The 120,407-nt window shown below is 43.4% G+C and overlaps 2 protein-coding genes and 1 pseudogene across 10 annotated transcripts; 1 reads left to right on the plus strand and 2 right to left on the minus strand.

The window, feature by feature from the left end:
- Nucleotides 1–3,500: 3,500 nt before the first annotated feature.
- CDK7 (cyclin dependent kinase 7) lies at nt 3,501–45,350 on the plus strand. Of its 3 annotated transcripts, none has more exons than XM_030927740.1 (12): nt 3,501–3,608; nt 4,095–4,154; nt 21,434–21,467; nt 23,596–23,663; nt 24,448–24,516; nt 27,683–27,793; nt 30,145–30,263; nt 32,786–32,885; nt 36,776–36,862; nt 40,449–40,598; nt 44,469–44,616; nt 45,033–45,350. In XM_030927740.1, the coding sequence occupies exons 5-12, from the start codon at nt 24,499–24,501 to the stop codon at nt 45,059–45,061; spliced, it is 762 nt and encodes a 253-aa protein (XP_030783600.1). In that variant the 5' UTR covers nt 3,501–3,608; nt 4,095–4,154; nt 21,434–21,467; nt 23,596–23,663; nt 24,448–24,498; the 3' UTR covers nt 45,062–45,350. The 3 variants fall into 3 exon arrangements, with proteins under 3 accessions (XP_030783600.1, XP_010378521.1, XP_010378522.1); XM_010380219.2 differs by having other exon boundaries at nt 3,559–3,742; nt 45,033–45,340; XM_010380220.2 differs by lacking the exons at nt 3,501–3,608; nt 23,596–23,663; nt 24,448–24,516 and adding an exon at nt 3,711–3,742 and having other exon boundaries at nt 45,033–45,340.
- A 2,657-nt stretch (nt 45,351–48,007) lies between these two features.
- CCDC125 (coiled-coil domain containing 125) lies at nt 48,008–101,111 on the minus strand. 7 transcript variants are annotated; one of them, XM_010380223.2, is made up of 13 exons: nt 101,038–101,064; nt 88,114–88,230; nt 87,886–87,994; nt 80,630–80,688; nt 77,434–77,520; nt 76,180–76,257; nt 75,042–75,127; nt 71,790–71,872; nt 67,368–67,483; nt 63,142–63,249; nt 60,498–60,672; nt 52,382–52,512; nt 48,008–50,345 (listed from the first exon to the last, which is right to left on the minus strand). In XM_010380223.2, the coding sequence occupies exons 3-13, from the start codon at nt 87,914–87,916 to the stop codon at nt 50,040–50,042; spliced, it is 1,260 nt and encodes a 419-aa protein (XP_010378525.1). In that variant the 5' UTR covers nt 87,917–87,994; nt 88,114–88,230; nt 101,038–101,064; the 3' UTR covers nt 48,008–50,039. The 7 variants fall into 7 exon arrangements, with proteins under 7 accessions (XP_010378525.1, XP_010378523.1, XP_030783429.1 ...); XM_010380221.2 differs by having other exon boundaries at nt 80,630–80,691; nt 87,886–88,230; nt 100,922–101,074; XM_030927569.1 differs by having other exon boundaries at nt 49,721–50,345; nt 87,886–88,230; nt 101,038–101,111.
- Nucleotides 79,888–80,620, minus strand: LOC104675652 (annotated as a pseudogene).
- Nucleotides 101,112–120,407: the final 19,296 nt, after the last annotated feature.

Raw genomic sequence — 120,407 nt, forward strand, 5'->3', positions numbered from 1 at the left:
GTTGCAGTGAGCCTAGATCACGCCATTGCACACCAGCCTCTCCAGCCTGGGCAACAAGAGAAAAACTCCATCTCAAAAAAAAAAAAAAACCCAGGGCCATTATTTTGCTTTCAGAAATAAATTCGGATTCAGGTAGTGAAGAGTGGTATGAGTAATACTGTGAGCCAACAGTTAGAAATCCTAATGTCGAACTGTGGATGTATATCTGAGGGCAATGTTTACTATAGCTGCTGCCATGAAAGAATGAAAAACATCTGTCACTGTTACAGAATTTGTAAGTATAGGTATGGCAAAAGGTATGCCAGTGGGAATTGCTGTCACAGGATGAGCTCCCAAAGAGAGTATTACAGACTTCTGGTGAGGCTTACAGTCAAATAGCCTGTATTTTCATTTAGAGGTTAGGCACTTAAATATATGTAATCAGCAAATTGCTTAATTTGTCCGAGTTTCCGTTTTTCTTTCCAGTACTACACAGTGTGATAGGCAGGATCAAATTAGTGTATTATCTATTACTTTGTAACGAATGACTCCAAAATTAAGTGGCTAAACTCTTAATTTCTCTGGTTTCTCTGGGTCAGGAATTCAGAAGCAGCTTCACTGGGCAGTTTTGACTTAGTGCCTAATGCGGTTGCAATTAGAAATCACTTGAGGCTACAGTCATCTGAAGGCTTGGCTGAGGCTGGCTGATCCACCTCCAAGATGGCTCACTCACATAGCTGACAAGCCGATGCTGGCTGTTGGCAGGAGGCCTTAGTTTCTCTCCACATGGTTGCCTGAGTGAATTCATGACATGGCTGGCTTTCACCAGAGCAAATAATCCAAGCATGCAAGTCAATAGCATCCTTTTATGTTCCAGCCTCATAAATCACACTTCAGCCATATTCTATTGGTCACACAGAACAGCCTGTTTCATTGTGGGAGAAGACTACACAACAGGATTAATACCAGAAGGGAAGGATCATCATGGCCATCTTACAAGCTGGCTAGTACAGACGTGTGGACGTGCTTTTAAACTGAAAAATGCTTTGCAAATGTGTAATGCTATTTTCTTTTTTTTTTCTTTTGGTTCAAAGTGCTCAAATGATATTTTATATATACAGTATCTCACTGTCCCAGAATATCATCTAAACGCTGTCTTCATTATCCTAAATGTCCCAAAATGGGAATTTACTTGTCAGCAGCATGATGTAATATACTGATTACCAACTCATACGCCATGGCACACTTAGGGACCTCAAGTCTCACAAGAGTTTCATCAAATTTAGCTCACTACTTTTTTTTTTTTTTTTTTTTTTGAGACTGAGTTTTCACTTTTAGCGCACAGGCTGGAGTCCAATGGTGCGATCTTGGCTCATTGCAACCTCCGCCTCGTGGGTTCAGGCAGTTCTCCTGCCTCAGCCTCCCTAGTAGCTGTGATTACAGGTGCCCACCACCACACCCAGCTAATTTTTGTATTTTTAGTAGAGACGGGCTTTCACCATGTTGGCCAGGCTGGTTTCGAACTCCTGACTTCAGGTGATCCACCTGCCTTGGCCTCCCAAAGTGCTGGATTACAGGCATGAGCCACTGCACCCAGCTGCTCACTAGCTTATTTCTACAAGTGAGGTTAAATTACTATTTCAGTGATACCTATCAGAAGAAACTGACAACAGCACCACTAGGCATGACTTGCCTCAAGAGAGATGGTGTGTTTTCTGCAACATGTGAGTTTTTCCTAGACCCAAGTAATGACAAGGAACTGAAAGATAATGGCTAACATATAGTAAATACTTAGTTGTCAAACACTATTCTAAGGGCTTTGCAGGTGTGAGGTTATTTAAGCCTTGGAGCAATCCTCTGAGTAGATCCTATGACAGAAGAAGAAACTGGAAACTAAGTAATTTACTCTAGTTGTATCTAGTGGCTGAATACTGATAGGGCCACTATCAAATGCAGGCAGTCTGATTCCAGAGCTTAAAAAAAAATGACTAAATTATTGGCCTTGGTATTTTGCTACTTTCTTAAACATATCTCTGAAACTTAGGATTTTCAACTCTTAGAAATATCAAATGTAGGCTGGGCGCAGGGCTTACGCTTGTAATACCAGCACTTTGGGAGGACGAGGAAGGAGGATCACCTGAGATCAGGAGTTTGAGACCAGCCTTGCCAACATGGCGAAACCCCGTCTCTACTAAAAAATACAAAAATTAGCTGGGTGTGGGGGAGTGGGCCAGTAATCCCAGCTAATCGGGAAGCTGAGGCAGGAGAATTGCTTGAACCCGGGAGGCAGAGGTTGCAGTGAGCTCAGATTGCGCCAGTGTACTCCAGCCTGAGCAACAGAGCGAGACTCTGTCTCAAAAAAAAAAAAAAAAAAAAAAAGGAAGAAAGAAAAAGAAAAAGGCGGGGGGGGGGGGGGGGGGGCTGGTGGTGCGGGGGAACATTTCCATGTTGACAGCTGCTCTGGCTCAGAACCTTGTAATTATCCATTAGTAGAGCCATCTGGATTACTGCAATAGTTCTCTAATAGGCCTTTCTTTTCCTTGTCCCTCAAAATCTATAATATAGTCTCCCATCAGAGTGTACCTTTTAAAAGTGAGTCAGGTCATATCACTTGTCTGCTCCAATCCCTCCAGTGGGTTTTTAGTGATGCCTTTCTTATACCACCCTATTAAAAACCTCCATCCCTGCCCCTACCCTGATTTGTTATCCTTTATCTGCTTTATTATCTCTATAGCACTTACCACCTACGTATCATAACACATATTTCACTTGTTTTTTATCTGCTCCCATTGGAAGGCAGGGATCTTTGTTCCCTGCTGTTATCTCAGATTCTACAATGGTGCTTGGCACATAGAAAACACTCAATATCAGCAGCGTAAGAGAGGGAAAAATGAAAAAGGAAAAGCACTCAATATATATTTTTGAATAAATGAATTAGTGTGCTTGTTATGACAATTTATGATAATCAAGGGGTTGGGTACTCATCACTGCTAACAGTTAATTGAGCATTGTCTCAGTTAATTGAGTTAATGTCTAAGCTTTCTGCATGTTTCATTTAATACCCACAACCACCTGTGATGTAGTTCATTATTTTTTCCATTTTACCGAGTAGAAAACTGAGGACTAGAAGCCGATTCCCACAGCACGTTTCAGTAGAGTTGGATTTTGTTTCCCTGGGCCTGCCTCTTCATAAAGGGACTGGACTAAGAATACTCTTGACCAGCCCTTAAGAACTTGGCACTCGTCTCAGTAATCTGAGATAGCAGGGTTTGGCGTCCATAGCAACCGTGGCGACAGGACGCGCTCGAGCGAGAAGCAAAAAACGAGAACAGGTACAAGGCCAAACCTTCTACATTCACAGACACCTACCAAACCCCGAACACGGAACACCAAATTAGAACGCTGACTAGTGCCTGGTAATGTAGAAAATACCCAAGTTAAAACGGTAACAGAGTGACACAGCAACCATTGAAGATGCTCCACTTCAGGCACCCACAGGTGTCACGTGACGGGTGGGGAACGCCCACCGCCCGGGCCTAGCGCAGCTTCCTCCGCCCACCACGGAAGTGGGGCGGGGATACTAACGCGGCGGACCCGGGTGGACGGAAGTGGCTGTTGGAGGCTTTAAGGTAGCTTTAAATTCGTGCTGTCCTGGGAGTTCGCCCCTTTCGGCTGGAGTCGGGCTTTGCGGCGCCGAATGGCTCTGGACGTGAAGTCTCGGGCAAAGCGTTATGAGAAGCTGGACTTCCTTGGGGAGGGACAGGTGAGACTCTCTGGAGGGACGGGGAAGGCCCCGAGCGGACAGCCTCGCGCCGCCTCCACCTTTGCCGGTTTTCCCGTGGAGGCCAGAGGTCTGGCTTGGCTGCTTATTCTTTTTGGGGGAAACCTCCCAGACGCACTTGCTGCCCCTTCTTTACATCCTGGGGGTGAATCCCTGAGCGGCCTCTCCTTGCTGCAGAGTAGCCTAGAGCTGGACGGAGACTGACCCGCCACGTTTCCAGCCGCCGCGAGTCCGCTCAGGAACTCTGGGCTCTCTGCTTCGCGAAATGTAAAAATGCAAAAAGGCAAACACAAAAACTCCCATAAACTTACGTTATTCCTATTTTTCTTTCTAGTTTGCCACGGTTTACAAGGCCAGAGATAAGAATACCAACCAAATTGTCGCCATTAAGAAAGTGAGTTACCTCTTTATGTCGTGATTCTTCAAGTCTCCTTGAAGAAGTCTGTATTATGAATCGACTGATAGCCATTTTATTAGTCTTGACCATACTCTGATGATGAGTTACTCATGTCATGTTCAGAGACAAAATAATTAGTGCTTTGTGTTCCCAAACGGAACTCAAGGGTTGAACCCGTTTTAATTTCTATTGAAATGAAGAAGCTGTATGTTATTTTCACTGCGTAAACTCATATGTTGGGGGCAAGTGTGCCCATCTTTTCGGTCTTCAGAACTATTTGATACCGTGATCTTTCCAGGTCACTGTTTCTGCCTCACCTGCATCCACTCAGTGTGTCGTATCTGTATTTTCTGTGTACAGATTTACCATGAAAGACTTTCGCTAGCATTAACAACATTGATGTTAAGTTTAAAATGAATTCAGTAGCTTCTTATATTCATTCAAAAGACTTGGGTCGGCTGGCCACGGTGGCTTACGCCTGAAATCCCAGCACTTTGGAAGGCCGAGGTGGGCGGATCACTTGAAGTCAAGAGATGGAGACCATCCTGGCCAACATGGTGAAACCCTGTCTCTACTAAAAATACCAAAATTAGCTGGGCGTGGTGGCGCGCGCCTGTAGTCCCAGCTACTCCGGAGGCTGAAGCAGGAGAATCGCTTGAAGCTGGGAGGTGGAGGTTGCATTGTGCCGAGATGGCGCCACTGTGCTCCAGCCTCGTGAGGGAGCGAGACTCCATCTTTTTTTTTTTTTTTTTTTTTTTTTGAGACGGAGTCTCGCTCTGTCGCCCAGGCTGGAGTGCAGTGGCCGGATCTCAGCTCACTGCAAGCTCCGCCTCCCGGGTTTACGCCATTCTCCTGCCTCAGCCTCCCGAGTAGCTGGGACTACAGGCGCCTGCCACCACGCCCGGCTAGTTTTTTGTATTTTTTAGTAGAGACTGGGTTTCACTGTGTGTTAGCCAGGATGGTCTCGATCTCCTGACCTCGTGATCCGCCCGTCTTGGCCTCCCAAAGTGCTGGGATTACAGGCTTGAGCCACCGCGCCCGGCCGAGACTCCATCTTAAAAAATAAAAAATAAATAAAAAGACTTGGGTCATAATTACATAACTCATGTTCACCTACATTGTTTCATTTAGCCTTCAAAACAATCTGTAAAGTGGTTAAAAGTAATCCTATTTTATACTTGAGGTACCTGAGGCTGAGAGATTAGGTGATTTGTCAAGATCACACAGCTAGTAATTGCTGAAGATAGGATTTAAATCCAGGTGTCCTGATGTTGCTTTTGTTACGGTTGCTACTTTGAATTTGCTTCTCCTCCTTCAAAAACCCTAACTCCTTGGAAGTCATTCATATTTAACATTAATTCCCCCCTTTTTTGGTCATCTTCCAGCTTCCAGGCACTCTCTTGCATTCATTTAAAACCTGACTGACTCTTCTTCTCAGTTATTCTTGCCATTATTATTATTATTAAGACGGAGTTTCGCTCTTGTCGCCCAGGCTGGAGTGCAACGGTGCGATCTCGGCTCACTGCAACCTCTGCCTCCCAGGTTCAAGCGCTTCTCCTGTCTCAGCCTCTCGAGTAGCAGGGACTACAGGCACTGGCCACCATGCCCGGCTAATTTTTATATTTTTAGTAGAGACAGGGTTTCGCCATTTGGGCCAGGCTGGTCTCTAACTCCTGACCTCAGTTGATCCACCCACCTCGGCCTTCCAAAGTGCTGGGATTACAGGTGTGAGCCACCGTGCCTGGCCGTTTTTTTTTTTTTTTTTTTCACTTTTTTACTTTTGTCATGGCCTAGTTTATGTTTTATGATTCACCACTACAGCCTCTCCCTTGTGAAACCCTTAATTCAGAAGAATCTTTCGTCCTCTTTCTTTTGTGGGGGGGGGCCTCTCTCTGTCTCCCAGGTGGAAGTGTTGGAGTTCAGTGGCACAGCCATAGCTCACTGCAGCCACGAACTCCTAGACTAAAGTAACCCTCCCACCCCAGCCTTCAAGGTAGCTGGAACTAAGGACACATGTCACCAAGCCTGGCTTAGTCATCTTTTTAATTCTGTCTCTGGTTCACTATATCATAGCCACACTGACTTTTCTGTCCCTGTACAAATTAAATTCATTCCAGTCCCAGAATCACAGGGTCATTGCATTTGGTCTGGCTTCTTGGTTGGTATATTTTCCCTCTAGAACATGGCATGGCTGATTCCTTATCCAGGTTTCACTCAAATGTCTCCTCCATAGAGGCCTTCTTTGTTCATTCCAGCTAAGACAGATATGCCTCCCTCCTTCCCTGTGCTTTGCTATATTTCTGTCATCGATGTGGCATTTGTCGAAATTTGAAATCCTCCTATCTATGAGTTTATTGTCTAATTCCATTCACACTGTACCTAGGGCTATGGCTAGTGCATTTGTAGACACTATTAAAAATGTATTAGCTTGGCCGGGCGCGGTGGCTCAAGCCTGTAATCCTGGCACTTTGGGAGGCCGAGACGGGCGGATCACGAGGTCGGGAGATCGAGACCATCCTGGCTAACATGGTGAAACCCCTTCTCTACTAAAAAATACAAAAAACTAGCCGGGCGCGGTGGCAGGCGCCTGTAGTCCCAGCTACTCAGGAGGCTGAGGCAGGAGAATGGCATAAACCTGGGAGGCGGAGCTTGCAGTGAGCTGAGATCCGGCCACTGCGCTCCAGCCTGGGCGACAGAGCGAGACTCCATCTCAAAAAAAAAAAAAAAAAAAAGTATTAGCCTTTCGGCTGGGCGCGGTGGCTCATGTTTGTAATACCAGCACTTTGGGAACTCAAGGCAGGCAGACCACCTGAGGTCAGGAGTTCGAGACCAGCCTGGTCAACATGGTGAAACCCCTGTCTACCAAAATACAAAAATTAGCCAGGCATGGTACCCCTGCTAGTCTCCTGGCCTCAAGTGATTGTCCTGCCTAGGCCTCCCTAATTGCTGAGATTACACCTGTGAGTCACTATACCTGGCCTATTTCTTGAGGTGTTTTTTTCCCCCAGTTTTAGACGTTGTATATACTTTCTACTATGAACATTGAGGATTTGGTGTTGTAGACCTTATTCCAACACTCATAATTTCTACTCCCATTCATTTGCTAGCATGTGTTTAATTTTATAAAAAGGGAAGGAATCATTAAATAAGCTACTCTGTACTCATTCACCTGTTGTGTCTTGGACTTTAGAAATACTGATTATCTCACCCTTTTAAAAAGATTATGTGGAATTTGTTTCCCAATTTATTTAACCAATCCCCTATTGATGGCCTTTTGGGTTATATCTTATTTTTCAGTGTGTGTCTCAAATCTATGTATCTCAAAACAATATGTAGTATTGCATACTTTTTTTTTCCTTTTTCTTTTTTATTTTTGAGACGGCAACTTGCTGTGTGTTTCCCTGGCTGGAATGTAGTGGCACAATCATAACTCACTGAAGCCTTGACCTCTTTGTCTCAAGCATTCTGTCTGCCTCAGCCTCCCAACCAGCTAGGAGTACAGGTGCATGCCACCATGCCCCACTAAATTTTTCCTTTTTTTGTAAAGACAAGGTCTCACTATATTGACTAGGCTGGTCTTCAACTCCTGGGCTCAAGTGATCCTTCTACTTTAGTCTCCCAGTGTGCTGAGATTACAGGTTTGAGCCACTGTACTCAGCCAGTATTGCATACTTGAAGCTATATATGTATATTTGGTATATTCTTCTGCACCTTGTTTATTTTTATTTTTATTTATTTATTTTTTGAGATGAGGTCCTGCTCTGTCACACAGGCTGGAATGCAGTAGCGTGATCTTGGCTCACTGCAACCTCCACCTCCCAGGCTCAAGCAGATCTCCTGCCACAGCCTCTCAACTGCTGGCCTCAGGTGATCCGCCCACCTTGGCCTCCCAAAGTTCTGGGATTACAGGTGTGAGCCACTACACCCAGCCTGCAACTTGTTATTCTGAGTCAACATTATTTCCGAAATCCTCTGTATCGTATGATACATGTAGATCCAATTGATTCATGCTCATTTATTGTTTCCATCCATTGTTTCCATTATGTATCTACACTGAAATTTTCTATCCAAACTCTCCTTGATAAACATTTAGGCTGCTTTTTAATGTTTTGCTCTAATACATTACTTCTCTGGGTAGTCACCTGTGGGTCATCTTGTATGCTGGTTTGAGTTTCTCTAGAGAATGTATCTGTAATTGAAACAAATTATGAATTGTTGCTTCAGAGTATCACAACCATCAGCTTCACCAAATTGTTCTCCAGAATGATTGGACCAGTTCACTGTCCCACCACATTCTCAACATCATTTGCATTGTCAGACTTTAAAACATTTGTCAATTACATAGATTGAAAATGATATGTACTTATTGTTTCAATTAACATTTCTCTGATTACTGGTAAAGTTCATCATCTTTTCTTACACTTACTGGCTTCTTAGATTTTCTCCTGTTTTTCTGTTGGATTACTTACTTTTTTTTGTCCTATTGATTTATTGGACTTATTCATACTTTTTGTTTTTTTAATAGAGACAAGGTTTCACTTTGTTGTCCACGCTTGTGTCAAACTCCTGGCCTTAACCAATCCTCCAGCATCAGCCTCCCAAAGAACTGGAATTACAGGTGTGAGCCACAGCAACCAGCCAGAATTCTTTTATGTTCTGGATATTGATCCTTTGTCAGAAATATACATTGCATATATCATCTCCCAGTCTTTGGCAAGACTTTTAGTTTATTTATGGTATCTTTGAGGTACTGAAAGTTAAAATTTTAATATGATTGAATTTGTTAATTTTTTTCAAACCTTCAAAGGCTTCCTTTTTTTGTGCTTTCCTGTTTCTGGATTACAAAGAATTTTCCTGTATTTTCTTCTAAAATTTTTTAAATGTTGATTTTAATACTTAGATCTTTATTTCGTCAACAAGTTTTTTCTTTGTTGTATGATATGAGGATCCAGTATTTTTTCTTTTTTTTCTTTTTCAAGAGAGATAGGGTCTTTCTGTGTTGGCCAGGCTGGTCTTGAATTCCTGGCCTCAAGCCATCCTCCTGCCTCAGCCTCCCAAAGTGCTTGGATTACAGGCATGAGCCACTGTGCCTGGCTAAGATTGAGTATTTTTTCTCCAGCTGTCCCAGTGCCATTAATAGTCTGTCATTTTCCCAGTAAGTTGTAATGCCAAATTCCCCATACCCTTGCCATACCAAGTTCCAGTGTTGGAACTTAGGTCCAATTTCTGGGCACACTATTCTTTTCCAGTGGTAGGTTTATTTTTTGTTTTGTTTTGTTTTTCCCATTGCTGCTGAAATACGACAGTGTCTTTAATAAGTCTTAAAATCTGTTAACTCCCATATACCTCGTTTTTCTTCTTCAGAATCGTTTTGGCTACTCTATGAGACAATTGGGAAATCTGAATCAGGAAAATTTGAATAGGAACTAGACATTAGATGTTACTGTAGCATTATTGTTAATTTTGTTAGGTGTCAAAATGGCATAGTTATGTAAGAATGTCCGTATTTTAGAGATGCTTACGTAAGTATATTGGAGTGAAATGGCATGAAGTCTGGGGTTTTAAAATATTTTAGCCAACAAAAAGAGGAGGTTGGATGAATGAAGTAAGTGTGGCAAAATATTGGTCACTGTTGAATCTGAGTGATGGAGTAGAGGGCTTTATGAAATTACTCTATTTTTTATTATGTGTGGAAAATGTAAGAATTTTAAAATCCACTGTTCTTAGCTCCTTCCTTTTCTTTCTTTTTTTTTTTTTTTGTTTGAGACAAGAGTCGCCCTCTGTTGCCAGGCTGGAGTGCGATGGTGCAATCTTGGTACTCTGCAACCTCTGCCTCCCAGGTTCAAGCAATTCTCCTGCCTTAGCCTTCCGAATAGCTGGGATTACAGACACGTGCCACCATGCCCAGCTAATTTTTTTGTATTTTTAGTAGAGACAGGGTTTCACCATGTTGGCCAGGATGGTCTGTATCTCCTGACCTCAAGTGATCTGCCTGCCTCGGCCTCCCAGAGTGCTTGGATTACAAGTGTGAGCCACTGTGCCTGGCCTCTTTTTTATTTTTGAGTAGTACTCCTTGTGTGCATGTACCACATTTTCTTTATTCATTCATTTGTTTGACGGACGCATAGATTGCCTCTAAATCTTGGCTATTGTGAATAGTGCTGCAATAAACATGGGAGTTAAGATATCTGTTGGACATACTGAATCCGTTGGCATATATACATAGCAATGGAATTGCTGGATCATATGATAGCTCTATTTTTAGTTTTTTGAGGAACCTCTAAACTGTCCTCCGTAGCAGTTACACTAATTTACATTCCCACCAACAGTGTACCTAGGGTTCCCTTTTCGCCACATCCTCACCAGGATTCATCCTTATCTTTTGGATAAAAGCCATTTAAACTTAGGTGAGATGATCTCTCATTGCAGGTTTTGTTGTTTTTGTTTTTGTTTTTGAGACAGTCTCACTCTGTCTCCCAGGCTGGAGTTCAGTGGCACGATCTCGGCTTACTGCAACCTCCGCCTCCCGGGTTCAAGCAATTCTCCTGCCTCAGCCTCCTGAGTAGCTGGGGTTACAGGTGCGCACCACACCACCGCACTGGCTAATTTTTGTGTTTTTAGTGGAGACGTGGTTTCACCATGTTGGCCAGGCTGGTCTCAAACTCCTGACCACGTGATCCGCCTGCCTCAGCCTCCCAAAGTGCTGGGATTACAGACATGAGCCAGCGGCCCCAGCCCTCATTGTAGTTTTCATTTGCATTTTTCTGATGCTCAGTGATGTTGAACACCTTTTCATATGCTGTTTGCCATCTGTGTGTCTTCTTTTGAGAAATTATCTATTCAGATCTTTTGCCCATTTTTAAATTGGATTATTAGATTTTTTTCATATAGAGTTGTTTGAGCTCCTTATATATTCTGGATATTAATCCCTTATCAGATGGATAGTTTGCAAATATTTTCTGCCATTCCGTGGGTTTTCTCTTCACTGTGTTGTTTCCTTTTTTCTGCAGAAGCATCTTAACTTGATGTGATCCCATTTGTCCACTTTTGCATTGGTTGCCTGTGCTTGTGGGGTATTACTCAAGACCTCTGCCCAGTTCAATGTCCTGGAGAGGTTTTCCAGTGTTTTCTTTTAGTAATTTCATAGTTTGAAGTCTTCAATTTAAGTCTTTAATCCATTTTGATTTGATTTTTGTATATGATGAGAGATATGGGTCTAGTTTCATTCTTCTGCCTATGGATATCCACTTTTCCCAGCACCACTTATTTATTTTGTTTGCAGCAAAGAAAGAGTTTAATTGTCAGAGGGCCAACCAAGTGAGGAAGACAGTAGATAATTCTCAAATCTGCCTCCCTGAGAATTCGGAGGTGAGGTTTTTTTCAAGGGTAGTTTGGTAGGCAGTGGGCTAGGGAATGGGGAATGCTGATTGGTTGGGTCTTGGATAAAATCGTAGGGAGTTGAAACTGTCTTCTTGCCCTGACTCAGTGCCTGAGTAGGGGTCACAGAACCGGTTCAGTCAGTTTCTTCATATGGGCTCCTGGTCCAACTATCAAAATGCAAGATCTGAAAGATACCCCAACTACCAGTTTTATGTTTTACGATAGTGATGTTATCTATAGGAGCAATTGTGGAGGTTACAAAATTCTTGTTATCTTTGGCTACATAACTCCTAAACAATAATTTTAACCTCGTGTAATTTTACAAAGATGCTTTTAGTCTCTGAGCAAGGAGTGGGTTAATTTTGGGAAAGGACTGTTATCATCTTTGTTTTACAGTTAAACTCTACACTGAATTTCTCCCATAGTTAGCATTGCCAACACTCAGGAGTGAGCAAAAAGCTTGTGAGGTTAAAAGCAAAGATAGGGCCAGGCGCAGTGGCTCACGTCTGTAATCCCAGCACTTTGGGAGGCTGAGGTAGGTGGATCACCTGAGGTCGGGAGTTCCAGACCAGCCTGACCAACATGGAGAAACCCGGTCTCTACTAAAAATACAAAATTAGCCTGGTGTGGTGGTGCATGCCTGTAATTCCAGCTACTCGGGAGGCTGAGGCAGGAGAATTGCTTGAACCCAGGAGGCGGAGGTTGCAGTAAGCTGAGCTTGTACCTTTGCACTCCAGCTTGGGCAACAAGAGCAAAAACTCTGTCTCAAAAAAAAAAAAAAAAAAAGCAAAGATGGAGTCAGCTATGTCAGGTTTTACTCACTGTTGTAATTTTTGCAAAGGTAGTTTCAAAAATATGCCTCTTTGGCATGTTGATTATTGTGAGCTGGTTATCCTGAGAAACTGCAGATACAGGAGTAGGTCTGTAAAGCTACCCTTTTTTAAGGGAAGTGTACGTTTGTAAAGGAGTATCTCTTTGACAGGGTGTCTCCTTCTCTGCACCAGGAAGAGAAGAAAGACTAAATCTCTAGAGACTATTAATGCAGAAGGCATCAACTTAAATCTGTACAGCAAACCTAACCTCTGCTTAAGGCATAGCACCATTTATTGAAGAAACTATCTTTGCCTCATTGTATGTTGTTGGCACCACTGTTGAAAATGAGTTTGCTGTAGATGTATGGATTTTTTTCTGGGTTCCCTATTCTGTTCCACTGGTCTGTGTGTGTGTTTTAAGGCCAATACCATGCTGTTTTTGTTATTATAGCTTTGTTGTATGAAGTCGGGTAATGCGAGTCCTCCCTTTTGTTCTGTTTTCTTAGGATAACTTTGGCTATTCTGGGTCTTTGTGGTTCTACACAAATTTTAGGATTGTTTTTCCTGTTTCCATGAGGAGTGTCATTGGTATATTGATAGAGATTACATTGAATCTGTAGATTGCTTTAGGTTGTATGGGCATTTTAGCAATATTGATTCTTCCAATCCATGAATATGAATTATCTTTCCATTTTTATGGTGTGTTGTCTTTAGTGTCTTTCACCAATGATGGTTTTTTGTTTTGTTTTGTTTTCCCGCGACAGAGTCTCGCACTGTTGCCTAGGCTGTAGTGCAATGGTGCGATCTCAGCTCACTGCAACCTCCGCCTCCCAGGTTCACGCCATTCTCCTGCCTCAGCCTCCTGAGTAGATGGGATTACAGGCGCCCTCTACCACACCCTGCTAATTTTTTGTATTTTTAGTAGAGACGGGGTTTCGCTATGTTAGCCAGACTAGTCTCGAACTCCTGACCTCATGATCCACCCGCCTTGGCCTCCCAAAGTGCTGGGATTACAGGTGAGAGCCACCGCACCTGGCCAATAGTTTTTATTTTAGAGAACTTTCACTTAATTTGGTTAATTCCTAGATATTTAATTTTATTTGTAGCTGTTGTGAAGGGGATTACTTTCTTGATTTCTTTTTCAGATTGTTCTATATGCCCACAGTGAACACAAAAATCAGGGTTACTGATTTTTTTTTTTTGAGACGGAGTCTCGCTCTGTCACCCAGGCTGGAGTGCTGTGGCCGGATCTCAGCTCCCTGCAAGCTCCACCTCCCCGGTTCATGCCATTCTCCTGCCTCAGCCTCCCGAGTAGCTGGGACTACAGGCGCCGCCACCTCGCCCTGCTAGTTTTTGTGTAGTTTTTAGTAGAGACAGGGTTTCACCGTGTTAGCCAGGAATGTCTCGATCTCCTGACCTCGTGATCCGCCCGTCTCGGCCTCCTAAAGTGCTGGGATTACAGGCTTGAGCCACCGCGCCTGGCTGGGGTTACTGATTTTTGTATGTTGATTTTTGTATGCTGCAACTTTTGTGAATTATCAGTTCTAGTCGTTTTTTGGTGGAGTCTTTAGGTTTTCCCAAATACAAGATCATATTGTCTGCAAATAAGAAGAATTTGACTTCTTCCTTTCCGATTTGAATGCCCGTTATTTCTTTCTCTTGTCTGCTTGCTCTAGCTAGGACTTCCAGTACTATATTGAATAACAGTGGTGAAAGTGGGCATCCTTGGTGTGCTCCAGCTCTTAAAGGAAATCACTTTTTCCCCATTCAGTATACTGGCTGTGGGTCTGTAGTATACGGCTTTTATTATGTTGAGGTATGTTCTTTACCCAGTTTTTTTTTAAGAGTTTTTATCATGAAGTGATGTTGGATTTTATCAAATGCTTTTTCAGCATCAATTGAAATGATTATATAGTTTCTGTCTTTCATTTGTTGATATATCACGTCGATTGATTAGCATATGTTGAACCATCCTTGCATCCCCAGGATAAATCCCACTTGGTCATGATGAATGATCTTTTTATGTGTTGTTGAATTCAGTTTGCTAGTATTTCTTTGAGGATTTTTACATCAATGTACATCAGGGATATTGGCCTGTAGTTTTCTTATTTTGATGTGTCTTTGTCTGATTTTGGTATCACGGTAATACTGGCCCCATAGATTGAGTTTGGAAGTATTTACTTCTTCTCTGTTTTTTGGAATAGTTTGAGTAGTATTGGTATTAGCCCCCTCCCCTCCTCCCCCTCCCTTTCCCCTCTCTTCCCTTTTCCTTTCCCCTCTCCTTCCCCTCCCCTCCCCTACCCTCTTCTCTTTTTTTTTTGTCTAGCTCTGTTTCCCACCCAGGCCTGGAGTGCAGTGGCGTGATCTCAGCTTATTGCAACCTCCACCTCCTGGGTTCAAGTGATTCTCCTGCCTCAGCCTCCCAAGTTGCTGGGATTACAGACATGCACCACCACACCTGGATACTTTTTATATTTTTAGTAGAGATGGGGTTTCACCATGTTGCCCAGGCTGGTCTCAAACTCCTGACCTCAAGTGATCTGCCTGCCTCGGCCTCCCAAAGTGCTGGGATAACCACTGTGCCCAGCCTAGCCCTTCTTCAAATGTTTGGTAAAATTTAGCATTGAAGCCTTCAGGTCTTGGGCTTTTTGCTGGGAGATTTTTTTATTATAGCGTCAATCTCATTACGTGTTAATGGCTTGTTTAGGTTTTCAGTTTCTTCATGGTTCAATCTTGGTAGGTTGTATGTGTCTAGGAATGTATCTATATTTCTTCTAGGTTTTCCAGTTTCTTGGCGTATAGTTACTCATAGTAGCCACTAATGATCCTTCGGATTTCTGCGGTATTGGTTGTAATGTCCCCTTTTCTCACATCTGATTTTATTTATTTGCATCTTCTCTCCTTTTCTTTTAGTCTAAAGGTTGGGTAAGTTTTTTAGTGGTCAGGGTTTTTATTGGGACTGGTCATGCAGGCATTTTCTGCCTAGCATGTATCAAAAATCCATACTCAAATCATGGCGGAAGGTGAAAGGGAAGCAAGGCACTTCTTCTTATGGTGGCAGGAGAAATTTTTTTTTTGTCTAGAGCAGGAGTGGAAGTTTGTTTGTTTATTTATTTTTTGAGATGGAGTCTCACTCTGTCACCAGGCTATAGTGCAGTGGCGTGATCTCGGCTCACTGCAAACTCCACCTCCCAGGTTCAAGTGATTCTCCTGCCTCAGCCTCCTGAGTAGCTGGGATTACAGGTGCGCACCACCACGCCCGGCTAGCTTTTGTATTTTTAGTAGAGATGGGGTGTCACCATGTTGGCCAGGATGGTCTCGAACTCCTGACCTCGTTATCTCCCTGCCGCGGCCTCCCAAAGTGCTGGGGTTACAGGTGTGAGCCACTGTGCCCGGCCGGAAGTTTATTAAAAAACTTTAGAGTAGGAAAGAAATGAAAGTGCACTTGGGAGAGATCCAGGTGGGCAACTTGAAGAACATGTGTCCAATTTTGATGGTCTTTTCAAAACACCAACTTGTTATTTTGTTGATCTTTTGTATATTTTTTTGTTTCAATTTCATTTATTTCTGCTCTGATTTTTATTATTGTCTTCTAACTTTGGGATTGATTTGCTTTTGCTTAAGTTCTTTAAGATGCATCATTGTTTATTTGAAGGTTTTTTTTTTTTTTTCGTGTAGGCAGTTATAACTATAAACTTTCCTCTGAGTACTGCTTTCTCTGTATCCCAAGGTTTTGGTATGTTGTGTTTCCATTATCATTTCTTTGAAGAAATTTTTCAATTTTCTTCTTCATCTATTCATTGACCCACTGGTCATTCAGGAGTGTATTGCTTAATTTTCATGTGTTACATAGTTTCTAAAATTCCTCTTGTTATCGATTCTGGTTTTATCCCATTGTGGTCAGAAAAGATACTTGATATGATTTCAGTTTTTTGCAATGTTTTAAGACTTGTTTTGTGGCCTAACATATGGTCTGTCCTTGAGAATCATTCATTTGCTGAGGAGAAGAATGTTTAATCTGCAACTATTGGATGACATTCTCTATAAATATCTATTAGGACCATGTGGTCTGTGGTGTGGATTAAGTCCGGTGTGTCTTTGTTGTTTTTCTGCATTGATCTGTCCAGTAGTGAAAGTGGGCTGTTGAAGCCTCCAGCTATTATTATATGGGGTTTGCCTCTCTCTTTAATGTTAAAAATATTTTATATATCTGAGTGCCGCATTGTTGGGTGCATATATTCAATTTTTATATCCTCTTACTGAATTGACACCTTTATCATTATATAGTGACTTTGTCTCATTTTATAGTTTTTGCTTGAAATCTGTTTTATTTAATATAACTACTCCTGTTCTTTTTTGGTTTCCATTGGCAGTGAATATCTTTTTCCATCTCTTTATTTTCAGTCTGTGTGTGTCTTTATAGTTAAAGTGTTTCTTGTAGGCAACAGATCATTGGGGCTTCCTTTTTTTTTTTTTTTTTTTTTCTTTTCTTCTTTAATCCATTCAGTCACTCTGTGCCTTTTGATTGAAGAGTTTAGCCCATTTATATTCAGTAATATTATTGATAAGTAAGAACTTTTATTCCTACCATTTTGTTATTTGTTTTCTGGTTGTTTTGTGGTCTTTTCTTCCTTCTTTCCTTCCTTCCTGTCTTCCTAGTAGTAAAGGTGATTTTCTCTGGTGGCATGTTTTAATTTCTTAATTTTTATTTTTTGTGTATCTATTGTATGTTTTTAGATTCGAGGTTACATCAGGCTTGCAAATAATATGACCCATTACTTTAAACTGATGACAACACTGATTACATAAACAAACCAACAAGCAAAAAGAAAACTAATAAAAACTCTACGTTTTAACTTTGTCTCCCTACTTTATTGTACTATGTCTTGAACAATTGTTATTGTTTTTGATTGTTTCATGTTTTTATCTTTCTGCTGGATATGAGTAGTTTACATACTGCAATTACAGTGTTATCATATTATGTGTTTTTCTGTGTACTTACTATTACCAGTGAGTTTCGTACCTTCAGATGATTTCATATTGCTTATTAACGTCTTTTCTTTCTGATTGAAGAACTCCCTTTAGCATTTCTTGTAGGACAGGCCTGGTATTTATGAAATCCCTCAGCTTTTGTTTGTCTGGGAAAGTCTTTATTTCTCCTTCCTGTTTGAAGGATATTTTTGCTGAATATGCTATTCTAGATTAAAAGTTATTTTCTTTCAGCACTTTAAATATATTCTGACACTCTCTCCTATCCTGTAAAGTTTCTACTGAAAAGTCTGCGGCCAGACATATTGGGGTCTCCATTATATGTTGTTTCTTTTCTCTTCTTGCTGCTTTTAGGATTCTTTTTCTTCTTTTCTTTTTCCTTTTTTTTTTTTTGAGACAGAGTTTCGCTCTTGTTGCCCAGGCTGGAGTGCAATGGTGCAATCTCGCCACAACCTCTTCCTACTCCGGGTTCAAGCAATTCTCCTGCCTCAGCCTTCCCGAGCAGCTGGGATTACAGGCATGTGCCACCACGCCCGGCTAATTTTGTACTTTTAGTAGAGACGGGGTTTCTCCATGTTGGTCAGGCTGGTCTCGAGTTCTTGACCTCAGGTGACCCACCCTCCTCAGCCTCCCAAAGTGCTGAATTACAGGCATGAGCCACCGTGCCTGGCCTAGGATCCTTTCTTATTCCTTGACTTTGAGAGTTTATTAAATGTGTTGAGGTAGTCTTCTTTGGGTTAAACCTGCTTGGTATTCTGCAACCTTTTTTTTTTTTTTTTTTTTTTTTTTTTTTTTTTTTTTTTTTTGCAGATGAAGTCTCATTTTTCTTGCCCAGGCTGGAATGCAGTGGCACAGTCTTGGCTCACTGCAACCTCTGCCTCCCGGGTTCAAGCAATTCTCCTGCCTTAGCCTCCTGAGTAGCTGGGATTACCGGCGTGAGCCACCATCCCCGGCCCCATGTTCCATAACTTTCTTGTACTTGAATATTGGTACCTATTTCTGCGTTTGGGAAGTTTCCTGTTATCCCTTTGAATTAACTTTCTACCTTGCCTCTCCCTCTCTACCTCCTTTTTAAGGCCAAAAACACTTAGATTTGCCCTTTTGAGCCTGTTTCCTAGATCTTGTAGGCATGCCTCATTTCTTTTTTATTTTTTTTCTTTTGTCGCCTCTGTTTTCAAATATCCTGTTCTTAAGCTTGTTCATTCTGCCTTCTGCTTTATCAGTTCTGCTATTAAAAGGCTGATGCATTTGGACACAGTAGCTCATGCATGTAATCCCAGCACTTTGGGAGGCCGAGGTGGGTGGATCACTTGAGCTCAGGAGTTTGAGACCAGCCTGGGCGACATGGTGAAACCCCATCTCTACAGAATATAGAAAAATTAGCTTGACATGGTGGTTTGTGCCTGTGGTCCCAGCTTCTTGGGGGGTCTGAGGGGAGAGGATGGCTTTAGCCTGGGAGATGGAGGTTGTAGTGAGCCGAGATTGCACCACTGCACTCCAGCTTGGGTAACAGAGTGACAGAGCAAGACTGTTTCAAAAAAGGGGAAAAAAAAGGGTTGGGCATGGTGGCTGACACCAGTAATCCCAGCACTTTGGGAGGCTGAGGCGGGTGGATCACTTTAGGCCAGGAGTTCGAGACTAGCCTGAACATGGTGAAGCTTCGTCTCTACTAAAAATACACAACTAGCTGGGTGTGGTGGTGCATGCCTGTAATTCCAGCTACTTGGGAGGCTTAGGCAGGAGAATTTCTTGAACCCAGGAGGCAGAGGTTGCAGTGAGCTGAGATTGTGCCATTGCACTCTAGCCTGGGCAACAAGAGCGAAACTCCATCTCCAAAAAACAAAGACTGATGCATTCTTGAGTATGTCAGTTGCATCTTTCCACTCCAGAATTTCCGCTTAATTCTTTTTAATTATTTCAAGTGTTTGTTGAACTTACCTGATAGGATTCTGAATTCCTTCTCTGTGTTATCTTGAATTTCTTTCACTTTTCTGAAAACAGCTATTTTGAATTCTTTAACTGAAAGGTCACATATCTTTTTCTCTGCAGGATTGACCCCTAGTGCCTAATTTAGTTCATTTGGTGAGGGTATGTATTCCGGGATGGCCTTAATGCTCGTGAGTGTTCATTGCCATCTGTACATTGAAGAGTCAGGTATTTACTATAGTCTTCACAGTCTGGACTTGTTTGTACCATTCTTATTGGAAGGTATTCCAAGTATTCAAAGGGAATAGAGTGTTGCGATATATGTCTTTGGTCACTGTAACCGTATCTGCATTAGGGGGTACCCCAAACCCAGTAATGCTGTAGTTTTTCTAGACTCATAGAGGTACCATCTTGGTGGTCTTGGATAAGGTCCAGAATTCTCTGTATTACCAGACTCTGTATTACCATTCTTTCTTCCCCTTTCCTCAGGTGGAGGAGTTGCTCCTATGTCCACCAGCACCACAGGCCCATGGGGGAGGGAGTATTGCCATGGTACCACCAATGTTCACTTAAGGCCCAGGACTCCTCAGTCAGCTTATGCTGCATGCTGCCAGGCCTGGGACTCACCTTCAGGGTAGTGGGTTCCCCTCTGTTCCAGGGGTAGTCCAGAAATGCCATCCAAGAGCCAAGGCCTGGATTCATGGACCCCAATAGCCCACCTGGTACTCTTCCCCAGTGCAGCTGAGCCAGTCCCTAAGCTGCAAGACAGAATCCCCTTTACTCTTCCCTCTCCTTTTCTCAAACAGAAGTCTCTCCTGATAGCCACTACAGCTGTGAATATGCTGTGTCATACCTGAAGCCAATATGTCTCTGAGTTTCACCTGAGGCCCATGGTGAGGCCCTGGTTACCACTGCTGATTATTCAGGGCTCAGGGGCGCTATAGTGAGCAAGTCATGAATCCTAAATGGACTACTTTAAATAAAAAATTCTGTGTTGTTTTTTTGTTTGTTAGAAGTAGGATCTCCTGTTCTGTTGCCCAGACTGGAGTGCAGTGATGCAAATATAGCTCACTGCAGCCTTGAACTCCTGGGCTCAAGCAATCCTCCTACTTCAGCCTCCCAAGTAGATGGGACTACAGGCACATGTCACTGTGCCCCAATAAGTTTTTAAATTTTTCTGTAGTGACGGAGTCTTGCTTTGTTGCCCAGACTGATCTTTAACTCCTATACTCAAGCGATCCTCCTACCCAGGCCTCCCAAAATACTGAGATTACAAGCATGAGCCACCTGTATGTTTGTTTGTTTGTTTGTTTGAGACAGTCTGTCTCTGTTGCCTAGGCTGGAGTACAGCAGTGTGATCATGGCTCACTGTAGCCTGGGCTCAAGCAATCCTCCTGCCTCAGTCTTCTTAGTACTTGGGATTATAGGTGTGTGCCACCACTCCTGGCTAATTTTTTAAAATGTTTATTAGTCACAAGGTCTTGCTATGTTGCCCAGGCTGGTCTTAAACTCCTGGGATCAAGTGATCCTTCCACCTTGGCCCATCAAAGTGTTGGAATTTACAAGTGTGAGCCACCATGCCCTGCCAGTCTTTCATTGATTGCTGACATTTTTTTTTAAAAAACAGAGAATGTTCTTTACCCAGGTAATTTATTTTGTGTAAGACTAAACCTGTTAATGTAATTTGTTATGTTTATTCAGAGTAACAACATTTTAACCATCACAGTTTGTAATTTTGGTTTTTGAAAATGTGGTGTCTAAGAGCATATTATTGGGCTTATTACCAACTATACAGCATGTTATTTTCTGTATCTTTCCCTCCAAGTAGACTAACTTGAAGTTACATATTTATTTTTAATCAGGGTACCCTTAGTTATTTAGTTCACATTGAACCTTGAAAAGGTAAAATAGATTTTTCTTAATTTTATTATTTGAATATGTAGTTCAGAAACTTAAGGGACAAGGGTAGGTGTTTGATTCTCTCTTATATTGTTAATTTTGTCTTTCCGATCATGATTCCTACTCTCTTTTTGCCTGCTAGGTACATATAGGTTGCTAATTGTGTTTTTGCTGTGGTGAAGTATTTGAAATGTTTACGTATTATTCGTTGATTCTAAATAATGTAACACGTTTTTAATATATTTGGTTTTTTTTTTCCCTCTCTACCAGATCAAACTTGGACATAGATCAGAAGCTAAAGATGGTAAGTATTTCATGTAATCTGATAGATAAGAAAAGTTTTATCCTTTTTTTTTTTTTTTTTAAAAAAAAGACAAGGTCTTGCTCCGTCACCCAGGCTGGAGTACAGAGACACAATCATAGCAGCCTCAAACTTCTGTACTCAAGCAATTCTACCACCTCAGCCTCCTGAGTAGCTAGGGCTATAAACATATGCCACCACTTGTGGTTAATGTTTTATTTTTTGTAGAGATGGGATCTGGCTGTGTTACTCAGGCTTCTCTCAAACTCCTGGCCTCAAAGCTATCCTCCCACCTCGGCCTCCCAAAGTGCTGGAATTACAGGCTTGAGCCACCATGCCAAGCATAAAGTTTTCATTCTCACTGAAGAAACTAGCAAAGTATTAATTAAAAGAGTTAGCAGTGGTTCTGGATAGAGTTACTGCAGGGTCCCTGAAGAGTAAAGATAGACTCAGGATAGAAAAGGAGTATGTGGTGATTTTTACCAATTGGATGTTCAGAAAAACATTCCAAATCACCCACATAAATGGAAGGCAGCAAGCTTAATTAGTTTGTCTTTCTGTCTTCATTATGGTTTTACGTGTTACAAGCCATTGTTTTTTCTGTTTCTGAGTTTCTAATTACTTTGAAAATTCAGGATACATTTTCATGAAAGTACATAAAGCTAACTATGGAATAGATATATTGGGAAAAGATTTCATTAAACTTTCTTCCAAAGTCTTATTTATTAGGAGTCATCATAAAATAGCTCTTATAAAAGAGACCCATTGTCTAAGTGTCAATACTATATCTTATTTTTATTTTATTTATTTATTTTTGAGATAGTGCTATGCTGTGTTGCCCAGGCTGGAGTGCAGTGGTGCGATCTCAGCTCACTGCAACCTCCGCCTCCCGGGTTCAAGCCATTCTCTGCCTCAGCTTCCTGAGTAGCTAGGATTACAGGTGCGTGCCACCACGCCCAGCCAATTTTTTGTATTTTTAGTAGAGATGGGGTTTCACCATGTTGGCCAGGCTTGTCTCGATCTACTGGCCTCAAGTGATCTGCCCACCTAGGCCTCCCAAAGTGCTGGAATTATGAGCCACCACACCTGGCCTATATCTTATTTTTAATTTTGAAATCTGTCATTTGTATTGGAAAATATACTATCTTATTACTAGTTTGCTTTTAGCACAAACAATATGCCACTAACATTTGTAGGGCAAGAGTAGGGAAGCTTATCACCTATATGCTGCACACTTATATATGTTCTTAGTCTAGTGGTCTTCAGATCCTGATATCCTATAGATAAAGTGAAATTTTTTTCACCATTTGTCATAGTCTTTGTTAAGCTATTTTTTTAAAAAAAGCAGTATAGGCCTGGTGCGGTGGCTCACGCCTGTAATCCCAGCACTTTGGGAGGGTGAGGCGGGTGGATCACCTGAGCTCAGGAGTTCGAGACCAGACTGGCCAACATGGCAAAACCCTGTCTCTAACAAAAGTACAAAAATTAGCCAGGCGTGGAGGCACGCACCTGTGGTCCCAGCTACTCGGGAGGCTGAGGTGGGAGAATCACTTGAATCTGGGAGGTGGAGGCTGCAGTGAGCCAAGATCATGCCACTGCACTGTAACCTGGCTGACAGAGTGAAACCCCATCTCAAAAAAAATTAATAATAAAAATAAAGCAATGTAAAAGAACAACAGATCTCACATAAAAATTGTCCAAGTAGCCCTTGTTTTTGTGTGGAATGTTCACTATTTTCTGAGGTGACTAACCCTTCTTTAAAAATATGTGTTTGTGGCCGGGTGCAGTGGCTCACACCTGTATTCCCAGCACTTTGGGAGGCCGAGGCGGGTGGATCACGAGGTCAGAAGTTCGAGACCAGCCTGACCAACATGGTGAAACCCTGTCTCTACTAAAAATACAAAAATTAGCTGGGCATGGTGGTGCATGCCTGTAATCCCAGCTACTCAGGAGGCTGAGGCAGGAGAATTGCTTGAACCCGGGAAGTGGAGGTTGCAGTAAGCTGAGATCACGTCACTGCACTCCAGCCTGGACAACAAAGTGAGACTCCATCTCAAAAAAAAAAAAAAAAAGTGTTTTTAAGGTTTGAGATTTCAGAATTACTAACATTTTGCTTTGCCTTTTTATATAGGTATAAATAGAACAGCCTTAAGAGAGATAAAATTATTACAGGAGCTAAGTCATCCAAATATAATTGGTGTGAGTATGATCAAAACTGTTACTGGGATTTGGGACTCTGCCTTTTCTTAATATAATGGATGTTGATTAAAGGCTCAGCAAGATGACTTGTTCTAGATGAGCCTTACAGAAGCTTAAAGGAAATACATTTCCTATCCCAGTTGTTTTGGTAGGCATTGTCTTTAAAACTATACCACTGATTCAATAAATGAAATATTGACATGTAGGCTAATTTTGTCAGAAATAATTTTGAAGTCTAGGGAGCTCTAGCATATAGTGGCTGAGAGTGTGAACCTGAATTCAAAACCTTTCTTTGTGCCTGTGTGAGACCTTGAGTGTGTTTACTCACAACTCCCCGGAGTCCCTGCCTCATAGGGTAGTTGTGAGACTAGCCAATTGAACAGATGTATCTGGAATAGTGCCTGCCATAGAAAATGTATTCATTCATTCAATGATAGCCGGTGTTACTTAGAGGATTTCTTAAGAATCACGTTTGGGACTTTTCTTTTAAATTGGAGACTGGAATGAGGTTTTCACTGGTTAATTTCTTAATTATATCTCCAAATATTTGGGGAAAGAGGTTGGGTATTTTTTTAAGTAAAATTTAATATTTTTGTGCTTCAAAATACTAATTCCTTTAGTACTCTCCAAAAAAGGAAAATGTCAAATTTAATCAAATGATTTAAGCTTTATAGGGAATTACCAACAGTTTAAATGCTTTTCAAATTTTAAAAAATTGCCTCAGTTGCTATCATACTGTCAGGTATTAAATAGTGAATCACATTTTAGTTTTTTTACTTTGCAGCTCCTTGATGCTTTTGGACATAAATCTAATATTAGCCTTGTCTTTGATTTTATGGAAACTGATCTAGAGGTAAGATTAAGAATCCTGGAGAAATTCCTTTGTCCCACTTTATCAAACAAGAACCTAAATACTTGTTTTCTACGTAAGAAGATACTGCTAGTAAAAGGAAAAAAAAAGCTCAATTTTGTTGAAGTTTGGATATACTCTGAGTCAAAAGGATCTCTTGAGTTATTTTCTTCTAATCATTTAGTGATATTCCCAGTGTTACATACAAAGATTTGGATTTCATTGGCCTTTCTGCCTTCCAAGTTCCCATAGCTAGTTGACGTCGTTTTTGGAGAAATGAGCATTAGACCTATAAGATTTTTTTTTTTTTTTTTTTTTTTTTTGAGATGGAGTCTCACTCCATCCTGGAGTGCAATGGCATGATCTCAGCTCGCTGCAGCCTTCCCCTCCTGGGTTCAAGTGATTCTCTCACTTCAGCCTCCCAAGTAGCTGGGATTACAGGTGCCAGCATGCCTGGCTAATTTTTATATTTTAAGTAGAGATGGGGTTTCACCATGTTGGCCAGGCTAGTCTTGAACTCCTGACCTTGAGTCACCATGCCCAGCCAACGTATAAGAATTTCAAGTTTATTTCTGGACAGGTGCAGTGACTCACACCTGTACTCTGAGCACTTTGAGAGGCCAAGGCAAGAGGATTGCTTAAGCCCAGGAGTTCAAGACCAGCCTGGACCACATAGTGAGATCCTGTCTCTATTTTAAAAATTATATTAAAAAATAAAGAAGCTTATTTCCATGTAACCAGAGTAATGTCATTCATTTGAAAGCCAAGTTTGTTTTGTTTTTTGTTTTTTGTTTTTGAGACAGAGTTTCGCTCTGTTACCCAGGCTGGAGTGCAGTGGCGTGATCTCAACTCACTGCAGCCTCTGCCTCCCAGGTTCAAGCAATTCAGCTGCCTCAGCCTCTTGAGTAGCTGGGGTTACAGGTGCCTGCCACCATGCCTGGATAATTTTTGTATTTTTAATAGAGACAGGGTTTCGCCATGTTGACCAGGCTGGTCTTGAACTCCTGACCTCAGGTGATCTGCCTGCCTCAGCCTCCCAAAGTGCTGGGATTACAGGCGTGAGCCACCTTGCATGACTGGAACAGCTGGAATTCCTTTTTTTTTTCTTTCTTTCTTTTTTGGGGGACGGAGTCTCGCTCTGTTGCTGTGGCACCATCTTGGCTCACTGCCATCTCCACCTCCCAGGTTCAAGCGATTCTTCTGCCTCAGCCTCCCAAGTAGATGGGATTATAGGTGCCTGCCACCATGCCTGGATAATTTTTGTGTTTTTAGTAGATAGGGAGTTTCACCATATTGGCCAGGCTGATCTTGAACTCCTGACCTCATGATCCACCTGCCTCAGCCTCCCAAAGTGCTGGGATTACAGGCGTGAGCCACCATGCCCAGCCCCAACAGCTGGAATTCTTATACACTGCTGGTGAGAAAGCAGTGAAATGATAAAGCCACTTTGGAAACAGCTTGGCAATTTCTTATACAATTAAATACACACCAGCCAAATTAAAGCAAAAAAAAGATTTCACACAACACATTATCAGAAAGTAATAGGAACACGCTAAATGCTCAGACTGGTGGTGATTGAGTCCATAGCCTATTGTGATAGATCCTTCCAGCATCAATACCACTAGAATCGTGATCTATAATAGCATCACTAATATTGTGATTGATAATACTAATCAATAATCTTGTGATCTAGCAATACCTCTGCTAGGTATTTATCTAAAAGAAAGGCCGGGCACTGGCTCACACCTATAATCCCAGCACTTTGGGAGGCTGAGGCAGGCAGATCGCCAGAGGTCAAGAGTTTGAGACCAACCCATCCAGCATAGCAAAACCCCATCTCTACTAAAAATACAAAAAAAAAAATTAGCTGGGCATGGTGGTGGGTGCCTGTAATCCCAGCTACTTGGGAGGCTGAGGCAGGAGAATCAATTGAACCTGCGAGGTGGAGGTTGCAGTGAGCCGAGATTGTGCCACTGCACTCCATCCTGGGTGACAGAGTGAGACTCCCATCTCAAAAAAAAAAAAAGCCAGAATTCAGTTGGTACACAGATGTTGGGCTTTATTAATAATTGTCAAAACTGGAACAATCCAGACATCCCTCATTCTGACTGTATAAACAAACTGAAATACTACTCAGGTATAGAAACAAACTATTGATAACTGCAACAACATAGATGAATCTGAAATGCATTATGCTAAGTGAAAGAAGCCAGGCTAAAAAGACTATGTATTGAATCATTTCATTTATATGATATTCTGGAAAAGGCAAAACAAAAGGAACCAGAAACCAGATCAGCGGTTATGGGAACTTTGGGGTAAAGGAAAGGAGTAAGTACAGAGGGGCCTCGGAATTTTGGGAGGTTATGGAACTATGCTTTGATTATAGTGGTGGTTACATGACTAGATGCATTTGTCAAAACTCATGCAACTATACACTAAAAGGGGTATGCTTTACCTTAAATCTGATTTTAAAAAAAGAAAAGGGGAACTTTTAGTTCCTAACTGATAAATCTAGAAATAAACTGACATTAGGCACAGCTCACAAATAATGCCATCAAAACTCAGTCTTACACTTTAACTCAGCTCTGTTTTCTTCTCTGTTGCCTTCTTCATGTGTACAGTTCTCAATATGGTGTTCCAGATACTTCTAGGTATATGTTTGTAGAGTTTAATAATACCAGAGGAATGAAAGTGCTTTCTTTTCTTTGATTCTAGCACACTTGTCTTGTATCCTTGAACCAGTCACTTGGCCAGGAGACTGCAGTGTAATAATGGGGATGCCTGGGTCATATGCCTACTTCTGGAGGCCTTAGGTTGGCTCAGTCCTACCTTAATCATGTGGACTAAGCTGAGAAGAGATGGCTTCCCAAAGGAACACTAAATGCTATTGTTAGAAGCATTTAGAAGACGCAAGCAAAAACAACAGGTGTTTGCTACTTTCATGCGAAAGCAGTAGAGGACAAAGTACTACTTTCTTTCCAAAACAGAAATGCTCTCCCTACCCATGTAACTCTGGAGATTCTGACAGTGCTTCCTGAGGAAACTTGGATAACCTCTCTTGAGAGTCTCCTGTATTGATACTTACATTTTAAGTCTATAAATTGTTTTATGTGGTAGAGTTTATGTGAAATAATAAAGGGTACCTGTATATTGTATACTTGCTTTACAGGTTATAATAAAGGATAATAGTCTTGTGCTGACACCATCACACATCAAAGCCTACATGTTGATGACTCTTCAAGGATTAGAATATTTACATCAACATTGGATCCTACATAGGGTAAGGTTTTTAATATTGCTTCTTTATAGCAGTCAAGTTTTATAGAGCCAATTTAGTACATAATGGTCTGAACATGTAAATTGTTTAACAATATGAATTTATAGCTGACCGTTTTATCCCATCTTTTTCTGATATATTGTTCCCTTTAGTTGTTCCAGCAATTGGTGCTGTGAGGACTCCATATTACTTTGTGAAATTTAGAACTGGAAGAGATCCAGTCCCTCTTTTTTTTTTTTTTTTTTTTTTTTTGAGATGGAATCTTGTTCTGTCACCCAGGCTGGAGTGTAGTGGTACCATCTTGGCTCACTGCAAGCTCCGTCTCCTGGATTCACGCCATTCTCCTGCCTCAGCCTCCCGAGTAGCTGGGACCACAGGCGCCTACCACCATGCCTCGGCCTCCTAAAGTGCTGGGATTACAGGCGTGAGCCACCGCGCCCAGCCCCCTCATTTTTTTTTTCTTTTTTTTTTTTTTGAGACAGAGTCTTGCTCTGTTGCCCAGGCTGAAGTGCAGTGGTGTGATCTTGGCTCACTGCAAGCTCCACTTCCTGGGGTTCACGCCATTCTCCTGCCTCAGCCTCCCGAGTAGCTGGGACTACAGGCACTCGCTACCAAGCCTGGCTATTTTTTTTTTTTTTTTTTGTATTTTTAGTAGAGACGGGGTTTCACCGTGTTAGCCAGGATGGTCTTGATCTCGTGACCTCGTGATCTGCCTGCCTCGGCCTCCCAAAGTGCTGGATTACAGGCGTGAGCCACCGCGCCCGGCCCCGGCCCCAGTCCCCTCATTTTATAATAGATGAAGAGCTAAGTTGCTAAGTGACCTGGCCATGGTTATATTTTTTTTCAAGGTTGGCTGCTGATAACGGACAGAGTATTAAAACATGGGTTTTGGCCCAGGCGCAGTGACTCAATTCTGTGTTCCCAGCACTTTGGGAGGCCGAGGCAAGCAGATATCTCAAGCCCGGGAGTTCTAGACCAGCCTGGGCAATATAGTGAAAACTTATACAGAAATTAGCTGGGTGTGGTGGTGCGCACCTGTAGTCCCAGCTGCTCAGGAGGCTGAGGTCAGGGAATCACCTCAGCCCAGGAGGCAGGGGTTGCAGTGAGCTGAGACCTCACCGCTGCACTCTAGCCTGGGTGACAGAGTGAAACCCTGTCTCAAAAAAAAAAGAAGAAAATAGGTCTTTTGGCTTTAAGTTCAGTATTCTTTGCCCTACAGTGTTGTTGTGGGGAAAAAATATAGTTATAGTGATTGTCATGGATTAACTCATACAATGCCAAAATACAACTAGAAAAGTAATGTTTCTTGTAGCTCTGAAATTCAAGGTACAAAATACAGTTTATGAAATAGTGGGAACATTCAGCTTTTAGAACAAAGCTGGTAATTTAGCTAGGTAGATACTAGCTACTTACCTAAATATCTAGGTAGCTACTTACCTAAATATCTAGGTAGCTACTTACCTAAATAGCTAGGTAGCTACTTACCTAAATAGCTAGGTAGCTACTTACCTAAATAGCTAGGTAGCTATTTAGATAGTTAAAAATATATAATTTATGGCTGGGCGCGGTGGCTCAAGCCTGTAATCCCAGCACTTTGGAAGGCCAAGACAGGCGGATCACAAGGTCAGGAGAACGAGACCATCCTGGCTAACATGGTGAAACCCCGTCTCTACTAAAAAATACAAAAAAACTAGCCGGGCGAGGTGGCGGGCGCCTGTAGTCCCAGCTACTCGGGAGGCTGAGGCAGGAGAGTGGCGTGAACCCGGGAGGCGGAGCTTGCAGTGAGCTGAGATTGTGCCACTGCACTCCAGCCTGGGTGACAGAGCGAGACTCCACCTCAAAAAAAAAATATATATATATATATAGATATATAGATATATAATTTATAACTAGTAATTCTCATATCGTAAGTTTGGAATCCTTTTTAGGTTATTGCTGATGTCTTTTTAGCATAGATTTTGAAGAATGTCATCCTCATTCTTATACATTAACAAATGTATATTATGAAAGTTCATATTTATTATTAAATTAGTAGTAGGAACCATTTATGGAGTGCCTACTATGAGCCAGTTATTACACTAGACTACAGAAAATATCAGATTTAATCCTCACAGAAACTCTACAAAGTATGTAAATTGAGGCTTGGTGAAATGAAGTGCCTTACCAAGGTTATATATTATAACCAATCCAGTTTTGCTTTGATGGGATTTTATATCAGTGGAAAAAATATTGATTGTTTAGATTTCAGGTGTTACCCTGTTTTTGCTAAGTTTAAAGTTATGCCAACTAAATGTAGCACTACAGTGTTCTCCCCTACCCTGCTTATTTGTTTGTTTAAAACTTCTGTCATATAGGATCTGAAACCAAACAACTTGTTGCTAGATGAAAATGGAGTTCTAAAACTGGCAGATTTTGGCCTAGCCAAATCTTTTGGGAGCCCCAATAGAGCTTATACACATCAGGTTGTAACCAGGTAAGATTCCCTTAAAAGCTACATGTGTAGGAGAGCCAATCAACTGGCTTCTCTGAAATATCTTGGCAGAGTTAAGGAATCACTGTTGATAGATATCCTCTTAAAAAATACTGCCATTTGGCCAGGCACAGTGGCTCACGCCTGTAATCCCAGCACTTGTGGAGGCCGAGGCAGGCAGATCATGAGGTCAGGAGTTCGAGACCAGCCTGGCCAATATGGTAAAATCCCGTCTCTACTAAAAATACAAAAAAATTAGCCGGACGTGGTGTGGTGGTGCACGCCTGTAATCCTAGCTACTCAGGAGACTAAGGCAGGGGAATTGCTTGAACTCGAGAGGCAGAAGTTGCAATGAGCTGAGATCGCGCCACTGCACTCCAGCTTGGGCGACAGAGAAAGACTCCCTCTCAGAAAAAAAAGAAAAACTGCCATTTTAATGTTAGGTATACTTTACCACGATGAAAAAATACACAGCCCTTTTTCAGACAGAGTTTAGCTCAATCCTAAGACATTTACCTTGTAAATGGGAACAATTTATACTTTTACATTTTAGTTAGATAATCTAGAATTTCAGTGGCTGTTCTTCTACCTAATCATCTGATTTATTGGACCCATGTTTATTATTATGTTGGTCAGTCCTGATTCTGTATCCTTCTATGTAAAGGAAAATTCTCTCAACAGAGCAATGTCTTGATATTTGAATTTTTCATATTGATAATTATATTTCCATTTGTATTTTTGATGTGTAAAAACAGAAAATCACATTAAATAGGAATGATAGATTTTATAATTTTTGTCCCAATGGCATTTTGTTAATTTCCAAGACCCTTTTAAGGATCTGCAAAGATTTTCAAATTCTCTATTTTTTCTTTCTGTCTTTTGAGACAGGATCTCACTCTGTTGCCCGGGTTGGAGTGTGGTTGTGCAAACAATACTCACTGCTGCCTTGACCTCCTGGGTTCAAGCGATCATCCTATCTCAGCCTCCCGAGTATCTGGGGCCACAGGCATACCCCACTATGGCTGGCTAATTTTTTAAAGTTTTTATAGAGATGGGTTTCACCATGTTGCCCAGGCTGGTCTCAAAGTCCTGTACTCAAGCGATCCTCCCACCTCAGCCTCCAGTAGTTCTAGGATTACAGGTGTGAGCCATTGTGCCTGGCCCCACATTCTCTATTTTAAATTATTTTGCCACCTTCTTCCAAACAGATGTCACTGAGTATAAATCACCTAAGCCCTGAGGAGGAAGTAGGGGATGTGAGTAATTGTTTATGTAATTGCTAGAAGAGTTAAGCTCATCATTCAGGAACTCATAGAAACAGGGACGTGTACAAGATCATTGTTAACTGGTGCTTTCTCATCTACCAGTTTCTCATATTTTCTCTATCTATAAATCAAATACTGCTGGTAAATCAAATTAAGATGAAGACTCTGAGAATTGATAATGGGATTTAGCAGTGTGGACATGACTGATAAGCTTGATAAGAGCAGTTTTGGTGGAATGGTAAGGATGAAAGCCTGATTGAAAAGGTTCTTGTGTATGTGTGTTTTGTTTGAGACAGAGTCTCGCACTGTCACCCAGGCTGGCGTGCAATCTCTGCTCACTTCAACCTCCGCCTCCCGGGATCAAGCAGTTCTCCTGCCTCAGCTTCCCAAGTAGCTGGGACTACATAGCTGAGACTACAGGCACCTGCTACCACACCCAGCTAATTTTTTGTATTTTTAGTAGAGATGGGGTTTCACTATGTTGGCCAGGCTGGTCTCAAACTCCTGACCTCATGATCCACCCACCTCAGCCTCCCAAAATGCTGGGATTACAGGCGTGAGCCACCATGTCTAGCCTGAAAAGTTTTTGTTGTTGTTGTTGTTTTGTTTGTTTGTTTGTTTAAGACGAAGTCTTGCTCTGTTGCCCAGGCTGGAGTGCAGTAGCGTGATCTCGGCCCACTGCAATCTCTGCCTCCAGGGTTCAAGTGATTTTTCTGCCTCAGCCTCCCAAGTAGCTGGGACTACAGGCATGCACCACCACACCCGGCCAATTTTTGTACTTTTAGTAGAGATGAAGTTTCACCATATTGGCCAGGCTGGTCTCAAACTCCTGACCTTGTGATCTGCCCGCCTCTGCCTCCCAAAGTGCTGGGATTACAGACTTGAGCCACCGCGCCCGGCCTGAAAAGGTTTTAAGAGAGGATGGAAGAAAAGAAATTGGAGATAGTAAGAATAGACAATTCTTTGAACTAACCAGAGAATGAGGAGGCACTTGTTAGGGGAGGTAGGGTCCAGATAAGGTTAAGGCTGGAAAAATACTAGTATGTTTGTACATTGCTGGGAAAGGTCTAGTAGAAAACAAGACTGATGATGTAGGAGAAAAAAGAGAGAACTGCAAGAGTATTAAAACTTCATGAAAGAGTATGGTATGTAGTCCTTAAAGTAAGGGATTGACTTTAAAAACAGACAAGGATCATTCATCTCTAAGAAGTGCTTTGATAATTTCATGCTAAAATGATACTAATTCTTTTTGTTCTTTAGGTGGTATCGGGCCCCTGAGTTACTATTTGGAGCTAGGATGTATGGTGTGGGTGTGGACATGTGGGCTGTTGGCTGTATATTAGCAGAGTTACTTCTAAGGGTAAGTCTAAATTAATGTACACACTTTAATATTGTTGCAGTTATTTGTTCTTACAGTTTGTATAAGAATTCTTGTCCTAGCCCAGGTGCAGTGGCTCACTCCTGTAATCCCAGCACTTTGGGAGGCCAAGGCAGGAGGATCACTTGAGGTCACGAGTTCGAGGCCAGCCTGGCCAACATGGTGAAACCCCATCTCTACTAAAAATAAAAAAATTAGGTCAGTGTGGTGGCGGGTGCCTGTAGTCCCAGCCACTCGGGAGGCTGAGACGAGAATCGCTTGAACCTGGGAGGCAGAGGTTGCAATGAGCCAAGGTCGTGCCACTGCACTCCAGCCTGGGCGAAAGAGCAGGGCTGCATCTCAAAAAAAAAAAAAAGAAGAATTCTTGTCCTACCAATGTCCTTACAACAAAAAGCCTACAAATAGTCCAATTTTTAAAAAGCCAAATGCAGCTTTTTTTTTTTTTTTTTTTTTTTTTGAGATGGAGTCTGGCTCTGTGACCCAGGCTGGAGTGCAGTGGCCCGATCTCAGCTCACTGCAAGCTCCGCCTCCTGGGTTCACGCCATTCTCCTGCCTCAGCCTCCCAAGTAGCTGGGACTACAGGTGCCCGCCACCGTGCCCGGCTAATTTTTTGTATTTTTTAGTAGAGATGGGGTTTCACCGTGTTAGCCAGGATGGTCTTGATCTCCTGACCTCGTGATCCGCCCGTCTCGGCCTCCCCAAGTGCTGGGATTACAGGCGTGAGCCACCGCACCCAGCCCAAATGCAGCATTTTTAAATGTTAATATGAAATGAGAATATCTTCCGTTTAGGACAATAAGAACTTGGTTGTAGATAGTTTCATACCTCAGAACATAGAAATTCACTTGTAATATGGCAGTAGCTCTATAATAATTAAATATGTTCAGATAAACTTTTGTACTCCTGAGGGGTATTTTGTTTGGGGGTGTTTTAAGTATGCTTTAGGAGATAAGTAATACCAACCACTGCAGCTACCACTCTGTAAACTTAAACCTTGTGTGAGACCATTATTTTAGTTCTGTTGAAACAGAACGGATACAATGTTACTACAGCATTTCTGTGACTGAGACCATCATCTTACAGTAAAAAAAATCCCCTACTTACCCTCACCAGAGAGAAAGATGCTGTCTTGGAACCTTTCTTTTTTTTTTTTTTTTTGAGACGGAGTCTCGCTGTGTTGCCCAGGCTGGAGTGCAGTGGCCAGATCTCAGCTCACTGCAAGCTCCGCCTCCCGGGTTTACGCCATTCTCCTGCCTCAGCCTCCCGAGTAGCTGGGACTAAAGGCGCCCGCCACCTCGCCTGGGTAGTTTTTTGTATTTTTTAGTAGAGACGGGGTTTCACCGTGTTAGCCAGGATGGTCTCGATCTCCTGACCTTGTGATCCGCCCGTCTCGGCCTCCCAAAGTGCTGGGATTGTAGGCTTGAGCCGCCGCGCCCGGCGTTGGAACCTTTCTTTAGCTATAATGTTCAGATCTCTAGAAAGACTAGCGCTTATGAATGATGAAGGTAAAGGGATATTGGGGAATCCTTCTGAGGCTGGGAGTTTTTTTCTCTCCATATTCCAATCCCTGCTCTCCCTCTCCTCAAGCCATATGTATTTAAAGAAATTCAAACCAAGATTGAATAGCTTTTTTTATCTCCTTGAACACAGGGAACAACTTCTATACACCGAAGAGAAAAGCACTAAACTAAAAACGTTTAGTTTAAGCATAGTGGTGGCTCTTGCCTATAGTCCCAGCTACTTGGGAAGCTGAGGTGGGAGGATCACTTGAACTCAGGAGTTTGAGGCCAGCCTGGACAATATAGCAAGACCCCAATCTCTTAAAATTAAAAAAAAGCAGCAAATTCTGTGTATCATTTTGAGAAACGTACCCAGTGGGCATTTGTAGAAGAAACCCCCACGTTCAAACTTGGAAGGCAATATGGGAATCACAGTGCTAACAGGGGGTCCTATGAATCAGCTGGCATGATAGCTCTGCTACTTACATGAACAAGAGTATACCAGAAATCACATTGAGAATGTATCAGCCACCAGAATCCATTCATGACCAAGAAGAAAACAGAATTCCATAGGCCCTAATATTATGACTGATCACTCCATTGAAAAAGCAAGTGAAGAGAGAGAGCAGTTGAGAGTCGACAGGTTAGAGATTGTGAACCTGTTAACATACTTGGAAATTTGTTAGCCATTGGCATTGTTGCTGGAATCATGTTTAAAGTTATAAGGAAAATGACATGCAGACTAAAGAATAGTACTCTTCTGCCATACTCTTTGTCCCATTTTAAGCTGTCCCTGCGCTCATTTGAAAAGGTAGAGTGCTGTGGCTGGATCTCAGCTCACTGGAAGATCCGCCTTCCGGGTTCACGCCATTCTCCTGCCTCAGCCTCCCGGGTAGCTGGGACTACAGGCGCCACCACCTCGCCCGGCTAGTTTTTTGTAGTTTTTAGTAGAGACGGGGTTTCACCGTGTTAGCCAGGATGGTCTCGATCTCCTGACCTCGTAATCCACCCGTCTCGGCCTCCCAAAGTGCTGGGATTACAGGCTTGAGCCACCGCGCCCGGCCGAACTCCTGACCTTGTGATCCGCCTGCCTTGGCCTCCCAAAGTGCTGGGATTACAGGCGTGAGCCACTGTGCCCGGCCCACACCATACTTTTTTAAAAGGGAAACAAATAAGAGATACTTGAAATATTAAAAATAGAGGATAAGCCAAAGGCAAATGAAAACAGCGAAAGGAATGGGAAAGTAAGCTGCAAAACTCTTTCATAAGTAAAATCAAAAGATAAAGAGATGGCCAGGCACAGTGGTACACACCTGTGGTCCCAGCTACGTGGGAGGCTGAGGCAGGAGAATCTCTTGAGCCCAGGAGTTCAAGACCAGCCTGGATAACATTATGAAACCCTGTCTCAGTAAAAAGATGGATGGACTATAGTAGAGAAAAGATAAAATTAACAGATTGATCCAGGATTGATTCTAAAATGTACCAAGAGAAGACAAAGAAAATGGAGGGTAGGAAATCTCAAAATAGTGAAGCATTGCTAGATGTGAATCGTCAGACTAAAAGTGCCATGCAGAGTACCATTAGGAAGCCAGGTGCCGTAGCTCACGCCTGTAATCCCAGCACTTTGGGAGGCCGAGGTGGGCAGATCACCTGAGGCTGGGAATTTGAGACCAGCCTGGCCAACATGGAGAAACCCCGTCTCTACTACAAATACAAAATTAGCCAGGTTTAAGCCGGGTGCGGTGGCTCACGCCTGTAATCCCAGCACTTTGGGAGGCCAAGATGGGCAGATCATGAGGTCAGGAGATTGAGACCATCCTGGCTAACAGGGTGAAACCCCATCTCTACTAAAAATACAAAAAAAAAAAAATTTAGCCAGGTGTGGTGGCGGGCGCCTGTAGTCCCAGCTACTCGGGAGGCTGAGGTAGGAGAATGGCGTGAACCCAGGAGGTGGAGCTTGCAGTGAGCTGAGATCACGCCACTGCACTCCAGCCTGGGTGACAGAGTGAGACTCTGTCTCAAAAAAAAAAAAACAAAAAAAAAAACCCCCACCTCGAATTCCGGTGTGTTGGCTCATGCCCATAATCCCAGCACTTCGGGAGGCCAAAGTGGGCAGATAGACTGGCCTGGCCAACATGACAAAACCCCATCTCTACTAAAAACACAAAAATTAGCCAGGCGTGGTGGTGTGCCCCTGCAGTCCCAGCTACTCGGGAGGCTGAGGCAGGAGAATCGCTTGTAACGAGGAGGTTGCAGTGAGCCAGGATCGTATCACTCACTGCAGCCTGGGTGACAGAGCGAGACTGTCTCTCTAAAAAAAAGAAGAAAAAAAAAAACCCCACTTTGAAAAGTCTCCCTCTTACTTTCTTTCAGGTTCCTTTTTTGCCAGGAGATTCAGACCTCGATCAGCTAACAAGAATATTTGAAACTTTGGGTACACCAACTGAGGAACAGTGGCCGGTAAGCCTTTATGCATTTTCTTTGAAATGTAATTAGGACTCTATAAAGTTCTTAAATTGTCATATGCTTTATATAATGCTGTCACGTGAATATTAAAAACATTAATTATAATTTACTTATGTACTCAGAACATTTTAAATGATAAAGTATATAAAGTAAAAAGTTACAGTTGTGATATACCATCCACCCTCTTGTATACATGTAGTCCTTTCCCCCGACGCCAGTAATCCCGACCTCGGGGTAATCACTGTTAACATTTCAGTGTAAAGCTGTGTTAGGAGTGTATACGCACACTACAAACATAAAAGAGTTGCATGTTCTTTCACTCCTTAACAAAAGTGGGTTCACGTCCTATATATACACGATGTGAACCCACGATATATATAACCCATCACACACACGCACACATGTAGGTGTACATATATGTATATATGATGTTTCTCTTAGATTTTTTTAAAATTAATTTTTGTACATGTATATTTTTTATATTGATGGGGTTTCACCATGTTGCCCAGGCTGGTCTCAAACTCCTAGTCTCAAGCAGTTCTGCCTCGGCCTCCCAAAGTGCTGGAATTATAGGCATGAGCCATCATACCTGGCTAACATGATTTTCTAAATAGCAATTGCTTACTGATGTTTCTCTTCTATTTTTTAAAAATTAAACTTCTTGGCAGGGTGCGGTGGCTCACGCCTGTAATCCCAGCACTTTGGGAGGCCGAGGCAGGCAGATCATTTCAGGCCAGGAGTTTGAGACCAGCCTGGGCTACGGAGTGAGACTCTGTCTCCAAAAATACAAAATAAAATAAAAAAACTTATTTTGAGAATATTATTCACGTGCAATTGTGAATATATAATTCACAATTATGTATCATGGCTGGGCACGGTGGCTCACGCCTGTAATCCCAGCACTTTGGGAGGCTGAGGTAAATGGGTCACTTGAGCCCAGCAGTTTAACACCAGCCTGGGCAACATAGTGAGACTTCGTGTCTATAAAAAATAAAAATTAAAAAAAAATTAGCCAGGCATGGTGGTGCACACATTATGGTCCCAGCTACCCAGGAGGCTGAGGTAGGAGGATTGCTTGAGCCCAGGAGCTCAAGGCTGCAGTGAGCTGTGATTGCATCACTGTGCTTTACCAGCCTGAGTAACAGAGTGAGTCCCTGTCTCAAAACAATAACAGTAATATTGCAGACATATTTCACGGACCCTTTACCCAGCTTTTACAAGATGGGAGCATCTTGTAAAATCAGTGCAGTAACACACTAGGATGTTACAGTCAAGATACAGAGCATTACCACAAGAATCTCTCATGGTATTCTTTTATAGCTTTGCTTACTTTCCTCCTACCCGCTCCTTAACTCTTGGCAATCACTCATCTGTCCTCCAACTCTAATTTTGTCATTCAAGAATGTTATGTAAATGGATAAATGGAATCACACAATACATAACTTTTTGGGATTAACTTTTTCATAGCCGTCATAAATGGAAGTTCATTCAGGTCATTGCATGTTAATAATTCATACTCTCTCTCTCTTTTGTTAACTGCTGAGTATTGTGTGGATTTATTTCACAGTTTCTTCAACCGTTCACCCATTGAAGGACATCTGTATTTGTGTTGTTTCCAATGTGGGGCTATTACCAATAAAACTGCTCTGAACATTTATGTACAGTTTTTTATGTAAGAATATATTTTTATTTCTCTGGGATAAATACCCAGGAGTTCAGTTCTTGAGTTATATGGTAGTTTCATATTAATTTTTAAAAAACCTGTGAAACTCCAGAGCAGCTATACTGTTTTACATTCCCACCAGCAGTAAATGAGCGCTCCCGTTTCTTGGAATCCTCTCCAGCATGTGGTGGTGTCACTTTTTAATTTTAGGCATTCCAATGAGCGTGTCATGATAGCTCATTTTGATTTTAATTTTCACTGCCCTAATGGCTAATGGTGTTGAATATCTTTTCTTGTGCTTATTTGCAATCTTGAGTTAAATGTCTCTTCCCCATTTTCTGATTGGATTCTTTGATTTTTGACTGTTGAGTATTGAGAGTTCTTCATATATTCTAGATAGCAGTCCAAAAAGTATATGCGGTTTGCAGATGTGTTCCCTCATGCTGCCTTTTCATCCTCTGCAAAACTGTAATCAGGTTTGTTACTTTTTCTTTAATTGATCATCCTTTTGGTGTCCAGTCAAAGAGCTCTTTTGCCCAGCCCAAAGATTTTTTGATAATTTTTTTTTCCTTTTTTTTTTTCTTTCGAGACAAGATCTGGCTCTGTTGCCCAGGCTGGAGTGTAGTGGTGTGATCTCAGCTCACTGCAACCTCCACTTCCTGGGCTCAAGCTATCCTCCCACCTCAGCCTCTTCAGTAGCTGGGACTGTAGGCGTGCACCACCACGCCCAGCTAGTTTTTGTGTTTTTTGTAGAGACAGGGTTTCTGCATGTTGCCCAGGCTGGTCTGAAACTCGTGAGCTCAAACAATTTGCCCGCCTTGGCCTCCCAAAGTGCTAGAATTATGGGCATGAGCCACTATGCCCTTGGCTGTGACAATTTTTTTTTGTATTTTTTTCTACAAGTTTTGTAGTTTTACACTTAAGTCTAAGATCTGTTTAGAGTTTACCTTTATATGATGTTTGAGACTTAAGGCAAGGTTCAGTTTTTGTTGTTTTTTTTTTTGGAGACGGTCTTACTCCGTTGCCCAGACTGGAGTGGGGGGTCTCACTTTCTTGTCCAGGCTGGTCTCGAACTCCTGAGCTCAAGTGACCCTCCTGCCTCAGCCTCCCAAAGTGCTGGGATTATAAGCGTGAGCCACCATACCCAGCCAAGTTCAGATTTTTGCACATGTATGTCCAACTGCTCCAGCAGCATTTGTTGAAACGACTGTCTCTTCATTGATTTAGTTTTTCACTTTTTTCAAAAATCCTTTTGGCAAATTTGTGTGGATTTCTCTCTGTCCACCAATACAACATAGTCTTAATCAAAGTAGCTATATGTTAAATCTTGAAATCAGGTAAAATGAGTCCTCCCACTTTATTGTTCTTTTTCAAAATCATTTTAGCTACTGTAGTCCTTTGCCTTTCCATATAAATTTTAGAATAATTGGTTTTATATCTAAAATAATTTTGGTAGGATTTTGATAAAAATTACATTAAACTTGCAAACCAATTTGAGGATAATTAACATCCTTCCTCTGTTGAATATTCCAATATGTGAACATGGTATGTTTCACCATTTATTGAGATCTTTTGGTGAATTTCATCAGCATCGTATAGCTTACAGTATATTAACCTATACATGTTTTGTTATATTTTTCACCTGTTTCATTTTTCTTTTTGGGGTGATTATAAATAGTATTGTGTTTTTAATTTTGATGTCCATGTATTCATTGCTAGTATATAGGATTATAATTCATTTTTAAATTTTCATTTTATATCCTTTTCAGCCTTGCCTTACTACTAGTTCTAGGACTTTTTAATAGATTTCTTGGAATTTTGTATATAAACCATCATATTACCTGAAAATGATTTATTTCATTTGCGATCTATGTGCCTTTCAATCCTTAAGTTTGAATTATAAAATTATTTTTACAGGACATGTGTAGTCTTCCAGATTATGTGACATTTAAGAGTTTCCCTGGAATCCCGTTGCATCACATCTTCAGTGCAGCAGGAGACGACTTACTAGATCTTATACAAGGCTTATTCTTATTTAATCCATGTGCTCGAATTACGGCCACACAGGTATTTTAGTGTATCTTTTTTAATACTAGGAAATATAAAAATAATCTTAACTGTGGCATTGATTAAAAATAGAATTTCATAAAGTTAACATTTTTTAAATACTGGAAAGATGTATTTTTGTTTTAAGAAATAACAAACTTTGTATCTTTTCTCCAAACTACAAACACTATTAAGACTGAGATTAAATTATATGCACACAGAGATACAGGAGAGTTTACACTTACTACACTTGCTTAGAAACATATAAATACATGCCTATTTCATGTAATTGGCTTGTAAATACTTTACCTAGAGAGGAAAAGAAAACCAAGGCTTTTTATTTGTTAAGAAACTGGTATATTTCAGTTGAGCTCTTACAAATTTATTTAAATCTTGTAGTAAGCCTAATGCTGAAAGTAGTTTGTTCAGCTTATTTTTTCTTCCCTATATAATGCAATCCAGGTATGCATGCTAGTCATTTTCACATTCAGGAAATGGTAATGGGGAGGAAATGTATAGTCAGATATAACTGTATGCTTACAAAAGCTTGAAAAATATTTGAAATAAAACAAAAACTGAAACTAACTGCTGTTTAAAGGAAATAACAATCAAACTCACGAAAAATTTGTAAGACCTAGATAGAATAACTTAGGGCAGAGCAGTATACAACACAGTGCAGTGATTTTACCTCATGAAGGGAGAGACTAATTAAACTGAAATGTTACAGGTCTTTATGGAAACATATTAATGTACAATAATATTAAGCATACAAAATAGATTTTTTTCTCTTCAGGTTTGTTCCAGGCTACAAAATCATTGTTTAATGTGTTTGCTTGTGTAAGTCTTCTCTTTTTAGCAATATGTGCTATGTGAATGTATATGGAGATGAATGGATGGATAGATAGAGAGATATAGATGAATAGGTAGGTAGGTAGGCATATGCCGAGTATTACCATTAGAATTCTTCTTCTAATTTCTTTTAAAAGATTTTTTATTATTTGTATGTTTGGGTGTACACATACTCTTCTAATTTCAACCAAGTAATTTGTTGCCTTTTCACTCTTCTATGTATATTATTTCCATCATAATAAACTTGAGACCACATTTAATTATCTAGAAAGTTGTTTTCATTGGTAGTACAGTTTGAAACTTAACAGAAAAATACTAGTTGTTATATTTGGGTTGTATTTTAATAGAATGAAGTTTTTAAGGTGAGTTTTGTTTCATGGATGTCTTTATTAAAGTTGGAATGAGGTGCTTTCTTAGATCTTTATGTAGCCCAGAATTAGCCTAATTTGCATATAGAACTGCTGTGATTTAGAAGTAATGCTTTAAAAATGCAGCTGTAGGCCGGGTGCAGCGGCTCACACTTGTAATCCCAGCACTTTGGGAGGTCAAGGAGCAAGGATAGCTTTGAGTCCAGGAGTTGGAGCCCAGCCTGGGCAACATGACAAGACATCATCTCTACAAAAATAAATAAATAAAAAATAAAAATGCAACTGTTGAAGTAAGGAATCTCTAAATTACTGCAAATAATATAATATTGGGGGTCGTGAGGAATGCTTGCAAAGTTTATCTGGGCTTCATCTTTCTTAAAGGATTATCCTAAAGGAAGTATTTCTTTATTTTTGAGACGAAGTCTTGCTCTGTCGACAGCCCAGGCTAGAGTGCAGTGGTACGATCTTGACTCACTGCAACCTCTGCCTCCCAGGTTCAAGTGATTCTCCTGTCTCAGCCTCCCTAGCAGCTGGGATTACAGGTGCACACCACCATGCCTGGCTAATTTTTGGATTTTTAGTAGAGACAGGGTTTCACGTTGTTGTCGAGGCTGTTCTCAAACTCCTGACCTCAGGTGATCCATCCGCCTTGGCCTCCCAAAGTGCTGGGATTACAGGCATGAGCCACCCCGCCCTGCCAGAAGTATTTTAAATCATTGTAGCCACTGGACAGCACTGCTGCTGATGTAAATAGACAAGCATGCGAACCTGGGAGGTGGAGGTTGCAGTAAGCCAAGATTATGCCACTGCACTCCAGCCTGGGCAACAGGGTGAGACTCTGTATCCAAAAATTAAAAAAATAAAAAATAGACAAACATGACCTGACAAACTTGTCATTTAGGATATAATTATTTTTATCAGAATTGTGGACCCAAGTCAAGAAAATGTCATATCTACAGCACTATAGTAGGGGAAAAAAAGAGAAAATGTATTATAGAACATTGGCCTAGTAATTAATAGAAATAATCTTGGACAAGCCCTTCCAAGTAAAATTTCTGTCCATTTGCAATGGATTGTTGAATTAGAATCCATTGGTTCCAACCTACTGTATTTTTTAAAAAGCCTTATTTTTAAAGAATTTGTATTTTACCTGACTTAGAATTTGAATATATATGGATAGTGTGGCAAACTTGTAAGTTCTTTTTAAGTTTCTCTCTTTGCATTTTGAACTGTAGAGCTCAATATGTAGAGAATGGAAATGTACAATATTTCACTAAGGATAGCTCATAATTAGTATTGGTTGAGCATCCTTAATCCAAATATCCAAAATCTGAAATGCTCCAAAATCCAAAGCTTTTGGAATGCTGACATGATGCCACAAGTGGAAAATTCTACACATAAGGACATTTACACAAACTTTGTTTTATGTACAAATTAAAAATTTTATCAAATTAAAAATATTTAATAAAATTACCTGCAGCCAGGCACAGTGGCTCACGCCTGTAATCCCAGCTCTCAGGGAGGCAGAGGCGGGAGGACAGCTTGAGCCCAGGAGTTCAAGACCTGCCTGGGCAGTATAATGAGACCCCATTCTCCACAAAAAGGAAAAAAAAAAGAGACAAGAAAAAAAGTGTAAAATTACCTTCAGTTTATATGTATAATCTGTATATGAAACATAAATTTCATTTTTTTTTTTTTTTTTTTTTTTTGAGACGGAGTCTCGCTCTGTCGCCCGGGCTGGAGTGCAGTGGCCGGATCTCAGCTCACTGCAAGCTCCGCCTCCCGGGTTTACGCCATTCTCCTGCCTCAGCCTCCCAAGTAGCTGGGACTACAGGCGCCCGCCACCTCGCCCGGCTAGTTTTTTGTATTTTTTAGTAGAGACGGGGTTTCACCATGTTAGCCAGGATGGTCTCGATCTCCTGACCTCGTGATCCGCCCGTCTCGGCCTCCCAAAGTGCTGGGATTACAGGCTTGAGCCACCGCGCCCGGCCAATAAATTTCATTTTTAACCTTGGGTACCATCCCCAAGATATGTCATGTATATGCAAATATTCCACAATCCCAAATCTGAAGTACCTCTGGTCCTAAGCATTTCAGATAAGAGATATTCAACCTGTATAGGCTATTTAATTATGGAAAAATTAGAAGGGAGTCTCTTTTTTTTTTTTTTTTTTTTCTTTCGAGATGGAGCCTCGCTCTGTCACCCAGACTGGAGTGCAATGGTGCGATATCGGCTCACTGCAACCTCCGCCTCTGGGTTCAAGCAATTCTCCTGCCTCAGCCTCCCAAGTAGTGGGGTCTAGAGACATGCACCACCACGCCTGGCTTATTTTTGTATTTTTAGTAGAGATGGGGTTTTGCCATATTGGCCAAGCTGATCTCGAACTTCTGACCTCATGTGATCCACCCACCTTGGCCTCCCAAGGTGCTGGGATTACAGGCGTGAGCCACTACACCCAGCCAGTCTTTTAATGGAATTATCAGCCAATCTTAGGATCCTAGATGTTTATTTGTAGTAATTTGCATTTGCAAATACTTGACATTAATTTTGTTTTGTTTTTGGGAATGAGGGCGTTCACATAGTATTTTTAATGTTCCCTATAATCTTTAAGGTAATATTTTCCTTCACACATTTCAGATACTCACCTACCTTACTTTTGGTATCTTTTAAAAGGCACTGAAAATGAAGTATTTCAGTAATCGGCCAGGGCCAACACCTGGATGTCAGCTGCCAAGACCAAACTGTCCAGTGGAAACCTTAAAGGAGCAATCAAATCCGACTTTGGCAACGAAAAGGAAAAGAACAGAGGCCTTAGAACAAGGTAAAATTCCCACTTTTATAAGAAATTAAATGAATTCAGAAAACTCCAAATAGCTCATGTATGGCTAGCGACTGAACAACAGCAAAGAAATGTAGCTTGCTAGCTGTTTAATTTTTATAAATTTAAATTGTATAAAGTAGAGAGACTGTGCTGTTTTAGGTATGTTTACTTTCATTGAGAACACTTCAGCAACTTTTGTGTATACCTCAGAATTACGGGAACTATCTATGTGTGCCTTGTTCCCTTCATAAATTCCTTCTGTGAACTGCATGCTAAATGTTTAACAAGTGCTACTGGAAAAGTGTGTCAGTGAAATAATGTAGTTGGAATGCAGTGACTGGTTAAAATTGCTATGAGAATGTGAACTTTGTTAAATGTGAACAACTTCTTTATTTCTTTTTCTTTTTGCTTTCTAGGAGGATTGCCCAAGAAACTAATTTTTTAAAGAGAACACTGGACAACATTTTACTACTGAAGGAAATAGCCAAAAAAGGCATATAGTGGAAAAATAGTAAACATTAAGTAAATGCTGTAGAAGTGAGTTTGTAAATATTCTACACATGTAAAATATGTAAAACTATGGGTTTTTTTATTAAATGTATTTTAAAATAAAAATTCTGTTTTTTCTGATTAGACTGCAAAAGTGAGAAAAGTCCAATTCTCTTGAAATGTAGAATTGAAAATGCAGTAGGGAAAACTTAATAAAAATTATTACCAGTTATTTTGAAGATCTGGCCCCTATAGTACCACAAATCTGTAGTGGCACGGGTAGTGTTTAAAAATAAAAATGTAGTAGTGGTATAGTAAATACTACCCAAACTGAACAAATACTAGTATACTGAATGTACTGAAAAAAGAAAACATTACAGATAAAATTGAGATTCCTCCCAACCTTTTTGCTGAGGCGGGGGACAGTCTCACTCTGTCACTCGGGTTGGAGTGCAGTGGCGCAATCCCGGCTCACTGCAAACTCTGCCTCCCAGGTTCAAGCGATTCACTTGCTTCAGCCTCCTGAGTAGCTGGGATTATGGGCACACACCACTATACCTGCCTAAGTTTTTTTTATTCTTAGTAGAGATGGGGTTTCACCATGTGAGACCAGGCTGGCCGCGAATTCCTGACCTCAAGTGATCCGCCCACCTCAGCTTCCCAAAGTGCTGGGATTACAGGCATGAGCCACTGCACCTGACAAGAGGCTCCCTCTTAATACTTCACTTTATTTCTATTTTTTTCTTTTTCACTTTCCCCAAAGGGAAATGACTCTATGAAATTGTTATGTATCTTTCCATGATTTTATGCTACTATTCTGTAAGAATGCATGTAGTGAGATGCATAACAATGTACAGCATTGTTTTGAGTCTCAAAATTGTATGTACATGGATAGAATCTCTTCTCTCCTTCCTTTTTTTGTGAGATAGTCTCACTTTGTTGCCCAGGTTGGAGTATAGTAGTACAGTCATGACTCACTGCAGCCTCGAACTCCTGGGCTCAAGCCATCCTCCCACCTCAGCCTCCCCAGTAGCTGGGGCTACAGGTGCACACCACCATGCCTGGTTAATTTTTTTTTTTTAATGAGACAGAGTCTTGGTCTGTTGCCCAGGCTGGAGTGCAGTGGTGCAATCTCAGCTCAGTGCAACCTCCAAATCCTGGGGTTCAAGCAATCCTCCCACCTTAGCCTCCCAAGTAGCTGGGATTACAAATGTGTACCACCATGCCCAGCTAATTAAAGTAACACAAATGTATTAGTTCACAATTCTGTAGGTCATGTATCTGGCTCAGCTGTGTTTTCTGCTTAGGGTCTCACAAGGCCAAAGTCAAGGTTTTAGATAATACTTTTATTTGGAGGCCCCTGGGCTACCAAGCTCATGCAGTTTTTTGGTTTATTTATTTATTTTTTTTTTAGATGAGTCTCACTCTGTTGCCGAGGCTGGAGTGCAGTGGCGCGATCTCGGCTCACTGCAAGCTCTGCCTCCTGGGTTCACGCCATTTTCCTGCCTCAGCCTCCTGAGTAGCTGGGACTACAGGCACCTGCCACCAGACTTGGCTAATTTTTTGTATTTTTAGTAGAGACAGGGTTTCACCATGTTAGCCAGGATGGTCTCAATCTCCTGACCTCATGATCCGCCTGCCTCGGCCTCCCACAGTGCTGGGATTACAAGTGTGAGCCACCGTGCCCGGCCACTCATGCAGTTCTTAAAATTCTTGTGCTCCATTGTCCCCATTTCCCCTTTGACTGTTAGCCCAGGGCCTCTCTCAGTTGCTTAAGGAAGCTTCCATGCCTTTGTCCTGTGGCATTCACCATCTATGAGCCAGCAGCAATGCATCAAACCCACTTGTGCTTCAGATCTGTCTGATTTCCTCATCTGTGTGTGTGTGTGTGTGTGTAGATGGGGAACTGCCAAGGGGGAAGCAGCCAAGCAGCTAAGGGTCCGGGAGATAATAGTGCCAAAGGCATCTGAGGACACTCATAAAATGTGTCTTAACACATGAGGCAGGATAGGAGTGTACTAGTCCATTCTCACACTGCTATAAAGATACTACCCAAGACTGAGTAATTTATAAAGGAAAGAGGTTTAATTGACTCACAGTTCCACATGGCTGGGGAGGCTTCAGGAAACTTATAGTCTTGGCAGAAGGGGAAGCAGGCATGTTTTACATGGCAGCAGGAGAGACTACCATGTATAAAACTATCGGATCTCATGAGAATTCACAATCATGAGACCAGCATGGGGGGGTTACCACCCCCATGATCCAGTCACCTACCACCAAATCCCTCCTTCAACATGTGGGGATTAGGGGATTACAATTCAAAATGAGACTTAGGTGGGGACACAGCCAAACCGTATCAGGTAGTCAAGGAAATGACCATGTTCTCATGACCGTAAAGCCAACACAATAAACCTCAGCATTCACATTGTAATTGAGCTCATTCAAGCAAGCTATCCCTAGAAGGGACTTTCCCTTCTAGGTAGCATGCACATTTTGATTTTACCTGTCCTCAAACTGATCCTTTTCACATTATAATAATAAAAAACACAACTCTAGGTGGAAATTTAAGATGCTAATGAGACATGTATGAACAAGCGTGAACAGCTACTGCGTCTGCGCAGAGGACTACCCAGGACATGATTACTAGCAACACCTCTTCTCACCTCATGAATAACAATGCAAAACTCCCATAAAGGGAGTTTCTCCAGCAATAATCAATGCTGTCTCACCCTTATGAGCAGCTGGCCCTGAATTCTCTCTCTCTCTCAGGTGTAGTGTCTATTCTGCACCTAACTTTCAAAATATTCCTTTCTCTTGCAATAAATTATGCCACATCTCCTTTGCTGTCTTTTGTTTAAATTCTTTTAAACCAAGAAGACAAGAACTGAGGTATCACAACAGCTGTTAACACGTGCATTTTGCTTTATTCATTTGCTATATCGTATGGATCACTCCATTTTGTGGAGTATTCCATTGTATGGATGTACAGTAGTTTAGATAAACATTTTTGTATTGATGGCCTTTTTTTTTTTTTTTTGGGAGACAGGGGTCTCACTCTGTCACTCAGGCTGGAGTGCAGTGGCACGATCACAGCTCACTGCAGCCTCAAGCTCCTGGGCTCATGCCATCATCCTCCTGCCTTAGCCCCCTGAGTAGCTGGGACAACAGGTGCATGTCACCATGCCTTGCTGAGCTTTTGTATAGATGGGGTTTCACCATGTTGCCCAGGCTGGTCTTGAACTCTGGACTGGTCTGGACTCAAGAGATTCAGACCAGATCTGTGAGCCACTGCTTCCAGCCTTGATAGCCATTTGTTTTCATATGCAGAGCAGCAATTAGTAGCCATTAAAGATATCTGTGCACCAGCCTACAAGAAATACAAATGTACAGGGTAAAATCCTAGCTGGATCAAATATGAGCTTTGTAAATTTTTAAAAACTTTTTTATTGAGTTGTGGTAGTTTATGCCTGTAATCCTAGCACTCATTTGAGAGGCTGAGGCAGGAGGATCCCTTGAGGCCAGGAGTTTGGGACCAGCCTGAGCAACACAGCAGGACCCTGTCTACACACACACCCCATCCCGACATACCCCAACTCACCACAAACGAAAAAACTCCTAGAAATCACCTCGGCTCAGGCAGCTTAAGATTCCTGTGACCCCATTTTCTGGATCATCACAACCATCTCACAGGATGCAATGAAAAGAGCTGTTAAGTACTTTGTAGACTTGGCTACAAATCTGCAGATTTGGCTGCAAAATGTTACTACCCTGACAAGAAGCCATGAAGGCAGCCGGCAATGACTCAATATACTCTGCCAAGGTCCCACCATCATAACTGTCTTATTGAAGTTAAGGAAATTGCTATTTCTAAACTTTATATGGTAAATGAAAATTACCGAAAAAGGCAAATAAGATAAATGTATTCCAAAAATTAACATTCAGTCACTCCTAGGTATTGTTACTTCTTAGAGCATTAAGATACATTGTTATATTGTTGATTTAGCCAATCTAAGATCCCTATAGTCAATCAAAAATAATTTTTTATTTTTCCCAAAAATCATTTTTTGTTATAGGATGTTGGCAAACACTGTAATTTTTTTTTTTTATTTTTTTATTTTTGAGACAGAGTTTCACTTTTGTTGCCCAGGCTGGAGTGCAATGGCGCGATCTCAGCTCACCACACCTTACCACTCCCAGGTTCAAGTGATTATCCTGCCTCAGCCTCCAGAGTAGCTAGGATTACAGGCATGCGCCACCATGCCCAGCTAATTTTTTGTATTTTTAGTAGAGATGGGGTTTCTCTATGTTGGTCAGGCTGGTCTCGAACTCCAACCTCAGGTGACTCACCTGCCTCAGCCTCCCAAAGTGCTGAGATTACAAGCATGAGCCACCTCGCCTGGCCTGTAATGTAATTTGTAAATAAAATAAATACAGTAATGTAATTTATAAATAAAATGTCAACACAGAATACTAATTTCTTGTAGAAAATAGGCTGGGTGCAGTGACTCAATGCCTGTAATCTCAACACTTTGGGAGGCCAAGGCATGCTGATCACTTGAGGTCAGGAGTTTGAAACCAGTCTGGCCAACATGGTAAAACCCTGTGTCTACTAAAAATACAAAAATTAGCTGGGCGTGGTGGCACATGCCTGTAATCCCAGTTACTCGGGAGGCTAAGGCAGGAGAATTGCTTGAACCGGGATGCGGAGGTTGCAATGAACCGAGTCACGCCACTGCACTCCAGCCTGGGCGACAGAGCAAGACTCCATCTCAAAAGAAGAAAAAGAAAATGTAGAAAATATTTAAGCGACCTCCTAAAATTTAGAAATACCTAGGAAACATACAACTTCTCAAGATGCAGCAAAATTTACAAAATCATTTTTCAAAGTCTCTTGATATAAACAACTCTCAGTTCCAATTTCAACTGGCTTGTCTTTAAAATATGATACTTGATGGCAAAGAATGGGATCTTCTAAGAGTTCTATAGTTTGGATCTATTTGAGAGTGCTGGATTGAACAAATGCAGCCCACAGAATTTGAAATGTGGACACTTGAATGTACAGGATCACCCAAAACAGAGAATTCTGAAGTCTTATGCAGGGGGTTGTTGAAAGGGAAATTCTCTTTTGTAGGATTTTTTTCTTTATTCTCTTTTGAGGCAGTGTCTTTGTCTTCCAATGCCCGAGCAAGCATGTAACTAACTTTTCTTTGATGAGCCAAAGCTTCTTCTTTATCATTCAGCTGCATGCACAGAAATTAAACATGTACAAGTTAGTCAATAAATCACAGAATATATTCAGAGAAAGGAGTATTGTACTATTTTATCAAAATGTTCAACCCTGATATTCATATTGATCTGTCCATCAGTATGAATAAATTAGGTATCACCTGATCCCCAAACATTATACTACATGTTATTCACGATTCTTTTTTTTTTTCTTAAGACAGGGTGTGGATCTGTTGCCCAGGCTGGATGCAGTGGTACCATCTTGCCTCACTGCAGCCTCCGCCTCCCAGGCTCAAGTGATTCTTGGGCCTCAGCGTTCCTAGTACAGTAGCTGGGACTACAGGCATGCACCACCACACCTGGCTAATTTTTGTATTTTTAGTAGAGATGGAGTCATATTGGTCAGGCTGGTCTTGAACTCCTGGCCTCAAGTGATCCACCTGCCTCGGCCTCCCAAAGTGCTGGGATTATAGATGTGTGCCATCATGCCAGGCCGATGATTTTGTTTTTTTTTTTTTTGAGATGGAGTCTCGCTCTGTCGCCCAGGCTGGAGTGCAATAGCGTGATCTTGGCTCACTGCAAACTCCGCCCTCCCGGGTTCACACCATTCTCCTGTCTCAGCCTCCCAAGTAGCTGGGACCTACAGGTGCCAGCCACCACACCTGGTTAATTTTTTGTATTTTTAGTACAGACAGGGTTTCACCGTGTTAGCCAGGATGGTCTCGATCTCCCGACCTCATGATCCACCCACCTAGGCTTCCCAAAGTGCTGGGATTACAGGCATGAGCCACTGCGCCCGGTGCCAACGACTATTTTTTAAAAGAACAGAAGACAGCATTGAAAATTTTGCAAGTCATCTGGAAATGAAGGGAAAATATAGATCTATATGAAGCGTGTATATATAGATAGATATATTTCAACATATAAAAAATATATCAGCGTGTATATTTATAAAAGAACGTTGAAGTTATTTGTATATAAAATTGCTTTCATATATTTGTATGGAAATATAGAACAGTCTAGAGATAAGTATGTTCATATAACCTGAGTCTCAGTGTCTTAGTCGAGTCATCTGTGGAATGTGGGTAGCAGGACTGATTTCAGGACTGATTGTGGTGATGATTAAAGGATATAATGTGTGAGGAAATACCTTGAACACTTTAAAAATACCTCAATAAACAGGCAGTCTTGTCACAAACTGTATATATATAAATGCAGACGGCAAAGCTGGCTGGAGTTAACTACAGGAACCGCCTGTTTTCCAAGATGGAGCCTTTAAACCTACACAGAAAGAATATGGATGACGGGAAAAGAGGAGCTGAAGGAGATAAAGATCATGAAGGTGGAGTCTGGTATTCCAACTGTGAAAAGGGCATAGAAGGCAAGTGCAGGTCGAGAGAGAAAGAGTTGAATGAACAGGAAGCAAATAGATTAGCTTAACCCAGGGATGTCCCATCTTTTGGCTTCCCTGGGCCACACTGGAAGAAGACGAATTGTCTTGGGCCACACATAAAATACGCTAACAGCTGGCCGGGCACAGTGGGTCACACCTGTAATCCCAGCACTTTGGGAGGCCAACACGGGCAGATCACTTGAGGTCAGGAGTTCAAGACCAGCCTGGCCAACATGGTGAAACTCTTGTCTCTACTAAAAAAACACACACAAAATTAACCAGGTATGGTAGTGGGCGCCTGCAGTCCCAGATACTCGAGAGGCTGAGGCAGGAAAATTGCTTGAACCCGGGAGGTGGAGGTTGCAATGAGCCGAGATTGTGCCACTGCACTCCAGCCTGGGCAACAGAGTGAGACTCTGTCTCAAACAAACAAACAAACATACAAAACAAAACAAAAAAATACACTAACACTAATGATAACTGATGAATTAAAAAAAAAAAAAATCTCAAAAAGATCTCATGATGTTTTAAGAAAGTACGAATTTGTGTTGGGCTGCACTCAAAGCTGTCCTGGGCTGCATGCAGCCCACAGACCGTGGGATGGACAAGCTGGCCTTAATCATAATTTGCAAAATAAAAGAAAGCAAAGACACTAACCAAATCTATGAGCATCTTAAGGACCTCTTGAGGACTGTCCTGGTCTTCCATCCTCTTAGAACTGTTTTCTGAAGGGAGCATACCCAGAAGTCTCTGCCCAAAGGTCTTCTTACTCCTTGGTGATGGAAATCCTAAAATTGAACATGAAAATCCAGCTGAGACATTAAAATATCGTCACTGATATACTTCCAGCAAAAGAGGTAACTTGATCCTCTAGGACAAGTGAGTCCAGGAGCACACAGTGGAATGCAGTGGGCAGAGCACAGCCTTCAGAGCCAGGAGCGGTGCAGGTGAGAGGCAGCAAGACTGCCGCCCTGCCACACGGCACAGCCGCCCCTCTGCGCCAGCTGACGCAGAGGCCACACAAGAATGCAGTCCATGTCACTGGATCATCACAGTCTTCAAGAGCAGCCAGAAATGCAGATCTATCATGACATCTTCCCATTCTAAATGTCAGCCACTAGTCTTACTGTTTGAATACACTAAGCAGACCTAACAAAACATGTCTGCAGGCCACAGGGGGCCTCTGAGCCATGCAAACTCTGCTTCTGAACCACAAAGACCTGGACTTGAATCCTCATTTAGCCACTTACTAACTGTATGACCTCAGGTGAGTTTTCTCAGCTTGATTTCCTCATCTCTAAAATGAGAAATGTATTATTTTCTCCTCAGGGAACTGTGCCATTAAATAATAAATCACAGGGGCTGGGGAAGGGGAAGTGAGGAGTTACTGTTTCATGGGACAGGGTCTCTGTAAAGAAAGATGAAAATGCTTTGGAGCTGGATGGTGATGAAGGTAACATTACAATGTGAATGTACTTAATGCCACTAAAAAACAGTTCACTGTAATCCCAGCACTTTGGGAGGCCGAGACGGGCGGATCACGAGGTCAGGAGATCGAGACCATCCTGGCTAACACGGTGAAACCTCGTCTCTACTAAAAACTACAAAAAACTAGCCGGGCGACGTGGCGGCGCCTGTAGTCCCAGCTACTCGGGAGGCTGAGGCAGGAGAATGGCGTGAACCTGGGAGGCGGAGCTTGCAGTGAGCTGAGATCCGGCCACAGCACTCCAGCCTGGGTGACAGAGCGAGACTCCGTCTCAAAAAACAAACAAACAAACAAAAAACAACAACAACAAAAAAAACAGTTCAAATAGTAAACTTCAGATATATTTTACCATCACCAAAACAAAACAAAACAAAAATACCACAATTGTCAAAGGCCCTGCCCAGGTATTAGCATAATAGTTAATATTTCACGTGCTGACATCACTGATGTCCTTCTTCATCCACTGAAGGGAAGTAATTTGCAGAAGGCACAAAATCTCAGATTGTACAAGGAACATTTCAAGAATGTTTTTGGAATATTCTCCAAAAGTGGTTTACCGGCAAACTGAGAGCAGATGAGGGGAGATCCCCTTCCCACCAATCCTGACAGACTACAGTGACGAGGGTGGCCCTGACCCCTTCCATGAGGAGCTGTGGCAAACAGAAGTCAGAGAAACTGACACTTTGATGAGTGGATGAATCTGTGTCCCTATTTTCAGTCTAAAAAAAGCAATAGCTCCGTGTGATGGCTCAAGCTGGTAGCCTGGAGGACTGCTTAAGCCCAGGAGTTTAAGACCAAAAAAAAAAAAAAACTCCAAAAGCAAAAAACGAAGAAAGAAAGAAGTATGCTTATAAACTACTTCTGAAAACTTGTCTAAACTGCCATATCAAAAAGAAAGTTGATATTAAAAGTGTTACTAAACATAAAAATAATCTGTATTACCCCGCACCTCTTCAGATTACTGAAATATACCAATAAAATGAATTAAAGTCTTGTCACTGAGAAGGAACTACCGAAACTTGTATAGATGTATAAAAGCTGTGAGAGATTAATCTTTTTTTTTTTTTTTTTGAGACGGAGTTTCGCTCTTGTCTCCCAGGTTGGAGTGCAATGGCGCAATCTTGGCTCACTACAACCTCTGCCTCCTGGGTTCAAACGTTTCTCCTGCCTCAGCCTCCCAAGTAGCTGGGATTACAGGCTTGTGCCACCACACCCAGCTAATTTTGTATTTTAGTAGAGACGGGGTTTCTTCATGTTGGTCAGGCTGGTCTCAAACTCCCGACCTCAGATGATCCGCCCGCCTCGGCCTCCCAAAGTGCTGGGATTACAGGTGTGAGCCATCGCCCCTGGCCATCAATTGTTTTTTGAGACAGGGTCTTGCTCCACCACCCAGGCTGGACTGCAGTGGTGGGATCATGACTCTCTGCAGCCTCAGCCTCCCAGGCTCAAGCGATCCTCCCACTTCAGCCTCCCTAGTAGCTGGGACCATAGGTATATACCACCATACTTGGCTAATTTTTTTTTTTTTTTTTTTTTTTAATACAGACAGGGTCTCCCTATGTTGCCCAGGCTGGTCTCAAACTCCTGAGCTCAAGCAATCCTCCTGCCTCAGGCTCCCAAAGCGCTGGGATTACAGGCATGAGCCACCATGCCTGGCCTAAATCAATTATTTAAAATTCTGCCTTCAGTCTCTCTCAGTGCCTTACTGGAACTCAAATATTGGTAGCAATACCCCTCTGAATTGTAATTTTTGTGGGAATCTTCCTCAGGTTTGTCAATAGCTGAGTGTGATATTGTAATATAAGAAATATATATTTGGTCTTTGCCCTCAGTTCCTGACATAGAACTCCTAAAATCCTAGTAGATAGGGGTGTTAGGTGAATTTTTTCTCAGAGTTGGTCTTTGACCCCAGTTCCTAACACACAATTCCTAAGAGTGTAATTTCTTGAGTGCTAGGAGCATCTGACACGGAGCCCCTAAATCCCTTGGTATTTCCTGGGTAATAGGAGCATCTTTTGTTCTAATGAGGCTCTTGGTGGGCTCCTGGATAGCCTCAGGATGGGGGCTGGTTGTCAGGGGAACCAATCTTGTGATTAGAAAGCTGGAACTGTAATCCCATCACTTTGGGAGGCCGAGGCGGGTGGATCACAAGATTAGGAGATCGAGACCATCCTGGCTAACACAGTGAAAACCCGTCTCTACTAAAAATACAAAAAACTAGCCGGGCGAGGTGGCAGGCGCCTGTAGTCCCAGCTACTCGGGAGGCTGAGGCAGGAGAATGGCGTAAACCCGGGAGGCGGAGCTTGCAGTGAGCCGAGATCGCGCCACTGCACTCCAGCCTGGGCCACAGAGCGAGACTCCGTCTCAAAAAAAAGAAAAAAAGAAAGAAAGCTGGAACTTTCAGCCCCAGTCCCCAAACTCCAGGGAAGAGAGAGGGGCTGAAGGTTGAGCTGATCACCAACGGCCAATGATGTACCATGTCCCCGTAATGAAGCCTCCATAGAAACCCAAAAGGGTCTGGGGAGCTTCCAGAAAGCTGAGCATGTGAGGTTCCTGAGGGGTGGTGCACCAGAGACAGCATCCCTTCCCACCTGCCTTGCCCCGTCCATATCTTCATCCAGCTGTTCATCTTCATCCTTTGTAAGATCATTTATAATAAACTGGTAAACGGAAGTGGTTCCCGGAGTTCTGTGAGGAGTCCTAGCAAATCAGTGGAGCCTGAGGAGGGCGACATGGGAATTCCAGTGTACATACAGCCAGTCAGTCAGGAGCGGCGGAGACAACCCCATGCTTTTGACTGGCATTTGGAGTGCAGGCCACCTTGTGGGACTGAGCCTCTAACCTACGGGATGTGACTGTAACTCCAGGTGGACAGTGGGAGAATTGAGGAAAATGATAGGACACCCAGCTGGTGTGTGGGGAATCCCCCACCCTCAACATCTGGTGTCAGAAGCACTGAGCTGAGTGGTGAGTGCTGTGTGAACAGGAAAACACTTTGGTTTCTCCTGTCTCTGACACTGAGAAAGTCAGGAATTATGGAACATCAAATGAACATATTCTCAAGTGCTGAAATGAGTATGAATCTAGCTCCTGAGAAAAATGCAGCTTTGTCTATGCTGCACTATCCTAATGGCCAAGCTCCACGCAGGGTTGCAGGCCTTGCATGCAGGTGACAGGGTCTGACTGGTTTTCATAAGACTAAGATGACTTTAACCCTGACTTTCCCCTTTGTCTCTTCTTTTTCTTTTTCTTTTTCTTTTTTTTTTTTTTTGAGAGGGAGTCTCACTCCGTCACCCAGGCTGGAGTGCGGTGGCGCAATCTTGGCTCACTGCAAGCTCCGCCTCCCAGGTTCACGCCATTCTCCTGCCTCAGCCTCCCGAGTAACTGGGACTACAGGCGCCCGCCATCATGGCCAGCTAATTTTTTGTATTTTCTTAGTAGAGACGGGGCTTCACCATGTTAGCCAGAATGGTCTCGATCTCCTGACCTCATGATCTGCCGGTCTCGGCCTCCCAAAGTGCTCGGATTATAGGCGTGAGCTACCGTGCCTGGCCTGTCTCTTCTTTTTCCCATCACTTTTCTTTCCACTTCTATCAAAACAAACAAATATTTACAATCTGACTTTCTAAGAAGATCTGCCCTCAATTAGCACAAAACACCAGGGCTGTCCTCAAAGAGGAGTTTACAATCCACCTGCTATCAAGGGCTTGAGAGGAGGTGTCTGAGGAAGATTATCTACACATAGATGTGGTCCATATTCTTAGTGTTTTCCACTGATTCCTAAAAGGCTAAATACACAGACCATGTTAGCTTTTTCCCTGGCAAAATCACCTACCCTGGGTTGAACATTAAAGTTGCACCATCAGCTTTTATCAAGAGATTATTATAGAAAATGACCATATTATCTAAATACATTATTTTGCATTTATTATAAGACACTGTTGGCCAGGTGCAATGGATCACATCTATAATCCCAGCATTTTGGGTGGCCGAGGAGGGAGGACCACTTGAACCCAGGAGTTTGAGACCAGCCTGGGTAACATAGTGAGACCTCATCTCTACAAACAAATACAACATTTAGCCTAGCATGGTGGCACATGCCTATAGTCCCAGCTGCTAGGGAGGCTGGGGTGGGAGGATTGCTTGAGCCCATGAGGTAGAGGCTGCAGGGAGTCATGATCACACCACTGCACTCCAGCCTGGGCAACAGGGCAAGATCCTGTCTAAAAAAAAAAGAAAAAAGCTAAAAGATTGTTGGCAATTTAGCCATTATATTTTCTCAAAAGTTTCATGTCAGAAAACATTTTTAGAAATTAATTTCAGGATAATATGAATGATTTTCTCAGAATGAGTGTTATAAAACATTATATTTTCCTGTTTTGCCCTGGCTTCCATCTAATGAACACTCCAAACATGTAGCTTCTATGATCTGCTTTTCCCTACTCTGTAGTTCTGATTTACTGCTTCTATTTCTATCATCCCTCTGCATCACTTCTTACCCTTTTCAGCAAAGAAAAAGAGGAAAGCTTAGTTTACGAAACCAAAATTCGTAACAGCTGACTCCTACACGATTAGTAATATATACTGTTTGAAAAGAAATATTTCAAACAAAATGGCTATCTACTATAAAGATTTCATTTTATGATGATGATGATTATTATTTTTTGAGATACAGTCTCTTGCTCTGTCACCCAGGCTGGAGTACAGTGGCGCGATCTTGGCTCACTGCAACCTCCGTCTCCCAGGTTCAAGTGATTCTCCTGCCTCAGCTTCCCGAGTAGCTGGGATTACAGGTGAGTGCCATCATGCCCAGCTAATTTTTGTATTATTTATTTATTTATTTATTTATTTATTTTGAGACAGAGTCTCACTCTGTCGCCCAGGCTGGAGTGAAGTGGCATGATCTTGGCTCACTGCAAGCTCTGTCTCCCGGGTTCACACCATTCTCCTGCCTCAGCCTCCCATGTAGCTGGAGCTAAAGGTGCCTGCCACCATGCCCGGCTAATTTTTTGTACTTTTAGTAGAGACAGAGTTTCACCGTGTTAGTCAGGATGGTCTCTATCTCCTGGCCTCGTGATCCACCCGCCTCGCCCTCCCAAGTGCTGGGATTACAGGTGTAAGCTACCGCGCCCGGCCTAATTTTTGTATTTTTAGTAGAGATGGGGTTTCTCCATGTTGGCCAGGCTGGTCTCGAACTCCTGACCTCAGGTAATCTGCCCGTCTCAGCCTGCCAAACTGCTGGGATTACAGGTGTGAGCCACCGCGCAAGGCCAGGTTTCTTTTTTTATTTTTATTTTTTTGAGACAGTTTTGCTCTTTTCCCCAGGCTGGAGTGCAGTGGTGCAATCTTGGCTCACCACAACCTCCACTTGCCAGGTTCAAGCGATTCTCCTGCCTCAGCCTCCCAAGTAGCTGGGACTACAGGCACCTGCCACCACACCCAGCTAATTTTTGTATTTTTAGTAGAGGCAGGGTTTCACCATGTTGGCCGGGCGGGTCTCAAACTCCTGACCTCAAATGATCCACCCACTTCAGCCTCCCAAAGTTCTGCTGTGAGCCACCGCGCCCGGCCAGGTTTCATTTTAAATATTTTCTATGATGGTGTTCCCTTAAGATCATTTTAAATATTACAATATATGTATTAGTCTTTCTAAATTCACCTGAATATAAGAGATATTAGAATTAGAATTATAGATCTGACAGATAAGAAAATATTTAGAAATACAGTCATCCTAGAATTTTTCTACAAAACATTTAAAATTCTTATAAACTTCACTTGACTCTTTCTCAACTGATAAATGGTTTCAAATTATAATTTGACATTTTAAATTGAAGCAATATGAATTCTACAGAATATTGATAAATAAAAATTGATATCAACTAAGAGAAACTAAGATTTCTAAAAAATAACAGCTACTTTGTTTATACTGGAAGATCTACTTCATTTCTCTCATGCTATTTTAATATATTTTTTAATAAACGGATATAATAATACTCAATTGATCATTAACTTTTTTTTTTTTGAGACGGAGTCTCATCATGCCAGTGCAGTGGCATGATCTCAGCTCACTGCAACCTCTGCCTCCTGGGTTCAAGTGATTCTCCTGCCTCAGCCTCCTGAGCAGCTGGGATTATAGGCGTGTGCTACCACGCCCGGCTAATTTTTGTGTTGTTAGTAGAGATGGAGTTTTGCCATGTTGGCCAGGCTGTTCTTGAACTCCTGACCTCAGGTGATCCACCCTCCTCGGCCTCTCAAAGTGCTGGGATTACAGACATGAGCTACCGCACCCGGCCTGGCCATAAACTTTTGATGGGCTCATGAACCAAAACCTAAACCTAAATTTCTGCTTCATTTTTTCTTTTTTTTTTTTTTTTTTGAGACGGAGTCTTGCTCTGTCGCCTGGGCTGGAGTGCAGTGGCTGGATCTCAGCTCACTGCAAGCCCATAAACTTTTGATGGGCTCATGAACCAAAACCTAAACCTAAATTTCTGCTTCATTTTTTCTTTCTTTTTTTTTTTTTTGAGACGGAGTCTTGCTCTGTCGCCTGGGCTGGAGTGCAGCGGCTGGATCTCAGCTCACTGCAAGCTCCGCCTCCCGGGTTTACGCCATTCTCCTGCCTCAGCCTCCCGAGTAGCTGGGACTTACAGGCGCCCGCCACTTCGCCCGGCTAGTTTTTTGTATTTTTAGTAGAGACGGGGTTTCACCGTGTTAGCCAGGATGGTCTCGATCTCCTGACCTCGTGATCCGCCCGTCTCGGCCTCCCAAAGTGCTGGGATTACAGGCTTGAGCCACCACGCCCGGCCTCTGCTTCATTTTTTCTAAGAATATTTTATTAATTTGTCCAACCTAAGGTTTTTCCTGTATTCCTCAATTTCATTCTCAGAAGCATACATTTCAATAAAGTTTAATTAGATAGATCCATTTAATGTCATGTTTCAATGACATTTTTCACATTACTTCCTTCTTGGCAGTCTGCCTTTAATCACCAAGCACTTTTATTATAAAGTTTTTCCACTAAACATGGTCTTATTTAAATGAAACAGAAGAGTACTAGAAAAGGGATATTCCTATTATGTTATGGTTTGTGGATTCCAATAGTTCATCTACACATGTAATATCCAATGACTCCTTTTTTTTCATAGTTGCTAAATATTTAAGTAAACCACAACCATATGTGAAGTTTCAATTATATTTGCCCACACTGGATTAAGTGTGCTTTATCAACTTGTATTATAAACAAAACAACTGAAATTACACCTACTTATTGCCATTATAATTCATAGTTACCATCCTCTTTAAGGTGCTTCCAATTCATCCATTTTGTTGCTTTTTTACACACGTTAGCCATTTGTGTCAATTGTAGTGCCTGGTCATTTTTCCTCATTAATTGTTGCTCAAATGCAATTCTGAAAGCATCTGCCATCACGTAAGCTTCTTCTTTACTCTTCTGCAAAAGTTCCAACTGGTTTTGAAAGAAAGTTTGGGAGGTGTTAGAGACAAAACCAGAACAATTCTTGCTGAATCAAATTAACACACACAATCTCCCTGCCTAGCACTGGTCTATTGCCTGTGTTTGATCTAGTTTATCTGCTTACACTAATTAATACTTGCTACTTCTGCAGTAGCAGTTTACTCTGATCCAGACGATCAGCAGTTTCCCTTGTGATGCCTGTCAACTGCCTGGTAATCTAACCCCTGGACCTCACTACCCCACGCAGGCCCTGTGTGTGTGTCCTGCTCAAGTCCTGGGAGAAAGGGCCCAGTATGAAAGATAGGAGGATGCCAAAGGCTGCATTTCAACTCAGCTTTGGCCATTCCAGACCACAACACTGAAAATAATGATGAATACTACCTTTCAAATACTTCTCATAGATGACCTTGACTTTGATCAATGTCATCTCATGTTTTCCTTTTTCTTTTCTTGTTCCTTTTTCTTCTTCTCCTTCTCCTTCTCCTTCTTCTTTTTTTTTTTTTTAATGGAGACTCACTTTGTCACCCAGGCTGGAGTACAGTGTCGTGATCTCAGCTCACTACAACCTCCGCCTCCTGGGTTCAAGCAATTCTCCTGCCTCAGCCTCCTGAGGAGCTGGGACTACAGGCACATGTTGCCACGCCTGGCTAATTTTTTGTATTTTAGTAGAGATGGGGTTTCACTGTGTTGCCCAGGCTGGTCTCGAACTCCTGAGCTCAGGCAATCCGCCTGCCTCGGCCTCCCAAAGTGCTGGGTTTACAGGCATGAGCCACTGCGCCCCGCCTTTCTTTTTTGTTTTTGAGACAGGCTCTCTCACTCTGTCACCCAGGCTAGAGTGCAGTGGTGTAAACATGGCTCACTGTAACTGTGACGTCTTAGGCTCAAGTGATTCTCCCACCTCAGCCTCCCAAAGTGCTGGGATTACAGGCATAACCCATTGTCCCCTCATGCTTTTCTTAATGAATGGCTACTGTCCAACTGTTGACTTTCCTATATACTTTAAAGACTTTATTTTGGGCGGGTGTGGTGCCTCATACCTGTAATCCCAGCACTTTGGGAGGCTGAGGCAGGCGGATCATGAGGTCAGGAGTTCAAGACCAGCCTGGCCAACATAGTGAAAGCCCGTCTCTACTAAAAATACAAAAATTAGCCAGGAGTGGTGGCAGGCGCCTGTAATCCCAGCTACTCAGGAGCCTGAGACAGAGAATCACTTGAACCCAGGAGGCGGAGGTTGCAGTGAGCTGAGACTGCACCACTACATTCCAGCCTGGGTGACAGAGCGAGACTCTGTCTCAAAAAAAAAACAAAAAAACAAAAAAAACACTTTAATTTTTAAAAATTTAATTGTGTCCTATTTTATTCTATTTTAAGTTCTGGGATACAGGTGCAGGATGCAGGTTTGTTACCTAGGTAAACGCGTGCCATGGTGGTTTGCCACACCTAAGGACTTTAAATTCCATACCTTCAATAAAGGTAAAACATTTTAGAATTATGGTCCATGTACTACTGTATTTGTAAGTAAAGACCAAATATAATGGCAGCTATCATTTGAATTAATGTCTGGCATGTTCCTGGTGCTGTGCTAAACATGTTATGTCTATTTCCTCACAACAACCATCCAAGGTAGTTATTACCCTCCACTTAACATAGTAGGAAAACTGAGACCTACCCTGTCCAAAGCCACACAGCTACTAAATGGTGGAACAAAGATGCAAACTTAGGTCTGGCTGGTACAAATGTTCCTTTCACTGTGCCTTGCTGCTGCTGTTCAAATACACTCCATGCTTATCTCTCCATTAATCAGTGTTGCTGATCCTAGTGATTTTAAGCATAAATGTACATTTTCCTTCTATTATATAGTAATTTTAGGGCCATGTACAGATGAGAACAATATAAATTTTAGTAATATTAATTATACACTTAGGCAAACAACTTTAAGCTTCAAATATCATGCCAAATACTTTTTTTTTTTTTTGGAGAAGGAGTTTCGCTCTTGTTGCCTAGGCTGGAGTGCAGTGGTGCAATCTCGGCTCACTGCAACCTTTGCCTCCCCAGTTCAAGGGATTCTCCTGCCTCAGCCTCCCAAGTAGCTGGGTTTACAGGTGCCTGCCAACATGCCTGGCTAATTTTTTGTGTTTTTAGTAGAGACGTGGTTTCACCATGTTGGCCAGGCTGGTCTTAAACTCCTGACCTCAGGTGATCTGCCTGCCTTAGCCTCCCAAAGTGCTGGGATTACAGGCGTGAGCCCCTGCACCCTGTCCCAAGCACTATTAATATTTGTATTTTGGAACCAGGTAAACAAAATCCAGTTAATAAGTTGATGCTATCACATAAAAACTAAGCGTAAGCTCCATAGTCAATAACTACTAAAACGAAGTTAATTATTGCAAACATGCCCATTTATTCTGCTATTAACAGAGAAACAAAACTAAAGCTTTTGCTGTTGTGATAATGCAATACCTCTTGTTTGAGCTGAAGAAGCAGTTTCCGAGTGGACGCTGCCATTCTGGCACAAGAACAGGGGTTCCCTCTGGGCCCATGACAAAGGCAGGCTCCGAGGACTGCAAGCTTTAAATTGAAAAACATTGCTCCTGTTACTAAGTGTCGCACTGTTTTAGGTGCACACAAACACAGAGGCATTTATGCACATACTCATGCACACTACTACTCAGGCATCTGATCCAAAAAAACTGGAAAGAAAAATAGAAGAAAGCTGAGACTGGAATCTTAGAACACAAATGGAAATTAACTACAAACAATGAAAAGAATGTCATGACTTGGAACACAAAAGGGAATTTTACTTTCCTTCATCTCACTCTTAAAACCTTTAATCCTGGCACCACTATCCTATAGGTCTGAGTCCTTGGCAGGAGTTTAGCCTAACAATATGGTTAACACTAACATCCACAGCCCACCTTTCCTGTGACAGTGTGGCCCTGATGCCCGGCATTCACTACTGCCAGTTTCCTCTAAGGAGAGTCATTTACTCAGAAATGACAAGGGAATTTTAATATATCAATGAGAAAAACAGTCATCCCTCCACTCCTAAAAAAATTTTTAAAAATATGATTGATTCCTGTGTAAAAGAATAGAACTTTAGCACCATCCAAACTTATGCCAAGGATGAAGTTAAGCCCTGGAGATTGAGTCAGGCAGCATGTCTGAAATTCTGCTTCTAGATTAGAGAGTAACCCTCTTCCTTGTTGCTCTTGTTCTGTAAATGAGGAGGAGAGACCAGAGACCAGACCTTTCTGCTTCCATCACTGACCTCTGTTATAGATTAGCTGTCTTATTTTCCTATACCTAACTCAGACTAGATGACTTTCAAAAGCACCCCAGGGCTGTTACATTTTCAGTGTGGAATGTTAAATATACCTTCCCCAAAAGAAAACAATCACCTCAACTAATAAGATCTCTGTAACTATGCACTAAACCATACCATCAAAAGATGTTGGAATTCTGTTAAACTTCCCTAAACATTGTCCATATAAGTCAGCCCAAACTTCTACACTTTAGAACACCGAGTTTTTGTTTTTTTCTTTTTTTTTGAGACAGAGTCTCGCTCTGTCACCGAGGCTGGAGTGCAGTGGCGCACTCTCGGCTCACTGCAAGCTCCACCTCCCGGGTTCACACCATTGTCCTGGCTCAGCCTCCCAAGTAGCTGGGACTACAGGCCCCTGCCACCATGCTCGGTGAATTTTTTTAGTAGAGACGGGGTTTCACCTTGTTAGCCAGGATGGTCTTGATCTCCCGACCTCGTGATCTGCCTACCTTGGCCTCGCAAAGTGCTGGGATTACAGGCGTGAGCCACCGCGCCCGGCCGAAAACACTGACTTCTTTGGAATCTGTGCCTCCCTGGGTGATCCAACCTCAACTTTTGTGCTTGAATAAACTCTTTAAACTAGATTCTGGCCAGGCGTGGTGGCTCATGCCTGTAATCCCAGCACTTTGGCAAGCCAAGGCAGGTGGATGACCTGAGGTCAGGAATTCGACACCAGCCTGACCAACATGGTGAAACCCCATCTCTACTGAAAATACAAAAACTAGTCAGTCGTGGTGGCTCATGCCTGTAATCCCAGCTACTTGGGAGGCTGAGGCAGGAGAATCGCTTGAACCCGGGAAGTGGAGGTTGCAGTGAGCTGAGATTGTACCATTGTACTCCAGCCTGGGCAACAGAGCAAGACTCCGTCTCAAACAGAAAACTAACCACAAATACTTTCCCAACATATTCCAGTATGTACCAATTTCACAGGGGCATCTATACAACATAGTGCACCATATGTTTTATTTTATTCTTCTTTATTTTTGAGACGGAATCTCGCTCTGTCACCTAGGCTGGAGTGCAGTGGTGCAATCTCAGCTCCCTGCACCTTCTGCCTCCCAAGTTCGAGCAGAGATTATAGGCATGTGCCAACATACCCAGCTAATTTTTTTTTTTTTTTTTTTTTTTTTTTTTTGTATTTTTAGTAGAGACAGGGTTTCACCATGGTGGTCAGGCTGGTCTCGAATTCCTGACCTCAAATGATCCACCTGCCTCAGCCTCCCAAAATGCTGGGATTATAGGTATGAGCCACTGCAGTCAGCCTGTGCCATATTTATTTACTTATTTATTTATTTTTTTTGAGATGGAGTTTTGCTCTTGTTGCCCAGGCTGGAGTACAATGGCGTGATCAAGGCTCACCGCAACCTCAGTCTCCCAGGTTCAAGCAATTCTCCTGCCTCAGCCTCCCAAGTAGCTGGGATTAAAGGCATGTGCCACCACGCCAGGCTAATTTTGTATTTTTAGTGAAGACGGGGTTTCTCCATGTTGGTCAGGCTGGTCTCAAACTCCTGACCTCAGGTGATCCGCCTGCCTCTGCCTCCCAAAGTGCTGGGATTACAGGCATGAGCCACTGCGCCCGGCCCATATATTTTAAAGTTACATATGGGCTAGGTGTGGTGGCTCACACCTGTAATCCCAGCACTTTGGGAGGCAGAGGCAGGCAGATAGCTTGAGCCCAGGAGTTCGAGACCAGCCTGGGCAACATGAGACCTTGTCTCTACAAAAAAAAAGAAAAAAAATTAGCTGGGTGTGATAGTGGTGTGCACCCGTAGTCCCAGCTACTTGGGAGGCTGAGGTCAGAGGATCACTTGAGCCCACGAGGTCTAAGCTGCAGAGAGCTATGATTGTGCCACTGTACTCCAGCCTGAGCTACAGAGTGAGGCCCTGTCTCAAAAACAAAACCAAACCAAAAAAAAAAAAAAAAAAATTAAAGTTTTGTGTGGAATTTACTATAAAATTGTTGTCTAAGCATCTTCCCGTTGCTGTACATTTCACATGGATGAGCTGACATAAAATATAATCCTATTTTAGAGGCTTTTCAGAGAGTAAAATTCCACTGCCTCCCTTAGTATAAAGGCCATTTCGGAACATTCTTTCTCACATCAACGATAACCGTGAAGCACGGGGTGAGCTTTCAGTTGAGCTGAATGTACAAATGGTGGATCTGTGGCAGAAAGGTCTTTTCCCTTTTCATTTTCCTACTCCTGATAACCGCCCATGCCTAAGTTGCCAAAAGCAACCAAGACCTGGGAAGGGCTAATATAAATCGCGACAGGCTTCGGCCAGGACCCCTGACTCCCAGTGCTACTTCTTACCTCAGTGCTCCCTCATCAGCTGGGTCAGGGCCCTTGTTCCTGTCTAGCTGGAGGTAAGGCTGGCCCGCAGTCTACTCAAGAGTATCATAAAACAGCCTGTCCCTAAACTTTCTTTAAGCTGTTTCTTGTATTTTTCCTTTTTGCTATTACACTAGTTTTCCACCCATGGCAGCAGAGCATGGTGCTCAAAAGCACAGACTCTAAGCTCAGTCTACAGGCTGCAAATCCCAGCTCCACGACATACTAGCTGTGTGACCCCAGGCAAATTACTTAACCCCTCAATGCCTCTGTTACCTCATTTGTGAAGTGGGGATTATAACAGTACCCACTTTATGGGGTAGTTGTGTGGACTAAATATATCAACGTATGTAAAGCACTTAGAACATCTTCTAAACTTGTTCAGGACTTTGCAGGTATTTGCTATTATTATTACCAATTTTCCTAAGTTCTACAATGAGTGCATGGCTGCCCCCTCTCACTCTACTGCTCCATTATTTTTGTTGAGTCCCAGGCCCCTTCTGACCTCATTAGCCAAACTCCCACATTGCCAGCCATTGGCATTGCACCAGCAGATTTTTATTCTGAACCTGGCTTTACCACAGATTGACCTTGCCACCTCAGGAAAGTAACTGAACTAATTTGAGCCTTAGTTTCCTCTTCTCTAAAATGGGGATAATACCTGCTTTGCAGCCCTCACAAGACTCCGATGAAGATCAGATACAACAATGTGTACGAAAGCACTCAAATGGTAAGCCCCGACCCAGGTGTGAGACATTACCAACACGGCTTCTGCTAGAACCATAAAGATAAGAAATAAACGGGGCAGAAGTGGCCAGCACATTCCCTCATGTCTAACAATGTCCTGTATGAAGGGCATGGAACCAGCAAGATTGGAAGAGCCGACCTGGGCAAACCCAGGGGCCTCTCTCACTCTCATCCTCAAATTGCTAATATGTGCTATCCTAGAACGTGTACACAAGGGCAATGGGGCAAAGAAAAGGAAAGTAGAAAATGTCCCTTCTGTTCAGCTTTTCCACATGCTTACCTACCTCAAGACCTGAAGCCTCTGCAAAGTCACTTTTATCACAGCACATGTTTTCCTGAGCCATCTTCTGCTGTTTGATATCAAGCATGGCAAGGGCCTCCAAATACTGTTGATTCAAAACTAGGAAGGGCCATATGAGAAAATATTCATTATGAAGCCTAACTCCAGCCTCATCCAATCTAGTTACCCCAACATCACATACTCATTTCGTACAAGCAATACACTACCCACCAGATCTGGCTCCATTCAGAAAACCTATCTGATAGAATAGTGAGTATCATATAAGATCATATATATGTAATACTAGATGAGATGATGTCATTTCCATTTATGGAAAAGCATCTTAACTTTGCAACTGAAGTCAGATTCCTATTTCCTCTTGGAAAATTTGTAGGATTTTCCAAAAGGGAATGTGTAAAAGCAAATTATTCAGAGACTTTATGGTTAGTGAGAAAACTGGATGGTGAGATCTCATATATTGTATTCATGTCAAACGTATCAGCTATCCAAGCCAAGCTCTATCAGGTTTTTATATTAGGAGTTTTCACAAGAAGATCTCAAACCAAACATTTAAAACAAGAGGGGTCCTGCTGTCTACTGGAGAGCAGAAAACAGAGTCTTTTCCCTGTCACTGCAGGGTAGAGTGTTAGGACAGAAGGGGAGGACTTGTGATTGTGAGCAGCTTCTGTCCTGAACTTATCTAACACAGGAGACATCCTTATCAGCTGGAGTCCCTGGTGCTGAGAAGCACCAGCTGTGTGTGCAGATTTCAGCTGGAGGCATTTATACGACTCAGCTAAGACACAGCATAAAGTGCCGCTCTCAGCCCCAGGGCCTAATTTAGAGCTTTTTTTGTCCTTTTCTTCTTTTTTTCCTTTCTTTTCTTTGTTTGAGAGACAGGGTCTTGCTCTGTCACCCAGGCTGGAGTGCAGTGGTCCAATCATAGCTCACTGCAACTTCAAATTCCTGGGCTCCAGGGATCCTCTCACCTTCACCTCCCAAGCAGCCAGGAAGTTGCAGTGAGGCGAGATTGCACCACTGCACTCCAGCCTGGGCGACAGAGCAAGACTCCCTCTTAAAAAAAAAAGCCAGGTGCATGCTACCATGCCTGGCTAATTTTTGTTTATTTTTTGTAGAGGAGAAGTCTTGTTATGTTACCCAAGTTGGTCTCAGACTCCTGGCCTCAAGCAATCCTCTCCCTTTGGCTTCCCATAGCACTGGCATTACAGGCATGAGCAACAGCACCTGGCTTGTGTTTTGTCCTCTTCAAGCCACCTCTTTAATTTCTGCTAAGAAGAAAGAACTAGCCTCTTCTCTAAATTTTTAGGGCTGGATGCAGGGGCTCACACCTGTGATCCCAGCACTTTCGGAGGCAAAGGTGGGAGGATTGCTTGAGCCCAGGAGTTGAGCCCTCACAAAGTGAGGCACCCCCATCTCTACAAAATTTTTTTTTAAATGTTGCACTTTGGGAGGCTGAGGCAGGCGGATCACCTGAGGTCAGGAGTTCAAGACCAGCCTGGTCAACATGGTGAAACCCCGTCACTACAAAAAGACAAAAATATTAGCTGGGCATGATGGCAGGTGCCTATAATCCCAGCTACGCAGGAGGCCAAGGTGGAAGAATCACTTGAACCTAGGAGGAGGTTGCAGTGAGGTGAGACTGCACCACTGCACTCCAGCCTGGGTGACAGAGTGAGACTCCATCTAAAAAATATATATATATATATATATATATAATCTGGGCATGGTGTTGGGTGTCTGCAATCCCAGCTACTCAGGAAGTGGAGGCAGGAGAATCACTTGAACCTGGGAGGCGGAGGTCATAGTGAGCTGAGATTGTGCCACTGCACTCCAATCTGGGTGACAGAGTGAGATTCTGTCTCAAAATAATAATAATAATATTTTTAATTAGCTGGACATGGTGGAACATGCCTGTAGTACCAGCAGCTTGGGAGGCTGAGGTGGGAGGATCTCTTGAGCCCAGAAAGTGAAGGGTGCAGTGAACTGAGATTGGGTCACTGCACTCCAAACCAGGCAACACAGCAAGATCCTGTGTGAAAATAAATAAATAAATAAATAAAATATGTAAAAAGTTAACATCACGTCAGACACAGTGACTCATGCCTGTAATCCAAGCACTTTGGGAGGCCAAGGTGGGTGGATCATTTGATGTCAGGAGTTTGAGACCAGCCTGGCCAACATGGTGAAACCCTGCCTCTACTAAATATACAAAAATTAGCCAGGCGTGGTGGTGGCCACCTGTAGTCCCAGCTACTCGGGAGGCTGAGGCAGGAGGATCGCTTGAACCGGGAGGTGGAGGTTGCAGTAAGTTGAGATGGCGCCACTGCACTCCAGCCTGGGCAACAGAGTGAGACTCTGTCCCCCCCCCAAAAAAAGGCCAGGTGCAGTGGCTCACGCCTGTAATCCTAGCACTTTGGGAGGCCGAGGCGGGCGGATCATGAGGTCAGGAGATTGAGACCATCCTGGCCAAAATGGTGAAACACCCATCTCTACTAAAAAATACAAAAATTAGCTGGGCGTGGTGGCGTGCACCTATAATCCCAGCTATTCAGGAGGCTGAGGCACAAGAACTGCTTGAACCCAGGAGGTGGAGGTTGCAGTGAGCCAAGATTGCACCACTGCACTCCAGCCTGGCGACAGAGTGAGACTCCGTTTCAAAAAAAAACAAAAAGTTAACATCAAATATCTTAGTATCCTGGCATCAACTTTCATCATAAGGTAGATCATTATATAAGAGATATACAACATACAAATTATACACACACACATATATATATATCATTTCTACTTAGGTTCTTCAAATACCAGGTGCTCTACCATTTTGCTTCAAGTGAAAACTAAATAAAAAGGAGAAAATGGGGAGAAATTGCTTAATGGGTATGAGATTTCACTTTGGAGTACTGGAACTGTCTGGAACTAGAAAGAGGTGGTGGTTAGGCAACTTTGTGAATGCCACTGAATTGCTGACTTATTTTCTTGAGACAGAGTTTCCCTCTGTCACCCAAGCTGCAGTGCAGTGGCACAATCATGGCTCACTGCAGCCTCAACCTCCTGGGCTCCAGCAATCCTTCCACTTCAGCCTCCCAAGTAGCTGGGACTACAGGCCAGTGCCACCACATCTGGCTAATTTTGGTTTTTCTGTTGTTGCTTGTTCGTTTTTTGTTGCTGTTGTTGTTCTTTTGAGACGGAGTCTCGCTGTGTTGCCCAGGCTGGAGTGCAGTGGCACAGTCACGGCTCACTGCAAGCTCCGCCTCCCAGGTTCATGTCATCCTCCTGCCTCAGCCTCCCGAGTAGCTGGGACTACAGGTGCCCACCACTATGCCCAGCTAATTTTTTGTATTTTTAGCGGAGACAGGGTTTCACTGTGTTAGCCAGGATGGTCTCGAGCTCCTGACCTCGTGATCCACCCACCTTGGCCTCCCAAAGTACTGGGATTATAGGCGTGAGCCACAGCACCCGGCCTGTTTGTTTGTTTTTAATAGAAACAAGGTTGGCCGGGCGCGGTGGCTCAAGCCTGTAATCCCAGCACTTTGGGAGGCCGAGACGGGTGGATCACGAGGTCAGGAGATCGAGACCATCCTGGCTAACACGGTGAAACCCCGTCTCTACTAAAAAATACAAAAATCTAGCCGGGCGAGGTGGCGGGCGCCTGTAGTCCCAGCTACTCGGGAGGCTGAGGCAGGAGAATGGCGTAAACCCGGGAGGCGGAGCTTGCAGTGAGCTGAGACCCGGCCACTGCACTCCAGCCCAGGCGACAGAGCGAGACTCCATCTCAAAAAACAACAACAAAAAAAGAAACAAGGTTTTGCTATGTTGCCCAGGCTGGTCTCAAACTCCTAAGCTCAAGTTATCCTCCTGCCTTGGCCTCACAAAGTTCTGGGATTACAGGCATGAGTCACTGTGCCTGGCAAGAATTGTTCACTTTTTTTTTTTTCTTTTTTTAGATGGAGTCTCACTCTGGTGTCCACGCTGGAATGCAGAGGCACAATCTTGGGTCACTGCAACCTCTGCCTCCAGAGTAAAAGCGATTCGCCTGCCTCAGCCTAATGAGTAGTTGGGACTACAGGTGTGCACCACCATGCCTGGCTAATTTTTGTATTTTGCGTAGAAATTGAGTTTCATCATGTTGGCCAGGCTGGCCTTGAACTCCTGACCTCAGATGATCTGCCCGCTTTGGCCTTCCAAAGTGCCAGGATTACAAATGTGAGCTACTGCACTCAGCCAGGAATTGTTCACTTTTAAATAGTTTTATGTTATGTGAATTTCACCTTGATAAATTTTCTTAAATTTAAAAAACCTAAATGATACATTTATTCCCTCTATTATGCTTAATGTATATTATTTCAAAATACTAGCATGTTATCTTTATTGATACATGTGCTCTTAATACAAAAATCATCATTACCTGCATTGTCAGACTTTAGCATTTTAATTTCTTCTGTTTTCACTTTCAAATTCTCTTTGAGGACTGCATTTTCACAGTTTAGCCTGGAAAAAAGTAGCCTTCAAATAACTAAAACATTAAAACTTCCTTGCTGAGTGAGAATATTTTTATTGCCATAATTGGAACACAAAAATCTAAATATAGTTTTTCCTACTTCAAAATAGTCTGGAATTTACATGTATCACAAAAATAAAAACAATTTAAAGGAATGTGGTAAGATTTTTTTTTTTTTTTTTGAGATGGAGTCTCACTTTTGTCATCCAGGCTGGAGTGCAGTGGCGCAATCTCAGCTCACTGCAACCTCCACCTCTTGGGTTCAAGTGATTCTCCTGCCTCAGCCTCCCAAGTAGATGGGATTACGGGTGTTTGCCACCACACTCAGCTAACTTTTGTATTTTTAGTAGAGACGGGGTTTCACCATGTTGGCCAGGCTGGTCTTGAACTCCTGACCTCAAGTGATCAGCCTGCCTTAACCTCCCAAAGGGCTGGGATTACAGTTGTGAGCCATAACGCCCAGCCAAGATTTTAAACATCCTCTTTTTTTTCTTTTTGAGATGGAATCTCATTATTTTACCTAGGTAGGAGTACAGTTGTATGATTTCAGCTCACTGCAACCTCCATCTCCCAGGTTCAAGTGATTCTCTTGCCTCAGCCTCCTGAGTAGCTAGGATTACAGATGCCTGCCACCACACCCGGCTAATTTTTGTATTTTAGTAGAGAAGTGGTTTCACCATGTTGGCCAGGCTAATCTCAAACTCCTGACTTCAAGTGATCTGCCCGCCTCGGCCTCCCAAAGTGCTGGGATTACAGGCGTGAGCCACCGCGCCCAGCCTAAACATACTCTTAACCCTTCTTAGTTGAGACATAATCAGAACCAGAAATATTTCTAAGCCATCTGTTTTGCATACTCATTCTCTTTACTTAATAACCATTTGAATATCAACTATATGCTTAGGTCACCTTCAGAAACTTACATACATAGGTCCTCATGTAAACTATGGACTTCGGGTAATAATGATATATCAACATTGGTTATAAAAAATGTACCACTCTGGTGGGGGATGTTGTTAGTGGGGGAGGCTGTATATATGGGAAATCCCTGTACCTTCTGCTCAATTTTGCTGTGAATCTATAACTGCTCTTAAAAAAACAAAAACAAAAACAAAAACAAACCAACAAAGTATTTCATAAAAAAAAATACATAGAGTACACCTGTGTTCATAGCAGCATCATGCAAAATAGCCAAAAGGTAGGTAACTCAAGTGTCCATCAAGAATGAATGGATAAACAAAATGGCATACATACCTAACATGGAATATTATTCAGTCTTTTTTTTGGGGGGGGGATACAAGGTTTCGCTCTGCCCAGTCTCAGGTCCGTGTAGCCTCTACCTCTTGGGTTCAAGCAATTCTCCTGCCTCAGTCTCCTGAGTAGCTGGGATTACAGGTGCATGCTACCATGCCCAGCTAATTTTTGTATTTTTGGTAGAGACAGGGTTTCACCACATTGGCCAGGTTGATCTAGAACTCCTGGCCTCAAGTAATCCGCCTGCCTCACCCTCCCAAAGTGCTGGGATTATGTAGAGAGTCAAAAGCCAGAGGATCGTGACAACTAGGCTATATGATCAAACAGCAAACTGTTCATCATGAATGCAGGATGTAGGCAAACTCACACCTGCAACTGCCACCAGAAGGTTTGCTGAGGGCAGTCACTCTCTGGTGCTGTGCTCCTTGAGGTTATCTACTGGAACATCTGGAGACTACTGTTCAAAGAATGCAGTTGTGCAACCCTGCACCGAGTTAAGCAGCTGACTGACAACCACCTCCTCCCTATCTCCCTTACTCAATAAATATGAATGGCGCTAAAAGCTCAGAGCCCTTGTTCACTAGAGCAAAGAGCCCCCTGACCTTCTTCCAAACATACTCTTTTGTCTTTATTTTTATTCCCACATTCGTCCCCCTTTGTTCAGTCCAACAGGGATTGGGGCCACGACAGGATTACAGTTGTGAGCCAAGACGCCCAACTGTAATGACTGACTTTAGAGTAAATGTATAATTTAAAGTTATTAATAAACTCATACAAATAAAAGAGTTGTTCCAAAGAAATTTTTTCTCTCTTTGGAGCTGATTGTCAGAATATAAAAATTTACCATCTTAACCATCTATTTTTCATCTTTTTTTTTTTTTAACAAGATGAGGATCTTGCTATGTCATCTACGCTAGTTTTGAACTCCTGAACCAAAGCAGTCCTCCCACCTTATTCTCCTTAAGTACTGAAATTACAGGTGTGAGCCATCATGCCCAGCTCCTCAAAAGATTTTGTTTGAAAACAACAAATAGTTCCAATTCTAAAATAATTCTTGGCCGGGCGCGGTGGCTCAAGCCTATAATCCCAGCACTTTGGGAGGCCGAGACGGGCGGATCACGAGGTCAGGAAATTGAGACCATCCTGGCTAACACGGTGAAAACCCGTCTCTACTAAAAATACAAAAAACTAGCTGGGCGAAGTGGCGGGCACCTGTAAGTCCCAGCTACTCGGGAGGCTGAGGCAGGAGAATGGCGTAAGCCCGGGAGGCGGAGCTTGCAGTGAGCTGAGATCCGGCCACTGCACTCCAGCCCGGGAGACAGAGCGAGACTCCATCTCAAAAAAAAAAAAAAAAAAGAAAAGAAAAAAAAATAACTCTTACACTGTATTTTAAGATAGAGTTTATACTATTTTGGTTTTTGGTTTTTGGTTTTGTTTTATTTTTGAGACACGGACTCACTCTGTCATCCAGGCTGAAGTGCAGTGGCCCGATCATGGCTCACTGCAGCCTCCAACTCCCAGGCCCAAGTGATCTTCACACCTCAGCTTTCCATGTAGTTGGGGCTACAGGTGCAAGCCACCACACCCAGCTACTTTTTGTATTTTTGTAGAGATAGGGTTTCAACATGTTGCCCAGGCTGGTCTCAAACTCCTGGACTCAAGTGATCCTCCTGCCTCAGATTCCCAAAGTGCTGGGATTACATGTGTGAGCCACCACACCCAGCCTATGCTTTTTTTTTTTCTTGAAGGAAAATTAACTCTAACAGAAAAATATACGACTAGTTACTGGATAAGCAATAAAAATTTTATAATCTTTTGCACTTGGCTCAAAGAAGAAAGCATAAATTACTTTTGAATTACATACATTTTAAAGGTTGTCAAAGAAAAATAATGGAGTAATATACAAACCTGTCATATTTTTGGATCCAAGATTCCTCTATATTTTTAAATCTATTATGATCAAATTCTATTTCCCATTGCAAGGCATTTATTTCCTACGGAAAGAAAATAGTACCTTCATGGCAAATTACTACAAATAAATCATTTCAGGACATTGTGAATAGCTGAAGTAAATCATATAATCAGTTCTCAGAAACGGTTTAAAGAGAAAAAATTAAGTATTGCTCATCAAGTATCTCTGACATTTGTAAACACATATAACATGCCTCTTTAGCACTCAAAACAACTCTGCCAAAACTCACTTAACATAGAAAAAATTTCAAATTGTTTGACTTCAAAATTTGCTGGACTGCTACACCTAGATTTCTCAGTGCCCACCTCCGCTGCATGTAGAGACCTCAAGCAAAATCTACTTCTGGAAATCTCAGCTCAACGGTTCCATCAAAGGAGAACACACCAAACACAGGAGACATGACCATCTAGGATGATTCCTAACTATCTTTATAGTGAAGATGAGATGGTCAGAAAGACGTATGTTCTGCCAGGCAAGGATAAGGATTAAAAAAAAATTTATTTTTTAAGAAGAAAAATGGGCCAGGCGTGGTGGCTCACGCCTGTAATCCCAGCACTTTGAGAGGTTGAGGTGGGCGGATCACGAGGTCAGGAGATCAAGACCATTCCGGCTAATGTGGTGAAATCCCGTCTCTACTAAAAACACAAAAAATTAGCCGGGTGTGGTGGCGGGCACCTGTAGTCCCAGCTACTCCAGAGGCTGAGGCAGGAGAATGGCGTGAACCTGGGAGGCAGAGCTTGCAGCCAGTAGAGATCGCACCACTGCACTCCAGCCTGGGCAACAGAGCGAGACTCCATCTCAAAAAAAAAAAAAAAAGCAGAAGAAGAAAAATGAGAAGTACCAGTTTGGCAGGCCTCCTACTACCTTAACATGGGGAAATAAAAATAACCTGAATTCATTGTGCACATGACAATCTGTTTTAGACTGCAAACTCCAAAAGGGAAGACCATCAGAACTGAAGCACACCTAGCAGAGGGTATGCACAAACGACAGATCCATTAGTATGGTGAGTTTAGGGAAATTATATTTAAAGCTTATTAAATTCAGTAAGTCTACACTAAAAGCACCAAATACCTTCTCCAAGGATCTCTTTTGTTCCATAGTTTTTTGAAGCACTGCCTGCGTATGACTTGTGGCTTTGCCAAGTATTGCCTAAGAAAAATAAAACTAGCATCAGTATAAATTAAATTTGTAATCACTCCTATGTACATCATGAAATTCTCTTTTATTTTAAGGCAATGGAAAATTAAGATGAATTGAGATAAGAATTTCACAGTGACCACCTTTTATGGAGAGTCTGATAGTTCAAAAGTCGGGAGATCTTGGTTTGGCTCTTTTCCAATGAAGGTGGGAATTAATGAATGAATTCTCCACACAAAGAAAGTGTTTAGAACAGTACTATTCATCAGTCAAAAAGTGGAAACCACCTGATATGGTTTGGCTCTGTGTCCCCACCCAGATTTCATCTTGAATTGTACTCCAATAATTCCCACATACTGTGGGAGGGACCCAGTGGGAGATAATTTGGATCATGGGGGTGGTTTCCCCCATACTGTTCTCATGGTAGTAAATAAGTTTCATGAGATCTGATGGTTTTATTGGGGTTTCCACTTTTGCATCTTCCTCATTTTCTTTTGCCACTGCCACGTACGAAGTGCCTTTCACCTCCCATCAAGATTCTGAGGCCTTCACAGCCATGTGGAACTGTAAGTCCAATTAAACCTCTTTTTTTCCCCCAGTCTTGGGTATGTCTTTATCAGCAGCATGAAAATGGACTAATACACCACCCAAATGTCCACCAACTGGTGAATGCATAAGCAAAACATAGTGCCTCTACACAATGGAGTATTACTTGGCAATAAAAAGGAAGAAAGTACTGATACATGCTACAACATGTATGAACCTCTAAAACATGCTAACTAAAAGAATCCCAATGCAAAAGAATCCAGTCACATATCTTATGATTCTATTTATATTAAATAGAAAAGGCAAATCTACAAACAGAAAGTAGATTACTGGGGATAGGGGTGGGAATGAGGAATGACTGCTGATGGGTACCAAGTCCCTTTTTTGGTGTTGGAAATATTCTAAAATTAGATTATAGTGATGGTGGTACAACTCTTATATCTTATATCTAGTAAAAATGAATTGTAGTATACATTTACATGTGAATTTCATGATATATAAATTATAAAGTTCTTAAAAATATACACACTAAAAAAACCTTCAACTATATTAAGTCCTTCTGTTTTGGTTTTAAAACTTAAAACCATATCAACATTATTACTGGAATGTGTAAGTAGTGAAAGCTTAAAAACAACTTCTTACCATGCTTTGAAGAATTTTCAATGCTTCCTCTTTACCTCTGAGTTGTCTTTGAGATGCCTCAAGTTCAGTTTTTAAAATTTCTACCTCCTGAGGACAGAAAGAAAATTAGTCTTCCTATCTGCAAGATATGCAACCCTAAAATTATCAGTTTGGCTAGTCTACATTTACCCTTGGCTCAAAGCACTTACAAATGAGGCTGAAAATTCTTCTAGACTTAGTGAGTGAACCAGACATACTAAAATTGAAAGCCTCGGCCAGGTGAGGTGGCTCACGCTTGTAATCCCTGCACTTTGGGAGGCCGAGGTGGGTGGATCACCTGAGGTCAGGAGTTCACAGCCAGCCTGGCTAACATGGTGAAACCCCATCTCTACTAAACATACAAAAAATTTGCCAGGCATGGTGGCGCACGCCTGTAATCCCAGCTACTCTGGAGGCTGAGACAGGAGAATCACTTGAACTCAGGAGGCGCAGGTTGCAGTGAGCCAAGACTGAGTCACTGCACTCCAGTCTGGGTGACAGAGTGAGACTCTGTCTCAATTAAAAAAAAAAAAAAAAAAAAAAAAAAAAAAAAAAAAAAGGGCAGGGCGCGGTGGCTCAAGCCTGTAATCCCAGCACTTTGGGAGGCCGAGACGGGTGGATCACGAGGTCAGGAGATCGAGACCATCCTGGCTAACACGGTGAAACCCCGTCTCTACTAAAAAATACAAAAAAAACCTAGCCGGGCGAGGTGGCGGGCGCCTGTAGTCCCAGCTACTCGGGAGGCTGAGGCTGGAGAATGGTGTAAACCCGGGAGGCGGAGCTTGCAGTGAGCTGAGATTGCGCCCCTGCACTCCAGCCTGGGCAACAGAGCGAGACTCCGTCTCAAAAAAAAAAAAAAATAGCTGGGCATGGTGGCTCACACCTGTAAACCCAGCTACTCCAGAGGCTGAGGCATGAGAATTGCTTGAACCAGGGAGGTTTTTGAGACAGAGTCTCACTCGGTCTCCCAGGCTGGAGTGCAGTGGCATGATCTCAACTCACCGCAACCTCCGCCTCCCAGGCTCAAGCGATTCTCCTGCCTCAGCCTCCCGAGTAGCTGGGATTGCAGGCATGCACCACTACTGCCTGGCTAATTTTTGTATTTTTAGTAGAGACGGGGTTTCACTATGTTGGCCAGGCTGGTTTCGAACTCCTGACCTCAAATGATCCACCTGCCTTGGCCTCCCAAAGTGCTGGGATTACAGGCGTGAGCCACTGCCCCAGCCCCAGTTGGCTTTCATGTTGTTTACATACTGAGGTTGCAGTTCCTTATGCAGGGACTCAAGGTTAAGGAGGCAGCTGCAGGTCCCAATCCAATGACTAGTGTCCTTATAAATTGAGGGAAATTTAGACCCAGATTCACAGGGAGAAGGCCATGTGCCAGGCAGAGGCTGGATTTCTGCAGCTACCAGCCAAGGAACACCAACGACTGCAGCAAGCATCAGAAGCTAGGAAGAGGCAAAGGACTCTCCTCTAAAGCCTTCAGAGGGAGAACGGCCTGCTGAAACTTTGGTTTCAAACTTCAGCCTCCAGAACTGAGAGCAAATAGATTTCTGTTGTTTAAAGCCACCGGTTTGTGGTACTTTGTCTCGGCAGCCGAATACAGTAGCTTTCACAGGAAGAGTCCCAAACACACACTAAGGTGGGCTTCCTATCTCCCAAAGGACAGGCACCCCTCGCAGAAACTGCAACTCCCACCAAGGCAGTGGGCTCAGCTCCTCAGGCCGCTGGAGACTCTGGGCTTCTGACTTTAATGAGGTTAAATTAAGTCAGATTGTTTGAAGCCACACATACAGGGAAAGCAAGTGGAAGGAAGTGATCTTACTTTCTGAAGGAGGAGATAAGAGAAGTAGGGTGGAAAGGAGAACCGGTGTGCATGTTTACATAAGTAGCTTCTTTAAGAGATGAGGTGGATAAGAAACAGAGGAGGCCAGTTGAAAAGGATGAGCTCTCGAGTGTGGTTCAGCAAGAATATCTGGAAAGCCAAAATTTGCCTTCCCCACAGATTTGGTACCATTTAAACAAAGTATCTATCAATGGACTTTTTTCACTTGAGAATTTTTTTTTTTTTTTAATCAAAAGTCTCTTACTGGTCCTGCTTGCATGAGTAGCAGTGACCAGGGGAAAAGGGAGAGGAACCAGCCAGCACAGGGAGGGGTCATCTCCACAACATTCCATTTATACACAGAACTAAACAGACAAGCACAGAGTCATTATTGCAGTTACAAGTCGGCAGCAAGGGAAGTGGGAGGAACAGGTGGGGAGTGGGGGTGTTGTTAAAAAATACAGGCCCCCCCAACAACTGGGGTGCCTGGGGGGAACTTGGTCTGCTTCAACCCAAGAGGAATCAGAAGCTCAAAAGCAGTTTGGGAAGGCCAGAACCATCAGGGATGCAGGGAGGAGGAAGATCCAGGCGGTGGGGGGGGGTCTGTTTGGCAAATGGGGTGAAGGGCTTGCCCTTCCCCTGCTGGGATCCCCCAACCCCTCCTATCTGGCAGGAAGGGGGCAGCCTGCAACCCCCAGGACAGGTGTGGGGCTGCCAGATGCTCCAGGCAGGGGGCCAGAAAGGGCTCACGAAGGCTTGCCTTCCAGGCAGATGACCACACTGCCCCCAGCTTCTCTGCCAGGGTGCAGTGGTCCTTGACCTCCTCATAGTATTTTGCTTGTAATTCTTGCTTGATCCCTGTCAGCTTCTTGTTGATGGCGTCCTTGGAGCTGGTATTGATCATTTTGCTCTTAAGGGGCACAGACTCAGGGGCCCAGAAGATAAACACCAAGTCCTCCTTCTTGCTCTCCTTGGTCTCGTAGGTTGCGTCACAGAGGGCGTAGTGGCAATCCATCCTTATCTGGCAACATCTTGACAAAGGTGGCATAGGGGTCGTCGACAGTCTGGCCCACATCGCCCACCAGGATCTCCTTGCCCTCCTCCAGGATGATGTTCTTCTTGTCCTCACTCAGGCAGAAGAGCACCGCCTTCTTACGCTTCTTCAGCTCCTCTGGCATTGAAGACTTACACACCTTCATGTCGTTGAACACCTTGATGACACTATCAGAGACAGCCACACCGGAGGCCATGTTTCCGGAAGCGAAAAGGAGAGGGCACGGAGAGCCGCAGAAGACGAGAGCACTGCAGCCGCTGCTGGGACCCAACTAAACCAAGAATTTTTGTAGTACCTACCTCTAAAGTCTCATGAAGACATTGCCTTAATTCTTCATTTGACAATTCTGAATTCGAATCTACTTGCGGGGAGAAAAGAATCTATTAGGGGGAAATTTTTGAATTTTTTAACTAATTAAACATAGGACATTTGTTTACAAATTACCCAATACAGGCATCCCCTAAATTGCAAAGAGAAGAAAATTATAATAGACCACCAGGTGCGGTGGCTCACACCTGAAATCCCAGCAATTTGGGAGGCCTAGGCGGGCAGATCACTTGAGGTCATGAGTTCAAGGCCAGCTTGGTCAACATGGTGAAACCCCGTCTGTACTAAAAATACAAAAATTAGCTTGGCATGGTGGTGCCTGCCTATAGTCCCAGCTACTCGAGAGGCTGAGACAGGAGAATCGCTTGAACCCAGGAGGCGGAGGTTGCAGTGAGCAGAGATTGTGACACTGTATTACAGCCTGGGCAACACAGTGACTCTGTTTCAAAAAAAATTTTTTAACAGACCATACTATGGTAAAAATATGAGTGTAAAGCATTTCACAAATGAAAAGACACATACTGTACTTTTGAATACAAAAAATTTTTAAATAGATTCTAAGGATCGCTTGAGGCCAGGAGTTAGAAATAAGCCTAGGCAACACAGACCTCCGTCTCTATGAAATGTAAAATAAAAAATTAGCTAGACATGGTGATGTGCTTGCTGGTAGTCCCAGCTACGTGGGAAACTGAGGTGGGAGGATCACTTGAGTCCAGGAGTTTGAGGCTGCAGTAAGCTATGACTGTACCACTATCCTCCAGCTTGAGCAACAGAGCAAGACCATCTAAAAAAACAAAAAAGGACTCTCAAATAAAACAGATGTTAATGAGTTGGTTAATTACTACATTCAAATAAAAATATAGAAAAACATGAATATTGGTGAGTAAAATAAATAGATTTTGTTGTTTAGGCTTAAGCTTGAATGATGTAGTGGTATAAATATATAAGAAATAACTTTGGCTGGGCGCAGTGGCTCACGCCTATAATCCCAGCACTTTGGGAGGCCGAGGCAGGTGGATCACTTGAGGTAAGGAGTTCAAGACCAGCCTGGCCAACATGGTGAAACCCCATTGCTATTAAAAATACAAAAATTAGCTGGGCGTGGTGGTGCCTGCCTGTAGTCCCAGCTACTCAAGAGAGTGAAGCAGAAGAATTGCTTGAACCCGGGAGGCAGAGGTTGCAGTGAGCCGAGATCTCACCATTAGACTCCACCTGGGCGACAAGAGAAAAAAAAAAATTTATTTTTTTCTCAAAAAAATAAAAATAATAAAAATAATAACCTGAAGGCTGGGCACGGTGGCTCACACCTGTAATCCCAGCACGTTGGGAGGCTGAGGCAGGCAGATCACCTGAGGTCAGGACTTTAAGACCAGCCTGTCTATATGGTGAAACCCTGTCTCTACTAAAAATAAAAGTTAGTCAGGCATGGTGGTGCACACCTATAGTCCCAGCTATGTGGGAGGCTGAAGCAGGAGAATCCTGCTTGAACCCAGGAGAGGGGGGTTGCAGTGTGCCGTGATTGCGCCGCTGTACTCCAACCTAGGCAACAGAGCGAGATTTTGTCTCAAAAACAAAACAAAACAAAACAAAACAAAAGGCCAGGTGCAGTGGCTCACACCTATAATCCTAGCACTTTGGGAGGCTGAGAAGGGTGGATCATCTGAGGTCAGGAGTTCGAGACCAGCCTGGCCTACATGGTGAAACCCCATCTCTACTAACAAATACAAAAATTAGCTGGGCATGGTGGCAGGAGCCTCTAATCCCAGCTACTCAGGAAGGTGAGGCATGAGAATCGCTTGAACCTGGGAGTCAGAGGTTGCAGTGCACTGAGATCGCACCATTGCACTCCAGCCTGGGCAACAAGAGCAAAACTCCATATCAATTAAAAAAAAAAAAAAAAAAAAAACCTAAATTTAATTTCTTTCCAAAAAGAATGACTAGAAGAGTCCTGTAACTTCAATTATTTGCTCCTTAATGTGATCAATTGAGAAGTTAAACTGAGCTTCCTAAGAGCTTCATTTTCCTTTCTGCCTCAATGGCAATAAAAAAAAAAAAAGAAAGAAAGAAAAAAATTAAAGTGGTAAATTATAAGCAAGAGTATAGGAAGTAAAAAAAACTTTTTTTGAGAAGAATGTTTACTTTGAAAAAATATTTCTCAAAACAACTTTCTTTGCTATTCTGAAATTTCATTAACATGACAGTATCTAAGGCAAAACCTAAATCATGTTTGTACTGTGATGGATGATACAGGCTTCCAAGGAGGGACAGAATGACTCTGGGTTGGCAGTGACAAGTTCTGTTCTATTAATACTTGTGGTAGGCAGAATATTATGTCCACATGCCAATTCCCAGAAGCTATGAACACATGGCAAAAGGAATTTGCAGATGTGATGAGATTAAGGATTTTGAGACGGGAGAGTACTCTGAATTATCCAAGTGAGTCCAGTGTACTCATAAGAGTCCTTATAAATGAAAGAGGGAGACAAGAAGGTCAATGTCAGAGTGATATGATGTGAGAAAGACTCAGCCATTATTGACTTTGAAGATGGGGAGGCGGCCATGAACCAAGGAATGCAGTAGCCTCTGGAGCTAGAAAAGACAAGGGAGTAGAGTCTCCCCACCGAATCTCCAGAAGGAACACACCCTGCCAACACCCTGGCTTTAGCCCAGTGAAATTTATTTGGGACTTTTTTTTTTTTTTTTTTTTGAGACGGAGTCTCGCTCTCTCGCCCAGGCTGGAGTGCAGTGGCTGGACCTCAGCTCACTGCAAGCTCCGCCTCCCGGGTTTATGCCATTCTCCTGCCTCAGCCTCCGGAGTAGCTGGGATTACACGCGCCCGCCACCTCGCCCGGCTAGTTTTTTGTATTTTTTAGTAGAGACGGGGTTTCACTGTGTTAGCCAGGATGGTCTCGATCTCCTGACCTCGTGATCCACCCGTCTCGGCCTCCCAAAGTGCTGGGATTACAGGCTTGAGCCACCGCACCCGGCCATATTTGGGACTTTTTTTTCCAGAGAGAGGGTCTTGCTTTATTGCTCAGGCTGCAGTGCTCCTGCATCAGCTTCTCAGGTAGCTGGACTACAGGTGCACACTACTACACCTGGCTAATTTTTAAACATTTTTTCTGTGGAATTGTGGTCTTTCTATGTTGACCAGGCTGGTCTTGAACTCCTGGCCTCAAGCAATTCTCCCACCTCGGCCTCCCAAAATGCTGGGATTACAGGCATCAGCTACCACACATAGCCTGTTTGGGACTTCTGACCTGCAGAACTGTAAAATAATAAATTTGTGTTGTTTTAAGGCATTAAATTTGTGGTATTTTGGAAATTATCTGTTAGTGATAGGACCAACTTTGATAAAAAGAAAAGTTCATAACCCAACAAAATGGGAACTCACACTATTACTATTTAAATCTTATTTATACCCCAGTGTTTCTTCATGTTTTTTGTTTGTTTGATGGAGTCTTGCTCTGTTGCCCAGGCTAGAGTGCAGTGGTGTAATCTTGGCTCACTGCAACCCCCGCCTCCCAGGTTCAAGTGATTCTCCTGCCCCAGCCTCCCAAGTAGCTGGGATTACAGGCTCCTGCCACCACGCCCAGCTAATTTTTTTGTATTTTTAGTAGAGACGGGGTTTCACCATCTTGGCCAGGCTGGTCTCAAACTCCTGACCTTGTGATCCACCCACCCCGGCCTCCCAAAGTGTTGGGATTGCAGGCGTGAGCTACCATACCTAGCCTCTGCATGTTTTTATAAAGGCATCTTAGCATCATGCTCAGTTTTCAACATTTTGCTTGCAAAACAGTATCCTTTCTCTATACACAATAAGGAATTGGAAGAAAAATATAAAAATAATCCCATTCTAATTTCAAGAGGGATTTTGAAGGATGGGGATGAACCCTGAGCTACCACGTATTTTTGTAAATCTGAAACCATGTTTCTTAAATCACTCTTATGTTGTTCTAATTTGTGTTTGTTCAACTTTGTGGGGAAGTTTCAGAAGAGGAAGTTTTGCAACATTGATTACAAAAGATTTAGCCAGATAACAGCTGGTGCCATGGTACAGGCATGGGCTTATCCACAGATTCCTGATCATTTTGGAGTTGTAACATTATATCACAATATGATGTTAAATTTTATTATTTCCATAAGGTAAGGTATAATTTCTTTTTGGTTATGATAAGTTAAGACAAACTGTTTTGACAATTTTTGAGTTTCATGACATCCTAAAATAACCAGAAGCATCTCTGTTCTTCCTGGAACACTCCTTTCCCAAAGATCCACTGCCTTACTCACCACTTCATTCCAGTGCTCAGGCCGAGGTGGGAGGACTGCTTGAGGTCAGGAGTTTGAGACCAGTCTCGGTAACATAGTGAGACCTTGTCTCTAGAATTTTTTTTTTTTTTTTTGAGATGGAGTCTTGCTCTGTCACCAGGCTGGAGTGCAGTGGCATGATCTCAGCTCACTGTAACCTCCGCCTCCCAGGTTCACACGATTCTCCTGCCTCAGCCTCCTGAGTAGCTGGGATTACAGGTGCATGCTACCATGCCTGGCTAATTTTTGTATTTTTAGCAGAGATGGGGTTTCACCATGTTGGTCAGGCTGGTCTCGAACTCCTGACCTCGTGATTTGCCCACCTCAACCTCCCAAAGTGCTGGGATTACAGGCATGAGCCACGGTGCCTGGCCGAAAAAATTTCTTTTAAATTAGCTGGGTATGGTGGAACATACCTGTAGTCTCAGCTATTCAGGAGGCTGAGGCAAGAGGATTGCTTAAGCCCAGGACTTTGAGGTTGCAGTGAGCTATGATCGTGCTGCTGCACTCCACCTTGGTGACACAGTGAGACCCTCTCTTTTTATTTATTTTTTTAATTTTTTTTTTTTTTGGAGACGGAGTCTCACTCTGTCACCCAGGCTGGAGTGCAGTGGCGCGATCTGGGCTCACTGCAAGCTCCACCTCCCAGGCCCACACCATTCTCCTGCCTCAGCCTCCCAAGTAGCTGGGACCACAGGCGCCCGCCACCGCGCCCGGCTAATTTTTTGTATTTTTAGTAGAGATGGGGTTTCACTGTGTTAGCCAGGATGGTCTCGATCTCCTGAACTTGTGATCCGCCCGCCTCAGCCTCCCAAAGTGCTGGGATTACAGGCGTGAGCCACCGCGCCCGGCCGACCCTCTCTTTTTAAAAAAGAAAAAGGCCAGGCATGGCGGCTCACGCCTGTAATTCCAGCATTTTGGGAGGCCAAGGCGGGCGTATCACTTGAGGTCAGGAGTTTGAAACCAACCTGGCCAACGTGGTAAAACCCCATTTCTACTAAAAATAAAAAAATTAGCTCGGTGTGGTGGCACGTGCTTGCAGTCCTAGCTACTCGGGAGGCCGAGGCACAAGAATTGCTTGAATCCAGGAGGTGGTGGTTGCAGTGAGCCAAAATTGTACCACTGCACTCCAGCCTGGGTGACAAGAGTGAGACTCCACCTCAAAAATAATAAATAAAAATAAAAATAAAGAAAAGAAAAAAGAAAAAAAAGTCATCTCCTTACAGGAGCCTTCCTAACCCTGGCCTGAAATACTAGCGCCCCATTTCCCATAATCACTCACTATCCCTTCACTTACCACTGCCCGATGTTACACATCTGTTGACTTGCAGAGTTTTGTTTTTTTTTCTTTTCTTTTCTTCTTTTTTTTTTTTTTTCCTCTGTCACCCAGGCTGGAGTGCAGTGGTACAATTTTGGCTCACCACAACCTCCGCCTCCCGGGTTCAAGCAATTCTTGTGTCTCGGTAACATAGTGAGACCTTGTCTCTAGAATTTTTTTTTTTTTTTTTTTGAGATGGAGTCTTGCTCTGTCACCAGGCTGGAGTGCAGTGGCATGATCTCAGCTCACTGTAACCTCCGCCTCCCAGGTTCACACGATTCTCCTGCCTCAGCCTCCTGAGTAGCTGGGATTACAGGTGCATGCTACCATGCCTGGCTAATTTTTGTATTTTTAGCAGAGATGGGGTTTCACCATGTTGGTCAGGCTGGTCTCGAACTCCTAGAACTCCGGCTAATTTTTATATATTTAGTAGAGATGGGGTTTACCATGTTGACTAGGCTGGTCTCAAGCTCCTGACCTCAAGTGATCCACCCTCCTTGGCCTCCCAAAGTGCTGGGATTACAGGTGTGAGCCACTGCGCCTGGCCCACAGGTTTATTTTCTGTCTCCTGTATTAGAATGTGAAATCCATGACATTAGGGCCCTTGTCTATTTTGTTTACTGACATTATTCTCAGAAATTAGACCGGTGCCTGACACCTAATGATGCCCAATAAATATTTATTGACTACAAAACAAAGTACATCACAAAAAAAGGCAAGGTTGGTAATCATTTACAGATATCATTAACAAATATAAGGCCGGGCGCGGTGGCTCAAGCCTGTAATCCCAGCACTTTGGGAGGCCGAGACGGGTGGATCACGAGGTCAGGAGATCGAGGCCATCCTGGCTAACACGGTGAAACCCCGTCTCTACTAAAAAATACAAAAAACTAGCCGGGCGAGGTGGCGGGCGCCTGTAGTCCCAGCTACTCGGGAGGCTGAGGCAGGAGAATGGCGTAAACCTGGGAGGCGGAGCTTGCAGTGAGCTGAGATCTGGCCACTGCACTCCAGCCCGGGAGACAGAGCAAGACTCCGTCTCAAAAAAAAAAAAAAAAAAACAAAAAAAACAACAAAAAAAACCAAATATATTAGATGTATAAAACTACTGTACTTCAAAATTGCACAATATTTAGAAATACAAACATCAACTACTTTTGTACTACCACCAATCCCAAGAGATGAATAAAGATAAATTTCTAAAGGCTGGGTGCGGTGGCTCGCGCCTGTAATCCCAGCACTTTGGGAGGCCAAGGTGGGCAAATCGCTTGAGGTCAGGAGTTTGAGACCAGCCTGGCCAAGATGGTGAAACCGTGCCTCTACTAAAAACAAAAATTAGCCAGGTGTAGTGGTGCGTGCCTGTAATCCCAGCTACTCCAGTGGCTGAGGCAGGAGAATTGCTTGAACCCGGGGGACGCAGGTTGCAGTGAGCCGAGATCGTGTGCCCCCGTACTCCAGCCTGGGTGACAGGGCAAGACTCTGTCTAGAAAAAAAAAAGAAAAAAATCTAAAATCCAATACGGTTATTTATTTTAGATTTTGGAAGGGTTATAGCTTTGATACTATTCACAGGAGAAAGAAAGGAGAGGAAATTCAGCATTCTTACCAGTGCTACTTTGTCGTCTGTAATTGGACATTCTGGACACTTGAGGGAATGTATCTTGCAGGCTCTTATGCTTGGAATACTGAAAACTCGCTTCACTTCTTTCTTCTCCCTTTCTCGGAAATGGAGGAGGGCTAAAGTTCTTTCCATCTGATCTTTTTCTAGACCTATGTGAAAATTCTACTTCATAAATCCCACCAGGTTTCCTTCCGAGGCCATACCCTAAATCACCTTCTGTCATGTCATCCTCTTCTGTTTCCCAGAGCTGCACGTCTGACTCACTTGATGACCTCGCCACCTTGCTCATGAGCCAAATGCCGTCTTTATCATACGAAAAAAATGGGTTGTCTGTAGTTAAGAAGAAGAGTAGTTAGGAAACCGTCAGTAGATCCAGCAATCTCACTTCTGGGTATTTACCCAAAACTGATTTGAAATCAGTATGTCAAAGAGATGTCTGCATTCCCATGTTCACTGTAGCACTGTTTACAATAGCCAAAATATGGAATCAACCTAAGTGTCCATCAAAGAGGAATAGGTGAAGAAAATATGGTGTGGTGTGTGTGTGTGTGTGTGTGTGTGTGTGTGTACAATGGAATACTAGTCAGCCTTGAAAAAGAAGGAAATCCTGTCATTTGGGACACCATGGTTGGAACTGGAAAACATTATGCAAGGTGTAACATGCCAGGCACAGAAAGACAAATACCACATGTTCTCCCTTATGTATAAAATAAAAAACAGGCCGGGCACGGTGGCTCAAGCCTGTAATCCCAGCACTTTGGGAGGCCGAGACGGGCGGATCACAAGGTCAGGAGATCGAGACCATCCTGGCTTCCACAGTGAAACCCCGTCTCTACTAAAAACACAAAAAACTAGCCGGGCGAGGTGGCGGCGCCTGTAGTCCCAGCTACTCGGGAGGCTGAGGCAGGAGAATGGCGTGAACCCGGGAGGCGGAGCTTGCAGTGAGCTGAGGTCTGGCCACTGCACTCCAGCCTGGGTGACAGAGCAAGACTCCATCTCAAAAAAAAATAAAAAATAAAAAAATAATAAAAAACAATCAGCCGGGCGAGGTGGCTCACGCCTGTAATCCCAGCACTTTGGGAGGCCAAGGTGGGCAGATCCTGAGGTCTGGAGATCGAGACCATCATGGCTAACATGGTGAAACCCCGCCTCTACTAAAATACAAAAAAATTAGCCGGGCGTGGTGGTGGGTGCCTTTAGTCCCAGGTACTCAGGAGGCTGAGGCAGAAGAATGGCGTGAACCCAGGAGGCGGAGCTGGCAGTGAGCCAAGATTGCGCCACTGCACTCCAGCCTGGGCGAGAGTGAGACTCCGTCTCAAAATAATAATAATAATAATAATAATATAAAAAACAAACTCAAAGGAGAAGAAAAATGGTGGTTACCAGAGGCTGGGGGATGGGAGGAATGGGGAGATGATTGGTCAAAGGGCACAAAGTCCTAGTTAGACAGGAAGAATAAGGTTTTTTCCTTTGCAATACATTGTACAGCACAGTGAATATAACAAAAATGTATTGTACATTTCAAAATTGCTCATAGAATAAATTTCAAATATTCTCACCACAAAAATGATTAAGTATTTGAGACGATGGATATGTTAATCAACTTGATTTAATTATTCCACATTGATTCATAATCATAACATCACTTTGTACCTCATAAATATAGACAGCTATAATCTGTCAATTTACAATTAAAAAAACAAAAAACCTAACAAAATGAAAAAAAACCCATCAGTAAAGTCATGTGTCACTCAATGATGGGAATACATTCTGAGAAATGTGTTGTTAGGCAATTTTGTCATTGTGTGAACATCATAGAGCATACATATACAAACCTAGATAGTACAGCCTACTATACCCCTGGGCTACATGGCTTAGCCTATAGTTCCTAGTCTACAAACATGTATAGCATGTTATAGCACTGAATACTGTAGGAAATCGTTACACATGGGTCAATATTTGTGTATGTAGACATACCTAAACATAGAAAAGGAACAGTAAAAATACAATAGTATCTTATGGGACTACCACTCTCTATGTGGTCTGTCACTGACTGAAACATAATTTGGTGCATAACTGTATAATAAAGCTGAATTTTTCAGGGAGAAAAAGTTTCTTCCTGTATTATACAGGCATGAATATCCCAGGAATGCACTCGTACATAAATGCCCTTGCAATCCAATTATAAGTATTTAATATTTCAGAACTCTTTTTTTTTTAGACGGAGCTTCGCTCTTGTTGCCCAGGCTGGAGTGCAGCGGCGCAATCTTGACTCACCGCAACCTCCGCCTCCCGGGTTCAAGTGATTATCCTGCCTCAGCCTCCCAAGTATCTCGAATTACAGCCATGCGCCACCATGCCCGGCTAATTTTCTATATATTTTTTAGTAGAGATGGGGTTTCTCCATGTTGATCAGGCTGGTTTCGAACTCCTGACCTCGGGTGATCCACCTGCCTTGGCCTCCCAAAGTGCTAGGATTACAGGCGTGAGCCACCATGCCAGCCGGGTTTTGTTTTTTCATTTGTTTGTTTGAGAGACGAGGTCTAGCCATGTTGCCCAGGCTGGTCTCCAACTCGTGGGCTCAAGTGATTCTCCCAACTAGGCCTCCGGAGTAGCTGGGATGACAGGAGTGAGGCACCATGTGGGAGTGGGGAGCAGATATACTCCACACTCAATAAATACTTGTTTAGTAACCAAATAAAGGAAGAGAGGAATAAAGAAACAAACTAAAATACAATCATCCCAAGGAATCCAAGGGGAACTGGTTCCAGGACCCCTGTGTATTTCCTTGGATCTTCAAATTCTTAGCCAGGCATGGTGGCTCACACTTGTAATATCAAGGCTTTGGGAGGCTGAGGCTAGAGGATTGCTTGAGCTGAGGACTTTGAGACCAGCCTGGGCAACACAGTGAGAACCTGTCTCTACAAAAAAAAAAAATTTTTTTTTTTTTTTTTTGAGACAGCGTCTTGCTCTGTCACCCAGGCTGGAGTGCCGTGGTGCAATCTCGGCTCACTGCAACCTCCACCTCCTGGATTCAAGCAATTCTCCTGGTTCAACCTCCTGAGTAGCTGGGATTACAGGCGTGTGGCACCACACCTGGTTAATTTTTGTATTTTTAGTAGAGACGGGGTTTCACCATGTTAGTCAGGCTGGTCTCAAACTCCTGACATCATGATACACCCGCCTCAGCCTCCCAAAGTGCTGGGACTACAGGCATGAGCCACGGCACCCAGCCCAAAATTTTTTTAAAAAATTAGCTGGTGGCACATGCCTACTCAGGAGGCTGAGGTGGGAGAATTGCTTGGGTCCGGGAGGTGAAGGCTGCAGTGAGCCATAACTGTGCCTCTACATTCCAGCTTGAGCTACAGAGCAACACTCTATCTCAAAAAACTTTTTGTTAATTTGTTAATAAAAATGTATCATATTTGCATATTATCTAGGCACATCCTCCTGGGTACTTTATATATATTTTCAATTGTCTCTAAATTACTTATAACAGCTAATACAATGCCTATACATCACTTCATTCCCGTGGATTTAACCTCGTATTCTGAGTGCTGCAAATTCATCTTTGTTTTTGGAGCACTGTGGATTTTTTTCCCAAATATTTTCAATCCTGGTTGCTTGAATCAACCAATGTGGAACCCACGGAGCTCCTATCCTACCTCAGGCCACCCAGAACAGGTTTGGTTAGACTGTACTTGCTTTTAGGGCAGAAAAACAAAACTGGCACGCTAGCAGGACTCCACAGCAGACACAGAGGAGTTATGCCTGCCTTTCTTTCCTGCAGAAAACTTCTCCTGGCAAAAATGCCTACAGATCAACTAGTATCACTCAACCCTCCCCACATGGAGACCACCCCAGTCACCTACTTGGTGACAGTGAAGCAGGTGGGAGAAGCAGAAATGCTCAACCTTGTGCCTCCAGTACAGAGTGCAGTTAAGAGGGACTTTCACCACCAGGCATTTCAAAACAGCTGCTTTGCTATAGCTATTTAGAAATATTTCATCCTTCTCTCAAGGCTCATTAAAAAAAAAAAGTGGGGTGTGGGGGTATAAACACATCTAACATTTTTCTCTAAATATCCTGCTATTTAAGTAGCTGCTTGCCAAAACTTCCGAAGACATTTAATCTCAGTCTTGCATTTGTTGTGGAGATCTCTATTCTTCCACTATTAAAACCTTATATAGATACCAAACAAATCTGACCACGTATTAAGGAATTTCAGTCATTTTTAGGGTCAAAATGCCATATATTTTCTTTTTTTTTTTTTTTTGGAGACGGAGTCTCGCTCTGTCACCTGGGCTGGAGTGCAGTGGCCGGATCTCAGCTCATCGCAAGCTCCGCCTCCCGGGTTTATGCCATTCTCCTGCCTCAGCCTCCCGAGTAGCTGGGACTACAGGCGCCCACCACCTCGCCCAGCTAGTTTTTTGTATTTTTTAGTAGAGACGGGGTTTCACCATGTTAGCCAGGATGATCTCAATCTCCTGACCTCGTGATCCGCCCGTCTCGGCCTCCCAAAGTGCTGGGATTACAGGGTTGAGCCACCACGCCCAGCCCAAAATGCCATATATTTTCAATGTTAAAAACAAAGACCCTTAAAAGATTTGAACAGATATGTCATAAAAGAAGATATATGGATGGAAAGATGCTCAGCATCATTAGTCATCAGGCAATTATAACTTAAACCACAGTGAGATCCCACCTCACAGCACTGACAATTCCAAGTGCTGTTGAGGATGTGGAGTACTGAAACTCTCATACATTGGTGATGTGAGTAAAACATGGTACAACCACTGTGGAAAACAATTTGACAGCTTCTTATAAACATGTGACCTGGCAACTGCATTCTTCAGGATTTACTCAAGAGAAATAGAACCCTATATCCATACTAAGATGTGTGCATGAATATTCATACATCACTCGATTTGTCAAAAACTGGAAACAACTGAAGTGTCCATCTTCAGTAAAACAAAGAAACTGTGGTCTGTCCATACAACAGAATATATTTGTCAGTAAAGAACAATGCATTTCTGATATATGCAATGACTTTCCCAGACATTATGCTAACAAAAAAGCACATACTAGGCCAGATGTGGTGGCTCCCACATGTAATCCCAGCATTTCAGAAGGCTGAGGTAAGGATCACTTGAGGCCAGGAGTTGGAAACCAGCCTGGGCAACATAGCGAGATCCCCATCACTAATTAAAACAATAAATAAATAAACAACAGCACATACTGTATGAAATACTGGCAAAACTAACGTACAATGATGGTAAACAAATTAATGGCTGCTTGGCATGGGAGAAATGACCACAAAGGGCATGAGGGAAGTTTTCTGAGGTAATGGAAAACCTCTATATCTTCACTAGAGTGGCTACTTATTAAAAATAATTAGGCTGGGTGTGGTGGTTCACGCCTGCAATCTCAGCAGTTTGGGAGGCCAAGGTGAGCAGATCACCTGAGGTCAGGAGTTCAAGACCTGCCTGGTCAACATGGTGAAACCTCGTCTCTACTAAAAAATACAAAAAATTAGCCAGGTGTGGTGGTGCACACCTGTAGACCCAGCTATTTGGGAGGCTGAGGCAGGCGAATGGCTTGAACCCGGCAAGTGGGGTTGCAGTGAGTCAAAATTATGCCACTGCACTCCAGCCTGGGCAACAGAGTGAGACCCTGCCTCAAAAAAAAAAAAAAAAAGATGTAATAATACCTAGTACTTGTTGCCTGCTTTCCATGTGCTGGACAGTTTTAAGTGCCTTAGATTATTACATTTATTCTTTACAAACACTCTGCAAGACAATACCATTATTAAGTATGAAAATTAAACTGAAGCAGACAGAGACTAACACAGCCACAGAAGTGGAGATGGATTTTTTTTTTTTTTAAGAGACAGGGTCTCGGGCTGGGCACGGTGGCTCACGTCTGTAATTCCAGCACTTTTGGAATTCGAGGTGGGTGGATCACGAGGTCAAGAGTTCAAGACCAGCCTGACCAATGTAGTGAAACCTCATCTCTACTAAGAAGACAAAAATTAGTCGGATGTAGTGGTGGGCGCCTGTAATCCCAGCTACTCAGGAGGCTGAGGCAGGAGAATCACTTGAAACCAGAAGGCGGAGGTTGTGGTAAGCCAAGATTGTGCCACTGCACTCCAACCTGGGTGAAAAAGCGAAACTCTGTCTCCAAAAAAAAACCAAAGGGACAGTGTCTCACTCTGTTGCTTGTTGCTTAGGCTGAAGTGCAGTAATGCATCCACAGCTCACTGCAGCCCCGACCTCTTAGGCTCAAGTGATTCTCCCACCTCAGTCTCCAAAGTAGCTGGGACTACAGATGTGTACCACGTTGCCAGGCTAATTTTTAATTCTTTTTGTAGAAACAGGGTTTCAGGCCAGCCGGTCTTGAACTTCTGACCTCAAGGGATCCTTCTACCTCAGCCTCCCTAAGTCCTGGGATTACAGGCATGAGCTACCACCCCTGGCCCAGAGACAGATTTTTAATCCAGATGTCTGATGTCAGAGCCAACACTCTTAGCCACTATTTTCTATTACTTGGAGAATTTCAACGAAATTAACATCAGAGTATACCAAGGTTCTATTATTTATGACTTCAAATAGAACTTAAAGTAAAAGTCTAAAATACCTAGTTTGAGCAACATCTAACAGACATTCTGGAGCCATTTTTTTCCAGATTTTTATAAAATCATCTTGGTTCTTTTACAAGATTATTTCCTTAAAAAGGAGATTTATCTATTTTGTCAAGGTAGATAAGAAGATGTTTATTGAATCAAAGAATAATCCCTTGGGAGGCTGTGTTTTACCTCTAGTGCAGTAGACTCCTGCTTACTAAGGGCAACCTCTGGCCTGCATTAAGAAGGGTGTGGTCAGGATTAGGCAGGCAGCAGAGAAGAAAATGAAATTGGTCAACACAAGGGGAAAAAGCTGTAAAAGGAAAGAGTAAGCAATTGTAGAGTTAGCTAAGAACATTTTTCAATCCACCACATAAATTCAGGCATCATGGGTACATCTTCCTGCTATTCAGAGTTCAACATAATGAGGTTTTGTTGTTGTTGTTGTTGTTTTCTTTGTTTTTATCCCTAGCCACTGTTTCTTAAACTTAATTTCAGGCTGGGAATGGTAGCTCATGCCTGTAATTCCTGCACTTTGTGAGGCCAAAGGAGGAGGACTGCATGAGCCTAGCAGTTCAGACCAGGCTGGGCAACACAGTGAGACCTCATCTCTACAAAAAAAGGAAAAAAAAGAAAATTGCTGAGCATGGTGGTGCACACCTGTAGTCCCAAGCTACACTGGAGCCTGAGGTGGGAAGTCGAGCCTGCAGTGAGCTGTGATCATGCCACTGCACTGTAGTCTGGTCAACAGAGCAAGACCCTGTCTCTAAAAACAAATAAAATAAAATGTAACTTCAGGGACTGCTGACTGTATATTCTCCCACTATTTTTTTCTTTTTTTTTTTTTTTTAGATGGAGTCTTGCTCTGTCGCCCAGGCTGGAGTGCAGTGGTGCCATCTTGGCTCAATGCAAGCTCTGCCTCCTGGGTTCATGCCATTCTCCTGCCTCAGCCTCCCGAGTAGCTGGGACTAAAGGTGCCCGCCACCACGCCCGGCTAATTTTTTGTATTTTTAGTAGAGATGAGGTTTCACCGTGTTAGCCAGGATGGTCTCGATCTCCTGACCTCGTGATCTGCCCACCTTGGTCTCCCAAAGTGCTGGGATTTACAGGTGTGAGCCACTGCGCCTGGCCTATTCTCCCACTGTTTATATGCTAATAGTAAGGTAACATGAAATACCATACAAATTAAACTTCACTTTTGAAACACATTACTTCCACAAAAGTGAAAATATTTGAAGTTACTATTCAACCAGTTTAATGTATTCAGGGTTGATGACCAGGAAAGCAGCAGGATGTATTAACGGAGAAGAGGTCTGGGTTCAAATTTCACTTCACCACTTGCCGCTTTTTGATCTTGGGTAAGTCATTTAACTTCTTAGAGCCTGTTTTATTTCTTAACGGGGTTTAAGCATAACTACCTTATGGGGACACTTTTGGGTACCATTGATACATTTGAAATCAACTATAGTAGCCAGATCAATGTTTATTGAATTTGAATATTATTTTCTTCAATTGTCAATTTAGGGGACTAGATTTTTGGTTCTTCAGAGCTCTAAAATTGTTTCTGTATCAGCATTTTTCAAAGTGTGCTCCATGAAACATGTTCTCCAGACTATTAGGTTTTTAGGTTTTGCTGGGAATAAAAGGGTCCTTTTGGTTTTATTGAGGGCTTTTTTTTTTTTGAGATGGAGTCTCACTCTATCACCCAGGCTGGAGTGCAATGGCACAATCTCAGTTCACTGCAACCTCCGCCTCCCAGGTTGTAGCAATTCTCATGCCTCAGCCTCCCAGGTAACGGGAGATTATAGGCACCTGCCACCATGCTCGGCTAATTTTTGTATTTTAGTAGAGACAAGGTTTCACCATGTTAGCCAGGTTAGTCTTGAACTCGTGACCTCAGGCAATCCACTCACCTCTGCCTGCCAAAGTGCTGGGATTAGAGGCGTGAGCCACCACGCCCAGACTTTTTTTGTTTTAATTTTTTAAATTAAAATAAGTCTGTATTTATGCCTGTTTTATGTTCAATCCATTCAGCGATTTACTCTATCATTTAATTTCTAATTGGACAAAATTAGAAAGTAATTAAATACGTTGAACAATAAAGAAATAGTTAAATCTTGGTTTAACAACTTTATAAAATACTATGTAATTAAACAAAATTAACTAAGTATTAGAGTTATAGTATATTTAACATAGTTTAAGCATAATCTCCAGCCTGGGCAACAAGAGTGAAACTCCATCTCAAAAAATAAAAATTAAAAAATAAAATAAAAATAAAAATACTATGTAGTATAGACTACGCAGCAACATGATAAATGTTCACATATACAAGTGTAAAACATAAAAATCAGAATTCAAAGTTGTCTGTACTAGGGACAAAGATTAGAAGAAAAACAAAAGATGAAAATAAATTAGTAGGATTAGAGTGTTTTTCCATATAACATTTTTACAATATTGTATTTCTTTAACACTACCACGAAATCTAAGAATATCTACAGCTGATTCTGTACTGTACGGTAATCTTGAATAGATAAACACAGAGGTTCCTTCATACTTTATACCTTTGACTTTTTTTTTTTTTTTTGAGAGGGAGTCTCACTCTGTCCCCTAGGCTGGAGTGCAGTGGTACCATCTTGGCTCACTGCAAGCTCCGCCTCCCGGGTTCACGCCATTCTCCTGCCTCAGCCTCCCGAATAGCTGGGACCACAAGTGCCCGCCACCACGCCCGGCTAATTTTTTGTATTTTTTAGCAGAGATGGGGTTTCACCGTGTTAGCCAGGATGGTCTTGGTCTTGATCTCCTGAGCTCGTGATCCGCCCACCTCAGCCTCCCAAAGTGCTGGGATTACAGATGTGAGCCACCGTGCCCGGCCTACCTTTGACTTTTAAAAGACGACTCGAACCAATATATGCTGTCTAAAATAGACGTGTCAGCTTTTAGGATTAAAGTCTTTATTTTTATATGGACAGAGTCTCAGTCTGCTGACCAGGCTGGAGTGCAGTGGCACAATCACAGCTCACTGCAGCCTCAACCCCTGGGCTCAAGTGATCCTCCCATCTCAGCCTCCCAAGTAGCTGGGATTATAGGCCTGTGCCACCACACCTGACTAATTTTTTTGTTCTTGTAGAGGCTAATTTTTGTATGTTTTGTAGAGACGAGGTCTCCTTATATTGCCCAGGCTGGTCTCAAACTCCTGGGCTCAAGTAATCCTTCTGCCTCGGCCTCCCAAAGTGCTGAGATTACAGGTGTGAGCCACCATGCCCAGCCAGGATTAACGTCTTTTTTTTTTTTTTTTGAGACTCAGTTTTGTTATCACCCAGGCAATGCCGTGATCACGGCTCACTGCAACCTCTGCCTCCTGGGTTCAAGCGATTCTCCCGCCTCAGCCTTCCGAGTAGCTGGGATTACAGGTGCCTACCACCACACCCAGCTAATTTTCGTATTTTTAGTACAGATGGGATTTCACCATGTTGGCCAGGCTGGTCTCAAATTCCTGACCTCAGATGATCCACCTGCCTCGGCCTCCCAAAGTGCTGGGATTACAGGCATGAGTCACCGAGCCCAGCTCAGATGTATTTTTTTCTATTCCAGTCCAGACATACATGACTTGCCCCAAATACAATGGTAGTTAGCAGCACAGCCGGGACTAGAAACAATATTTTTGGCTCTTTGTCCAGTCCTCTGACCACTTGGGAAAGGCTGTAGGATGAATAGATTATAGTCTGTTAGCAGTCATCTCACTTTTCCACTAAAACAACTCTTTAAAAGATGACCGTGACTTCCTCATAGATAAATCCAAGATCAAGTCTCATTCTTCAGCCTCCTTCACCTTTGCAGGAGCTGTGACACTACTGACTCACTAAGTCCAGGTCCACTTGACTCCTGAAGCCCCAAGAAATAGAGATCTTCTCCTTCTCCTTCCCTAACTGCCTCATATCTGTCCTCTCAGACTCCTTTTCTTTTTCCTGTCCCTTTTGTAAATGTTTGGCTTCCTAGCTTACTACTCTTAAATACACATCTCCAACTGGATATCCCGCCATCAATCCAGAACATCTTGCTCAAAAACAAATTCATGGCCGGCCTATAATCCCAGCACACTGGAGGCTGAGGTGGGCGGATCATGAGGTCAGGAGTTCGAGACCAGCCTGGCCAACATAGTGAAACCCCGTCTCTACTAAAAATACAAAAATTAGCCGGGCATGGTGGTACGTACCTGTAGTCCCAGCTACTCGGGAGGCTGAGGCAGGAGAATCGCTTGAACCCAGGAGGCAGAGGTTGCAGTGAGCCAAGATCGCACCACTGCACTCCAGCCTGGGCGACAGAGTAAGACTCCATCTAAAAAAAAAAAAAAAAATCACTATCCTCTCAGCCCCCAAACCAGGTCTCCTTCTGAGTCCTCTATTTCTGCAAATGCCTCAACCATGCTCCAAAACACTCAGGAGCAAAACTTTGGAATTGTTTTTCCTCTTTGTTCTTCACATGCCTTCAGTTGCTAGGTCTTCTACACCCACAAAAACCTCCCCAAACCATGTCATTCTTCGCACATTAATTTCACTGCCCTGGTGAAACTTGTCTTTAATTCCCCAAGGCTAGCCTGATAATTCCCTAATTGGTCTACTTCAAGCCAACCTACATACTGCTGCCAAGTCAGTAATCTCCAAGCACAAACCGAATGATGTCTCTGTCTTGCTGTAAAACATTCCATGGCTCCCATGGCATGTATAATTAGAGTCAATGTCACCCTGTTTTCCTTTTTTAAAAAAATTTAGGCTGGGCACAGTGGCTCATGCATGTAATTCGAGCACTTTGGGAGGCTGAGGAGGGCAGATCACCTGAGGTCAGGAGTTCGTGACCAGCCTGGCCAACATGGTAAAAACCTCATCTCTACTAAAAATACAAAAATTAGCCAGGTATGCCGGCGGGTGCCTTTAATCCCAGCTACTTGGGAGGCTGAGGCAGGAGAATCGCTTGAACCTGGGAGGTTGAGGTTCAATGGTGACATTGGTGCTGAGACAGCACCATTGTCTGTCGCCCACACTAGAGTTCAATGGTGCGATCTCGGCTCACTGCAACCTCCACCTCCCGGGTTCAAGTGATTCTCCCACCTCAACCTCCTCAGTAGCTGAGATAACAGACGCCCACCACCACACCCGGCTAAATATTGTATTTTTGTAGAGACGGGGTTTCACCATGTTGGCCAGGCTGATTTTGAACTCCAAACCTCAGGAGATCTGCCCACTGGTCTCCCAAAGTGCTGGGATTACAGGCATGAGTCATTGTGTCCAGTCGAAACTCCGTTTCAAAAACATAAAAATGAAAATAATGTATCCAACTGAAGTGTCACCCTGTTTTCTACAACAAAGCTCCAGTTTCATCTGGCAGTACTCCCTGGATGTACCCTGTGCCTCCACATAAGAGGAACTGCACTTGCTCCCAGGGCTCTTCCCTCAGCTCAGCTTGGTCACCTGCAAGCCTCTGTTGGTGCCATTCTTCACCCCAGAAATGCTGTCTCCTCTCAGACCCACCTCAGTTCAGGACACCACTCCCTCCAGTAGCCTTCCTGACTCCCTTGGACCAGATGTGATTTCTTCCACATCTGAGTCTTCCCAGTTCTGGGAGGTTTTACTGAATCTTTTTACTAGTGCTTACTTCCTACCTGACCTAGACTGACTGTATATTCTCTTGTGCAGAGACTTTTTGTGTCTCGTTTGCTTATGCACAACAGGTGTTCCAAAGATATCTGATAGAATCGAAAGAGAAAACCGATTCCTGCCCCGAAACCTTTGGACAGAAGAATCTACACTCAGTAGCCTGACAACTCTGCCTTAGCAAACAAGTTGGTCAAACATGCCTAACTCCCTAGCAAAGAGGAACTAACTTGAGCCCTCCCTGGTGAACAATGGCCTGCTGCACTTTGCTTTAGGATTTTGTTTCTTAACTTTTCATTTCAGAATAATTTTAGATGTACAGTAAGTTGCAAAGACAGTACTAAGAAATCCTGTATACCTTTTACCCAAATTCCTCTAATGTTAACATTTGTGTACAATTTGTCAAAATTAAGAAATTAACATGGGTACATGCTATTAACTAAACCACAGCCTTTATTATTTTTTCCACTAATGTTCTTTTTCTGTTTCAGGATCCAAACCAGGATACTGGCGCTACAGTTTTATAAGGCTCAAAATTAACAGAAAAGAAAAAAAATAAAGGAGGTGGGGAGGGAGCGAGAGAGAAATAGGGTCTCTGAAATCTATTTCTTATTTTTTTCTTAGACGAGGCCACTAAACTGGCATTCAGGGAAAAGGAGCCAGTTGGGGCAGTTTTTCCACAACCTGCAGAGTTTCCACGAATATGCGTATCCCGCCCCCGCCCTGGATCCTCCCCACTCCCGGTTCCCACCTGCCAGGTCTGACCCCGGGTACCCTCTCAAGGTCCGTGGCGAGGACCGGAACCCAGACTCCGGCTCAGCGAGCAGCGCCCCCCCTACCGCCCCGGCGCCCCCGTCAGGAGCTCACCTGGCAAGGAGCCTCCTCTCCGTGCGCTTGCGCCGCTACCGCGGCGCGCCCTCCAGGCCACGTGACCGCGTGGGCGCAGTCCCAGACAGGAAACGCCAGTGAGGTCGCCCTGGGCCATGGGAGGCAGCTCGCGCTTTTTCGGGACCTCACTCCGTTCCTGTGTGCAACCTGATGTTAGCTCTGTCCATCTTCAGCTCCAAAGCCAACTACGGGTAACCAATGTACAAAATGACATGAGATTTACAACAACAAGAAGGGGCGTATGTCAATACATGTAAAATTCTATGGTTCAAACATTGAGGCTCATACTGGCGCGGTGGTTCACACCTGTAATCCCAGCTTTTGGGAGGCCAAGGCAGGAGGATCGCTTGAAGCCAGGAATTCGAGACGAGCATGGCCAACATGATGAGACCCCACTCTACCAAAACTTTTAAAAGTAGGGCAGAGCGCGGTGGCTCGCGCCTGTAATCCCAGCACTTTAGGAGGCCGAGGCGGGCGGTTCACGAGGTCAGGAGATCCTTTGTTAGACCATCCTGGCTAACACAGTGAAAACCCGTCTCTACTAAAAATACAAAAAATTAGCTGGGCATGGTGGAGGACGCCTGTAGTCCCAGCTACTCGGGAAGCTGAGGCAGGAGAATGGCGTGAACCCGGGAGGCGGAGCTTGCTGTGAGTCGAGATCTCGCCACTGCACTCCAGCCTGGGCAACAGAGCAGTCTCCATATCAAAAAAAAAAAAAAAAAAAAAAATTAAAAAGTAGCGGATGTGGTGCGTGCCTGTAGTCCCAGCTACTCGGGAGGCCGGGAGGCCGGGAGGCTGTCAGGTGGGAGGATCCTGTGAGCCTGGGAGATCGAAGCTACAGTAACCACTGCACTCCAGCCTGGGCGACGGAGCGGAGACCGTCTCGAAAAAGAAACAAACCAAAACCAAATATTAAGTCTCTAGGAATCCTGTAAGAGAAAGGTAGATCGGGCCGGACACGGTGGCTCACGCCTGTTAACCCAGCACTTTGGGAGGCCGAGGTGGGTGAATCACCTGAGGTCAGGAATTTGAGACCAGCCTGGCCAACATGGTGAAACCCATCTCCACTAAAAATACAAAAATTAGCCGGCCGTGATGGCAGGTGCCTCTATTCCCAGCTGCTCGGGTGGCTGAGGTAGGAGAATCACTTGAACCCGGAAAGTGGAGTTCGCCTAGATCGCGCCACTGCACTCCAGCCTGGGTGACAGAGCGAGACTTTGTCTTAAAAAAAAAAGAGAGAGAGAGAGAGGGAGAGAAAAGTGGATCTAAGCTGAGGTTCAGAGGTAGAGCCTGTCATTGAAAAACAGACTGTGCGGGGCGGGCGGCGTCCACTGCAAAGATGCGGCTGTCTGGCTCCGTCTGGAGGCGGCAGCCCGAAGGAGCGACCACGGAGTCACTGAGCCTGTGGATGGCAGCCTCCGCAGCCAGGAGGCCATGCTGGAGTATCCGCCAACCTGATGAAGACAAGGACGTCCCACAAGTTCCGGACAGACGTGGTCGCAAATTAATGAGGAAAGAAAAGGAGTTTTTGTTTTGTTTTGTTTTGTTTTGTTTGAGATAGTTTTGCTCTTGTTGCCCAGGCTGCAGTGCAATGGCAGGATCTCGGCTCACTGCAACCTCTGCCTCCGGGGTTCAGGTGATTCTCCTGCCTCATCCTCTGGAGCAGTTGGGATTACAGGTATGCACCACCACGCTCAGTTAATTTTGTATTTTTAGTAGAAAGGGGGTTTCTCCATGTTGGTCAGTCTGGTCTCAAACTGCTGACCTCAGATGATTCACCTGCCTTGGCCTCCCAAAATGCTGGGATTACACGCATGAGCCACTGTGCCTGACCAAAGGTGTCTTAAGCTTAGAAAAATGATAAAAGATATAAAAGCTGCCTAGGAATGAGACTACTGGGTCATATGAGGCTCCTTCAGGGTGAGCAAAGGCCTGGAAACCAGCATGCAGATAAGGAAAGAAAGAGACCATCAGTTCATGCAGTTGTCAGCTGGCTGGGAGCGGCGGAGAGTCACTTGTGGAGGCACCTGGTCTTTGTCCCCCACGTCCCAGACAAGCCAGTATCTCACCTTCAGAACTAAGATGCTTGGGAAACCAAGACCAGGAACTGTGTAATGCAAACCGCATTACCCTAGAGAAGAGGTGGCAGGAGATGATCTACAAAAAAATGGAGCAATAGCCTAGAGCAAGAAACACAGAACAAAAGAGAACTGAGATGTTAAACCACCTCCTGGAAGGTCACTGGGGACAAGCACATATTCAGGGACCTCCTAACAGACTAGACTTGCAGCATCCTTAGATGGAGCTAGACACTTTTTACATAGACATTCAAGACTAGAGAACTCAGGGACATCTAATGTATACCAAGAAATACATACACACAGACGTATGCCTGTGGAGCAGAATTCTGGAAGAGCTCACAGCCCAGAACACAATGCAGACACCCGCAGCCACAGCACCTTCCAATCCTGAGAAGAGTGCTGATTCTCCATCTGAGCACCCATTCTCCTGCAACAGGGGAGAGGAGTTCACCTAAGGATCAGACCAGTGCTTCCAAACCCAGCTCCCCACCTCTGCCTGATGATGGCACTTGTGGTTGAAGGGGTGATGGTATGAAAAGACTCACAACAGGAGTCACCTGAACAGGGTGGGGCTTGGTGGAAACTGATATTTGTTCCAGCTGGAAGCAAATGTGGAATTTGGCATCTTGCCCTAGCATCAGACACATGAAACTCTCCAGTGTCAGGACTTTTGACAGTGACTTCAAAGCACAGCTGGGAGACCCATGTGGCCCAGGCTCTACACAGGCAGGAGCTCAACTTCACTCACAGCAGGATTCCTAGTGCCAAGAACACCATGGCTGCATAGCAGGTGATCAAAATAATTGTATGTGGCTGAATCAGTGAGAGGTAAGAGGACTTGAGGCCGGGCACGGTGGCTCATGACTATAATCCCAGCACTTTGGGAGGCTGAGGCGGGCGAATCAACAGGTCAGGAGATGGAGACAATCCTAGCTAACATGGTGAATCCCCGTCTCTACTAAAAACACAAAACATTAGTCGGGCATGGTGCCATGCACCTGTAATCCCAGCTACTTGGGAGGCTAAGGCAAGAGAATCGCTGGAACTTGCGTGACGGAGGTTGCAGTGAGCTGAGATCGCTCCACTGCACTCCAGCCTGGGCAACAGTGGGAGACTCCGTCTCAAAAAAAAAAAAAAAAAAAGTACAAAAAGAGAGAGGACTTCATCCTAGCTGCAAACTAAGCGACCTCGTTAAAACCTAATATGTGAGGCCCAGCACGGTGGCTCAGACCTGTAATCCCAGCACTTTGGGAGGCTGAGGCTGGAAGATTGCTTGAGCCCAGGAGTTCAAGACCAGCCTGGGCAACATAGTGAGACCCTGTCTCTTAAAAAAAAAATTAGCTGGGCATAGTTATAGTCCTAGCTGCTTGGGAGGCTAAGGCAGGAGGACTGCTGGACCCCAGGAGTTTGAGGTTAGAGTGAGCTATGATTGCACCAGTGCAATCCAGCCTGGGCAATGGAGTGAGCCCTGTCTCTCTCTACAAAATCATATATATATATATATATCTCATATATATATATATGTTTTTGTGTGTGTGTGTGTATGTGTGTGTGGTATCAGAAAAAAAAACTATTCATCGTGAAGTAAAAAAGAGCCTGACTTGGGAAGTATATAAGCACAGCATTGGGTTCAAATCAAGCTCTGACCATTACCAAACTCAGCCTCAGCGTCTCTAGCTGTGAAATGGGCTTGATTCAGTACCTACCACACAGGGCTGCTATATGAATTAATGTTTGTGAAATATTTAGCATGATGCCTGACACATGGTTCACAGTAAGAAAGAACTATTGCTATTATTAAGTGCTTTGCTCTTTGGTTTTCAAAGAGCTAATGGTTTTCACAGAGCTAACAATTTTTACTGTCTAGCTTTGTGTCTTTGAAAGATTTTTGAGGTCTAAGAATGCCCTTTTAGGCCGGGCGCGGTGGGTCAAGCCTGTAATCCCAGCACTTTGGGAGGCCAAGACGGGCAGATCACGAGGTCAGGAGATCGAGACCATCCTGGCTAACACAGTGAAACCCCGTCTCTACTAAAAATACAAAAACTAGCCAGGCGAGGTGGCGGGTGCCTGTAGTCCCAGCTACTTGGGAGGCTGAGGCAGGAGAATGGCGTGAACCCGGAAGGCGGAGCTTGCAGTGAGCTGAGATCCGGCCACTGCACTCCAGTCCGGGCGACAGAGTGAGACTCCGCCTCAAAAAAAAAAAAAAAAAAAAAAAAAAGAATGCCCTTTTAAAACCTCAACACTCTTGGAAGAGGTCACACTTTGAGCTTCAATAACTGCCTTTTTTTTTTTTGAGACAGAGTTTCGCTCTTTTGCCCAAGCTGGAGTGAAGTGGTGCGGTCTCAGCTCACTGAATCCTCAGCCCCCTGGGTTCAAGCAATTCTCCTGCCTCAGCCTTCCAAGTAGCTGGGATTATAGGCACCCGCCACCACGCCTGGCTAATTTTTGTATTTTTAGTAGAAACAGTGTTTCGCCATGTTGGCCAGACTGGTCTCAAACTCCTGACCTCAGGTGATCTGCCCGCCTCAGCCTCCCAAATTGGTAGGATTACAGGCGTGAGCCACCGTGCCCAGTCAATAGCTGGCATTTTTGTCAATTAGTTAACAGTGTGCTGAGAGCAAGTCCCTATAGTGAGTGTCCACGGGCATGAGCCACAGGGAATACAGTGCAAGACCTGTGGAGGTGGGAGCTGAGGATGTCAACAGGGAAAGCACAGAGTACCAAAGACAAAAGTCACCCAGGATAGTTCTTTGTTAGCTACCTGGTGGCAGCCTGGACACCTAAAGATAAGAGTTGAAGACACCTCTAATGCAAGAGGTGGATGCCCTGGAGACGTGGCTGATTCCTCCAGCCCTGCCATCGTGCAGCTTTGTGACTTCCTGGAGAGCCTTACATGCAAGCAGAAAAGTCCCAGGATAAAGCAATGTGGATACTCCGCACATTTTTTTTTTTTTTTTTTTTTTTTTTGAGACGGAGTCTTGCTCTGCCACCCAGGCTGGAGTGCAGTGGCCCCATCTCAGCTCACTGCAAGCTCCGCCTCCCGGGTTTACGCCATTCTCCTGCCTCAGCCTCCCGAGTAGCTGGGACTACAGGCGCCCGCCTTGTCGCCCGGCTAGTTTTTTGTATTTTTAAGTAGAGACAGGGTTTCACCATATTAGCCAGGATGGTCTCGATCTCCTGACCTCGTGATCCTCCCGTCTCGGCCTCCCAAAGTGCTGGGATTACAGGCTTGAGCCACCACGCCCGGCCTACTACACACATTTTTAAAAGAACTAGAGGGATGAAGAGGACCAGCTGTCTGTACTGGGCCAGGACTGCCCTGATTTTAACACTAAATGTCCCACATCCTGATAACCCTTAGTCCCAGGCAAATCAAACCAGTTGGTCGGTCATCTACTTGGAGGTTATCAAAGGAGGTGGGTTTTAGCAACCCCTTCCCTTTCCTGTTACATTGAGACCATGGGGTGCTATTAACTTGATTTGGTTTCTTCAAAAATGCCAGAAATTGAGCTAATAGATTTTCCTTATATTTGTTAATTGAATTAGACTACAGTCTGCATATTTACCTTATTTTCCATTATATGATGGCACCAAATATCACAATAATTTTTTAAAAATTAATGTCTTTAGTAGTGGATTACTAGGTGTTGAAATGCTTTAACATGTTTATGAAAACATTTGTACAAATAATTTTATCCCCCACATGACATTTAGAAAAGTTTAGTCTGGATGAGCACGGTGGCTCACTCATGTAATCCCAGAACCGTGAGAGGCCAAGGTGGGTTGATCACCTGAGGTTAGGAGTTTGAGACCAGCCTGGCCAACATGGTGAAATCCCGTCTCTACTAAAAATACAAAAATTAGCTGGGTGTGGTGGCAGATGCCTGTAATCCCACCTACTCAAGAGGCTGAACCCAGGAGGCGGAGATTGCAGTAAGCCAAGATCGTACCACTGCACTCCAGCCTGGGTGACAGAGCTAGACTCTGTCTCAGAAAAAAAAAAAAAAAAAAAAAAAGATTGATACGTTTGTAACTTTAAAGTCAGTTTGCCTAATATCTATTATGTTAGAGTAGGCACATTAAATAGCTTTTACAAACCAAAAATAATTTTTCTGCACTTAAACTCTGACAAGTATTTAAAACAGCAATCTTTACCCTAAAAATACTTCAAGGCTTACTCCCACCTGTCCCCCCTAAAAAATACTTTAAGATAACCCTATTTTCTTTGTCAGAATTTTTCCAAAATGTAGAACTGCGAAGGCATGGATATAAAATGTATTTTTGGGCCGGGTGTGGTGCTCACGCATGTAATCCCAGCAGTTTGGGAGGCTGAGGTGGATGGATCACCTGAGGTCAGGAGTTCAAGACCAGCCTGACCAACATGGTGAAACCCTGTCTCTACTAAAAATACAAAATTAGCCAGGCATGGTGGTAGGTGCCTGTAATCCTAGCTACTTGGGAGGCTGAGGCAGGAGAATTTGAACCCGGGAGGTGGAAGTTGTAGTGAGCTAAGATCACGCCATTGCACTCCAGCCTGGGTGACAGACTGAAACTCTGTCTCAAAAAAAATTAGAATAAAATAAAATTTATCTTTAAAAAACATGTGCGCTGGTAACAAAAAAAAATACGTGTACAGTGCTGCTAAACTATTACTTAACAAATATATACTGAAGTCTTTAAAAGCTGTATGTACAATTTGAGTACGTTTCAAACCTGGTATATTTTTAACAGCTTAAGATAACATCCACATAGCATACAATTTAAAGTATGTTTTTTAGTATAATCACAGAGCTGTGCAACCATCACACTAGCAATTTTAGAACACTCTTATCCTCCCAAAAAGCAACCCCCTATCCATTAGCAGCCATAATTGTTTCCCCTCAACTGCCCCAACCCAAGATGAGTCTTTACTGTCACCTATGTATATTTATACATATTTGAAATTTCATACAAATCAGGGGTCTCCAGTCCCAGGGTCACAGACCGGTACCAGTCCATGGCCTGTTAAGAACTGGGCCGCACAGCAGGAGGTGAGCAACTGGTGAGTGAGCATTACTGCCTGAGCTCTGCCTCCTGTCAGATCAGCGGCAGCGTTAAATTCTCATAGGAGCAAACTCTATTGTGAACTGCACATGTGAGAGATCTAGGTTACACACTCCTTATGAGAATCTAATGCCTGATGATCTGAGGTGGAACAGTTTCATCCTGAAACCATCTCCCCGCCAAACCCCCATCCTGTCTGTGGAACAATTGTCTTCCACAAAACAGGCCCCTGGTGTCAAAAAGGTTGGGGACCACTGATATAAATAGAATTGTACAATATATGGTCTTTTGTGACTGGCTTATTTTACTTAGTATAATGTTTTCAAGGATTATCTATGTTGTAGCATATATCAGTACTGAATTCTTTTTTCTTTCTTTCTTTCATTTTTTTTTTTTTTAAAGAGTTTCGCTCTTGTTGCCTAGGCTGGAGTGCAGTGGCACAGTCTCAGCTCACTGCAACCTCTGCCTCCCGGGTTCAAGCGATTCTCCTGCCTCAGCCTCCTGAGTAGCTGGGATTACAGGCATGCATCACCATGTCTGGCTAATTTTGTATTTTTAGTAGAGATGGGGTTCTCCATGTTGGTCAGTCTGGTCTCAAACTCCTGACCTCAGATGATCCGCCCACCCCGGCCTCCCAAAGTGCTGGGATTACAGGTGTGAGCCACAGCACCCAGTCAATACTGTATTATTTTTATGGCCACATAATATTTAATTTTATGGACATACCACAATTAACTTATACCATTCAGGCCAGCCGCGGTGGCTCATGCCTGTAATCCCAGCACTTTGGGAGGCAGAGTCAGGCAGATCACGAGGTCAGGAGTTTGAGACCATCCTGGCTAACACGGTGAAACCCCATCTCCACTAAAAATACAAAAATTAGCTGGGTGTGGACGAGTGCCTGTAGTCCCAGCTACTCAGGAGACTGAAGTGGAAGAATCGCTTGAACCCGGGAGGCAGAGCTTGAAGTGAGCTGAGATCACACCACTGCACTCCAGCCTGGGCGACAGAGCGAGACTCCGTCTCAAAAAAAAAAAAAGAATTGTACTATTCATCAGTTGATGAACATTTGGATTGTTTCCAATTTGGGGCAATTATGAATAATGCTATAAACAGTCATGGACAAGTTTTTGTGTGAGTGTATGTTTTCATTTCTCATGGGTATAGAACTAGGAGTGAAATTGCTGGGCCGTATAGTACTCTATATTTAACATTTTGAGGAACTGCCAAGTGGTTTTTCAAAGGGGCTGCACCATTGCATATTAACACTAGTTATGTGTAAGGGTTCCAGTTTATCCACATCTTCACCAACACCTGTTATTGTTTGTCTTTTTGCTTTTAGTCATTCTAGTGAGTGTGAAACAATCTTTCATGATGGTTTTAATTTGCATTTCCCTAATTACTAATGATGTTGAGCATCATTTATGTGCTTATTAGCAATTTGCATATCTTCTTTGAAGAAATGTCCATTACATTTCATTGTCTATTTTTCTGTAAGGTTATTTATCTTCTTTTTTTTTTTTTTTTTTTTTTTTTGAGACGGAGTCTCGCTCTGTCGCCCAGGCTGGAGTGCAGTGGCCGGATCTCAGCTCACTGCAAGCTCCGCCTCCTGGGTTTACGCCATTCTCCTGCCTCAGCCTCCCGAGTAGCTGGGACTACAGGCGCCACCACCTCGCCCGGCTAGTTTTTGTATTTTTTAGTAGAGACGGGGTTTCACCGTGTTCTCGAACTCCTGACCTCGTGATCCGCCCGTCTGGGCCTCCCAAAGTGCTGGGATTACAGGCTTGAGCCACCGCGCCCGGCAGGTTATTTATCTTCTTATGATTGAGTTGTAAGAGTTCTTACTACTACTAGATTCTAATCAGATATAATTTGCAAATATTTTCTACCATTCTGTAGGTTGTCTCGTCACAGTCTTTTTTTTTTTTTTTTTTTTTTTTTTTTTTTTTTTTTTTTTTTTTTTGAGGCGGAGTCTCGCTCTGTCGCCCGGACTGGAGTGCAGTGGCCGGATCTCAGCTCACTGCAAGCTCCACCTCCCGGGTTTGCGCCATTCTCCCGCCTCAGCCTCCCGAGTAGCCGGGACTACAGGCGCCCGCCACCTCGCCCGGCTAGTTTTTTTTGTATTTTTAGTAGAGACGGGGTTTCACTGTGTTAGCCAGGATGGTCTCGATCTCCTGACCTCGTGATCCGCCCGTCTCGGCCTCCCAAAGTGCTGGGATTACAGGCTTGAGCCACCGCGCCCGGCCCTCGTCACAGTCTTAATGGTGTCTGTTGAAGCACAAAAGTTTTGAAATTTTGATGAAGTCTGATTTGTCTGTTTTTTTCGTTAGTTGCTTATGCTTTTGGTGTCATACCTAAGAAGGCTTTGCCTCACAAAGGCTGATGAAAGTTTACTCCTATGTGTTCTTCTAAGAGTTTATTGTTTCAGCTGTTACATTTAGTATCTGTGATCCTTTAGAGTTACTTTTTCTGTATGTGTGAGGACAGGAATCATCTTTATTCTTTTTTTTTTTTTTTTTTTTTTTTTGAGAGTTTTGCTCTAGTTGCCCAGGCTGGAGTACAGTGGTGCACTCTTGGCTCACCACAACCTCCGCCCCCCGGGTTCAAGCCATTCTCCTGCCTCAGCCTCACGAGTAGCTGAAATTACAGGTATGTGTCACCATGCCCAGCTAATTTTGTATTTTTAGTAGAGACAGGGTTTCTCCATGTTGGTCAGGCAATCTTGAACTCCCGACCTCAGGTGATCCGCCTGCCTTAGCCTCCCAAAGTGCTGGGATTACAGGCGTGAGCCACCGCACCCTGTGTCATCTTTATTCTTTTGTGTGTAGCTATCCAATTGTTTCAGCACTATTTGTTTAAAAGATTGTTCTTTCATAGCATTAGGAAAAATACCTAATGTAGATGATGGGTTGATGGGTGCAGCAAACCACCATGGCCCGTGTATGTCTATGTAACAAACCTGCACGTTCTGCACATGTATCCCAAAACTTAAAGTATAATTTAAAAAAAAAAGACATACAAAAAACAAAAACAAAACAAAACAAACAAATAAAAAATATTGTTCTTTCTACATTCCATTGTTTTGGCAAGCTTATGAATTTTTTTTTTTTTTTTTTTTTTTTTTTTTTTTTTTTGAGATGGAGTCTCACTCTGTCGCCTAGGCTGGAGTGCAGTGGCGTGATCTCAGCTCACTGCAAGCTCCGATTCCCGGGTTCACGCCATTGTCCTGCCTCAGCCTCCCGAGTGGCTGGGACTACAGGCGCCTGCCACCATGCCCGGCTAACTTTTTGTATTTTTTTTTTAGCAGAGACGGGGTTTCACCATGTGAGCCAGGATGGTCTCGATCTCCTGACCTCGTGATCCGCCCACTTCGGCCTCCCAAAGTGCTGGGATTACAGGCGTGAGCCACCATACCTGGCCTGGTTTATGAAAATTAATTGGTCATAAACATAAGGGCTTATTTTTGGTCTCTTAATCATATTCCATTAATCTATGTGTCTATTCTTATGCCAGTACTACCTTGTCTTAATGGGGCATTAGTAGTAAGTTTGAAAATCAAGTAATGTGAGTCCTGCAACTTTGTTTTGGCAGTTCTGAGTCCCTTGAATTTCCATATGTATTTTAGGATTAGCTTGTCAGTTTCTACAAGGAAGCCAGCTGGGAATTATGATATGGATTGTGCTAATACTATATATCGATTGGCAAGTATTGCCATTTTAGCAATATTAAGTTTTCTGATCCATAAAGATGGGATAGCTTTCTTTTTTGTGTGTGAGATGGATTCTTGCTCTGTTGCCCATGCTGGAGTGCTGTGGTGCAATCTTGGCTCAGTGCAACCTCTGCCTCCTGGGTTCAAGCAATTCTCCTGCCTCAGCCTCCTGAGTAGGTGGGATTACAGGCATGCACCACCACACTCAGCTAATTTCTTTCATTTTTAGACAGAGTCTCACTGTGTTGCCCAGACTGGAGTGTAGTGGCACAATCTCGGCTCACTGCAACCTCCACCTCTCAGCCTCTCAAGCAATAGTCCTGCCTCAGCCTCCTGAGTAGCTGGGATTACAGGCATGCGCCACCACACCCAGCTAATTTTTGTATTTTTAGTACAGATGGGGTTTCACCATGTTGGTCAGGCTGGTCTTGAACTCCTAACCTTGTGATCCACCCACCTCAGTCAGCCTCCCAAAGTGCTGAGATTAAAGGCGTGAGCCACTGCGCCGGCCGGGTCTCCTTTTTTTTTTTTTTTTTTTTAGACCTAGTTTCACATTCTGTCACCGGGCTGGAGTGCAGTGGGGGCAATCTCGGCTCACTGCAACATCCACCTCCTGGATTGAAGCAATTCTCCTGGATCAGCCTCCCAACTAGCTGGGATTACAGGCTCCCACCACCATACCCAGCTAATTTTTGTATTTTTAGTAGAGATGGGGTTTTGCCACGTTGGCCAGGCTGGTCTCAAACTCCTGACCTCAGGTGATCTGCCCACCTCAGCCTCCCAAAGTGCTGGGATTCCAGGCATGAGCCACTGCGCCCAGCCTTATTTATTTATTTGTTTATTTTTTAACCTAACAGCAATTCATCCTTTTTTTTTTTTTTTTTTTTTTGAGATGGAGTCTTGCTGTGTCGCCCAGGCTAGAGTGCAGTGGCACTATCTCAGCTCACTGCAAACTCCACCTCCTGAGTTCAAGCAATTCTCCTGCCTCAGCCTCCAGAGTAGCTGAGATTACAGGGGCCCGCCACCATACCTGGCTGATTTTTGTATTTTTAGTGGAGACAGGATTTCACCATGTTGGCCAGGCTGGTTTCGAACTCCTGACCTCAGGTTATCTGCCCGCCTTGGCCTCCCAAAGTGCTGGGATTACAGGCATGAGGCACCGCGCCCGGCCAACAGCAATTCATCCTTAATGGAAACTTTTCAATACGTGTTGGGAATGATTCCCTCGTCTTCTATTTGTTGGGAGAAATTTTAAAATAATTGGTATTGGTTCTTTTTTAAACGTTTAATAAAATTCGCTAGTGGCTCTTTTTCCTGCTCCAGGCATGTAAGATGTGCCTGCTTCTCCTCGGCCTTCTACCATGATTATAAGTTCCCTCAGGCCTCCCCAGCCTTGCTTCCTATATAACCTGTGGAACCATGAGCCAATCAAACCTCTTTTCTTTTTTTTTTTTTTTTTTTTGAGACGGAGTCTCGCTCTGTCGCCCGGGCTGGAGTGCAGTGGCCGGATCTCAGCTCACTGCAAGCTCCGCCTCCCGGGTTTACGCCATTCTCCTGCCTCAGCCTCCCGAGTAGCTGGGACTACAGGCGCCCGCCACCTCACCCGGCTAGTTTTTTGTATTTTTTAGTAGAGACGGGGTTTCACCATGTTAGCCAGGATGGTCTCGATCTTCTGACCTCGTGATCCGCCCGTCTCGGCCTCCCAAAGCACTGGGATTACAGGCTTGAGCCACCGCGCCTGGCCCAAACCTCTTTTCTTTATAAATTAAAAAAAAAAAAAAAAATCGCCAGGTGTGGTGGCTCACACCTGTAATCCCAGCACTTTGGGAGGCCAAGACGGGCAGATCACCTGAGGTTGGGAGTTCAAGATCAGCCTGGCCAACATGGTAAAACCCCATCTCTACTAAAAATACAAAAAAAGCAGCTGTGTGTGGTGGCGGGAGATTGTAATCCCAGCTACTCGGGAGTCTGAGGCAGGAGAATTGCTTGAATCCAGGAGGCAGAGGTTGCAGTGAGCCGAGATGGTGCCATTGCACTCCAGCCTGGGCAACAAGAGTGAAACTCCATCTAAAATAATAATAATAATAATAAATTAATTAATTAATTTAAGAAAATCACTAGTGAAGCTGTCTGTGCCTGGACTTTTCTGTGTAGGAAGTTTTAAAATTACGAATTTATCTTTTCTTATTATAGGTCTATTCATAATTTGTGTTTCTTCTTGAATCAGTTTCAGAAGTTTGTGAATTTCTAGGAATGTGTCCATTTAATATAAATTATCTAATTCGTTGGCATAGAGTTTATAGTTTTCTTTTATAATCCATTTGATTTCCATAGTCAGTAGGCAAAGCCCCTCTCTTCTCTTTTTTGTTAATCTAGATTAAGGTTTGCCAATGTTGTTGATTTTTTAAAATCAAGTTGTTTTCTTATTATTTTGATAATTCTGTACGTATTCTAGATACATACCTGGTATCAGATATTCATTTTGCATTTTCTCCAATCTGTGGTTTGTGGTTTCATTTTCTTTCTCTTTTTGAAAATTTGTAGAGATTGAGTCTTGCTATGTTGCCCAGGCTGGCATGCAGTAGCTATTCGCAGGCACAGTCATACCTCACTACAACCTTCAACTCCTGGGCTCAAGTGATCCTTCTACCTCAGCCTCCCTAGTAGCTGGGAGTAGTTGGGACTAGGGTGAGCACCACTGCCCTGGATCTTTGTGCTTTCATTTTCTTTTTTTTGAGACGGAGTCTCGCTCTGTCACCTGGGCTGGAGTCCAGTGGCTGGATCTCAGCTCACTGCAAGCTCCGCCTCCCAGGTTCATGCCATTCTCCTGCCTCAGCCTCCCGAGTAGCTGGAACTACAGGCGCCCGCCACCACGCCCGGCTGGTTTTTTTTTTTTTTTTTTTTTTTTTTTGTATTTTTTAGTAGAGACGGTGTTTCACCGTGTTAGACGGGTTGATCTCGATCTCCTGACCTCGTGATCCACCCGTCTCGGCCTCCCAAAGTGCTAGGATTACAGGCTTGAGCCACCGCGCCTGACCATGCTTTCATTTTCTTAACGTTGTCTTTTGAAGAGAGAAAGAGTTATGAATTTTGCTGAAGTCCTGTGTATCAATCCCTTTATGATTTGTGCTTTTTATGTCCTATCAGAAAAATCTTTGCCTAATCCAAGGCACTAAAATTTTTCACTTGTTTAAAGATTATTCTTTCCCCCATTGATTTGCCTTTGGACTTCCATCAAAAATTGCCACAGGGCTCAGTGGCTGTCGCCAGTAACCCTAACACTTTGGGAAGCTGAAGCAGGAGGATTGATTGAGCCCAGGAGTTCCCGACCAGGCTGGACAATGTGGTGAAACCTCGTCTCCACACAAAATTCAAAAATTAGCCAGGTGTACTGGTGAGTGCCTGTAGTTCCAGCTACTTGGAGGTTGAGGTGGGAGGATCACCTGAGCCTGGAGAGATTGAGGCTGCAGTGAGCAAACAGCATGCCATGGCATTCCAGCATGGGTGACAGAGCAAGACCCTGTCTCAAAATAAAAATAAAAAAAGGCCCATCAACTACTCTCAGGTTCGTGGGGGAAAAAAAAAACTTTAAAAAGAAGACATTAGAAAAAAAATGTGCCCATATATGTGGATTTCTTTGTTTCTTTTTCTTTCTTTTTTTTTTTTAGACAGGGTCTGTCTCTGTTGCCCAGGCTGGAGTGCAGTGGTGCAATCTCAGCTCACTGCAGCCTTGAGTTCCTGGGTGTAAGCACTTCTCCCGCTTCAGTCTCATGAGTAGCTGGGATTATAGGCATATGTCACCACACTCAGCTAATTTTTGTTGGGTTTTCTTTTTTTTTTTTCTTTGAGATGGAGTCTCGCTCTGTTGCCCACATTGTAGTGCAGTGGCATGAATCACTGGCCTAATTTTTGTATCTTTTGTACAGACAAGGTTTCACTAACTACTTGGGAGGCTGAGGTCGGAGGATCCCTTGAGCCCAGGAGGTCAAGGCTGCAGTGAGCTATGATGGCGCCACTGCACTCCAGCCTGGGTGACATAGCAAGAGCCTGTCTCAAAAAAAAAAAAAAAAAAAAAAAAAAAAAAAGAATCTACTAAATGGTAAGTTTGCGTACAATTTGTCTTTGAGAATTTGCTCAATCAACAGATAAACTTGCTCATATGCGTGACAGCATATGCATTAGGGAACACAACTTAGTGGGTGAAAGCCAGCCTAAGATAGAACCCTGAAGCTAATACTTTTTAGCTATTATCTTGGATAAGCCACTTAACTCATCTGTGCCTTGGTTCCTGTAATGGAAATAATAATGCCTACCTCAGAGAGTGGTCACGTGGATAAAGAATTCACTTTCAAAATGTGTTTAGAAGTTTGTGGCATAGTAATATATTTACTCTTTATTATTCTTGCATCATTGTAATAGTAAAAACCTGGAAAGAACCTAAATGTCCATCAGGAGAGGACTGATGAAATCAAACTTGGCATGTCTTTTTTTTTTGAGACAAGTTCTCACTCTGTCCACCCAGGATGGAGTGCAGTGGTTCAATCACGGATCACTGCAGCCTCAACCTCCTCAGGCTCAGGTGATCCTCCTGCCTCAGCCTCCTGAGTAGCTGGGACAACAGGCGCATGCCACCACGCCTGGCTATTATTTTATTTTTATTTATTTATTTATTTATTTGGAGACAGTGTCTCACTTTGTTGCCTGGGCTGAAGTACAGTGGCATGATCTGAGCTCACTGCAACCTCCGCTGCCTGGGTTCAAGCGATTCTCCTGCCTCAGCTTCCTGAGTAGCTGGGATTACAGGTATGCTCCACCATGCCTGGCTAGTTTTTGTATTTTTAGTAGAGATGGGATTTCACCATGTTGGCCAGGCTGGTCTCGAACTCCTAACCTCAAGTGATCCACTTGCCTTAGCCTCCCAAAGTGCAGGGATTACAGGCATGAGCAACTGTGCCCAGCCTCTTTTTTTTTCTTTTTTTAAATAGAGACAAGGTCTCACTATGTTGCCCAGGCTGGTCTCAAACTTCTGAGCTCAAGTGATCCTCCCACCTCAGCCTCCCAAAGTGCTGAGATTACAGGAGTGAGCCACCACGCCTGGCCTATGTTTTTTTTTTTTTTTTTTTTTTTTTTTGCGACGGAATGTCACCCAAGCTGAAGTGCAGAGGCACGATCTCGGGTCATTGCAAGCTCCGCCTCCCGGGTTGACACCATTCTCCTGACTCAGTCTCCCGAGTAGCTGGGACAACAGGCGACCGCCACCACGCCTGGCTAGTTTTTTGTATTTTTAGTAGAGATGGGGTTTCACTGTGTTAGCCAGGATGGTCTTGATCTCCTGAGTTCATGATTCGCCCACCTCAGCCTCCCAAAGTGTTGGGATTACAGGCATGAGCCACCATGCCCGGCCTGGCCTATTTATTATTATTATTATTTTTAGGAACAGAGTTTCACCATGTTGGCCAGGTTGGTCTCAAACTCCTGGGCTCAAGCCATCCGCCCGCCTTGGCCTCCCAAAGTGCTAGGATTACAAGTGTGAGCCACAGTGCCTGGGTACTTGGCATATCGTTAATGGCATGGCATTGTTTTTTTGTTTTGTTTTGTTTTGAGATGGGAGTTTCACTCTTATTGCTCAGGCTGGAGTGCAATGGTGCAATCTCAGCTTATTGCAACCTCCACCTCCTCGGTTCAAGCGATTCTCCTGCCTCAGCCTCCCAAGTAGCTGAGATTACAGGCACCTGCCACCACTCCCGGCTAATTTTTGTATTTTAGTAGAGACCAGGTTTCACCATGTTAGTTAGGCTGGTCTCAAACTCCTGACCTCAGGTAATCCACCCGCCTTGGCCTCCCAAAGTGTTGGGATTACAGGTGTGAACTACTGGGCCCAGCCTCATTAATGGCATTTTATGCAAACATTAAAAAGATGAGGGATCCAAAGAAGATAAACCAATAGGCACATGAAAAGATGCTCATCATAAATCAATAGAGAAATGTAAATCAAAACCAAAATGTGATATACTACTCACCCACTAGTATGGTTATAATAAAAAAGATGGGAGTTGCTGGGCGAGGTGGCTCACACCTGTAATCCCAGCACTTTGGGAGGCTGAGGCGGGCAGATTACCTGATGTTGCAAGTCAAGACCAGTCTGACCAACACAGAGAAACCCTATCTTTACTAAAAATACAAAATTAGCCAGGTATGGTGGCGCATGCCTGTAACCCCAGCTACTTGGGAGGTTGAGGCAGGAGAATTGCTTGAACCTGGGAGGTGGAGGTTGAACCCTTGAACTTGCAGTGAGCTGACATCGCACCATTGCACTCCAGCCTGGGCAACAAGAGCAAGACTCTGTCTCCAAAAAAAAAAAAAAAAAAAAAAGGCCAGGCATGGTGGCTCACACCTGTAATCCCAGCACTTTGGGAGGCTGAGGCAGGCGGATCACGAGGTCAGGAGATCGAGACCATCCTGCCTAACATGGTGAAACCCTGTCTCTACTAAAAATACAAAAACTAGCCGGGCATGGTGGTGGGCACCTGTAGTCCCAGCTACTTGGGAGGTTGAGGCAGGAGAATGGCGTGAGCCCGGGAGCTTGCAGTGAGCCGAGATTGTGCCACTGCACTCCAGACTGGGCAACAGAGCAAGACTCCGTCTCAAAAAAAAAAAAAAAATATGGGAGCAGGCAGTCATGGTGTTCTCGATGCTGGAGGGCCTACTTGACCCATCACCAGAAGGTGTTGCTGCTTTGTAACCAGGTGCTGCACCACCTCAAGCCATGGTGCATCCAGAGATAAATAATGGTATATTCTGCCTGTTTGATGAGAGCCTGGTTTGAAGAGCATAGGAAAAAAAAGGATATGATGGAGGCTACCCTGCTGCTGAGGGAGGCAGAGGAATTCCAGTATCGTCAGCATTCACAGCCATTCTCTTCCCTGACTGTCTGGGGGTACTTCCTATGAGAGATACGAGTGATATGCTACAAGTCTCTGGAGTGGTGCTTAGATGACTGGAATCCTTCTGAGAAGGCAACGTACCCTGATTACTTAGTCAAGAGAGAGCAGTGGAAGAAACTGCAGAGGGAAAGCCGGGAGTGAGAGGTTAAGCAGCTGCAGGAGGAAATCCCACCTGGTGGTCTATGACTGAAGCTTGCCCCCTGTGGTGGTATATTGTGACCAGACCCCAGGAGTGGCCCCTGTAGAGAGAGAGACCTCACCCCGTCATGCCTGCAAGTAAAGTAAGTTACAGAACATACACACACTTACACTAATAAAAATCGTTAAAATGGTAAAAATCAACAAAGATAGACCATAACAAGTGTTGGCAAGAATGTGAAGAAACTGAGTCCCTAATACATTGATGATGGGAATATAAAATGCTGCAACCACTTTGGAAACCAGTTTGGCATTTCCTCAAAAAGTTACACATGGTTGCCCTATGACTCAGCAATTCCCTTCCCAGGTATATGCCTAAGAAAACTGAAAACATACATCCACACGGATTCTTGTACGTGAATGCTTACAGTATGCTACTGTTATGTATTCAACTTCACAATACCCAAAGTGGATACAACCCAATTGTGCAAGTGATGGAAAACATAAGCAAAATGTGGTATATGCATATAATGGAATATTATTCAACCATAAAAAGGAATGAGATAGGCCGGGCGCGGTGGCTCAAGCCTGTAATCCCAGCACTTTGGGAGGCCGAGACAGGCGGATCACGAGGTCAGGAGATCGAGACCATCCTGGCTAACACTGTGAAACCCCGTCTCTACTAAAAATACAAAAAACTAGCCAGGCGAGGTGGCGGGTGCCTGTAGTCGCAGCTACTCAGGAGGCTGAGGCAGGAGAATGGTGTGAACCCGGGAGGCGGAGCTTGCAGTGAGCTGAGATCCGGCCACTGCACTCCAGCCCGGGCGACAGAGCGAGACTCCGTCTCAAAAAAAAAAAAAAAAAAAAAAAAAGGAATGAGATACTGGTACATGCTACAACTTAAATGAACCCTGAAAACATTATGCTAAGCCAAAGAAATTGGACACAAAAGGCCACATATTGTATAATCCCATTTATATGAAATATCCAGAATATGCAAATCCATAGAGACAGAAAGTAGACTAGTGACTGCAAGGGGATGAGGAGGAAAGAATAGCAAGTGACTGCTAAAGGGTATAGGATTTCCCTTTATCATCACTGCTTCCCCCACAGTGGTGACGGTTACATAACCTTGTTAATAAGCTAAAAACCAATGGATTATAAATTTCATTTATGTTTATTTTTGGAGTCTAAGGTCTCACTATGTTGCCCAGGTTAGTCTTGAATTCCTGCCTCAAGCGATTCTCCACCTCAGCCTCCCCAGTTGCTGGGAGTACAGGCATAAGCCACCATACTCGGTTCTGATTATATACTTCAAAATAGTCAATTTTATTGTATGATAGGTATATCTCAACTAAAAAAAAGAACAAGGAGAGCTGTACTGAGATGATATAATCTCCAAATATATTAAGTGAAAAAAGAAAGGTACAGAAT

The sequence above is a fragment of the Rhinopithecus roxellana genome, chromosome 3 (genome assembly GCF_007565055.1).
Source record: "Rhinopithecus roxellana isolate Shanxi Qingling chromosome 3, ASM756505v1, whole genome shotgun sequence".
Lineage (NCBI taxonomy): Eukaryota > Metazoa > Chordata > Mammalia > Primates > Cercopithecidae > Rhinopithecus > Rhinopithecus roxellana.

Coding starts and splice junctions, on each gene's coding strand:
- CCDC125 (XM_010380221.2), bottom strand. CDS start 88,189: ATGAGCAAGGTGGCGAGGTCATCAAGTGAGTCAGACGTGCAGCTCTGG. Junction 52,513..60,497: donor GAAGCACCTTAAAGAGGATG/GTAACTATGAAT, acceptor GTTCAATTTTAG/GATTTCCATCACCAAGGAGT. Junction 50,346..52,381: donor TTAAGATGCTCATAGATTTG/GTTAGTGTCTTT, acceptor CTGTGCATGCAG/CTGAATGATAAAGAAGAAGC.
- CDK7 (XM_010380219.2), top strand. CDS start 3,677: ATGGCTCTGGACGTGAAGTCTCGGGCAAAGCGTTATGAGAAGCTGGAC. Junction 21,468..23,595: donor TAGATCAGAAGCTAAAGATG/GTAAGTATTTCA, acceptor CTTTTTATATAG/GTATAAATAGAACAGCCTTA. Junction 30,264..32,785: donor ACACATCAGGTTGTAACCAG/GTAAGATTCCCT, acceptor TTTGTTCTTTAG/GTGGTATCGGGCCCCTGAGT.